Genomic DNA, 144,179 nt, shown 5'->3' with positions numbered 1-144,179 from the left:
CAGGGGACACCAGGAATGGGCTTCACACATTGTACTCATGTCGGGAATCGAACGGGTCTTTAGCGTATCTACACATCTGATTGTATATAAGGAAATGCATCAACTTGAACGTGAATAAAACAACTAGGCTGCGTAAATATCCTTTGTGCAGTAGCCGTAGGATCTGTAACCTTCCGCCCCGTAAAGATGCGGGCAACACATGTCGTAAGAGGCGACTAGCGGGATCGGGTGGTCAGGCTTGCTGACTTGGTTAGCTCATGTCATCGTATCCCAACAGCGCAGATCGATGCTCATGATGTTGATCTCTGGATTGTCTGGTTCAGACTCGATTATTTACAGACCGCCGCCATATAGGTGGAATATTGCTGAGTGCGGCATTAAACGACAAACAAAATCAGCAAACAAAGAAGAACAACCGGTATGTAGTCCACAGAAAAAGGGAGGTAATCATGGCAAATCTGAGATTCGGATCGATTTCGGGTCAGGGCGGGTTTCTGGACATCGAATTATTACACCACAGTCCATTGAGCTAATTTTGTCTTGAACCAGTAATCTTAAACGTTGCAACCCAGTCATTCAAACATTTTCCCGTTGTCAACATGTTTATTTCGTCAATACAAAGAGAAACTCCCGAAGGTATGCTGGCTGTGGTCACCCCACCAGGATCTGGTCAACGTGCGGGCTGGAATCTGCAACAGACGAAATAATGGATTGTAAACAGTGGATCCACAACATAAATAATATTCATTCCGTGTTTTTTTCGGAAAGACTGACTGACTGAGTTTGGTTTTACGCCGCTTTTAGCAATATTCCAGCAACATCACGGCGGGGGACACCAGAAATGGGCTTCACACATTGTACCCATGTGGGGATTCGAACCCGGGTCTTCGTCGTGACGAGCCAACGCTTTAACCATTAGGCTACCCCACCACCCCTTTTCGGAAAGAAGAGTCCCTCAAGTTTGTTTCAAGAGTCGACGTAAGAGTGCCCAGTGTCCAGATAAATAGGTTATGTGCCTTTATAGTGGCTCGATTGAAGTCCACCCTCGGCTCCCATCTCGGATGTACATAATGCAAGGTTATATACACGGTAAGATGCTTACTCGGCGAACATGACAAGGACGCTGACAGCTTTCTGTGCGGGAAATTGAATAGTTTGGAATATCAAGCGTAGCATCAGAGGAATATTAAATATACGAAGCGGTCGTAAAATCACGAATATATAATTTCCACAGAGCTTTCCTGTAGTTTTCATGTGGAAGAAATATGCCAATACCATCATTATACGGTGGGATAGCAGAGTGGTTAAAGCGACCGCTCCTCAAGCAAAAGGCTGGTTCAGTTCTTGACATGGGCACAATATGTGATGCCCATTTCTGGTGTTCCCCGCCATGATATTGCTGGAATATTACTAAAAGCGACTTCTTCAAACTATACCCACTCACTGACACAATAAAATCATCATATTCGCATATATTAAAAATTCCCAACAGTCTGCTTTAAATCTTCAATCGGGATCAAAGTCATGGACCCAGATCTAGTCGTTGGTTACAATTTGCTTTGAAATTATCAGTATTTTAATGAGAACGGGTGAAAAGGTTTCAGGATGTGTTTAGTCGATCAGCTTCTGATCTGGTGTCAACGTTCCAGGATCTTGCCCATGTTGCGGAAAGCTTGTTTATGGGAAGCATGTTAGTTAGGATGGAATGTACAGATCCAAACTGATCATCATCTGTTTTCTTTCTAGCTGAAAACCTAGCAGTGATTACAACAGAGAATCATTGGGTTTTGCCATGATTTGTCAGTACCTCTCGACTTTACATTAAGCAGAGCAGGCAGAACAGACTGAAGATGGCCGTGTACGCCAACAGAATATAAAGTAGAGAGGGCTTCTATGATTAACCGTGAGGTGAACTGCAAACGTTATATTCAGATGTTGCGAATCTGTTGGAATAACTGTAAACACTGTATGTTTACAGAATGATGTGAAGGGGTAAGAGTTGGCAGGTATGTATACAAATGTGAAACTGCTGGAAGAACTCGAGACTTACTGGATCCAGTGAGTGACACTTTGAGGTCCGTGCCCTGGTAGCCCAGATAGAATGTCTCCTCGTGAATCGTGTGGCCATGATGCTTCACGCGCAACACGTAGCTTCCTTTAAATCCCCGGATGCGGACTGTTTGACCTTTCATGATGGAGTGGGTTTCGTGGGTCTTCCATTCTGTCTGTACCAGATGACTCACACGCCTCCCGCTGTCATTTACCTGCCAGGAAACAGGAACACAGGGTCTCTTATCAGCATATCTCTGGATACATTCTAGGAACAAGCAGATACGATCATAATCCCCCAACTGTTGGGGGCTTCATCTTGGCTCCCCACGAAAGGGTGTATGTACATCAAGATTCTGTAGATCAAGGTGCTCACTCTTCTCACTCCTTCTGATCTTGTGCAGCCCTATGAACCTTTACGATCACTGCGACCAAGGGCTCAGAATGCTACGGAGATCGGGGCTTTCAGATATTTTGGCCCCATCTTTTCAATAATTTACCACCAGGACGCCGATCGAAAATTAACTAAGCTCTTTTATATCATTGCTGAAAACATATTTGTTCAGCAAAAAGTCCACAAGGAATAATAATTACCCATGATTCTAAACGCTTTTGAGCAGTAATTTATTGCTGTATATTATGATTGCTTCATTGGTTGATAGATATAGGTGGCATATAACACACCAGTATGCGCTGACTAACATTACAACTTTTGATGCTCATGATGTTGATCACTGGATTGTCTGGTCCAGACTCGATTGTTTACAGACCGCTGCCATATAACCGGAATATTGCTGAGTGTGGCGTTAATCAACAAACACAGTTTAGTTCTGTTGGTAGCGATTTCTGGATTACTCTTTGCGTTTCAATTTGGAAGTCACCTCGTAGCAATGGGGATACATTACCGTGCAGTCAGACCCAGTACACAGAGCTGACTCGGGTCGGGACATCCTCTGGCTCCAGAAGCCCCACAACAACACGCCCTGAACGGCGTGGTGGCTGAAGTAGAGGCGCAACAAGTCGTCAAACATCTGCGGCTTGTCCTTCTCTGGCACCCCCTCTATGGTCATCTCGGTGATCCAGATGGGCAGTCCAGCCCGGGCCACCTCGTCCAGCCGAGCCTGGGGAACCAGGTAGTCTTACATGAACAGAAAGTTTATGTGCTAATGTCTCTATGGTCTCAACACATATATTACATAAATGTTTATTGAACAAGAGAGCTATGTGGCAATCTATACGTATTGCCAGGTATTGGAAAGTGACAATCGGTTGCTTTTGAACCCAAATGTTTAGTGTGAGTGAGTGAGTTAAAATTTCTTGACGCATCGCCATTATTTTAGCCATATAGCGACAAAAGCAAGTTTGCACACATAGTGTGTATACATGTTGGATTTGCGTTGGGGTTAGGGGACAGGGGGACGGGTGGGTGTGGTGATGGTGTTGATAGTCGTATATGTGAGGGGTGGGGAGGGAGGGGTGAGTTTGTGTGGAGGAAACAGGTGGTGGAATTAAGTCTGCGGTGGGTGGGGGTGATAGTGTGGTGTACGTGAGTACGTGAAGTTTTCTCAGTTTTAAACCAAGACCATTCTCCGTTGCAATCAAACACCACCATATTTTGGGCTTTTCGATAGGGGATGGGGGTTGAGTGCGGGGTAAAATTGGGGTGGGGTGGAAGCGGGGTAGTTAGATTAAAACTTAGATCAAGGTGGATAGGAGGGACAGTAATAATGTGGAAAATTCCATGTGCTGTGAAATTGCTGTTTTAAAAATATCACTATTCTTAGATCACACATTGCGTTAGTAATTTAAATAAATTATTTATCATTATTTTCTGGGGTTTTGTTTGTTTTGTTTTTTTGCCACATGGTATAAGTACAAAAACTCGATTTAACGCTGACCTTACCCAGATCGCCGCCAGGTCTATAGGGTGCCGGACGTGACTCTGTATGCCTATTCCTGAAAGAGGCACTCCCGCTGCCTTGTAGTACACAGCCTGGTCTTCTAAAGCCTGGAAGAAAAAGCTAGATGTTTCTTACATGGGCTTTGTACTTCAACAAGTTTTATTAAATGAAATTTTAAAAAAGTTTTCTTATATCTGCGCAGCTGGTCCTTGAGAAATAAAATATTTAGAATGAAACAACAAGCCACTTTATGAAGATTATTGATAAGAAAACAGAAGTAAATTGTATACTTGGTGAATACGTGATAAGAGATTCGTCAATAAACATAAAAAATGACAATGAATTAATGTATGTCTAATCTACATGATTCTTTGTACGCAGACATCAATACTTTGACAGTTTGGTCTAAATATACAGAAAGAGGAAAGCCGCTCTTTGTCTGTTGTTTAACTCTGCTATCAGCGATATTCCAGCTATATATCGGCATTCTGTAAATAATAGAGTCATCCTCCTCCTCCTCCTCATCATCATCATCATCAACGATCTACGCAATTAGGATACGGATGTTTCAGCGAGCCTGACCACCCGATCCCGTTAGTCGCCTCTTACGACAAGCAAGGGTTTTTCACAGGTTGTTTTCTGGGAGAAGCACAGGGATACGGCTATGGTAGCTGGGAGTAACTAGACGGCCATACCACGGTATGTTTGTTGTAGTTCACAATTTCGTGGTCGTTCAAGAACAGCTTGACGTTAGGGTCGATCTTGTGGACCTCTCTGAACATCCACATGGTGAGGTTCCTGTCTCCGGAATGGCGTACAAGGGTGTCACCGCTTAGAGCCTCGTTGTCGACATCCCAGTGCTGCAATCTGGGAGAGTGGGTGAGTGAGTGAGTGAGTGAGTGGGAGGGTGGGTGGGCGAGTAGAGTGAGTGAGTGAGTGAGTGAGTGGATGAGCGAGTGAGTGAGTGAGTGAGTGAGTGAGTGAGTGAGTCGGTGAGTCAGCAATATCACGGCGGGGGTGGAAGTCAAATTATCTCATTTAATGGTCTTACCATGTACTGGGTTTTAAGAGCCTGATCGGGACCTTTATTTATTTTACGACTTCGGGAACCCTCACCAATATGCCATGCGCCGTAGCACCAAGTTAGTTTGCGGTTTGAACACCAACACAATCTTTCGATTATAAGGTGATGTGCACTTCTGTAAGCGTGCAATGTTGGTTATGTGAATGACTCTTAATCAGACCAAATTATTTCTGACTATTACGAGTAACATCATGGGAACAATGTCTGATCATGGCATAGCCTGGACAATTGTGAGATTTCTCAAAAATTCTCACTGTTTCCACAAAGCTATTTTATAATTAATTCGGGATAATGGTATTTTGACAAAATAAAGACTTGGTTAAACCATGAAATTGGCAATCGGATTCAGATTGTGAACACAATGCGTCCCAACCATGCCTGCCCCCGCCACCAGCTATCAAGTGGGATTCGACACATAACCTTCGAAATAATTTATTAAATGTTAGCTGTCGAACAACCAATACATTTGATCAAATCTGTAAATAATGCGTTCATCATGTACGACCCGTACCTACAGGGCAGGACGTACATAATCGCCGTGGTGTACAAATGTCGTGACTTACTTTATCTTGCAATTTCCAACCACATCGTTCAAGGGTTTCATCGTATATACACAACCAGAAATTATTGAGAATTTAAAGATTGTATTTTTGTTTTCACTCATTACTCACGTATTAAATGTGAATATTAGCAGAACATAACTCCAGATTCAAAGACAGGTGAATAGTTAGTATTTTGTCAAGTCACCATGGGCAGCAATGCAGGCTTCAATGCGGCGGGGCATACTACTGATCAAAGAAGTTAGAAAGTCGTGGTCCATGCTGTCCCAATATCGGACCACCTCTTCTTTCATTTCAGCAATATTTGTCAGATTTTTGTTATTGACACTTTCCTTCATAAGTCCCCAAACATTTTCTATTGGATTTAGGTCAGGGCTATAGCTTGGCCATTGTAATAATGTCATATTTTGGGTCCGAAACCAGGCCTGTCAATGCTTTGAACGATGTTTTGGGTCGTTGTCCTGCTAGAAAATCAAAAAAATGTCCATAGACAAGTGAGCAGATGGCAGTAAATGTCCCTCGAGAATATCTGTGTACCTCTCACTGTTCATATTCCCTTCAAATACACAGAGGGGCGTTGCCCCTAACACAGATATGCCACCCCACATGTTAAATTTCGGACTCTACTTTGGACGCTGATACAAAGGTTTTTTCAGGTTGTTTGGTCCAGAATTTCAGTGTATTAGGAAACAGCCACACAGAACTTTCATCTGAGAAAATCACATTGTCCCAGTTAAAATTTCTATGCTGTAAGCACCAGTTCAACCTTCGCTCCTTTTGTTCAGGTTTCATGATCGGTGATGGAATTCCTCGACTTTTGGGCCAACCCATTGCATTCAGCTCAGTTCTAATTGTCTCCTTACAGACAGCCACAGTTCATCTATCAATCATATCCAGCCTTAAGTTTTCTAAACTCCTTCGTTTGTTTTTAGAAACAAGAACACCAAGCCGCTTCTGTCACCGACAGTCAATTTTCTGGGCCTACCTGCACCTCCCTGGTGCTCAATGCCATATCCATTTGCAATATATTTGCCATATCCATTTGCAAAACACGATAAACAGTGGACAACGGGGTGCCTGTTCTACTTGAAATCACTTTAGCTGATCTGATGTCCTTGTTATAATACTCTAAAATCAACTTCCTCTTCTCTAAATCATTCATACTGAGGATCACTGAAAATGTCGTCTGCTAGCAAGTAAACAAAGGGGGATAACTCTTCACAAACTAATAAAAAAGGATTAACGAAGTTGTCTCTCTTGAATGAAACCAAGTTTATACTAGAAATCCAATTAAACATATTCCTAAAATTCTCAATAATTTCTGGCCATACTATATTGCATTATTCACCCCTTGAAGATATCACTGTTTAATAAATCTACAATGTTATTACACATTGCGTAATAACATCGCGTGCGGCCGGAACTATTTGCACTCGGTCACATGACCAAAGTAACGTGATCAAAACAAAATGTCGGCTGTCATTCACAACACATCTCGAAATCGCGATATTTAACTGTTCTTCGCTGGGTTGCGTGAAATAGCATTTATATAAAAAATAATATGTTGGCTGAAGCCAAATCGTCCCTTTTTTTTCATAGCCCCTTGTTTATTTAAAAAAATCAAATTATATAGACTAATGTTGACAATCATAAATGAAATGTATTCATACGCGTGATGCTGTTTTGACGGCGTAATGCACTCGTTCTGTAAGTTGAATTCTGAGATATTATTTTGCTAATGTTGGGTAAGTAATAAATAAAATACTAAACGACGGCCCGTTAGATCCCAAACCATTCACTCGTTTCAGAAATATGGTATTACACGGGACATCGTTTAGTATTCTCTATATATACAACATAATAGAATAACTTACTTTCCCTTGTAATGTCCAACAACGTCATTCATGCGTTTCTCCATTGCCTGACGTAAAGCTTGTCCAGATAGGTGGTTAACCCAGGCCGGCGAGTTCGACTCCCAGAAGATATTGTGACCTCGAACTTTGATCCTGAATATAACAGTGAACGTATCTTCAAGGACGTCTTTTTAAAACTTCTTTGAGTGGCACCTGCGACGTTGGGAAGTACAATATTGACAAACTTTACGGATGACAACTTCTTATATTTTGTGAGTTTCAATACCGATTCTTCCAGATTGACAACGGCACAAGAATCTGTATCAAAACGTCACGAGAAAGAAGTTATTAATAAAGTTTGCCAATGTTGTATCTTTTTAAAAGTTAACACTAACAGCAGAAATAAAGAAACAAATGGTACGGATAAATTAAAAAAATGTAAAAAATCAAATAAAATTAAAATTACCGTTATAGTTGGTATTTGTGCTCATGACTCAGGAAGTAATGCAATGCCAGAAAAGAACAGCTACATTAATTTCAACAGTACATTTCTAATGCTTAATGACTATTTGGCCATGGTCCGAAAAGTGTTCAACGGAATGCACCGTGTAACCCGACAGACAAGGCCAAAGAGATACATCCATTACTTTTATCGAAACTTGTGTTCGAAAATCAACTAATTCCATTTGCATATTTGTCTTCAGATGAAAGGGTTTTCTGCTAAGCCCACAATAACGTCTTCCATACTATAACATTATTAGAGTGAGTGAGTTTAGTTTTACGCCGCTTTTTGCAATTTTCCAGCAATATCACGGCTGGGAATCGAACCCGGGTCTTCGGTGTGACGAGCGAACGCTGTAACATCTAGGCTACCCCAGAGGGGCCGGTGAGGTAGCCAAGTAGGTAAAGCGGTAGCTCGTCACGCCGAAGACCCGGGTTTGATTCCCCACGTGTGTACAATGTGTGAAGCTCATTTCTGGTGTCTCCAGCCGTGATATTGCTGGAATATTGCTAAAAGCGGCGTAAAACCATCCTCACTCACGCACTTACAAGAGGACAACAGAGTGTATATTCATACATTATATATGAGATTACATCATGGTTGTACTAAGCATACCCGTGATGCAGCAATGCGTCTATGGCGTTCATTGCAGTGTTGTAGTCGATGTGACCCTAAAAACAACAACACATATGAGGACGACGACGGTGATAGTGACGATGATGGTGATGATGATAAAATTATATATTTAAAAATCATTCACCATTTTCCGACATCCCATTATTTAAAAATGTAAGATCAGTCCCTAAATGAAGTATTTTTCACTTCTATTTGATGAGGGGGCGGTGGGGTAGCCTAGTGGTTAAAGCGTTCGCTCGTCACGCCGAAAACCCGTGTTCGATTCCCCACATGGGTACAATGTGTGAAGCCCATTTCTGGTGTCCCCGCCGAGACATTGCTGGAATACTGCTAAAAGCGGCGTAAAACTAAACTCACTCTATTTGATGAGGGTGGCCTCTTTTACGCCGCTTTTATCAATATTCCAGTATTATCACGGCGGGGGGCACCAGAAATGGGCTTCACACTTTGAAGCCCGTGAGGGGAGTCGAAGGAATCTAGTTTTAAAAAATGTCCCACCCTCTGTGGCTCCATATTGGTCCATTTGAGGTCGTTTTCAATGACGGCCCAGTTGAAGTTCTTGTAGAAGTAGTCCTGGTACCCTTTGAAGCGGGGGTCCACGAATGCACCGGCGTTCACAGCTGATCCGAATGCGAACAAACCTGTCATCTCCTGCACCTGGAATGCACACAAAAATGCCATATTACTTAACTGCTGTACCCTTACTTTTTACCCTTAAGATAACTTTGTCGAATTCTGATTAGTCAACAGCAAAAACAAACGGAATCTTATTACCCTTAAGATATATTTGTCGAATTCTGACTGGTCAATAGTAGTGGTGGTCCGATTAATTGAAATAATCGAAGATTGGTCGCAATGACAAAACGACCAAGCAATCGATCATGTTTTCTCATAATCGAACACAAACAATTTTGGAACACTTGTTTGCAATAACAATATTTTTCAAAAGGTTGATTTTGTCTCTACATTGCATAAGCACTACAAGCTCGTTCCAAGTCATGATTAAGAACAACTCCAGGAAATGTATGTTCCTAACACACTAGTCATCCTTTAAAGATGTGAAAGATGTTTTTTCTGCATTAACAAACATAACCAGGAAAATTTGATAAATGACGCTAACCAATTATTTTCGATGATTGATCGGTTGTAATGAACCAGTCATCAAATATGAGATTTACACCAATTCCAAACACTAGTCAATAGCCAAAGCATACGAAACCATGTAGGCGAATTTGCCAAGGTGTACGAACCATACACCCCGCCAAATCTGTCACGTGACACACTACACTAATTCGTGACCAACTCGTGTTATTCCGGGACAGGCCAAATAACGGTTACGGAAAAGGGCTAGTGGTGACGACTGTACACTGGTTGTACAAATGACCTTGACCTTAGATAGAATATGGCTGCCAAACAGCTGATTGCTTTGAAATTTTAGAGTCGGCGTATACAATTATGATATAAACAGAGTAATAAGATTGTTGCCATAATTTCGTATTTGTTTGTGTCAATAAAAATATCAAACAAATAAAATGTTTCTGCATTTCACTTGTCAAATAACAAACACCTCATCATTTTATCATAAACCAAGCCATCAAGAGTTATTTCCCTTTACGAGTTTATTTAGGCGATAAACCTACTGTGTAGGAAAATCAGAGGTATATATAACGAAATTATAATAGCTCTAAATTTCATTTAAAAACCGAATGCGTAGCGTGAGGTTTTAAATGAACAATTTAGAGCTATTATAATTTCGCTAAAAGCTACCGAATTTCAGTTAAAACCGAACGCGTAACGTGAGGTTTTAAATGAACAATTAGAGCTATTATAATTTCGTTATACAGTGGAAACCGCCTAAGTAAAGACTGCTTAACTAAACATACCTGATAAGTAAACACTTTTCTTTGGTCCCAGCAAATTTCTTCATGTATACCTCTGATTTTCCAACACCGTAGGTTTATCTCCATTCTACCATGACAATTTTATGAACAATTTCAGGTGGAGCTCTTTCTTTGGTTACGAGTCAATACGTGAAGCGGCCTCGCATTCCAATCTCAAGTGGCATCGCCCGAAACGGGGTGATTGGTGACAAACCGTCAATGACTAACAAACTCCAGATTCAGTAATAACAAATGGAAAACATATATCAAATAAGTTTAAAAAGCTTGGTTCACATTTGAAAATTCCATCGTAGACCCTTTCCCCATCAGAATAATGGCAGCAACCACATGGCCTTGACCTTTTCTCGGAAGTCATTGTTTACATTTACGTGCAAATTTGGAAAGATGCGACAGGAGAGCCTCTGACAGTTTGCGCAAGGTTAACCTGATTGTATGACTGAGATAGTCTTTGATATCTAATTACTGGTACTGGTACAAAATTTAAGAGTAGAGGCGCTTTTGCTGTAACGAGAAGTCCGTGTTGTACCGAATTAAGATACTGTTGAATTTTGCGCCCTGTCAACTTGACGATTTCACGCACCTCTAAGTCTGCGTGCGACAGCTGTGGTGACTCTTACACACTCATGTGTGTACTTTGTGCTCAAATTCGATTCTACGCATATTATTTTCTACATTTGGAAAGTGTTTTGTGACCTAGTGGCTTCAAAGTGTAGTGAATTCAAATTGAATCGGATTCGCTGGCATGTTCGCGAGTCTGTTGACAAAGAGCCAGATTTGTGGTGATATTTCCGAAAGGATGGATTAGGACATGAGGGTGTACCTCTGGCATAAACACGGTAAGGTAATTAATTATACTTTAATAGACTACTTTAGATCAAGCAGTGTAATGGATAAGAGGAATCATGACTAAGCTAAATAACTTTTTCAACGATATTATATCGATACTTTTTGAAAAAAAATATGTTGGGCTAAACAGAACGGTTTGCAGATGCTGTAATTGTGTTTTACTTCCGCTAAATTTGAAACAGTACAAATTTCAAAATATCATTTTGTTTGAATTGATAACCCAACTGTTTATTTATGTGGACGGAAGGCATTAAAATTTCTTCGGCGTTCGATGTTAATGCATCCTCCGTTACCGGATCAAGATCAGTGGCGATATCGTTGACGAAAGCTGATAATAAATTTAACACGGAAATTATGTAGCAGTCTATTGCTGGATCTATTCTGACATAACATAGACTCAACGTAAACATATTTGTTTTTGCTGAATTTTTATTCGGAAAGCAGACGATGTTTTGATCTTGTTCGACTGAATATTTGTTTCCACGCTTTCGAAGTACTTTTGTATGTATAAACACCTATTGCTGTGATCTACGCAAGTAGTGAGTCGAGCCCGTCATCGCTAAATCCATCTTTAAGACATATGTGTAATTTCCGACAGCAAAATCGCCGTAATTTATCGATGTATCGGTAGGTTGTTTGGTGTCCGCCATGTTGGTGGGCAGACAAAAATAGTGCATTACCGTAAACCATGTATGATTGCGCACGGAAAATCAGAGACCTGTATAACGTGATTATATACCTCTGAATGATTTTAATTAACCAATCACAATCCAGTGTTTACTGAAGTCGTGGTAGAATGTCGCTTTATGTTATTTCTATTGAAAGTTGGTTATAAAAATAAGCTTAACATAAAAATCTTAAGGATAATAAATTCGTCATGGTGTTTTGAAAGGGTGTACGGGATTGTAAGACCCTAGCTTGTAGAGTCCCGTATACCCTTTCAAAACACCGTGTAACTAAAAATATATTGATGGATGAAAGCAATACACACTTAATATGCACAGAGATGCCATATTATAAGGGTAATGCTATTTTTGAGGTACCATTTTTGAGGGCATTATCATTTTGCAGAAGCCCTAGGTCTTCCATTAACTGCCCGACGAAGGAGGGCAGTTGAAAAAGACCGAGGGCTTCTGCAAATGATCATGCCCTCAAAAATAGCATTACCGTTATTATTGCTAAAATACATGGATTTTTTGTTGAAAAGAAAAAGGAAACAATGAAGGAATTTGACTGTAAGTTTACTCAAAACCAACTTCTCACGGGGTTGACTGACCGAATGCAATTACGTCATCGAACAATTCCAGTGACGTCACAACAGAACGTGTCGATATTCGACCTTGGCCTTTGACAAAACCATAGCCTGCAACATGTCAAACTATGTCAGACACAACGTCAGTTTTCAGTGTTCGGTTTTGGTCCAACAACAACGTTAGCACCAGCAAGAATGCCAATATTACCGCTATTTAAGCGGGAATTCGGGTTGCTTTGACTTGTTTGCCCCAGAATATCTGCCAGTCCAAAGCCAATGTCGACTGAACCGTAAGCCCAGGCACCCAGTATGCTAAGTCATCACTGCGCCGGAGTGTGGGCCCTGCGTTAAGGGCCGTTTCATGAAAATTCCATGTATTTTAGCTATTATAGTTTACAGCCGTTCTGTTATATACTCAACATTAAAAAGTTAAGGATCACCGAAATATTCAGTATTGAAGAATTATTATTATTATTATTACAGGATATTTATATGGCGCAAATATCCAGGCAACTAGTGCATGCTCAAGGCGCTGGTATTTTTTCCCTCGATCATTGGATGTCAATCTCAACGGCACATCGTATTATCAATCTCAACTCCCTGGGGAGTATACAACTCTTGCAGCCACTAGGCACACTGAGTTATTGTGGCTTTCTCATCCTAACGAGGTACCCATTCACAGCTGGGTGGACTGGGACACATAGTCATAGTACTTTGTCCAAGTTTACTGCACGCTGCTGTACCCGCAACTGGGTGTTTGCACGTATTCATGTGGCCACCATCTGGTCATATATACCAGCGGATTCGTGGGTTCTTTTAAGTGCACAGGGTTGTGTACTGTACACTAGGGGTTGTGACAACACTGAAAGAGTCTGCACACAATGTTGACTCCCAGGTTTTTACACCCGGTCACAGGTGGGCTCGATCCCGACACCTCAACTTCGCTGGATCACTAGCCTGGCGCCTTAGCCAGCTCGCCCACCGCGTCCCCCTAATAATATGAACTATTAAATATTTAGATATTGAAAATTGGGTGGTCTTTAACCGTTTTTGTTGAGCATATATACTGACGTGCAATAGTAAGTACACACTTCATAACTAACTCGAACTGACAAAGAGGTTACTTGGTAAAAACAATTGTGAAAACTTAAAGACTTAAAGACAAAACACAACAATATACTCGTATCGAATGCATGACCACTGAAAAAACAACGTCTCGTATATTTCTCCATCAAGCATAGTTTTTTTGTCCGGCAGTTTATATGCCACGTTACTGCAACATTTCGAAATAAAAATGTTGTAAAACACCTTTCACGCGACAGTTTCTGTGTGAAGTTTTATCTCGAAAATCATGTACACGAACAGAGTAACATTTACGCACCAGCTGTGATGTTCTTGGATATTGCAAAAACGGCGTAAAACCATACTTACCCAAGTGAGAAGAGATTAAACTCACCTCCACGGTGAGTCCACTGGGTTCTACTGAATGATCATCAAGCCTGAGAGAGGAATAACAGATTGAGTGCTGTGTTGTGTCTCAGCAATACTGAAGCTATGTCATGTCATTTGTGTAAATAATGAACCAGTCAAACAAGTGAATGGAAACACGGACAAAAGTCTGCGGCACCGGGACAATATGGTACACATTCTGTCATTAACCTAATCTATCTAGAATCCAAAGACAAGACCTATGGTCTGGGATAGTACTAAATATAGTGAAGATCCGGGCTAGAACTGATCTTCAGTAACCGGTGCTTGTCGTAAGAGGCGACGAACGGGATCGGGCGGTCAGGCTCGCTGACTTGGTTGATGTAATCGTATCCCTATTGCGTAGACAGATGCTCATAATGTAGATGGAAGTGATATCAGGCGTACAAGTGAATCCTGAGAATCATGCCCGCCAGCACAAACAGGTACATGTTACGATGTGTCTTGCCAGTTTAACCTAATATATGGAGTCCCAAAAGTGACAATTCGCCCTTACAGAAACAAGTAAAATGTCTCTGAATTAACCATTGCGCGACAATGTGACATTTTGACCACTTGTCCCATGGTCACATTCCTAGTTGTTCACTGGTCTCGAGGGGGACATGAGCTGATGTACCCTCGATGTTCGTTTATGTTCCCTGAGCCCGAAGAGCGCTCGGCCAATCAGCTCGGCCAATTGTCGTGCTTCGAATGATATCGTTAATATTTACCAAAAGGGTACGTTGTTCACTGGTCCCTCGGGGCCCATGGGTGATGTACTTTAATGTTTGTTTATGTTCCCTGAGCCCGAAGGCCCATGTACCCTCGATGTTTGTTTATGTTCCCTGAGCCTGAAGGACGATCGTTGATATTTACCAAAAGGGTGACAATTTGACCATTTGTCCAATTATCGCATGATTGAATTGTCGTGCTTCGAGTAATATCGTTGATACTTACCGAAAATTTTGATCACTTGTCGCACTGTCGCTTAATATTGATACAAATGCACAGGCTTGTTCCTATAGATATGGATGTACAATTATTTCAGATTTCAGATGTCTTTACCACTCCTACCTGATCGTAAGGTCTCCTTTCCGGACGCTATCGATCCTCTTGTTGGCGTCGCCAGGGAAACCAGACAGAGGGTAAACTTCCTGCAAACTGGCGTAGTCCACGATGAAGTCGACACTCTGGTCTGAAGGTCGGATGTAGACACGCGCCTCAGATATATCTGTAAACATTCAACAGTTTTGTCATGCAGAAGAATTCGTTTAAACTTTATACTGTGAGGGAATGTATATGCATTGGTCACAGGTGGCCCTGCCTATGTTTGTGGCGATCTCGAAAGGTGTTTATGTAGGTTGCGTTTGTTCAGAATATACAAGAGCGCATTGACATCGTTCACGGCATAAATGAAAATAATAAATACAGATGCCGAAAACTAACGCACGCATTTGAAGATCCGGATCAGAAGTGGTTTTCAGCAAATCAAGCTCATCGTAAGAGGCGACTAACGGAATCCAGAATCGCTGACTTGGTTGACACATGTCTTTGTTTCCCAGTTGCGTAGCTCACTCGGGACGTATTCGAACACACAATCCTTCCATACGTCCGTTACTGACAGTATAGTTCAACAGTCAAAATCCAAGGTGATATTTTATATGATTCTAATATTCGGCGTTGACAGTCCAAGCACACGATTCCTTCCTGTATATTGGCTTCGTGGATATATGGGATCCTGCTCTCCTACTGGTCTCACCCAGAGGTCTGCTACTTGTTTATCAGTGAGTGAGTGAGTTTAGTTTTACTCCACTTTTAGAAAAAATTCCAGCAATATCACGGCTGGGGACACCAGACATGGGCTTCACACATTGTGCCCCTGTGGGGAATCGAACCTGGGCCTTTGGCGTGACGAGCGAACGCTTGAGCCACTATGTTATCTGTTGTTTTTGTTTTGCATTAATCGGCTGCTTGTCACGATATACGATATCGTATACCTCTGATTACCTGGAGGGGCGGTGAGGTAATCTAGTGGTAGAGCGTTCAATCGTCACACCGACCGACCCGGGTTCGATTCCCTACATGGGTACAATGTGTGAAGCCCATTTATAGCGTCCCCCGTCGTGATATTGCTAGAATATTTCTGAAAGCGGCGTAAAACCATACTCAATCACTCTCATCACCTGGCTGTATCCGTCACTTTTAATTTTACAATGGTATAAAATCTACATTGAAACATTGTCTCTATGCGATAAACAAGAAGGTGTTATACATAAAGTTAGAAGGTTCGTTAGTCCAAGCACAGTTACATACCAACATTGGTTATTTCGGTGTCCCCTCCAATGATGTGCCACTGGTTTGTCTGTATATACGGTGTGCTGCCAAATCCAAGATAATGCGTCTTGCCTGAAAGTCGCAAACATAGATTTAGGGGATAACTGTACTGTGTTTGACGAATTGGGGACGTATACCGGTGGTTATATAGCCGCAAATTTAACGTTATATCGGCGACGCGTAACTGTACCGTGTTTGACGAATTGGGGACGTATACCGGTGGTTATATAGCCGCAAATTTAACGTTATATCGGCGACGCGTAACTGTACCGTGTTTGACGAATTGGGGACGTATACCGGTGGTTATATAGCCGCAAATTTAACGTTATATCGGCTCGCGTCCCCAATTCGTCAAACACAGTACAATTATCCCCATTCTAATTCAACTCGTTTTACGCTGTTGTTTCGTGAAAGAAATTCATTATTTAAACCAGGTCAAATATCCTCTAGGTCAAAGGTTAATCATATCACTCCTTGAACTTACACCATCGCCAGAAAAAGTAGTTCCCTTTTCAAACTACACACGTTTATTATTACACTCCGGCACAGAGATGACATAACATAACATCACTGCCACAGGCCAATCAGAACTCGTGTTACATACTAAGCTGAATTAGAATGGTAAATGTTGAGGTTGGGAAAACTCTAAATTGGTACTTCATGTGTTGTTTTGTGTGATATAGAGGCTGTGAATGTCTGAACGGATAATCTGAATTTCTGAAAGTTAGACAGAGGCCGATAGGCCAATGAAGCATGCCATTGTGGATGAGGTGCGGGATACTGCGGGCTGACCACACATCTGTCATAAATGTGACACGTGACAGTCTGATCAGGATTCGACCCTTAAGGATAAGTAGAGAATGCTTTGTGTGAGTCGGGACTTGACCCTCGGACAGCGGCTCAGCAGGTTGGCTGGCCATCGCCTCCCAAATGCCGCCTAGACATTACGACATTACCATGTAGTTGACAAATGGAATAATGAATAAAATGTTGTGGACCCACTGATGGCCTTCTGTATTTGAAGACACAGGTACCCCTTTTAAACAGCCCGGGATACGATATCCCTCCAAACAGCCCGGGATACAGGTCAATAATTCAATACAAGATGTCACCTTCTCCTAAGTAGATTATTACACAATATTCGTATCTTTACGTATCATCTTGATGAAAGTGTGTTCTACATGTATCATACACGAATGGATGGATGGATGGATGGATGAATGAATAGATGGATGGATGGATGGATGGATGGATGGATGAATGAATGAATGAATGGATTTTGGATGAATGGATGGATGGATGGGTGAATGAATGAATGAATGGTTAATGAATTAATGAATAAATAGATGAATGAATGAATGAATGAATGAATAAATGAAAGGCTTTTTGTGATCTTACCGCTGCTTCTCTCCTTCACTGCAATCCCTGCAGACACAGTCTCTTTATCCGTTCCACTTGCATAATTGAGTATCTTGACGTACGCCCAGAAGAAGTACCGGTGACCTTTCTTGACCGTGACGAACTGATTTAGTGACCCATAGTCATGATACCTGTAAAGGGTAAGGCCTGGCTAAAGGGTAAAGTCTGGGATAAGAATGTCATGAGTGAGTGAGTGAGAGTATGAGTAAGATTAGATCATGTTTGTACTAAGAACACCCGTGATGCAGCGATGCGGCTATGACCTTTATTGCATCGACGACGATGATGATAGTGATGATGATGATTTATAAATTACGCACCATTTTTCCACAGTCCATTCTATAAAAATATAAAGACCAGTGCCTAAGTGTTGTTCAAACTTGTAAGTTTGTTTATACCCCGCCGCGCGTTTAGGGGTATATAGTATTAGGCTCCGTCCGTCCGTACGTACGTACGAATTATAATATCTTAAGAACCGTTGACTAGATACTTTCATATTTGGTACCGACGTTCATCACAGTATGCGAAAGGTCCCAGTCATGTTTGGTGACCTTGACCTTCATTTCAACCCCACAAAGGGACTTTTACCGTTTTACCCTTGTCAGCGAGATACCTCAAGAACCGTTCACTGGATTTTATTCATATTCAACACCAAGCTTCATCTAGGAGAGGCACAGAGCCCAGATGAATTTGGTGACCTTCACGTAATTTTCAAGGTCACAGCGCCACTTTGAAGATTTCAGCCTGTTAAACTGCATGTAAAGCTTGGCAGGGAGATACCTCAAGAACCATTCATTGGATTTTATTCATATTTGACACCAAGCTTCAACTAGGAGAGGCACAGAGCCCTGTCGACAGTGGTGACCTGCATGTAATTTTCAAGGTCACATCGACACTTTGAAGATTTCAGCCTGCTAATCTGCATGTTAAGCTTGTCTGGGAGATACCTCAAGAACCATTCATTGGATGTTATTCATAGTTGACACCAAGCTTTATCTAGGGACGACGACGTAGGGCCCAGATGAATTTGGTGACCTTCACGTAATTCTCAAGGTCACGGCGACACTTTGAAGATTTCAACATGTTAACCTGCATGTTAAGCTTGTCAGGGAGATACCTCAAGAACCATTCACTGGATGTTATTCACAGTTGACACCAAGCTGTATCTAGGGACGACGACGTAGGGCACAGATGAATTTTGTGACCTTCACGTAATTCTCAAGGTCACGGCGACACTTTGAAGATTTCAACATGTTAACCTGCATGTTCAGATTGTCAGCAAAATATCTCATGAACGGTTCACTGGATTTCCTTCATAGACTTTCAAGACTTTTCAATGTTTTTTGATAAGCAATTTCTTTATTACTATTTTTGCATATTTCATAAACCATGACATTCATGTTATGGCCAAAGTGAGTCTTGAAAATATGTGTGTGTTTAAAACAACTACAGAGCAAGATATCAAGAGAAATGTATTGTTCATGTTTTTGTTGACATTTAACTTCATCTTAAACTACGAATTTCACTTTCATTACTTTTTAACTTAGTGACAATGCTTGTTGAAATTGAACCATTTGTCGAGGGTTGCCTGTTTTACGCCACCTTTAGCAATATTTCAGCAATATCACGTCGGGGACTCCAGAAATTGGCGTGCGGACGCTTTAACCACTTGGCTACAGCACCGCCCTTGACGTCACGAACAAGACAGACAAAATGTACGGGTGTTAAGCAGAACGCTGCTCAAAACGGCGTGTATGACATAGTGAGTGGTGAAATGGGAATGAACGTCGCGTGCAAGAGTAATGATGTCACATGCCCGTGTGAGTGCGTGTGTGTGTGCATGCGTGTCCGCTATTCAGGCAGATACTCTTTGACCATGGAGCGACACATATACGAATCAAACAAAATATACACGAACACCGCATCACAATATATGTCCACCAACGGTAATGACGAACTGAAAGAGACCACTTATTGTTCGTTATATCCGTAGTTCGTTATTTCGACAATAATAGACAGACTTAGAGATTATTACACGAGCAAGTGTGTCATACGAAACGAGTGAAAGCGAGGGTAGTACATAATTTTGCACGAGTTTCGTATAAGTCGTATGACACACTTGCTCGAGTGTAAATAATGTCTTTACTATATATTATATTCATGTACATTTGTGCAGTAAAACACGGTAAGCAAGTGTGACTGCCCTGTTAATTGACGTCACGTTCCATGGTTTAATGACGTCACAGACGATGTAATACAGAAACAATGGTTGCTAGGCAAAAGTGATATGTGCACATTTGATATACATGACACTGGTAATGTTTCACCATATGGATAATAAAATAAGATACAGAAGGGGTCCGGGGCAAAAATTAAACTAGTTCGTTATATCCGTCAGTTCGTTCGTTATAAGGGTGTTCCTTATATAAGCGTATTTTTCTGTATTTGCAAATGACATTATTTATTTGTTTTCTTTACATACGTTGCGATACGTGAGTGCGGACTACCCATATTGATAACCTCAACACCTCAACCCTATCGAAAACATGTGGAACGAATTACAAGCCGCCCTGCCCTTCCAGCAACTCGGCAATGCTCTTAATGAAGAGTGAAACCAATTTCCCTTGATAGCCATCCAGACACCTATTTAGAGCATGCAACGTGCACCGTGGAGATCACAAAAGGTCCACTGACAATCGTATGTCTTTTGACAATGTATTTATTTCGTGATTTGACGTTTTGGGTTTGGTCAGACAGTTTGGATATCTGACAAATTATTGCTCACCCTTTATTTGTTGGCATTGTGTGGCCCACAAGGAACAGTCATTCATCAAACAAGTTAGCTAACAAAGGCAAAGTTGGTGTGATCAACACATTTGTGTATATCAATGAGAAAACTTTTTTAACACGTTTTAATATTCTTTATAGTACACTTCATATATAAACCAGACAGGGCCCTCTCGGTAGGTTTTCTTTTGCATGCGTTTACGTGCTTTCAAGAAGTGACCCGTGAAGGTCCGGGTTAGAATACTGATCTTCAGTAACCCATGTTTGTCGTAAGAGGCGACTAACGGGATCGGGTGGTCAGGCTCGCTGACTTGGTTGACCACGTACCATCGGTTCCCAATTGCGCAGATCGATGCTCACGCTGTTGATCACTTGATTGTCAACGATTGTCAATGCAACGATCGAACCATCCATCTGCGCCAAAGATTCCAACCAGCCACACTGACAGCCCGAACAGTCCCTGGTGTCAACGGGATATCGCCAAGGACCATTCGCTGGCGTCTGGCAGCACACGGGATACGTGCTAGACGTCCTGTTGACATTACGTTATAAACCAACGCCTACGATCAGTGGTGCAGGCAACATCTGAGGTGGAGACATACATATTCTCTTCATTGACGAGTCCAGATTTCTCTTGCACCGCGCTGATGACCGAACCCAGATCTGGGACGAAATGGAGAGGTGATTGAGACGTTGGCCAAATCCCCCAGTCACGTTTGAGGAACTCCGCCAGGTGCTTCCACAGATATGGAATGCCATTCCACAAGACTTCTTGCGACGTTTGATTGGTATCTATGAGGCGCAGGTGTCAAACATGTATCAATGCTCATGGTGGACATACACATTGACTGTGAATTTCATTTTGACTGTTCTCTCACTGTTCTCTCATTAGCATGTGTCCACCAGAAAAGTTTAAACGTGCCATCGACAATCCTATTGTTGAATGATTTTCTTGCGAGGTCTCATCATAAAATATCAGTTGTTTATTCCCATGTCTTACTTCAAGCCAATCACAATAACGCTTGCCTTTGAGCGTATCATAAATGATACAGCTATTTCAAAACATGCACTCAGTTGGACATATTACCTTTTAAGCTGGTGACATCAAGCAAATGTTTAGTATATTATCAAAAATGTGTATAAAAATACCTTTTTGAGATTTTAGCCGCCGTATGGCCGTGGTAGGCGTCGGATGTCGCTGAGATGGTGCCGGCCATGGCGTACCAGTCGGTGCTGCTGAAGTGTGGGTTCTCGAAGTCAGCGTTCTTCAGAAGTTCTGTCCCTCCCCAAACAGCCGGGATCAGTAGGCAGATGATCCACATGGCTGCTTCTTGGACTGGCTTGTGTTTCTCTGAACAGTGGCAGTTAATGGAAAACTGCAGGTGGTGTTTCCAGTTGTCGTCTAATTTTTTAAGAAATGACTCAAAACATTTTGATAAAGAAAGAATGACCTATTACATGGAGCGTTATCTCTCTATTTCTGTCAAGGTTGTTTATTTACAGGTGAGAACTGATCTTCAGCACTGCATGCCTGTCTTACAGGTTCGCTGACGTGGTCGATGGATTCATCGTGTCCCAGTTGTGAAGATCGCTGCTGCTGATCACTTGCTTGTCTGGCGCAGACTCACTTATTTTCAGACCGCCATCGTATGGCTACAATATTGATGATGGTAGCATAGGACCAGTTCATTGAGAAGTGTTGTAGTCTGTCCTCATTGGCAACTGGAAACTGAACCCACAATTAGAATTCTAGTGCTGGTGGCACTGGGGCTAGGCATGACACAATTCAGTCGGTTGAGTACTGATTCTGAACTCAGCAAACGTTTAATGTCCGTTATGAAAGTTTACTACGTCAGGGCCTTTCCTGCGTGTACAACTGGGATAGTACTGAATATCGAAGATCCGAGTTAGAATTGGTCTTCAGCATGAAGGGACGACAAACTGGATCGATGGTCAGGCTCGCTGACCAGGTTGCCACATGTCATCGTGTCCCAATAGCAACGACAATGCTCATGATGTTGATCACTGGCTTATCCGGCGCAGACTTGATTGTTTACAGACCGCCGCCATGTAGCTTGAATATTACTGAGTGTGGCGTTAAACAAGAAAGAAAGAAACAAACGAATAAAGCAAAAACAACCACGAAAGAAATGAACAAATATATGTGATTTCTAAATACAACGAGACCGTGAGCACCGAGTTGATTGGTTGGCTCGCTCACATGCTACGCGCATGTGCAGTACATGTCTTTTATCAAACAATGACCGAAACAGCCTTTGTGACAATCTCACCAGTGATTAGTCGTATCAGTTTCGCCAAAGCTGCACGAATGTTTTCCGACGGTCTTACAGATTTTGACAGTTCATATGGTCAGAGGTCAGTACACAGCTCTAACAACACAAACGGAGAATGTTTATTTTTATATCAGTATTACTTAAGGCTGGCTAAAATGATGGATAATCGGAAAAATAAATAATTAATGATTATCAATATGAAAAAGAATGTGTTAGCAATAATATCGTATTATTAACCTTTGTGACAGAACAAGTTTTAATTTTCTCACACAACATACATATTTAGGACTTTTGCTCAAAGTTACGATTACATTTATCCATAGCAGATCTATATCGATTGCCAACCCCAGCATTACTTAATGATAATAACGATAATAATGGATGCCAATGAAAGGTTTTGGAAACAGTTGTGGTCTGTACGCAGCGACTGTAACCTTGAGGCACCATGGGTCCGTGAGTATGATCATGCAAAGCACGAGAAAAGGACTGGGTCGCTTATCTGTTACATATCAAAAGTGTCATCAAAATATGCAAATCAAATACAGCTCCAGGGCCTGATGGCATTGGAAACCGGTACTGGAAACTGTTCCCGTTACTTCACTGTTTCAATTCTCTTGGGAACCGGTACTGGAAACTGTTTTCCTGTGTCCAAACACCATTACAGTACTTTTTAAGTTCTCTTGTGGACACAGGTGATGTTCCTTCATGGTTCTGCAAAGGTCGCACAATACTTCTTCCTAAGAAAGTAGTCTTGACTGATCCCCAAAACTTCCGCCCTATAACGTGTTTAAATACACAATATAAAATCTTCACAGGGTGTTTGACAAATCTTGTGTCATCCTACTTCTCTTCCAATGATATAATTATAGAGAGCAGAAGGGAGCAAGGAAGGGATCGATGTTGGGAGTGCAAGGATAAACTTCTTGTACAGAAAATGATTTTGGAAGAGGCTAAAACATATCACCGTAACCTCATCATGTGCTGGATTGACTATAAAATATAATATTAATATAATGGTAATAGATTGGACAATTATATAGCTCATCTTATCCAGAGATATCCCTGCTTATGTGCGCTTAGCCATATGCTCCTGACGGTTTTCAGGGTGGAACGGAAGCTGCTGAGTTTCTTGATTTATCTGACAGCCAGGGGTAGCCCATTCCACAGATCAGCGCCTGCTCTACGGAAACTCCTGTCTCCAAATCGTTTTGTCCGAGAAGGCGGGACTGTTAGCAGGTTCAGATAAAAAGAATTTGATTCTGTCCCTCGCGAGTGAATTCTGAAGTCTCTTAATTGTATTGACCTCCCTGAGCGACTACTTGACTTACTCAAGTCTTTAATGAGCTGCTGCTGTAATCAACTGAGATGTACTCGCAATCTTAAATCTTTTGTGATTCTAAACGAAATGTGATCCTTAAAGAAAATATTAATATGAAAAGTCGTCTGTGTAATGAATTTACAGAGACTGTCATATCACAAACAGCATATCTTAAAAGACATGATGGCACGGGTCGATGCTTCTGCTATCTTTTTGGACATGCCTGTGGCTTTGACTACGAGGTCTATCCATGACTCGATCCTGAACATGTCCAGGGCTTCATGGAAAATGATACGTTTAAACTTCTTTGGAATATGAATACACAATGCCATTTAGAAAGTGGTCAAATGTAAATGATGTTATATTTGGGATTACACTTTCTTAGTAAAGTACAAATTCTAGTACTTTTGTTGGGTTGAGTCCCATCCGGGATTCGAACCCACACCCTCAGAGTGAGGCACCTAATCGCCAGCACACAAAGTCAGCCGCCTAACCCGTTCAGCCACCGCGGCTTCCACCAGAAATCCCAGAACTGAACCTTGCAGAACACTAACGTCAACTGTTGTCGGAAGTGAGGTAACATCGCCAATCTTGGCAACCTGAGTTCTGGCCGACAGATAGGACTTGATCCAAGAAAGAGCCTTTCCTGTAACACCCAGTCTTTCCTCCAATCGAGAAAACAGTATCGTGTGGTCTAGGGTGTCGAAGGCTGATGATAAATCAAGAAGGACCAGCAGGGTTACATTCTGCTGGTCCATTGCCCTCATGACATCGTTATGGATACGAACAAGTACAGTGTCTGTGCTATGTTTTGATTTGTAAGCACTCTGGAAGGGGTCAAGCAGGTTGTTATTGAGAAGGTGTTCTTCAAGCCTTCGTGAAACAATTTTCTCCAAACATTTTGAAATGAAAGACAGATTAGATACTGGCCGGTAGTTTTTTAACTCAATTTTAATTGGCCGCGGCATCCCTCAATTGGATAATGGACTGATGAGAGAAGCCTAGACTAAGGCTTAGTCTCTGAATATATATAATTTTGATAGTAACAAAGCCCATTTATATTGAAAAGGAGCCCTAGGGAGACCAGAGATTCAGAGACTAAGAACATCTGCATTGGGGCTACACGTGCTGGGGTCGTTACCAATTAGAAGTCACATCTTACAACCATCAGATAACGCTATAAGTGAAAGGCATATTTATTGGCCCTCCTGTTAAGCCCTGTCCTATCTCCATGCTGTCATCACCTCATGTGGGCCGGTCAAGTGCCCCTACTGCCTAACATTTTACTGTTGGGAAACTTGCAGCCCACAATGTCACTTGGACACTAGATGACCAAGGTGCAAGATCTGTGTGTAACACCAACAAAATTATTTATGAATTTGAATTTATCTCCAAATTCAAAAGTTTCCATTTGTATAATATGCGAAGAGGATATAGATAACCAACTTTTTTTAAACAAACTGTTCAATGGAAGTGAAAAGGCCAGCGTCTGTCTTACGCTTGAAGATGTTCTGGGTATTTCTAGATACAAGATCATCTTCACTAGATTTCACCTTGCATGCCTCAATCACATCACGAAGGTAAACAGATTTAATTCCGAGATGCTGTGCCTTTTGAATTTGGTTCTTCGTGAGAAGGCGACTAACGGGTCGGGTGGTCAGGCTTGCTGACTTGGTTGACACATGTCATCGTATCCCAATTGCGTAGATGCTCATGCTGTTGACCACTGGATTGTCTGGTCCAGACTCGACTTATTTACAGACCGCCGCCATATATGGAATATACTGAATGCGGTGTAAACCCAAACTCACTCACTCACTCACTCTTCATGAGTGCTAGGTCCCTGCCATATGTTTTACTGTTGAGCAATTAGATAAAAAGAGATACTCAAAACACACCAGAGTTTCACACGGTAAGAGTTCCCCCCGTTCCCCCATCCCAAATAATATGTATAAATATTCTAGAATTATAAACGAAACTTAACGCAACAATTACTAGAGAACACACAAAATGATTGAAAGTCCAAAATTTAAGTTAGGGCTAGGTTTAGGGTTAGGTTTAGAGTTTGGTTTAGAGTTGGGGGAACGGAAGGAACTCTTTCCTTTCACACAATAATCTTATATCAGGAATAAGAAAAATAACCCTTGTTTTAATTACAATGAAATCCTTAACCGCATTTACAATTGGGCTACTATGTGGGGACCCAAGTCAGACAATGAAACAATACTTTTTACAACATTACATTCAGGAGGAACCTTTCCCCAAGATTTTGCTTGATTTGTCTCTTCAAGACCAGAAACTGTACACAAGGCCTCCACTATAGCTTCATGTCACCCAATGTGCTTGTTAATTAAGAGTTGACAGATGAAAATGTGAGGCAAGATTCCAGACCACTGGTGAGGATGTTGGTCTGGCCAGCCATGGTAGTTAGATATGTTTACTTTGTAATCCGACCCCCAAAGTGAGTTAGTTTTCATGCAGATGTTAACAGACCCTGAACCTGAGGAAATCTAGACTTGCTTTATTTAAGGCTTTAGCACTGCAGAGAGGGCTTGGCAGTAGGGAAATTAATGTGGTTCAGGGACTGTGAGACAGACTAAGAGAAGCCAAGCTTGCTTTAAATGGCCATGTTGGTATGACTTCCAGGCTAGAAGTTGCTTTAGCTTTGGATATAATCTGTCTTATTTCTTCCGGATAGGTTAAGGAGAGTTCAGACAAATATGTACTCCTGAAACATTACTCGTCGAAAACCTGATCTGCAGAGTACGTCTAATGTCAAGTTCTCCTTCGGCATCAGGTCACGTGACCTCCCATGAGATTGCCCTTGAGGAATCGGCTCAGTGCGCTTCCGGCATCGGCGAGGTCAGGCCTAGCTTTCATCATCGCTCAGGACTTTAAATTGGATTTTACTGTGTTTTTCTTGGATTAGACTGTGTAAACTGTTTGGATTTCCAAACCTGTTGAATGTAAGTCCGAACTTGACTTTGGTGTACTCGATACCCTGTCTGAACTTTCTACCTGGGGAAACCGTTTGAACTTTGACTGTGTCCTGTCTAATTCCTAAAATGGCGACATCGGGCAACGACGGCGCCAGGACCAGCAATTTGCTTGAAAAGTTACATTCCGAATTGTTGCCTGGAAATCTACCACTGATGATGCTAGCAAATCCAAGGATTGCAGCAAAGCTCATATAAACTGTCTACTGACGAAACGGAATGTGAAGAAATTGAAACTCGGCCAAGCCCTGCACTGGACAGCCACATTGTGCACACTCGATGCACTCTCGGTGTCATCCTTGGAAGTACTTGCAGTACTTGAAGTGCTTCAAGGATGACAACGAGAGTGCATCGAGTGATGAACAAATGAACTTGCTAAAATCTATGCAAGCAACCTTTAGTGCTGTAGTTTTGAAGGTTGACTTTATGCAAAGTCAGTGGTTTGAGGAAGGTGATGATGGGATGGACACAGAAACAGGGGACAATTTAGCTATTAATAGATCGCCCAGGGACCACGTACCCAATTTGCATACCCCATCGGCTGCAAGCGGTGGCCAGTCGTGTCACGGGACACAGGCTGATGCAGAGAACGGAAGAGGAGTTACCTCCCCTGGTGCTGTCATGACCGCCGCCATGCCATCAACATCCGAGAGCGTCGAAACTCCTTCTGCCATTCAAAATCCAGCCGAGCAGTTCAGGACAACTGAAAAGATTAGCCCCCCTGTCGACAAAGCGGTTGCTGAACTTATTGACGGCCTCATGACAACAAGGCTTGAGGAAAAACAAAGACAGGATCTCGGCGAGAAATATAACCTACCATCAAACATGACAAAATTAAAGCCACATAGGGTAAACCCACTGGAATTTGGCAGAATATGCACACAGACAGCAAATCCAAGGGATGTAAAATCCCAGAAAAAGGGTGCCAGTCAAATCGCCCCAGCGACAAAACGCCCCAGCAAAATTGGTCAAATCGCCCCAGATCTTTGGTCAAATCGCCCCAGGGGTAGTCAAATGCCCCAATTTATTTATAATGGTTTAATATACGCCATAAATGCATAGTTTTTGTCGACTTCCATATTATATTCTTCACATAATATAATGTGTTATATTGTTAGTAATATTCATGTATAGACAACACTTTAATACCAATGATTTGGTAATGAATTATAAGAATAAAATAAAAGGTTTGTATAATATGTTTATTGTAAATGCTGAAAATGCATAGTTTTTGTCAACAAATGGCATTGTGTAATCATAACAAGTTTGGTATAATACTTATAAGAAACAATCTAGAGATTTGTCCACTGGGATATTATAATCCTCATACAGAAGTTCCTCCTACAGGAAATCATATGTCTTTCTTTTCTTTTTAACTTTCGTCTGTATGACGGGCTGGTCCATGAATGCGGCTAACTTTTGACAAGAGCTGCTGGACTGTGATTTGGTCCTCCTTGAACTCTGCCCACAGAGGAAAGATCTCCTTCTGGGCTGTGGTTGATCGGTCCCTGGTTCTTCCCCTCAATTTGCTCTCCTTCAGCAGGAGGATCTTGATTGGGAGCAGGGACGCCTCCCGATGTAGGGCTTTGATAAGTCGGTATAGTCCCAGCTGTTGCTCCCTGACTTTTGCATTTAGGCGCCGGTGTCAACCTGAAAACATGAAGGGAAATTTTAAAAGAAATGTTGTCATGCTCAACATAATTAACTCACATTAAATTCGTAAATATTTATAAATTAAACATAACTTAAATAGCTGAAAGAAATAATGTTTAAAAGATATTTACCTTCGATGTGATTGTTTGTTCTTGTTGTCTGTCGGAAGCAAGATAGGCTTGAAGGGGGACATGTTCTCTTGTAGATCCATTGGGTCTTCATGTAACCCACAAGCTGACAAAGCTTGTTGCGAGGGGTGACGGTCTCAGTCAGCTCTTCAAACGTCTGACGGATCTCTAAAGCAGGGATGAAGGGCAAGGCCATCAGTTTCTGAATAAATCGAAAAACTTGATTCTTTTCTCTGTATGCCACCTGTAACAAGAAACCTTCATATGTTAAGATTTCACATATATTAATAAAGATTACAAATTATCATACAAATATGCAACATTTTACTGGTGTGATAAGTAAATAACAATACACATATCGTCAGTCCTATTTCTTGGACCCTCCTCCACACTGCCTGGGTGTAGTGGAACAGACACCCACGGAGTCTCACATCTGGCATCACCGTTTTCAGGGCTCCCCATGCAGCAGCCTCAAAATCAATGACAATAGACTCCACAGATGGTGCTACTGGCAGCAGGTCAAGCAGTTTATTGAAAACTTTGACGTAGTCAGATTTTGTTCGTGAGGACATTATTACAAAAACTAACGGCATCATTTTCACATCCTGCTTTGACCGCACGAAGGAATGCACTGAGAGGAGTTGGTAAAACGGCCGTTTAACCACCTTGAAGGTTCCATCCAAGAACCATTGTTTGGACTTACTCAGTTGTAACAGCTGACGGTCTGTGGCCAGGATAAGGTGCCTTAGGCTCTTGTTTGTCAGGTCTGCTTTCAAGGAGCCCACAGGGATAAATGTGGTGGAAATCTAAAAATATAATTTTACAAATATTCATATTCATTTATGTTCAGCATATAGGATATCATTTGAGTTGTATTCAGTTAGGACAATATAAAACTAACTTTATGGAAGTTTTCAGTAAGGACGGTTAGATTACCTCAAAGTCCAAATCCTGTGGATCCTTGGGTCTATTCCTTTCCCGCGCTCTATTAGCAATCCTTGTCAGCTGATCCATGTTCTCTCTAGCTCCACTTGGAGCATCTGGCTCCACTATTGTTGTAACCGCATCCTCCACAATAGTCGCAGCTGACTTGAGTAACTCATTTGTGGCGTCCTCTTTTATCTGATAAATTGAAATTTATCATTATGAAAAATTTGTTTATATATATTGATCAAATAAAATAGCCTTTATAACAAGGTTAATAAAGGCAAATTGGATTGTGTTCAGACAGCCTCCTGGTCATTGGGATTAACGAGCAGTAGCTCTTGATGGTAATTAATTAATTAAATGAACAATTAAGCTGTTTAGGCTTAAGGGGCTTACCTGGACCCTTACTTGTGATGCTTGTAGCTTGCCAGGATGCTTGTATGGTTGTGAGGCTTGTCACTGGGTGTGAAGCTTGTTCCCTTCTGAGTGGCAGTAGCAGGACAGCTGTTCTTCTTATTGCGGACACTACATCTCCAGTTAGTCTGCTTGGTGTTCTCTCTCTGGAAAAACAATAAAGTCACTGTAATAATGCAGGAATGCCACTGGCTAATATACAACATACAATTAACAAAACTATATTTACATAAAAGAGATGACCAAGCTGACAAACATACAAACCTTTCCAACATAGATATACCCATAGCTATCAATCAGTCTTCTCTTGCTCTTCTGCGTGCCTGTTTCTAGGACAGTACATGTGTTTTCTTGCATCTTCGGGGATGTCATCTACGTCAGAAGTGATGCTGTTTTCTGCCACTGACCTTTACATACAAAGAAATATTTAGTGGTTTGTTACTAGACTGTTGCAACTATTTCATAGTTAGTGATGTACCACAGGTAAATGAAGTAATAGATATTGAATGTTTTTACCTTTCTTGAATGTCTCCTTCAATTATGTCCGAGAGGTTTTGCGTGTCTCCACTGTGAAGGGTATCTTCATCGGGGACACTGTCGATTGCAGATAGATTGACATCAAAAGTAACCGTCTCCACTATATCTGTCATCATGCTTTCCACACGTCCATGAAATGAGTGGTCAATGGGACTGCTTTCCCTCAGTGTCTCTTTACAGATGGTGCATGTAAAGGGTATAGGGGAACCTGTCCTCTCCGCTTCCTCATACTTATTCTTGGACATTCTAGTTCCACAGAGTCTGTGTGTCCAGCCTTCACGTTTGTCACACGAGATTGCCCCTTGGCCCTCACTTACTACCAAAAACATTTCCTGCAGTTGGTGGTCATCTTGTCAGTTGGAAGAAGTGAATGGCTTACCCTTAGTCCAAAATCAATTTATACAATGCAGAGCCTCAACATTTCCTTTAACTAAACACAGCATTGAATGTCAATTAGTGAACATGTTTTGATAGCCTGTTTTTATCCACACTTTTTGACAAGACTAATAAACAAAGCTCTAAATTGTTTTGATAAGTATTATACCATACTTGTTGACCAAACCTATGTATTTACGGCCTCACTTTTTGACAAGCGTAATTAACAAAAGCTTTAAGTTGTTTTCATAAGTATTATACCATACTTGTTGACAAAACCTATGCATTAACGGCCCCACGTTTTGACAACAGTAATTGAAAAAAGCTATCAAATGTTTAGCTCAGTATTATACCATACATGCTGACAAAAACTGTGCATTTACGGCCAATAAACATTTTATACAAACCTTTGATAACCTTGATAACATGCAAAAAATTGGTTTTACATTGTTGTCTATACATGAATATTACTTTTGCTTTTATCAATTTATTAATAGAAATTTTATCAGAAATATTACTACATAATAGTATGTGAAGAATATATATGGAAGTCGACAAAAAGTATGCATTTATGGCGTATATTAAACCATTTTAAATCAAATGGGGCATTTTGACTACCTCCTGGGGCGATTTGACCAAACCTAGGGCGATTTGACTAACAATCTGGGGCATTTGACCAAATTTGCTGGGGCGTTTTGTCGCTGGGGCGATTTGACTGGCACCCCCAGAAAATACAGGAATCTCTCTGCCGTGGACTAGTTCCCATCACCATGAAGCGACGTTTTCAGGAGTAGGACAGGTTAGTGACACTGTTTTTCCTATTGCTCGTAGGCTAAAAGAATTCATTGATGAATGGGAACGATTGACATTTGATGAAAACATTCTCCAGATTGTGAGAGGATGTAAGATTGATTTTGTAGATCTACCATGCCTGAATTCTGTCCGAGAATCCAAGCTAAATGCTACACGAGGTGCATATTTGGATAAAGAGGTCAAGACCATGCTAGACAAAGGTATCATAGAAGCAGTTCCTTCTACTCAGGAGGGTTATGTCAGCACCGTGTTCCTAGTGCCAAAATCAGATGGCACTTATAGACTCATCCTGAATTTGAAAAAACTGAACTACTGTTTTGAAAAACTCCATTTTAAGATGGAACACCTTATATCTGCTCTTTGTCTCATTTCTCCGGGCTGTTTTATGGGCTCTATTGACTTAAAAGAAGCCTATTATGCTGTCAGTATTGCATAGGAGGATAGAAAATATTTGCGTTTGATTTGGAGAGGTACAACATATCAATATTAATGTCTTCCCTTTGGCTTGACGTCAGCTCCTCGGCCTGAAGTTTTTTGTAGACAATTTATCAGGGTGTCATGTACGCCTTCACATTGACAATGCTACTGCTGTCTCCTACATTAATCATATGGGAGGCTCCAGATCTGAACTGTGTAACAGTATGGCCCGTGATATTTGACTGTTAGCGCAACATTATGGTATGTGGTTGTCAGCAGTCCACCTTCCAGGTACCCAGAATTGTGTAGCTGATAAAGAGAGTTAGAGTGTTCGAGGACTCCACTGAATGAATGGAAGTTAAAGCGTGAAATTGTGCAATCAATTACCAGTAACTTTTTTTGTGCCTACGTTTGATTTGTTCGCTTCTCGTTTGAACAGTCAGGTGCTTTGATGTATAGTTTGACAGAATATAAATTCTATGCATTCCCACCGTTCAGCCTACTGGACAGAGTCATGGAGAAAATCAGATCAGACCGGGCGGAGGACTTGGTGATCCTACCAAGGTGGCCAACGGAGAACTGGTACCCAGCGATGCTGTCTCCACCCCGTCCACTGCCGAGGGGGAGGGGTACACTAGTGCTTCCATTCACGGAGTTGTCAGTTCACCCTCTACACAGGAAACTTCAGCTAATAGAATGCCATTTGTCAGGCAGTGTCTACAGACTCAGGGACTGTCAGATGACACCATATCCATTGTCATGAATTCATGGAGGGGGAGCACCCAGAAACAGTACAGAACATACCTAGTCAAGTATCGTGATTTCTGTGGAAGGGAGGGTAGAGACCCCTTTGTACCTAGTGTTAATACAGTGTTAGATTTTCTTAGAAAGCTGTATGACTCTGGTTCTGGATATAGTGCCATTAACACGGCTCGCAGTTCTTTGTCTGCCATATTACAATTTGCATCAGGCTTACCTATAGGACAGCATCCCTTAGTAAAGAGATTTTTGAAGGGCATTTTTAATCTTAGGCCAGCTTTACCAAGATATCAACATACTTGAGATGTTGGTGTAGTGTTAGATTATTTAGTTAGCTTAGGTAGCAATGATCAGTTGTCCCTAAAGGCCCTCACGTTTAAACTTACTATGCTATTAGCCCTAGTTAGCGGTCAGAGGGTACAGTCTCTACAGTTACTCAGCCTGGATAACGTGAAGAGATCCAGAGACAAAATTGTGTTTGTTATCCCTAGTTTAGTCAAACAGTCTAGACCAGGTGTTCATATGAAACCTGTAGAGATCTGCCAGTTTGAGAAGGAACCTCTGTGTGGGGTTCGCTGTTTGGATGAATATATTTCAAGAACAGAGACCCTAAGGCAGGATGCTCAGTTGCTTGTTAGTTTCATTGCCCCTTACAGAGCAGTGTCCAGAGACACTATCTCCAGATGGCTGAAGCTTTTACGGAGTGCAGCTGGAATACACACTGATATGTTTACAGGACACAGCACACGGGCTGCTTCTACCAGTGCAGCTCACAGTGCGGGTTTGTCTATGCAGACTAATGAGTGCAGCTGGCTGGTCTTCTGCGGGTGTGTTCGCCAAGTTTTACACCAAGCCTGTGGACACTCAGATGTCTTTTGGTGAAGCAGTACTTGCCTCAACTGAGTGACATTTGTTCCCAATGTTGAACACAATTCCTGATATTAATTCCCTAAAAGTTACATATTTCATGACATGATTGCATTGATGTGTCTGTTTTCTCTATTTTGATTCTTATTGATGGAAACAATACTGATTACATCCCTTGTATTACTGAGTCAATTTGTTTAATTAAAGCCATTAATCCTTGTGTATGTATTTCCTTGCTCTGAAGAACTGCTTTGAATTCTCATGGGACGTCACGTGACCTGATGCCGAAGGAGAATTGAGAAATTAAACGAGACTTACCTGTAAGTTGAAGTTTGATCGAGATTCTCCCAGGCATCAGGGAACAAGTGAGCTCACATGCCACTTCCACCCTCCCGGTATATACTCTGTGGTTTATAGTTTGTTCAGTTCTACAGAGCAAAGTACTTTAAAGACTGAAGCCGATTCCTCACCCGCAATCTCATGTGAGCTCACTTGTTCCCTAATGCCTCGGAGAATCTCTATCAAACTTCAACTTACAGGTACGTCTGGTTTAATTTCTCAATTCTTGGCGTATATCCCATATCTTGGCGAGGAAAACCCCCGGCAAATCATTTGGCTAGAGTACAATTTGTATCCCGCTTCAAGGGATTGTTTAAAAAGGAATATATGACAACAGAACAAGGACGAATGACAACAGAACTAGACTTCAGAGGAGCATACTTATCCTATATTCGTGATAGGAAAGTAGTTAACACATCAATGTTATCATCAACTCCACAAGAATCAGAGAGTGATTGTAGCAACTGAGAAGATTTTTTTGTTGTAATTGTAATTTTTTTTTTATTACTGAATTCCTGTTACAGGTAGGGACAAAGGAACCAGGGAATTCCCTGCCCTCTCGGAGAATAAAAGAACAACATGATGAAGGATTCAGAGTTTTAACAAGATCAAACTGTCACACACAAGAACACACAGTATAAAAAAACAATACAACAGATCCACATGAATAGTGATAAGCTGCTGGTGTGAATACACAGGTGCATATCAAGCAAAGCTAAGATAGAATTTTTTCACAACTTTCATTCACACTTGACCAAGAAATATGGTACCATCAAAATATAACATTATAAAGGATGGACATAGCTGCATAGTTAGAAAGAAAAGACGATTCAGTATTCTGAAATCAGTTAACTGGAGTCTTGAAACAATGAGTGGTAGGACATCTACTGCGAATAAAATTTATTTTGTTCACATTATCAGTAAAGATTTGTTTTTCTATTGTATATGCATCTTTTAATTCATAATGGAAATTCTTGACAGATAGGTTTACCTTTTAATTTACATTTATAAATAAAAAACTTTCTAAAAAAAAAAAAAAAAAAAAATCAAGTCAAAAACCCTATCAGTTATTACATTTTCTTTTATACCAAATAAAAAGAGTTCTTCACTTAAACTGACAGACTGACTGAGTTTGGTTTTACGCCGCTTTGAGCAATATTCCAGCAACATCACGGCGCGGGTCACTTAAACTCATGTTATAAATATGGTCACAGCTATTAGTTATCCAAAGAAGTAACTTATTCCAAAAAGCCTTCACTTCATGACACTCCCCAAAAAGATGCAAACTACGTTCTTGTTCAGAATTACAGAAATTGCACAGAGGACTCACGGCCTTACCAATTTTAAATATTCTGTGCTGCAGTCTATATTGAAATCATCGTAATTTTATGTCTTGTGGAGCCTTGAAAGGTTTAAGATAAATGTTTGGCCAGTCAAATGTTTTGCCATTTAAGCTGTGATTTAATGAAACTTTTGGAAGAAAGGAATATAAAGTAAAACTTTTTGAACCCTTTTTAACAGATGCAAGTTCCTTTAAAACCGAATTTTCACTAGGGGCAACAGGATCACTTGGTAAATCAAGTTCCATTTTTTTAGAAACTCTTCACAGAACTCAACAGCCTTGTGTTCAATAGCCTAAAACGTTTTGCGACATTCTGTAAGAACATTCTGTTCACCTGATGAACGCAGAGTTTTGTGCAAACGTTTTGCAAAATGGCGTTATCTTTAGAAGAACGTGTAGTTCTCAGTGAATTAGCAGAGGGAACCTGCCTGCTACCTGCTGTAAACATTGCAAGGATATCATCCTTAACATCAACTATAACGCTGGGTATGTGTTTGACAACTCAAGAGCAAACAGCAAGTGTGAAGGGCTACGTTGAAACAGTAATTCAGAATACAGGGACTTCGATTTCAGATCACATTTCAGGATGAAAAGATCGACGTTTCAGGTACTAGTGACACTAATTTTATTCGGACAAAAGAATTCATCATCATCATCATAAAAAAACACATTTAGTTTAATATATGCATCCTCCAGACTGGAGTATATTTAGAACATGCCAAATACTATTTGGACAAGAGGAAACCAACTTCATTAAATTGGGTTAACAAATCTTACTAGTTGAAGCTTAACTATTTCCATACTGGTAGGGTAATATTACTGGCAGATCCCATAGAATAATAATTTAGCCAGCATGGAAAGGGTTAAAGAGTCTACTGAGCCAGTAGTATGAGTACTGTTTCTTGTTGTAGGACCTTTGTGAACGGATTGCACCACTGTTACCCGAGAGAATACTGACTGCAGAACGAAAGCTACTGTCAACTTTGTGACTACTTGCCAATCAGGAATCCTATCGTTGTATTGCCGATAGGTTTGGTTTGAGCAAAGGATCCCTGCATGTTATTGCTCTCAGTGTCTGTGGAGCAATTTCTTCAACAGTCAAGGAATATATAAAGTTGCCAACTCTCAATGAACTAGGGGCTGTGGCTGAAGGATTTTCCAAACGGTGTGGATTCCCTAAAGTTATTGGTGCCATTGACGGTACTCATATTCCAATCTCTGGTACATCCTGTAATAGAGATGCATTCATCAACAGGAAGGGTTACTCGAGCATGCAGTTACAGGTCGTTTGCGACGCCAAACTGCAGTTCACCGACATTTATGTAGGCTGGCCGGGGTCGGTTCATGACTGCAGAGTTTTCAAGAACAGCCCATTAAGACGCAAACTTGAGCAAGGATATTTGCCACCCGACTTCCATCTTATTGGTGATTCAGCCTACCCACTTGCTCCGTACATCATGGTTCCATTCAAGGACAATGGACATTTATCCCTTGCAGAAAAGAAGTTTAACAAATGCCATGCATCAACAAGGGTGGATGTTGAAAGAGCTATAGGACTCCTGAAATGTAGATTTCGGAGACTGAAGTATCTTGACATGCAGCTAACAGAGGAAATGTGCGACTTCATTGTAGCAGCATGTGTGTTGCATAATTTTATTCTCATGAGGGAAATGTTTCATGATGACATTATTGGTTATGACAATCACCAGGCAGATGAGTTGATCGATGAAGAGGCACTACTCGAGGGGTTGCCAGCTGATGCTGTTGCAAAGAGCAATGACATTGCCCTTCTCCTGTAGATTTAATCTGTTTTTTCAAGACCTTTAACTCATGGTGACACTGTCATGCCTCAATGTAATAATAAAGACAAACTGATAACAATCTGCTTTTTAAATTATTTATTAAAATAAATAAAACAATAAAATAAAAGTTTGGCACTTTTTGTTCATTCTTTACATCAACTTGGCCCAACTTGACAACAGCGATTACATGATCTGTTAAACAAAATAAATGAACAAAATAAATAAACACTTTGGTTTTCAACATGTCCTCAGACTGGAAAATCCACTGGTTAACTAATGTCCACAGCATGGCTTGCTAAATTGTAACAAAGGTCACTGTTATGGTTTGCTGAAAATATATTACTCAAACATCAAAAAACGATAAGTCTCAGGTAAAGCATGAACATTGGTATTCACAAGGATCAAAATAAAACCAAAAACTGGAAGCTGCAAATGTTTAAAGTTCTTGCAAAGATAACTACTGCTTGGATGACCCTTAGCCTTTGAGTAGGTATGGCTAAAAAATGTCCATCAGGAACCAGAAAATAGACATGATAGAGACATACTCCTCTACTTTTTGTTTAAGATAGCCTTCAGAATTTCATTTCTTTCTTTCGCTACTTCATTTGCTGTTGCTTGTTGCATGACCAACTAGGACAACTGTTTTTTGTTTTCCTCTGTAAACTGCTTAAACCATTCTGGTGCTTGTCGCTTCCGACCAACCTTAGATGGTGTCTCAGCCGATGTAGATGCTAAGGATGTGGAGGGAGATTCTGAAGCTGAAGGAGCACTACAAGTTGTTTCTTGGGTCTTTTCACCTGCAAAATTATACACAAACAAGACGTTTTCTACACTATACACCTGATGTGAACAACAATAGTAAATATAATGAAGATATGTTTATTCTTTCAATCCATTAAATTTTGTTCCATCATATTTATTAGCATTATATTTGTGGCATGCAAATTATAATGAACCTGTGACGAATTCCGTTACCCCATAGTGGCTGTAGACATTCTTCTTAATTTGTCTTTCAGAGAAACATTTGCACATACCTTCAAGTGAAGAGACTGTTATGGTTAGCCGGACTGATGGGTTGCCAGCCTGCAGATCTTCGATAAGATCGAAAAATTCCTAAGTCCGTTTTCCCCTTCCAGTTTTGTTGTTTCCGTCAACTATTACCTTGTGTCTGAATAAAGACGTACACTTACTGAATACATTTAATAACAGACACTGGCCTTATCAGTCTGATCAAAATATAAAGTTATCATTTTAACTCTAAAGTGAATACACTAAACATTTTTTCCAGTTAGATTTAAAGAAAACAAACAAACAATTTCTGTGACTCTTCAATTGAAGTGTCATTTACCTACCGATAATACATTTATATGAATTATCATCTTGTAAAATGAACACTAACATAATGCATCACTTTTAGCAAAGATGACAACAATGTTCACAATCTATTCAGTTAGACAAATGACATCTCAAAAATTACCTGTACTTCAAGCTTCTCATTTTTTTGTCACACTGATCTGCGGTATAACTATAATTCTGTTTTTGTAACTCTTTGGCCACTCGTTTCCAAGCATCAATCTTTTTGTAGGCAGAAGATTTGAAAATATATTGAAGATCTCTGTAGGTTTCAATTAGGAGGATGGTTGCAGAGTACCCCATGTGCAGTGGGTAGAAGCTGTAAAGAAAAAGTGTACTACATTAATACTGTGCGACATGTATAGGGAACTATATTTTACTTGATATCGTTCTGTCGAGCAGTATTGACAAATAACCTGTTTGTTGTTCTTTTTAACCGTCTTAAAATAATATACACGTAATCTATTTGCAAACAATATTTACTCTGACTACAATGTATGTAGTCTATTATGTCTATTGCATTTTCCTTCTGAATCACTTACTGTGAACTTCATTCTCCACGTTGTCAGTGTCATCTGTCCCGAGTTCGTCAATACAGGGAGACTATATAAGGGGGAGTGGTCACTCCTCGGAAAGCTCCTAAGCTATGCCTCGGCTCGTCACGTGACCAGTGTAGCCAATATGGCGGCAGCGTAGTTTTTAAGATTGAGCCCGGTTTATTTTCAACAGCTGATTACATACGCTGACTGTTGTGACAACTGAAAACCTACATGTAGAAGATAAGTTACCTATTCTGTCACTTCATTTTAAGTCAAATAATTGTTATTAGTGTCAGTATAAGTACAGTAGATTTGTAGTAAAGTTTCAAGCCGGCATGTTGTAGCTCACTGGCTTCAATTCTCAGTACACAGCGAAGAAAGACTAAATTATATCGCTAAAAACTTCTTTCACATATTCGTTTAATTTTTAGAAGGGAAACATACCTTTAGTTGAAAGGTGTTTGCAAGTAATAGTGATAGTTTTATAACTAACAAAAATTTGTTAGGGTGTATTTGAGGTGTGTGAAAAATATGACATATCGCCGATCTGCCATTGAAATACTACAGGGCGTTGTTTGAGTGTTTCTAGTTATTGTTCAAAAACATCTTTCACATACACCTTCAATTTTTATGAGGGGAATATACCATCAGGTGAAAGGTGTTCGCAAGTAATAGTGATAGTTTTATAATTTAAAAAAAATTGTTAGTGTGTATTTTAGGTGTGTGAAAAATATGACAAATCGCCGATCTGCCATTGAAATACTACAGGGCGTTGTTTGAGTGTTTCTAGTTATTGTTCAAAAACATCTTTCACATACACCTTCAATTTTTATGAGGGGAATATACCATCAGGTGAAAGGTGTTTGCAAGTAATAGTGATAGTTTTATAATTTAAAAAAAATTGTTAGTGTGTATTTGAGGTGTGTGAATATGACATATCGCCGATCTGTTCTGATACGCCATTGATGCTTGTGATGCTTGAGTGTTATAGTTCTAAAACTTCTTTCTTTCTTGTTGATCTTAGTATGTGACAAAACTGGAAAGGTGTTTACAACGCTTTGTGATAGTTCTAAACTTTGTTTTTGAGGGGTCTGTGACAGTGTCAGTTAACATTCTGCCAATGCCCATGCCATTCTACACATGCAATAAGATATCTGAATTAGTTACTAATGTAAAAATTGTCTCAAAGTAGATTTTTTTTTAAAAAAAGGACAGCTGATGTTAACACATGTGTTCTACCGACAGTTTTGCGTTCTTTAACATGTTTGGGGAGGGATGGCCGTGGTGTATCATTTATTCTTTCATTCATTCACATATGTATTTCTTTCTTTTGTTCTTTTTCTTTATTTCTTTTATTCATTAGTTCTTTCATTCATTCACATATAAAAAATTCTTGCTCTTAATTAATTAATTCATTCATTGCAAAATTCCGACTGATACAATACACTGGCTGAAGTACTGTTAAACGCAGCCGAAGTTGCGCTGGGAACGAACCAAGTCACTGTGTGCGTTGGAGCATGACGAGGCACACGTTAAGGCAAGATTACAGAATACCGGATACCTATCCGCCATTTTTATTTTGATTGCGCATTTATTTTTGCGCACTTCCATTTTGTTTCCTTAGCAACGGCACGCGATGAATGAAGGCTGTGTTGAAGCAGCGTTCAATATTAAATATTAAATATTAAACAATATTAAAGCTAAAAAAAGGTAAGATAATGGGGGTAAAGGGGGGTACCCCCCTTTATTTAAAAGCCTTACCTACCTTACCTTACCAATCAAAAATCACTTACCATCAGAGTGTTCCCACACTGTAGAGTTCCTTTTCCCAGCATGCATTTGAATAAAATTTCAACACACGATTACTTTTTACTCTGTTTACGTCAGTGAACGCTGTTAAAATCCCCAGTTTAGGTTTCCTAAACAGGAAGTAAGGTGAGGAATTCGATTTTAACCTTATTTTGTACCTTAAATTCGTATTTTTATTGGATCGCTCGCAGGCTCGCGCTCTGTTTCTTCTATATATAGGAGCCTCACGCGCACAATAGAATGTATATAATTAGGTATCCGGTATTCTGTAAGTGTACCCCAATACCCACGTTAATTAGTACAAATGGTAAAGAAAGCAAGCGAGTGACCTATCCCTGTTGTAGAGTATCCCTGGTCAATAGCACTGATTTCAGTAGGTGTTGTTGCAGTTTTCCCAGTACCACTGGTGGTCTGTCTTGTAGTTGAAGCTGAAACATATTGCAACATGAACATATTTTTGGAACACTGAGCGTGTAAAATGCGACCATCCTCCTAATTGATAAGTGAAATGATGCTGCAAAGTAGAGTACTGAATCCTAAAAAACAAGACATTTTTTTACTTGGCCATAATGGCGACATGTGTCAACCGCGATTTCGTTGGGTTCATAGGTAATATCAAGTTACCGCCATTGTATAAGTACTTCCAAAGTTTTCAGGACTCACCACAATCATGCTCAACAAAAGCTTCCATCGTAGCAAAGAAGATGCCACACACGGAGCACTTGTAAAATGTACCGACTGATGACACTGATGCATCGTCCGCCATCTTGGTCACTTCGCGTGCAACCTCGTCAGACTGTTCGCGGTTTATCGTAGCGTTACGAGGAAACGGGTCGTCCAACAGACAAAACGTCCCGAATGTTCCGTAACGTTTTGCCTATTGAACGCAGGGCAGGAATCAGAGGTGACATAGTTCCATTTATTAATAAATTTGAATGAATATCATTATAAAAAAGCTGCAACCCCATTTCCTCATTTTTTTCACCAAAGCCAAAGTTTTGTTAATGAATGACCAGGAAATGGAGTCAAAAGCTTTTGTCAAAATCAACCAACGAAAGCATTCCTGGCATTATATGAGTTTCTGTATGAAGGTGTCTGTCATAAATTAGGTGTATATTATCACCAATGTACCTATTGGCCATAAAACCTGTTTGGTCCTCTCGAATCAAAGAAGGCAACACTTTCTTTACCCTTTCTGCTATAACTGAAGACAGAAGTTTTTTAGGATGCGATCAGTAATGATATAGGTCTCCAGTTTTGAATAAACCTGTTTTGTTTTTCAGGCTTTGGAATAGATGTTATAATGCCTTCCATCTATGTTACAGAAAGTTTGCCCAAATTGAAGCCATCATTCATAGATCTCAACAGATAATCACCCAGATCAATCCAGAAAAACATATAGAATTCGTACGGAAATCCGTCCAATTTTGTTTTCCTTAAGTCTTGCAATTCCTGTCTGTTTTCATCCAATGCTTCAACATTTTCTTGTTATGTTGCTTTCTGGTCTATTAATCTCACTCAATAAATCATTCTCCTTTTTCTTGCGTTCTTTATTTTAAAAGATGAATAAGAGATAGTTTCCCTCTTATCTCCATTAAAAAAGTTTCAAAGAAAAGTTGATCACTTGCAGTAAAAACAGCTGAGGCGGGAGATAAAGCATCAGAGTAATTGATACTGGTAGGTTTTAAATACTGTTTAGTGACTTCAGAAATAACTTGTTTTGTTTCATTAATGTAAATAGAGTCTCTAAGCAGCGAGTTATTAAATTTCCAGTATGTCCCTTTTTTATCCTGACCTGTAAGATATATATGAAGAGTAACCATGGAATGATCTGATCTGTAGCCTGGTATACTATTAGAACTGGTAAAATCTTCAGAAACAACAAAATAATCTAGTTGTGCTTGCTTCAAAGGAGTTTTTCTCCTCCAAGTATACTTGCATAGGTCAGGATTGTGGTCACGCCAAATATCTATCAAATTTAATTCGCCCAGCATTTCCTCAATAATGATTCATTGTCAGAAACAAAATGAGTATCTTGCAGCAACTATAGAGAATACTTCTTCGGTTTGAGAAAATTGAAAACACCTTTTATTTTTCTGAAATCTCCAAGACCCCAACAGTTAAACCAACTACAAACAAAATCTGTATTCATTGTAGTATTAAAAAAATATCAGTATTTCACTACACCGAAGTCCAAAGAACATAGCCAAGTTAACGGGAACAGACATCTTGGTGGTGAAAGAATGGAGATGAAGATAGGTTGGACATGAATTACCTGTTTCAAACAGTCTCACTCTATCAAACACACACAAACACAAACGCAAACATTCACACATGAAAATAATCATCAAAAAAGTAACGAATCGAAATAAACACCGGTTAGGCATCTCACCTCAATAGCAGTATAACCCATTCCCAAGTAAGTTGAAAAGGTGATCTAAGTCTAGAACTAACACCGTAACATAATAGATCTAGTTTGAAAAAATAAATAAATAAAAGTCCTGAGGGAATAGGATAGAAAGAAGGAACCTCTTTTTCAACTGTAAATCTTTGAGTAAGAAGATAAACACCCTTGTACTTACTTCTATATTTAGGACCTACAGAGTTGCCATATTTGTTTACATCATTATCGTGGCGTACATGTGATCTGACCATGTGATCTAGTGTGTCCAATCATATGATTTTATATAAAGTGACTAAAAATTGACCCACGTGTCCACGAGACGTGTATCTTTTTATATATGACAGACTGTTCTTGTACAGATCACAGGATATTTGAGTCAAACACATCATGATATATAATCCATATAGACATAAGTAGCAGTTCTATATAGCGGTTCCAATACAACTTAATCGAATGCACATCCTATTCGCCACACACCCAGGACAAGGTTTCTCTATGTCCCCTATAACACAAATGTTTAGGTTTGTCCATCACACAAATCAAAAGCTTACGTCTCGTCCGACGAGTAAAGCGGGAATTTTAGAGTTGAAGTTCTTCGTCAAGCCCAATGCTTTCCATGGTTTTGTCGAGTCGAGACGATACTGCAAACTTACAGAGGTTCCTTTTTCATTGACTCGGGTTTGAAGGCCTTTATGGGTCGTTCACAAACTCTATGCTTTGGCTAGACATCGACTTCTTACAAGCTTGAGGGCGGGCGGCAGGTCCGTTCCAATGCGTAGTTTTTTCTTAGTAAGAGAAGTATATTTCTTCGGGTCGCTTGTAGCACACGATCTCGATCTAGCATAGACATGAATTTGATGACCACTGGAACAGATGCGTCTCTTTCACCTCCACTTGCAGAGTTAGGCATCCTCGGTAGACGATGGTAGCTGATAAAGCACATGTTTTCGACGAACGAATTATCCAACTGTAGCGTGGATTTGAATATGGCTCTTGTGTCACCCAATAGGTCCTTCTTTTCGTAAGGTATCCCATAGAGGAGTACATTGGGTTTTCTAGTGTACATTTGGTTGTGGAGAATTTGCTGTTTTAGTTCCTCCATTTCTTGTTTCATCCTGTCCTCAGTATTCTTAATTTCCCCACCATGTTGTTTATCTTGCTTGAGTTAAACTCTACTGACCTTTTTCGATCTTCAAACGTTTTCTTCAGTTGTGGTCCCCCGCCGTGATATTGCTGGAATATTGCTTAAAGCGGCGTAAAACTAAACTCAGTCAGTCAGTCAGTTCTTCAGTTGTGAAACTTCTGATGTAACAAAATCTATTTTCTTGCAAATTTCGTCGGTATGAGATTTGAACGAATCCTTCAGGAACTGTTTCAACATCCCGTCTGTAAGTGTAACATCAACCAGTGATGACGCCATGTTTTCGGAGTGGGATTCAGGGCCGTCATTTGAAACGTCGCTAGGAGTAGTTTCCTTCGTCAGGAATCCAAAATAGTCTTCGCCTCTTGTGAGTTGGATACCCCTTTTTGACGTTGTCGGTTTGTTTTTTTGTTACTGGAAATAATGATTTGAGATCGGTGGGGATGATGGGCGAGAACATACTCAGATGCGTCCTACTGGCCTCGTAGCCATACCGGAAGTCCAGCTCAGAAGATTCAATGTCATTAGAAAACTGTCTAATGTCTCTATTTCAAGTCTTCTTGCAGCTAATTTCTTTTCTTTCTTGCTTAGGTTTAGTAAGTTTGACAGAGCACTGAATAAGTGAATGATCAGATATCTGTTGGTCACGAACATCAAAGACATCCCGAATATCACTACTATCATTATAATTCCTTGAAATAGCTGCAGTTGTGTTAAAATTGAGGTGCATACAAATGCTCGGTTGGCTGCTGATAAAGCTTTATTGACCTATCCCTGAAAGTTTTGAAGAGTTGAAGATGAATTTTTAATTTTGAACGCCATTGTTTTTTAGCTGCACGGCATATCTGTTTCTGCTTGCGGATGACATCGCTATACCAGTCACAGTGAGGATGAATGACAACAGAATCAAAATTCAGAGGAGCATGCTTATCCAATTACTAAATGAAGTAATCTGTACATATTGCTCATGGAGTTACCAGATCCACACCTCACATCTCAGACACAGATCCACGAAGCCAGACAAAACAAATAAAGCACACTCATATAAACAAGAAAACAATACCACCCGAAGAACAACAACCAAAAAAAACCAACACCAACACACACACCCCAAAATAATAATAATTATAAAAAAAATAATAAACAAATTAAATTTTTTTTTAGTAAAAACAAAACAAAACAACCAAAAAAATAAAACAAAAACCCACAACAAAACACAAAACATATAACAAACAAAACAATTTTTTTTAGGAAGATGGGTATGTGGGCTGTGGTTGAGTTTTTGTTCTGGGTAGGGCCTAAGGATGCCCATATTTAAACTAAAACCCCACAATCAAGTGATTCATACTGTTGACAAAGAACCAAGCCATAGTACTATGGCAGTGACATAATCATGTGTAAGACCGGGCTTTTACTTCTCCCTTGCTTGAACCAAGTCACCTTGTCTGAGAACCCCATCTGTTTTGCCCCAACGACTTGTGTCAGTTGACAGGGAACAAGCCCAACCACAAGAGCTCGGTAAACTTAGCTAAACCTGTAGAGGTTTCCAATTCTTTGAAGAGAATCGTCCTTGGGGTACATATATGCATTTTCTGCGGCTGAAAATGTCATGTGACAGTTGTATTAATGTTTTAATACAAATATTGTACAATAAATAAAATCTTTTTATCTATTATACGCCCCCCACCATGCGCAGCCAACCAGGTAAGCACCTAGGCCTGTATCATCATTCCTTCTGCTGAATAAATCAGTGAACAGACTTGCGGAGAGGTGGGTGGCCCTACCCCAAGGACGATTCTCTTCAAAGAATTGGAAACCTCTACAGGTTTAGTTAATTCTTTTTCACAGAGGTCGTCCTTGGGGTACATATATGCATTAACTCAGACTCCCAAAGACCGGAGGCTAGGGAGGAGGGGATTCTGTCAAAGTACACATAAATAGCGATCGTTAGGAAGAATGTAACAGACGCCACAACACTCACCTGTCACGTGTCCCGAAGCTTCCGTGAGAGGCATGATGGGAGTGTAACCGACAGGGAGGAAAGTACTAAGATCTGACCTCATAGGTTAAGCAAAGCAAAAAAAACCGCCCACATCGTGAATCTATTATAAGATCACCGTAAGGGGGGAAACCTAACTCACAACTGACCATAATCTCCCCAGAGAATCGAAAGGAGTTAAATATGATAACAGCGGATATATCAATGATACACAATTGAAAGCAACATCAACTGTCCAGATAACCAAGACTCACTCGGTCAGGGTGGCAGAACAAAACGGCCAAAACGTGCACGATCACGTGAGTGTGTATCGAGCTGATAGTGCCTAATAAAAGTGCTAGGCCTGCTCCAATGAGCGTCAGAGCATATCTCTTCAATGGGCAGTGCCGATGCAAAACCCTTTGACGAGGCCACTTCCCTGACCGAATGAGCCTTCAACCCCTCAGGGGGAGGCTTGCCCTTAGCCTGATAAGCAACACAAATGACCGATACAAGCCAGCGTGATAGGGTGTGTTTGCTAGCCGGCATGCCAGCCATCCCGCCATCGTAACAGCAGAACAGATGGGTACCCGTACGGATCTCTTGTGTTCGTTTGACATAGACCTTGAGAGTCTTACGGACATCCAACGGGTGAGTGCTCGTTGGAGAGGTCCCCGATGTGGAAGGCTGGGTAAGAGTAGGAAGTTCGATAGGAGCTGTCACATGGAAAGCGTGATCGATCTTCGGACGGTAAGTATCCGGGAGGTGAATACTGACACGATCTGGATGGAACACAGTCAGCGCCGGGTCTGTTGACATAGCATGTAAGTCGCCTACCCAGATGTTACCGCCACCAGAAATACGGCCTTCCCTGTTAACAGCTGAATGGAAATAGTCGATAGACGTGAGAACGTAGGACTGGACAGCCAATCTAGCACGATTGACAAATCCCAAGGTGGGCTGGTTTGCCTGACAGCAGGTCGAACCCGATCCACGCCAGCTAAAAAGCGCTGCATAAGAGGGTGCTGCCCCAGAAGAGCACCATCGACAGGGATGTGGTAAGTGGAAATAGCGGAGGAGTAGCCCCGAATGGTCGATGCCGCCAAGACTTCTTCCAAACGAGCTTGCAATACTCGGACTAAATTCGCATAGCGGGACCACCTATCCTCATATTGAACGTTTGTCGAATCCCGCCTCGAAGCCAGAATTGTGTCTGCAACTGCTGCAGGAATTCTGCGTGCTTCGAGGCTAGACCTGACAGAGGCCAAGCCACCCACTGAATCCTTGGATTGGGGTATGGCGTGCTGTTCTGAGTGAGAATGTCCGGTCACAAAGGTAATAGAACAGGAGGCTGAGCCAGAAACCTGAGAATTACCGGAAACCAGCTCTGTGACGGCCATAGCGGTGCCAGTATCACAAATAGCCGAGCTGGCTGGGTGGATAGCTGGGAGAGGACCCGGGGAATGAGTGGTAGAGGCAGGAACGCCAACAGCACCTTGCCCGTCCAATCCAGCAGGAAGGCGTCGGAAGCCAACACCCTCTGGTCCGGTATTCAGGAGCAGAACACGGGTATCCGATTCGTCCCGCCGGACGCAAACAGATCCACCTGGAACGATCCATACAACTGGGAGATAACTCCGAATGTCTGCTGGTCGAGCATCCACTCATGCAGGGCCAGGATCTGGTGAGAGAGAGCGTCTGCTCGCACATTCTCCAGCCCCGGAAGATAAACATGTCTCCCGAAGGAGCGCTAGGGACACCGTGCCGCCTTGCTTCAGGATGTATGTCATGGCCGCACGGTTGTCCAACTGAAGACGAACCACCTGGCTCCGAACATGCTCCCAGAAGCGCTCGAAAACCAACCGCACAGCTCTCAGTTCTAAGACGTTGATGTGAAGGCGGGCTTCGTCTTCGGACCAGAGCCCGGACACTGACAGACAGCCCAGAACACACACACCCCAGCCCGTGAGGGACGCATCGATTTGAACTGTAAGAGCTGGCGTCGGAATTTCCACAGGGATCCCCTTGGAGAAATTCCCGACAGTGGTCCACCACTGAAGGTGAGGAGACAACCACCCGAGGACTGTGAGACACTGCTCTAGATCCTCCGAGTGAGCCCACACACTTGCCAAAGCTTGCTGTATAGGGTGCATCCTCAACCGCGCCCGCCACACGACAGATATAGTTGCCGCCATATGACCCAGTAGACGGAGCCAAGTCCGCGCTGGTGCCTGGGTCTGGGAGAGCAACGAAGCATCAACTCCCGTACTCTGGTGACCAGGTGGGGCGACAAAGAGACAAGACCCTTGTGAGTTGTGAACCTCGCCCCGAGAAAAACCAAGTCCTGGGTGGGTACCAGGTCGGATTTCTTGAGGTTGATGATCTAGGCTCGCTGGCTGAGTTAGAGCGCTGAGCAACCAGTCGTCTAGGTAAGGGTAACAACGCTTTCCTTGCGACCTTGCGAGGGTAGCCGGCACTAACATGAGCTTGGTGAACACCCTGGGGGCAGTGGATATGCCGAAGGGGAGCACCGTGAATTGGTAATACATCCCGTCGTAAAGAGAACCGGAGGTACTGCTTGAACGATGGATGAATTGGCACATGTGGATGCGCATCCTTTAGGTCGATCGACGGAAGCCAATCGCCGGGCTGAACAGAGGAGATGGTTGAGGTTGAGAATGGGACGGAACCCGCCGAATAAAACCCCGCCTGTTCCTCGCCCGGAGGTATGCGCTCTATTGCGGACTTGTCCAGCAAAGCCTGAACTTCACCTCGCAGTATACCCGCCTTGACCTGACATGATGGCACCGGAGTGTGACGTATGCCGGTGAACTCTGGCGGGCCTCGCTTCCACAGTGGTAGATGGCCGACACTGACGGTGGATAGCACCCAAGTGATGCTGGTAGCCTTCTCCCACTCTGGCAGGAATAGAGAGAGGCGGCCCCACTGGGATGTGTGGTAAAAGGGCGCGAGTTGTCCCCTGCAGTGGAACTGACTGGGACAGACCCACAGCGACAGCCTGCTGGTGTAACGGGAACGAATAAAGACCATACATACAGTTGTTGAAGTCTTAGACATTCTTCACAAGAGAAGTAAATCAGCTTAGTAACTCGGAACACGTGTGAATGCTTGAGTGACAGCAGAAGGAATGATGATACGGGCCTAGGTGCTTACCTGGTTGGCTGTGCATGCGTAGCAGGGAGGTAACTCCACATGGTGGGGGCCATATAATAGATAAAAAAGAACTTATTTATTGTACAATATTTTTATTAAAACATTGATACAACTGTCACATGACATTTTCAGCCGCAGAAAATGCATACATGTACCCCAAGGACGATCTCTATGAAAAAGAATAATGAGGTTTTGTCCACAGACTGTAGGAGAAAATCAGTCAAGTCGGTTTCTCTTAGCACTTTTTCAAATCTGTTTTTACCCTCCTAGGCTGCGGTTATGACATTCCATACATATTTAGTCCATGTATTGACTGTTAGACAGTCTACGTGAATAAAAACACTAAAAATGAACATAATTAGATAATTTTATTCCAGTATTACAAAATCACATTTCCTGAAAAATGTGTCAAATCACTGCTTCTACTGTGTTAAATATCTAAAGTGACCAGTAACCGGCTGATGGTTCCATGTTACTGTATTTCATGTAGATACAATACTATTTACAAAAGTCTATTATGACCAAACAATCATATTGCACTCAAAGGGTAATCAAGACAGGAAACGTTAATTCTTGCTACAACTGTGACACAGAATGAGATCCCACCTTAAGTTCATGGTGGGCAAGATATTCTCAACAACTCGCTGATCCCATGCTTCACTCTATATAGAGTGTAAGGGAGAAAGTTTTAAGCTGCTTAGAACAGTAATCAAGGAGATTGAGATCGTAATGGAGATTGAGATCCTACCATGATGTGTATGGTAGGCAAGGTATTCTCAACTTATTCATCAACTCCTTGCCGGGAGAGGGAACGTTTGAGTGAGTGAGTGAGTCTAGTTTTACGCCGCTTTTAGCAATATTCCAGCAATATCCCGGCGGAGGACACCAGAAATGGGCTTCACACATTTTGCCCATGTAGTGAATCGAACCCGGGTCTTCGTCGTGACAAACGAACGCTTTAACCACTAGGCTACCCCACTGCCCCGAGAACGTTTTAAGCTGTTTTAATCAGTATTTGAGGTATATAAGGCATGTCAGCTTCATGTGGAAGGAAAGCCCAAAGTGATGCATGTGTTAGACGTTTACGTCTTTGGTCTAGCACATGAGCATGGACTACTGGACAAACCAAGAAACATATATAAGCAAATCGGACCTAGCAAATAGAGTACATTCAACAAAGTATCAGGGTTCCGATCCACAAAATGTTCCCAGTGCTATGCCATTCGTAAGCCTACGATAAACGAAAGAGTTACGACAGGTTGTAACGTTAGGAATGCTTTGTGGATCGGGACCGAGGTAAATGCTGCAATTCCAACCCATGACAATAGGTTACTGGCAAATTCCTGACCACTCATGTAAGGCATCACATATCTTATAATGCCTTCAATTTTTATTTAGCATACTTGGGACATTGTATCTTGTGTGCACATTGTATGCATTAATTTCAAATCTACTTTAATATCAATGTGCATTCGGAGATTGAAATTAAGTCCAGTGTCTAGTTAACATGAGCATCAGAGTGAGTGAGTGAGTGAGGATGGTTTGACGCCGCTTTTTACAATATTCCAGCAATATCACAGCGGGGGGCACCAGAAATGAGCACCTACACATTGAAGGGAATCGAACACAGGTCTTCGGTGTGATGAGCGGACACTTTAACCACTAGGCTACCACCAGATGAGCATCAGAGATCCTGTTAATCCAGACACGAGTTTGTGTCCAGAACTATCTCGGTTAAACCATGATATTTGTCTTGATGGCGTCGGGTACACAGCGACTGACAGGGACTGTACAGTTCACAACTACTGTACACTTCATTATGCAGTATGACATCCTAATGAACAGGCCATTTTGTTGAGTGTCGCTCAAAGAGAGTCTTTCTGAATCCGAACTGGTGACGAAACAAACAGGACAAAATATACTACACACACATGGAGTTGAAAACTAAGCTGGGTCCTGCGGTCCTTGAGGTCTTCGATACTATTCTAACTAGGAACTGACTCAAACAAAAAATGAGCAAGTGAGGTCTTCGGGGTGACAAGTGAATACTTCAATCACTAGGTTACCCCACTGCCCCTCAAATAAAATAGAATCTTAACACTGAAAATATGTCAAGGACCTGTGTCTGTCCTGCTTATTTAGAATTAGTGTTATTGTTATTTAGTGTCCATACTGCTACGTACTCTCTCTGGGAACTCAGTTCAACAAATTTTCAACAATGGATGGCAAACAAGTCTGTCCTTAAAACTAAAATGACCGTTGACTTCCTCATCAGGTTAGTTTTGATGTATTGGACAAAAGGATCCACATGGTGTTGAAATTAACAAAGTGAGTAATTAAAACCTGAAAACATATAACCAATTGGCATCGCCTGTTACAATGCTACCATACAGTAGTGCTTGTAGACATAGACTGTGTCTTGGACATACGTACATAAAAACAGAAAAATGTGAAACAAAAAATAATATAATATCACAGCTAAAACAAAAGAATGATTGTAGTTACCCTCTGACCAATGCTATTAACGAATACAGCTCACTCTTCACTAATCCATCTCTGAGCATCTCAACACCTGGTGTCGACATGAAGCTCGACCTATTTTGACCAATCAGTGGACTGCTGTGACAAGGGAGTGGTCAATCAAAATTATTGTTAAATATCATTATTTATCAGCATTAAATAACAGCATTTATACATCAATGTCTAAATGACATTGTATTTGTTTCAATATTTTACTAAAGGTACATTAACAGAATTCATGTCAGGTACAATCAAAGCTAACACACAATTAGAAGAAAATACTAAAAATTTGTCCATATATCAACTAAATTATGAGTTAGACTTTTACATAGATTTTTGTTGCTGTAATATTTGTAAAACTGCAATGTCGTTTCTAGTGACTGGAAACAAGGGTACACACTAACTATGGAAACAGTTCAACAATAACATGATTCATAGTGTAACATATAAAACACATTGATAAAACATACTGAAAAACCACTGTATCACAGCCGCATCTTGAAGAAATATGTACAAGTTTACAGAGGGGGATTTCATTGCAGACTAGACAGTGAGGTGAGATGGATATAAAAGTTGTGTCTAAGACTACTGAACTTATACAGCGATATGCATACGTGTCACTTTGCTCCTGTCCAGACTAATGCCGGTTTATTGGTGCAAGGCGACTGACACAGTATCCTGACTTGGAGTTCATGAGTCTGTTGTCCTCCCTTAATGCCAAGCACCAGGCTACAAGCAAGTGCTATTTGTAACATACTTTGGCATGAGGCTGAGCTACAAATTTCTTTGAGAGGCATTTTTGAAGTTGTAAAGATGAAGGAAAACGATGATAGTCAACTTCTTTATTGCAATGAGTGTGACGTTTCCGTGTTGGTACTAATATAACTAGCAAGTGCACTACACCTAAATGTCACACTCATTGCAATATGAAAGTAGACTATCCATAGATCTTGGTTTTCCTGAGTGACAAGTGATATTTTTTCAACAATCTTTGGTATGACCAAATAGAGATTGAAACTCCATCACTGCTCTCCAGGCAGACAAAACACTGAGGAAGTTGTAACAACAAGGGGAATGCTCTGCTGGGGTATGCTGTGACAGGTATGTTCATTTGGGAGACACCTAGTCTTTGAATGGTATTTAGAAGTGATACATATAAAGGCAACAATTTATTGATGTCAGCTTCTTTATTTGAGGAACATGACGTTCAGGTGAATCATTCTTTAAATAAAGAAGTTGACATCCATAGATTCATTCACCTGATGAAGGAGTGACATTATCCCGAAACGTTGTGTTCCTCAAATAAAGAAGTTGACATCCATAAATTCTAGCCTTTATGAGATAAACCTACCTGAGTTTTCTTACTGTGGAAATGATGCTGTTTTTTTCAATATGGGACTAAATGATTTGGTGTCATTTGCAAAATGAATAACAAGTACTGATGACATAACACTTGTTTCTACATGATTCCAAAAGTATTTCATATACAAATATACACAGGAACGATCACAGAGATGTCACATGTTATCTAGTACTGTGTGACACACTGCACATTCCGATAACAGGCAACGGAATCCATATTTCCATTGACTTCACACACCACAATAAATATCTATACATTGTATCTACAGATGCTCCAGATGGAGTCTTGAACGAAACTACTTCATCCCATTCTCCGGCGCCGAGTGAATTAATAAGGAATCTGGTTCTGATAGTACTGAAGCATGTCGTATGTGCGACCCCGCCAGTTGAGGGTGCAGTCTCGGATGATCTTCAGCATGAAGTTGGCCGCTTCTCTCTCATTGGCCTGTGGGGCGAAGCGGCTCCGGAGAAGCTTGATGGTTTGTCCCCGGAAACATGGCAGTCTTGTGTCCAGCATCAGCGACACAAGGGAGATGATCGCCTCTTGGTATGGCCTGGAGGAATCAAATCTTATGTTAAAGTTTCTGATAGAGTGAGTGAGTATGGTTTTACACCATTTTTAAACAATATTTCTGCAATATCACAGCTGGGAACACAAGAAATGGGCATCACACATTGTACCCATGTGGGGAATTGAACCCGGGTCTTCAGCGTGACGAGCAGATGCTACCCATCACCCAGGGTTCTGACAGAACAAACCTTCCTGATTTAGAACTCTCAGTTACACCCTAGCATGCTACAAGGACTAATAAAGTTTGGAACACTAAAAAAAGTGGTTGATAGTATGAGCATAAAACGTTATGCAAAGGTTGGTTGATTTTATCTCGAGATGTATTATACTCTCAAACATATATCTTGTTCTGTTGCATGTTTGGTTTAATATCACGTTGAGAAGTATTATATTAGCATCATGGCAAACCATCTTGATGCAGGAGAAAATTCGGACTGACTGACTGACTGAGTTTGGTTTTACGCTACTTTCAGCAATATTCCAGCAACATCACGGCGGGGGACACCAGAAATGGGCTTCACACATTGTACCCATGTGGGGATTCGAACCCGGGTCTTCGGGGTGACGAGCCAACGCTTTAACCATTAGGCTACCCCACCGCCCCAGAAAATTCTGAAGTAATACAGACCTTTGACATTTACCATTTTGGGCAAATTCAGGGAAAAAAAGAGTGATCTCATAACCTATCACGTAGGAGCATAATCAGGGCTAACTGGATCATGATAACAGTTTCCTGCATCCCCAAGGGACCTAACTCTGTACAGCTATTCAGACTCCATTGTTCAAGGACAACAGGCAATGTTTGTTTGGTGTTTAACACCACACAGCAATATTCCAGCTATATGAAAGCAGTCTGTAAATAATCAATTTTAGCTAAGACAAATCAGTGATCAATAGCATGAGCATCAATCTACGCAATTGGGATACAATAACATGTGTCAACCAAGTCAGCATGGATCCTGTTAGTTGCGTCTTATGACAAGGCCACAGGAACGATCACAGAGATCTCACATAAGTTGCTGAAGACCATTTCTAACCAATTCAGTTCCAATGATACAGTGGGTGTACATCAGCCTACCTGACTGCTAGGTATCCCTGCACACACAACTCCATGAACCACTGGAAGGACGGAGCTTCCATCGTGCCACCCATGATCATCAACATCTCCTCTGTCAGTTTGATGTCTGGCTCCCAGCCAAGATTTCCTCCTGGGGAACTTTCAAACATGAAGCCAAAATCTGCAACAAAATGTCATCCAAAGGTCAGGCAAACAGCCACAAATGAAAATAAAATTATTCTACAAAACAAATGTAACAAAAACATTCTTGTCATACAATCTGTTCGTTTGAGTCATCTCTAACAATCAGCTAAAGTTGCTGAGACCTAACCAGAATCACCATGGAAATGTGTGACTGGTGACTGACCGATGTGGATGATGTGTCCCTTGCTGTTGAGCATGATGTTTCCATTGTGTCGGTCCTTGATCTGCAGCAGGTAGCTGACGATGCTGTAGGCAGCCATGCTGACCACGAAGTTATGTCGAGCCTGTCGGAGACACAGTGTCATGGTTACACAGCTACTGCCACATGTGTTCAAGAAACATTCTGAGTAACTTAAAAGTGAGAGAACTCTTTGATTGGCATTTTAGAAGTTGGTGAGCAAAAATGAAGGCAAGATATTTAATGAATGACAGTTCCATCGTCAAGTAAGAATGAAGTACTACATGATGATGATGATGACGATGACGATGACGATGATGATGATGATGATGATGATTTGAAGATTTTACATGCACCTTCTGACATGATGTATATTTTACACGTGTCCGCCAGGCCATTTAGTGTTTGATTGATTTAGTGTGTGATAATTTTATATGAGTTTTGAAATTTGTCAGAAGGTAGTGGTGTGTGTGTGTGTGTACGTGTGTGCATGGGGTGGGGTGGGGGTGATGGTGATGATGCTGGAATGAGGCATCCTTGCTTTCTGTTGATTGAGGGCTAGTGTCAACAGAACCGCTTTTGTCATGCATAAAGTAGCTTGCCTTTAAACTTAGATAACCAATATTTTTCACATGCCAAGATAACTCTTTTCTGTGATATTAGCTATCAGTTAATCATAGCTATCATAAATGTCAATGGAAAAAAGACAAGGACATTGTAAAAACAAAATTGTCACTGTGGCTACACACACATATTTGTTATGTCAATAATAGTTTTGCATCGGATGTGCGGACATGCAAATGATTTATGTTTCTGATCATAATTTTATATAAGGAAGAAGATGTACAACTCACAGCTTGGAACTCTGGTGAAGATTCATCTCCATATTTGGCTATGAAATATTCATACATGCCGATGTCCGTCTGTCTCCCGATCTGGTCACGTGACTTGCTGTCTGGCACACACTCGATTACACCGCACTGGAATACAACACAGAGAATGTCATACAGGTCAATGGTCACAATTATAACCCCGCACTGGAATACAACACAGAGAATGTCATACAGGTCAATAGTCACAATTATAACCCCCACTGGAATACAACACAGAGAATGTCATACAGGTCAATAGTCACAATTATAACCCCCACTGGAATACAATAACACAGAGAATGTCATACAGGTCAATAGTCACAATTATAACCCCCACTGGAATACAATAACACAGAGAATGTCATACAGGTCAATAGTCACAATTATAACCCCCACTGGAATACAATAACACAGAGAATGTCATACAGGTCAATAGTCACCACTATAACCCCCACTGGAATACAACACAGAGAATGTCATACAGGTCAATGGTCACAATTATAACCCCCACTGGAATACAACACAGAGAATGTCATACAGGTCAATAGTCACCACTATAACCCCCACTGGAATACAATAACACAGAGAATGTCATACAGGTCAATAGTCACAATTATCACCCCCACTGGAATACAACACAGACAATGTCATACAGTTCAATGGTCACCACTATAACCCCCACTGGAATACAACACAGAGAATGTCATACAGGTCAATGGTCACAATTATCACCCCACTCTGGAATACAACACAGAGAATGTCATACAGGTCAATGGTCACCACTATAACCCCCACTGGAATACAATAACACAGAGAATGTCATACAGGTCAATAGTCACCACTATAACCCCCACTGGAATACAACACAGAGAATGTCATACAGGTCAATGGTCACAATTATAACCCCCACTGGAATACAACACAGAGAATGTCATACAGGTCAATAGTCACCACTATAACCCCCACTGGAATACAACACAGATAATGTCATACAGGTCAATAGTCACAATTATCACCCCCACTGGAATACAACACAGACAATGTCATACAGGTCAATGGTCACCACTATAACCCCCACTGGAATACAACACAGAGAATGTCATACAGGTCAATGGTCACAATTATAACCCCCACTGGAATACAACACAGAGAATGTCATACAGGTCAATGGTCACAATTATCACCCCACTCTGGAATACAATAACACAGAGAATGTCATACAGGTCAATAGTCACAATTATCACCCCCACTGGAATACAACACAGACAATGTCATACAGTTCAATGGTCACCACTATAACCCCCACTGGAATACAACACAGAGAATGTCATACAGGTCAATGGTCACAATTATCACCCCACTCTGGAATACAACACAGATAATGTCATACAGGTCAATAGTCACAATTATAACCCCGCACTGGAATACAACACAGAGAACGTCATACAGGTAAATTGTGGTTTACCTCCACCTCCACCTGGATATTAGCTGTATTCTTGTTAGATGAAATTGCACATCATTCTGTACTGACTTATACACATTCAGAAAAGATCTTACCCCTGGAGCTGTGGCAACGACTCTGTATGGAGCCAGGTAGAGCTCCAATCCCGCCAGCTCAAAGATATTCTTGAACATTCCTATAACTTGTAGTGCCAGCATGTCCTGAAACAGTCAGGCATCTTCATCCTTCTTGATTCAGATGTGGGCACAGTGATAAAGATGATATCTTATATTGCACAGAGAAACATGAACACTAATTCTACTGATGGTTTTCGCTCACAATATTTGGAGCTCGGTGATCTATCAAAAATCAGTTGTAATCGTAAACGTGACAACAAAACTCATGTGGGCAAAAACAGGACACTATCATAACATTGGGCAGACGAAACAGGAACAAATTAATACTACGATCAAGATGATCGAAAATACTTCCTGAGACAAGCACGTGAATGTTGTTTACACTGCAGTTTTACAAGTCAGGAAACTATCAGTTGTTTACGTCTTGATATAACAAACATAACAATAAGAAACATACTTTCTAAAAAAAATTCATTTTTTATGTAAATCAAATATTATCTCGAGCTCATTGATAATCGCTTATGCAAGTGAGATCGATTGATTGAGCAGTTATTAGATGAATTCCAAAGTTGAAACCAAGTTAGATGAAACCAAAGTTGAAAAACTTGAAGAGTTTGGAATTGGAACTAATGTAAAGGAAATCCATAAATAGCTGAGACAGCAAGGAAAATGGCAAATGAAAATTATGTGATGAAAGTATTGCTTAAAAATACTTGAGAAAGAAAAATTCTGAAAATTAAAGCCTGGATCTGAAATAGTTGAAAGCAGGAGCAAGTATCCACTATACTGGGGACTCATGCAGAAGCCCCACACTACCTACCTGTCGGACATCATCTCCGACCTTGAATATGCAGGCCTGCCAGTATTCCGGGACAATGGAGTCCTTCGCCAGAGCCTGATTGTCCCCTAGAGCCAGTCTCTCGAGGCCGTGGATACCACAACGCTTCACCTTGAACCTGGCTAGGTAGGGGGCCTTTGCAGCACTGCAAGGAAAAGACATGATGATTAGGTTAAAGAAGAGTGAGAGAAAGAGTGTTCCAATAGTGATGCAGTAGCAGGCTGATGTGGAATCTGGGATCTGAATAGCATTCTAAGATGCTTCGGTGAAAGATCAAAGGCGCCGACAGTACTTTATCAGATGATAATGTGCACTTTTTGCATTATGTCACAATGTAATGCCATTCTAGTCTGCCCCCTCGAAATCGAACAATTTTGCTTTACGTCACAATGTAAGCGACGTCACGATGCATGTCAGTTGCCATCGCCTCGTACAGCCTCCTACAGTAAACTACTCCGTTGCATCCCATTTCTTGGTTTGCAGTTGCTTCATGCAGCTATCGTCACTGGTGGAAACATTACGTTTATGTTTTCAGACGTTTTAAATGTCTCAATTCGACTCAAAAGTTTTCAGCGACACGGTAACATTCGCATTGTTTACATTCCCACAATGCAATCGTGGAATGTCGCTTGACTACTCAGCTTCATCTGAATGTACTGATCTAAACTACTTTGGTAGTAGAAATGCGACGTTCATATTGCCCCATATGGTTTACGCTAATCACAGATGTAATTAAAATAATTTAGAGAAGATATTTAATCCGAACGTAAACTGTCATCAAAGTGTTTATCATTTGTATTTTCTGGTAACATTCGTGTTAACGTAGGGGGGCAGACACATCAATAGAACAGCGCCAGTTAGTCCCGTGCAAGGATTCTTAATTTAGGTCACCGACACCGTCGTTTGTTTTTTGCCTTAGATTAATCGTAATTACCCTTAAAAAGTATTAAACTTGGCATCTTAGAAAAGAAATACAGTTCGCTCTACCACCATGTATAGTGTAATAAAGCACATTTTCGCCCTGAACCATTATAACGTTAAAGCATTCGGACGCAAGCGTCCTCGTGCTTTAACTAGATTAGTTCTGGGCGAAAGTGTTCTTTTGTACACTATACATGGTGGTAGAGCGAACTGTATTTCTTAAATATACTCCACAATCCCCAATGGCAATGCTTGCCTTTTTTGGCTTGGGGGACTCTTTGTCTGTTCTTAAGGTGGGGTAGACTAAATGACAATATCATGTAAATGTTACTTAATAACAGAAAACATGATTTGACCCTTCACAAACACAATGGTCAAACTTCTCTGATAATTTTCAAGACAAATTGTGTCAAACATGCAGGTGTCCTGCATCAAGTGAATTCTGTAGTAGTTATAGTGACAAGATTGTTTTTCTAGAATGACATTCCAAAGAACTTTGGTAAAGCCCATTGTGTAGATAAAACTAGAAACATTAACAAGGTTCTTCTGGGATTCAAACTCACTGTTATTCCAACAGGGTTCTAGTAAGCCTAAGGGACACAACTCTGTGCTGCAAACTTAGGTGTCTTTGATCCCTGCGACAAAAATACATCTCTAGGCTTCAGGGTGGAACTGATAAGGTGACAAGGCTCTTATCAGGTGGTAATACCTTTGGGCTGGATGAAGCCTATGTAGAATACTCTTTTCAGGGAGTTGGGTGTAATGCATCTTAGAACAGTCCTTGGTGCAGTTGTACAGAGCGATCTTAGCACTAAGGGGATCGTAACTAATATATAAACTACCATACCTTAACATAGACTTACTACAGTTTTATCTATAAGGTCATACTGTACAACGGCACCCTAGATCCATAATCAATGTGAAAGGTGATTCTGGACAGTGATCCTGTTCACACAGCAGAAAATGGGTACCCGGTGGGATAAGTAATGTGACTGTAACCTTCTAGCGCCAGTTTGGGTTATCCTGGGTAATAATATACTGTCTGCGCTATGAGCATGCTGTTGGTGTGGATTTAGCACAATATAAATGGACAAATTATTATTATTATTATTTTCCATGATCACTCATGCGTATTTGACTTACCTCTGCATGGGAGTGCCAGATTTCTTGTCAATCTCAGTAACGATGGCCTCGGGATTGGATGGTAGGTAGCACCCTGGAATAAATACCCTTCTTTACCAATCAGAATACAAACCTACGCTATGAAACTGGACACATTGTTTGAATATAATCAATACCATCTCATAATGGTTACCGCCGTGATATTGCTGGAATATTGCTAAAAGCGGCATAAAACCAAACTCACTCACTCACTCATAATGGTTACATCACAGATGTGATTCACTGACACACAACATTACATAGTGAGTGAGTGAGCAGCGTCAGGAGAATAAACCCCGAGAGGACCCCATTTACGGGTGAGATGTAAACAGGTGTGTCACACCATGTGAGGAAAATACATCAAGCGAGTGTGAGAGTGATGGAGTGTTTGAATCGAAGTTTGGTTTCGTATTCCTGATTTGGGAGGTGGGGACTGGGAATGTTTCAGAAGAATGCCATCTTGCTGAGTGAGTGAGTGAATTTAATTTTACGCCGCCGCTGTTAGCAACATTTCAGCACTATCATGGCAGGGGACACCATAAACAGACTTCACACATTGTACCCATGTGGGGAATCGAACCCGGGTCTTTGTCGTGACGAGCAAATGCTTTAACCACTAGGCTACTCCACCAGCCCAACATTACATAACAAATGTGAATATGTAATGTGATATTTCATTTGGATTATTGTTTTTCAAATGATTTTGAAAAAAATAGAAAATGTTTTTGCGCTTTGAGCTGCATTTCTTCTTTCATCTTACAACCCAAATCACAACCAGTGCTTCAGTGAGTGAGAGAGTGAGTGAGTGAGTCAGTATGGTTCTACGCCGCTTTAAGCAATATTCCAGCAATATCACGGCAGGGAACACCAGAAATGGGCAGTGCTTCAGTAAATGCATGATAAATATATGATAAATCTTCTTGGAATCCAAGTTCATGGAAATGTGACTCAACCACCATTTTTACGATGTAAACGTCAATGCCTCCATAAAGTTAGAAGGTTTATATTTTGTCACATCAGGAATAATCACTTCCTGCATTACCCTGTGAATAGTTAACATGAATTATATGTACCAAGTATTCTTTGAAACATGTTCTTTAATATTTAAGCTATATAAACGAGAGTTGCACAAAAGGTAAAAAACTTGCCTATGTCAACACTTATTTAACAGTCTTTGGTACAGATAACTGCTTTTCAGGCATGAAACATTTTGGAAAACTTGTTTTCTGGACGTATGACGCAAGAGTGAGTGAGTGAGTATGGTTATATGCCGCTTTTAGCAATATTCCAGCAATATCACGGTGGTGAAATCCAGAAATGGGGTTCACAAATTGTACCCATGTGGGGAATCGGGTCTTTGGCGTGACGAGCGAACGCTTTAACCACTAGGCTACCCCACTGCCCCTATGAAACAAGAAAAGATAACTCATACAATTAAAGATCACCTCCGTAGTATCCAGCAGCTGGAGCCACAACCTACCTTGCTGCAGCTGAATTTTACTCAGACACTTCAAACATGCTTCATTTCTCTCTGGACCTTTGGGGTAGGGCCTGAAATGTATCAACACAATGATAAAATATATGTCCATCATAATAGCAAGGCCACTTACATAGAGCATACTACATAATTTTATTACCCCAAATAACCCAAGCTGCCTGTGAAGCGCTAGAAGGTCATATGACTCATCCCACCGGGTACCCATTATCTGCTTTTGAACAAACTCATTTGCCTAAGGCGAGACCACATGTGTCACGTGTGCTTTGCTCTGCAGCAGGGCAGAAGTCCTATAAACTGTCCGGAGTCAAGATGGCAAACATGGTCACCCATCCAAGGACTGCCCGTGACCAACGTAGCTTAACTTCAACTGATTTGTGACCTGGGCTCTGTGCACAGTACCACACACTACCACTCATATATGGCAAAGCATGCATTTAAATATGGAAAGTAAAGTTTTACGCTGTCTTAAAACCATGAGATATATCTGTATTGAGTGCTGTTTACAAAACCACTTCGTCCAACCTACCTAATGTCTCCAGAAATTGCTGTGATTTTCCCAAAGAAGTCAAACTCCCTCTCATAGAACTGCAGAGCAGGACCTGCTAATGATTTTGTGATCTCACTCATCAGGGCCTCCAGCTTGTCTCCGATCTCCTCTGTGGAGGAAAAGACACAATATCAGACTGTACATTCAGAACAACCTTACAGGTACATATGTATTGTTAGAAGGCAACATCAAAATTCCAAATGATAACTGAGAGGCATATAGAGTGAGTGAGTGAGTTGAGCATCGAGCATCGATTTGCGCAAGGGGGAACCGATGACATGTGTCAATGAGGTCAGCGAGCCTGACCACCTGAGCCCATTAGTTACTGCCTCTTACGACAAGCATGGGTTACTGAAGATCAATTCTAACCCGGATCTTCACGGGTGTGAGGCATTTAGAAGTTGGAGCAGTAAGGAAGGATAACAATATATGGATGAACAACTTCTTTATTACAGTGAGAGCGATATTTCAGTGTAGGTTCTAACACCGTCATAACTTGCTTGACAAGCTATATGGCGGTGGTCCGTAATACATCGAGTCTGGACCAGACAATCCAGTGATCAACAGCATGAGCATCTATCTACACAATTGGGATATGATGACATGTGTAAACCAGTGAGTCTGATCATCCGATTCCGTTAAACACTTCTTACGACAAGCATGAGTTGCTGAAGATCAGTTCTAACCTGGATCTTCAAGGGTATCATCAGGTGATAAACAAAACCATATACTTGCTTATAAGAATATACACTTTCAGGATTTCAAAATGAATTCTGACATGTTTCTAATGTATTAAGCTTGCTCTGTGTGGTCAGGTGAACAGATCATTCTAACGTGATGTGTAATGTAATGATCTCAGATCTTTACTAAGCAGTAGCTAGAACAACGATCAAATTCTAATGAGATTGCCCCAAACACTAATACTGTAGTAGCAGACAAGGACAAGTGCTAAAGCTGTAAACTTGGGGTAAATGATTGTCTCTCTCACTACAATGGCAGAAACATTTGATTGGACGAGACTTCAATAGCCTGTACGAAGTACTGCCATACAATTTTGGCCATCTACTAAACATTCCAGAATGTTCCTTAGTTCAGTTTTCAAATTTTTAATTGAGAACTTTGTTGATGAAATTTTTCAAAGTGTTGTCAAATTTGAAACAGGAACTGTATAACAGCTTCCTGAATGGATTATTTCAACTTCCTCTTATCCATTTCCTTGGTCGTTTAAAGTTCATGAAACATCATTGGGCATGACTTGTGGTGGGATTTCTTCAGGTTGTTGTGTAGGGGAAGTGAGAAGTAAGATCGGATTCTGGGAATGGGAATGGTAACTGGGGCACACTATCTTAAAGAAAAGTGTCTGTCGAAGACCTTATGGCATATTTTCCAGCACTGTCTGGTGGTGACAAGCGCCACTACATTTCCATGACAACTGAGGTTTATCTGTACCGTCTTTGATGGTGGAGTCCTCATCCATGAACATGTTAGTCTTCATGTTCCACAGCAGCTGGTGGGCCAGCAGCTGGGACGTCTTGGCCGCCCACATGATGAACTCGTACATGTAGCCCATCTGGAACACAAGAGGGACACATTTATGTTTGTTTCTTTAGCTATATGTGATGGCGGTCTGAAAGACCGACAATCCAGTGATTGACATCACAAGAACTGATCTAGGCCAGTAGGAAATGATACACAAACCTGCTGCCCATCTGAAACAAAACAGGTTCACACACTCAGCTGTATGATGGCGATCGGCAAATAAGACACATGAATTGATGTACACCATTAGGATATGATACACAGACATGCAGCTCAACTTACACACACAATTAACCCATACGTGTTTTGTTTGTTTGGTGTTTAACCCTGCACTCAGCAATATTTCAGCTATATGGTCTGTAAATAATCAATCTGAACCAGAAAATCAAGTGATCAACAGCATGAGCATCAATCTACGCAAATGTGATATATTGACATGTGTCAAACAAGTCAGTACGTCTGACCAACTGATCACGTTCGTCCCTTCTTACGACAAGCTGAGGTTGCTGAACACCAATTCTTACCCAGATCTTAGCCATTGCTATGTATGAAATGCAAAAATACAAAAACCATGAATGGGTTTCTTGTTTCCTAACATGCCTGCAAGAGGCTATTTGTTCAAAACCCTGGCTATAGCTGTGATGTTATTGACATGAAGTCTTACCGGGTCATATCGGAGTGCCTGGACTATCTGTGGTATATAGAACAGCAAGGCTTCCTGAAAACAAACACACACAATATTCACTTCTGAAACAACAAATTTCAAATTAAAAACATCATATAACACCTGAAGATAAACACTTGCATTATATTTAAATAATAAACTTTAATACAAATTGATTTATATATTTCACATAATAGTGTGAAAAGATCAAGTGAAAAAAGTGGATTTGTCAGTCAAACAGACTGAAGTCACTAATTTTGTTTCGTTTGAGATTTAGAAACTTGCTTTGAATAAGTGATCAGGTTTACTTTCACTTAGAATAGTGTTTCAGCTACATCATGTCAAGTTAATGTAGGAGAAAGCCCATAGTGAAGCCCTCTTTAGATGTTTTCCACTTTGGAGAAAACTGCAAACACAGGTATGTTGCTGACAAATACCTAAACATAATCATGGCAAATCTAGAATCAGAACATAGGTTCCTGGCATGCCTAAGGGAGACAACTCTAAAAATGGAGTATAAATGATAAAACACAGCACCTTAGTCGATTATGGTAACAAAGCTACCATTGGAGATTCATGCCTTGAAGACGTACAACAATACAACACTCCACTGTACAACATGGAGAGTGTTGGAACAAGTCTTTATGTAATTACAAGTTGCACTTAGCAATATTCCAGCTGTATGACAACGATCCGTAAATAATCATGTCGGGACCTGACAATCCAGTGATTGATATCATAAGCATCAACAATTTGGACAGACCGCCTTCGTGGTGTAGTGGTTAGAGCGTCCGCCCGGAGAGCGGAAGGTCACGGGTTCGATCCCCGACCGCCTCATACCAAAAGACGTTAAAATATCGTACTTGTTGGTCCCTGCCCGGTGCTCGGCATTAATGGGTACAACAAGGACTGGTCGGCTCGGAGTTAGTATAATGTGTCTGAGTGGGGTATTCATGCTTCACTGCGGCATGGTATCTCAGTGGGCTAGCACTATAAAACCAGCTTCAGTCCGGGCTAGTACAAGCAGCCGCACATACACATACACATGCATGCACGTCGTCATATGAGCGAAATATTCTCAAGTACGACGTTAAACCCAATTTCACCTCACCTCACCCCAACAATTTGGACACCATGACATGCTTTAACCAAGTCAACAAGCCTGATCACCCGATTAAATTTTCCACCTTACCCCATTCAACACCGCAGGCCGCTAAAGCGGCCACAACGTTATGAGTCCCCAGACACCGGAAGCCGATTAATCGGCCAGGCAGTAGTCACGTCAAAATGAGACATAATTTTAGGAACCTACCTGACCTATGATTCATATATTAAATCTATCACATTTCACAATGTCTGAAAACACTTATTAAATTTCAATTTATCATATATTATCAGCAGAATTAAAATTATAAACTATTTTTCGCAATGTTATTGAAAACAACGATTCTCGGACACATGCTTCGGCAGCGGGTCCACAATAACATTGTCAAAGAGCAAAGTAACGATGTTTCGAGGAATTCATTAAATAAATTGAATAAACTAATGAATAAAATCAACAACAACATTCATAAAGTTGTCAAACGTACATATAAAATTACTATTTCCATCTTTTTGTGCAATCATGTAATGTAAGTCCAGTCACTGACAAGTGACATCTCGGCTCTCGCCGCCTCAATCTTCACGCTCGGACACGATGTTTAATGCGAAAATATATACATGAAGCATTTTTGTCACAGGTCATAACCTAGCACGATACGTCCAATAAGTTCCATAATTTACGTATAGGTAGCGATTTCTTGCTTAATATGTTCTATATAGCATTATTTTACCCAAAACTTTCGTCTAAATCTAAAAGTTTTCGTTTATGAGGACGGTATCCATTGCCGTAATATGATTGGCTGCCTTAGGTCACGTGTCTGATTTTGACCAAACACGATCCTTATAGCAGACTGTAGCGAAAACGCGTCATTAGAAACCAATTTTTTTCCAATAAAAATCGCTTCTTACAACTGTGAAAATACTTTCGGCAAGGGTTCAGTGATGTTGTTGATGTTCAGAGCTTTCGAACGATACCCGACATCAAACGACTGCCTCCCGTGTTATTCATACAAAGCTAGAAAATGGAGGTATTTTCCGTTGTTATGTCATGTTAACGAGCGGAAAGCCACAGATATCGGGAAATAGGTGACCATACATATTATTTAAGAAATCTTTTTATAATAATTTTCTGATGACGTAAAAATGAAAATATAAAAGAAAAAGGCACAGGCATGTTATGACATGTCACAAATGGAAAAAAATCACCATAGTTTTTGCTTCTTTCGTGGTTTATCTGGACGTTATAAATGTAAGCTTGCATTTTCATTCAAAAATAATTTTATTTAAGTTGTAGTTGTATTATTTGAATAATATTATAAAAATAAACTTCATATTTATCAACAGTAGGATTAGATCTTTTAAATGGTGTATGGGATGTAGTAGCAATAACGTTTTACAAGCTTATAATTTCCTTCATAAACATAGGCTTCATCTATGACCTCAGAGTCTCTGGGAACTCGGTGTCATGGCAGTAAATGCCTCTGGTTGACTGGTGTTGAAAGAGTTAAACAACAAATCATGGGTTGCTGAAGTGCTGAAGGCTACTTTTAACCTGGATCTTCACAATAAGTGCAATAGGTATGGGAGCAAATATGCTTCATCCAATGAGACCACTCACAGATGGATGAGATCGCAGAACTCTAACAGCGAACTGGGCCGTGAGTGGATGTGGAGGGTACAACCGAGAGAAGTAGGAGAGTGCCAGGCCAGGGGAGACAATTCCCCAGGTCATCATGTGAGTCAGCTGAAACAAATGGACATACATTAATACACATCACCAGAAACAACACAACACAATAACCCTGTAAAGAAACAGTTATCCTTTCACAAACATGAGATTATTCTGTGAACTGAGCCACAAATTCAGCAGAGTAAAGGGTGACACAGAGTCAGGGCTCGATTTAGTGCTTCGTTACTTGCACTGGTGCAACCCAATTTTGCAAAGTGCAACCTAGTTATTAGTCTAACTTGCACCAGGTGCAAGTCATTTTTTGAGAAATAAATCAACAATAAATCTAACAATATAAGCATAAATATGTCATCTCCATTTTGTTCTAAACTTTGAATAGCTATGGCAATGAAACATTGCTATTCATAGACACGTCGCGGCTATGATAGCTCAAGATTGTAAACAGGGATCAGCTGTGTCTCTGTGTTGCTATGGTTTCAATGGTACTACATGCCATAATATGTTTATGTGCACCGAAACCTCTGATGTTTTAACACACTACGTTGCAACTGGAATTAAATGGCTGGTGCAACTAGGTTTTTATCTTTGGTTGCACCTGGTGCAAGTAAGTTAACATCTTTTAAATCAAGCCCTGAGAGTGGAGATGTGGATATCTACCTCTGGAGCATCAGCTTCAACACTCTGGGCAGTGACGAGGAAGCTGAGAGCATCTGGGATGTGACACACGGCCTCCGGGTTGGTCCGTACCAGGCGAGTCACCTCCTTCACCAGCGCCTCAGACTGACGGAACCTGCACATATGCGTCGTACATTAGAACATTGGGTCATCCAAGATTCCAAAGTAAGTGGCCTTGGCAGGCAATAATTTGGAACTTCTTTAAGTGACAAATGAAGCTGGTATGAAAAAGAGGAATTGTTTTATGGATAGACAACTTCTATATTGCAATAGATATGACATTTCAGTGTATCAAGCAAATGGTAAGAATAAAAATGTTGTCAATCCATTAAGATTGTTCCTCTTCAACAGTTTGGAAAAAAAACAAGATTGTACTCAAATTGGTCAGTGAAATACCTGTCACCTCTATAAAGTCCTAACATTAGTTATTCTTGGAAAATTTAAAACTTCAGGTTTTGGGAATTTTCAGTGAAAATGCAGGCTTTGCACAAGACAGGTCACCCTCAGAACAGATCTAGAAAGATAACTTTAGTATTTGGATTATCCAAACATTTTCAAATTAATTCAAGAGCAATTATTCACATCAAAACAACTGCTAGGTGAAAGGGTTTTTTATTCTACTTACTCTACAGTCAGTAAAAAACTACTTATCAGAAATGAATTAAACTGCTGGAACTTTCAATTGCATTAATCAAATGCTGTGATGGGATTTAAACCACAGTCTTACCTAGAAGGCAGAAAGACGGCCAGGGCAGGTGAAATGTCCCAGGCTATCCTGGCTGTCTCCCGCCACTGTTTCTCTGTGAATGGTGAGACCCTCCAGGCAGTGATCTTCTCCTCGTCAGGGATCTTCATCTCGGGCAGCTCCAGGGGGTTGTGATGGGTGATCAGGGCATCCACAGTGCTGGACTGTCAGAGAGAGGGTCATGCCATTACTTCTTAATGAAATGGGTCAGATGAAATATAATTTAATGTCAATCAAGCAGTTGTCACTAAGGTGACATAAAAAGCCACCACAAATTATCAAATCAAACTTAAAAAGTAATGAAAGTGAAGGTCGTAGTTTAAAATGAAGTTAAATGTCAACAAAAACATGGCCAGTCAACCTCTCTTGATATCCTGCTCTGTAGCTGTTTAAACACACAAATATTTTCAAGACTCACTTTCACCTTGACATGAATGTTGTGGTGTATGAAATATGCAAAAATAGTAATAAAGAAATTGTTTATAAAAAAACATTCAGGGGAAGTCTTGAAAGTCTATGAAGAAACTCCAGTGAACCGATCCTTGAGATTTCTTGCTGAAAATCTTAATCTGCATGTTAACATACTGAAATCTTGGCACAGTGTCGCTGTGACATTCAATAATTATGTGATGGTCACCAAAATATTCTGGGCCCTTCGCCTTCACTAGATGAAGCTTGGTGTCAAATATGAAGAAGAACCAGTCAATGATTCTTCAGGTATCTCCCTGACAAGCTTAACATGCAGGTTTACATGAAGAAATCTTCAAAGTGTCGCTGTGACCTTGAAAATTATGTGAAGGTCGCCAAAATATACTGGGCCCTGCACCTTGCCTATATGAAGCTTAGTGTCAAAACATGAAGAAAATCCAGTGAACAGTTCTTGAGATGTCTCGCTGACAAGGGTAAAACATTAAAGTCCTCTTGTGACCTTGAAAAGAAGGTCAAGGTCACCAAACCAAACCAAATATGAACAGAATCTAGTCAATGGTTTTTAAGATATTCCAATTCGTTCGGACAGACGGAGCCTAATACTATATCCCCCGCTTTACGCTAAATGCACGGCAGGGGATACTAAAAGATTTATTGCTTTGTTACTAGGTTTACATCAACTGTAAGTATTCTTTGGATGCAGCTTCAGAACATACCAAAGATTTACATGATGGTCTATTTTTTCTGAGTCATTTTGTTGACACATTTCTCTTACAGAAAACAGCAGAACAGAAGAACAGAAGACCAGTAACTAATAGCAATAAGGCTCCAGTTTCATCAACTTTGGATCAAAGTTTTCACTGTCACATGATTTCTGAAAATGTGTGGTTTAAGAAACAAGAATAAATGTTTCCTTATATTTTGCTTTTTACACCACTCCAGCTAAATGACACTGGCTTGATTCAGTACCACACAAATCAGTGATTGATACTACAATGATCCACAATGCCACAGTATGCTGAAACATGATCAATCAAAGGAACCAGTCTATTAGGTGTAGCCCAAGTCACCCAATCTATTACATTTAGCCCAAGTCATCCAAACTATTAAGTGTAGCCTATGCAACCCAATCCATTAAGTGTAACATGTGCCACCCAATCCATTAAGTGTAACATGTGCCACCCAATCCATTAAGTGTAACATGTGCCACCCAATCCATTAAGTGTAACATGTGCCACCCAATCCATTAAGTGTAACATGTGCCACCCAATCCATTAAGTGTAACATGTGCCATCCAATCCATTAAGTGTAACATGTGCCACCCAATCCATTAAGTGTAACATGTGCCACCCAATCCATTAAGTATAACATGTGCCACCCAATCCATTAAGTGTACATGTGCCACCCAATCCATTTAGTGTAACATGCGCCACCCAATCCATTAAGTGTAACATGTGCCACCCAATCCATTAAGTGTAACATGTGCCACCCAATCCATTAAGTGCAACGTGTGCCACCCAATCCATTAAGTGTAACATGTGCAACCCAATCCATTAAGTGTAACATGTGCCACCCAATCCATTAAGTGTAACATGTGCCACGAAATCCATTAAGTGTAATGTGTGCCATTCAATCCATTAAGTGTAACGTGTGCCACCCAATCCATTAAGTGTAACGTGCCACCCAATCCATTAGGTGTCCTCGTACAGATATCTTGGGATCAAGTTAGTCCTGTCATCTGGTGTAAGCAACATACCACAAGGGACAGAATAAGGTTTCTCTTCTTCATGTAGTCCTTGACGAGGCTCGTGCCGGCGGCATGGTTCTTCCTGGCACCTACAAACACAGACCCAGATGTTACCCCTCACACTCCCTGAGCTCACAATCCAATCATCATAAGTTGTTTGTTGATAAATGCCACACTCAGCGATATTCCAGCTAAATGAAGGCAGTCTGTGGATAATCCCATCTGGACCAGACAATCCAGTGACTGATATCATGAGCATCAATCAACACTATGATGAGATGCATGAAACAAGTCAGCATGTGACCATCCATTCCTGTAAATCGCCTTTTTTTGACAAGCATGGACTTGTGAAGGCCAATTTTAACCACAATCTTCTCGGGGAACCAATAGTTGTAGAACACAGTTAATTCTTCATTATTCACTTGACATAAACTTGAATCCCCCTTGATGGAAAACATGAAAATCAACACGATACTAAACAAAATTTTACTGCAGTGAGCTTAAACATTCTAAACAATTTCAAAGCCAGAACTGATCCAGTTTTTCACATTCATAGCATATGCCTGAAATAAATGTACAACATTTCAATTAAACATCACCAAGTTCAAGCTACATTCACATGAAATACCATAAAAATGTTAACACATGATCTGAAGGTGAAATATTAAAAATTGTTATATAATTCAAGACCTATAAACATTTTTGGAACAACAGGCACATGGACAGTGAGTCAAATGTTCCAGCAGTGAAAAAGGAAATGTGACAGTGGCGAGTGACATGAGATGGACGTAATCATGTAACCAAACCTGCAGAGGTTTTCAATTCTTTGAAGAGAGTAGTCCTTGGGGTACATATTATGCATTTTCGGCTGAAAAATGTCCTGTGACAGTTGTATCAATGTTTTTGAATAAAAGATTGAACAATAAATAAACTCTTTTATTTATTATCGGGCCCCTACCTCACGGAGTTACCTCCCTTAAGCATGCTTTCCAACTGGGTAGGCTCCTAGACCCGTTATCATCATTCCTTCTGCTGAATATATCAGTGAACAGAATTGCGGGGGGCGGGAGGCCCTACCCAGGGCGACTCTCTTCAAAGAATTGAAAACCTCTGCAGGTTTGGTTAATTCTTTTCAGAGAGATCGTCCTTGGGGTACATATTATGCATAAACACAGACTCCCAAAGACCCGGAGGCCAGGGAGGAGGAATTCTGTCAAGCACACACAAATATAGCGATCATTATCATGGAAAAAAAATTGAACAGGCAGCCATAACACTCACCTGTCACTTGTCCCAGTTTAAGCTTCCTTGAGAGGCATTATGGGAGGGACTGACAGGGAGGAATTGTGCTCAAAGAGCGACCTCACTAGCATAATGAGACATTGCATGAGTCACGAATGTCAATGAATCCCCACCCACTAAGTGGCTTTTACATAAGAGCACCGTGGGGAATGCAAAATACCACTCACTAGCGATATAGTAACTCCGTAGAAGAATCGAAGGGGGTACAGGTTCTCTGAGTGAGCACACAGTAGCAGACATGTCAATAATGGAATTATTGTACAGTAGCGTCAAAACAAACCAATAAACCAAGACTCACTTTCGGTCAGGGTGGCAGGACACTGTCCACTGGAGAGAACAATGCGACCAAAGCTTCGCCGCGATTACGGGAATGCGTGTCGAGCTGATAATGGCGTATAAGCGTGCTTGGCGGCTCCAAATGGCGGCGGAGCAGATCTCTTCAATGGGGAGTGCGATGCAAAAGCTTTTGAGGCGGCTACTGCCCTGACCGAGTGAGCCTTCAACCCCTCAGGGGAGGCTTGCCCTTAGCCTGATAAAGCGGCACAAATACGAGACTAGCCAGCGAGACAAAGTCTGCTTGCTGCGCTGGCAGACCAGCCTTCCGCCACCGTAACAACAGAACAGCTGGGTACCCGTCACGGATCCCCTGCGTTAGTTTGATATAGACTTTGGCGTCTTCACGGACATCCAGCGGGTGAGTGCTGCGTAGGAGTGGTCCCGATGTGGAAGGCTGGGTAAGAGTAGGAAGTTCGATAGGAGCTGTCACATGGAAGCGTGATGGACCTTGATTCGGTAAGTATCTGGGGCCGAATACTGACCGCGATCCGTGTGAAACACAGTCAGCGCCCGGGTCGGACGACATAGCATGTAAATCGCCGACCCTACGACCAGATGTTACCGCCACCAGAAAAACAGCTTTCCAGGTCAACAACTGAATGGAAATAGCCGATAGGTGTGAGAAAGTGGGACGGACAGCCAATCGAGCACGATCGACAAATCCCAAGGTGGACTGGTTAAGCCTGAGAGCAGGTCGAATCCGTTCAGCGCCAGCGGCGCTATGCGAGAGGTGCTGCCCCAGAAGAGCACCATCGACAGGGGTGTGAAAAGTGGAAATAGCGGTGGAGTAGCCGCGAATGGTCGAAGCCGCCAGGCCTTCTTCCAAGCGAGCTTGCAAAAACTCCAATACTGGGACTAAATCCGCCCAGAAAAGGGATCTGCAATCCCCTATCTGAACACCAGCGGCGCATAAGCGGGACCACCTATCCTCGTACTGAGCGTTTGTGAATCCGCCTCGAAGCCAGAATTGTGTCTGCAACTGCTGCAGGAATTCCAGCGTGCCTCGAGGTTAGACCTGACAGAGGCCAAGCCACCCACTGAATCCGTGGATTTGGGTGGGGCGCTCCGTTCTGAGTGAGAATGTCGATTCGCCAAAGGTAATAGAACAGGAGGCTGAGCCAGAAACCTGAAATTACGGAAACCAGCTCTGTGACGGACCAAAGCGGTGCCAGTAGCACAAGTAGCCGAGCTGGCTGGGTGGACAGCTGTGAAAGGACCGCGGGGAATGAGTGGTAGCGGCGGGAGCATGAGAGCACTTTGCCCGTCAATCCAGCAGGAAGGCGTCGGCAGCCAGCGCCCTGGGTCCGGTATCCGAGAGCAGAACACGGGTGTCTGATCGTCCGCCCGGGCGCAAACAGATCCACCTCGAGCGACCCGTACAACTGGGAGATTACTGTGAATATCTGCCTGTCGAGCATCCACTTTCGTCGCGGGGCCAGGATCCGGCGAGAAGGCGCATCTGCTCGCCGTTCTCCAGCCCGGGAGATAAACAGGGAGTACCTGACAATGCGTACTGAGTGGCACCAGAGGAGAAAGTCCCACGCTTCCGGAGGAGGCTGGGGACACCGTGCCTCCCTGCTTCAGGATGTGCGACATGGCCGTCTGGTTGTCTAACTGAAGGCGGACTACCTGGCCACCGGACATGCTCTCTGGGCGCTTCGAATACCAACCGCACAGCTCTCAGTTCCAACACGTTGATGTGAAGGTGGGCTTGACTTCGGACCAGAGTCGGGAAGCCGACAGACTGCCAGAACACCCCAGCCCGTGAGGGGCGCGCTCGGTCTGAACTGTGAGAGCTGGCGTCGGGATTTCCAAGGGAACCCCTGGTGAGATTCCGACATTTGTCCACCACTGAAGGTGAGGTGTCAACCACTTTCGGGGACTGTGAGACTGCGCTCCAGATCCTCCGTGTGAGTCCACAGCCGAGCCAAAGCTTGCTGTATGGGGCGCATCCTCAACAGCGCCCGCCACACTACAGAGATGCGTTAAGCCATATGGCCCAGTAGGCGGAGCCAAGTCCGTGCTGGTGCCTGGGGCTGGGAGAGGAATGAAGATACCATCTCGAACTCTGGTGACCCGGTCGGGCGACAAGGAAAGCGAGATCCTTGTTACGTTTGGAATCGCGCTCAAGAAAAACCAAGTCCTGGGTGGGTACCAGGTCGGTTTCTTGAGGTTGATGATCCACCCCAGAGAGTTAGAATGTCTATCACTGTGTGAGTAGCATCTTGACTTCGCTGGCTGTGTTAGTGCTCCGAGCAACCAGTCGTCTAGGTAAGGGTAACAACGCCTTCCTTGCGGCGAGCTAGGGTAGCTGGGACTAACATGAGCTTGGTGAACACCCTTGGGGCAGTCGATATGCGAAGGGGCACCCTGAATTGGTAATACATCCCGTCGTAAAGAGAACCGAAGGTACTGCTTGAGCGATGGATGTATGGGTACATCTGAATCACATCCTTTAGGTCGATTGGCGTGAGCCAATCGCCGGGCTGAACAGATGAGATCACCGGCGCCCAGTGTCTCCATCTTGAAGGATGGTACTTGAGCATCGCGATTCAACCCCTTGAGGTTGAGAATCGGACCGGAACCCGCCGTCTTTCTTGGGGGCGAGGAAGTGCGTGGAATAAAATCCCGCCTGTTCCTCTCCCGGTGGAATGCGCTTCGATTGCGGACTTGTCCAGCAGAGCCTGAACCGTCGCGCAATATGTCGCCCTGGCTTGACATGGCGGCACGGAGTCGCGGCGTATGCCGGTGAAGTCGAGGCGGACCTCCGCTTCCACAGTGGGAGATGGCCTATGCTGACCGTGGCCAGCACCCAAAGCGTTGTTGGTAGCCTTCTCCCATTCCGGCAGGAATAGAGAGCTGACCTCCCACTGGGATATGGGGTAGGAAGCGTGTGTAGACCCGAGTAAGCGGAGCTGACTGGGCGTGACACCGCGGCGCGGCAGCCTGATGGGTTAGCGGGAGGTCGGGGCAGACCTCCCAGCGCCCATGAAAAGGCTGGGAGCTAGTCGAGGACTGCTCCTTGCCCCTACCCTTGGCGGACCTGTTCCTCCGCCTACCCCTACCAGCGGCGAAGCCAGCCCGGCGGACTTCGGTGTAGGCTGCACCCGGCGGAGGAAGGTGCACGGGGCCCTTGAGGCGAGACACCAGCGGGTGCTCAACAAGGCCTTAGAGTCCTTGAAGGAGGTAGCTGCAGCGGCAGCCTCCCGTATGACCTGCTGGGCCCCTGGAAGAGAGTGCGGCTCCCAGGCGGAAGGGAGGGCCAGCAAGGTCTGCTGTGTTGCTGCCGAGTACCTGGGCGTCGACAGCCACAGCCTGCGCATCCCCATGACTGCGCACATCACCGTCGGCGCAGCAGACCGCCAAAGAGTGGCGCGAGTGAGCCTGCACTTCCAGCTGGCCGGGCAGCAGCGACATCGCGGCGACCGCGTCGCCAGCATGCCCCTCGCCTCCAGGGCCGACCTCTGAACCGAGGAGAGGTAGGCCTCATGGACCACCACCGCACCTGCTGCATGGCGCGTTCCGGTAGACCTCCTCGTAGGTCGATGCAGCGTGCTGCAGAGAAGCGCCAGCGAGGGCAAAAGGTGGAGTAAAGCCCTTGCCGAGCAGCGGAGCTGCTCGGAGGAAGCGAGCCTCCCCAGAGGCGGCGGAGTGAACACACATTAGTCTACAATTGGCACAACGAACAGGGAATCCTCCCCAAGCTGGTAGCGCCGCCGCGAGATCCGGTAAGTCAAACCGTGCTTTCGGGCACCAGACAGAGGGGATCGACCCGTCCGAGACCAGCGAAGGCAGAATCGCGGAGCTGCGTCTGCGAGGGTTGCCTAGGGGCAAGCGCCTGCGCCTGGCAAAGCGGAACTCAGTCGAGTCCGCGCAGCCAGCAGGCACCGCTGGCCTGGGGTAGGCCCTCGGCAATTCTCTGCGGACCTCCCGCCAAGGCGAAGCAAAGCGGAAGCCTCCGTCATGCTCCTCAACCTCCCCAAGCTCCATTGCCTCGGCGCCCGAGCCCGAGTCAGAGGCTGGGTCTCCTCCGTAAGAGGACCCTAACCCGACCCGGTGGACTGCCTAAGCTAGGAACCACAGGAAGGGAAGAACAGACAGGCGGCTCCCGTCAGCGCCAGCCCGGCGTCGCGTGGACCCGGTCCCGAGGCGCTGGAGGCAGGCCAGGCAGAACTGGTGCCTCCGGCTCTCAAGGGGCGGGGGTGTGCGCAGAGGACCCGGAATACCAGGAATACTCAGCGGTCCCTGCGCTAACTCCGAGAGGGGACTGGGAGCACCTCCCTCTCCCGGAGCAGCCGAGGCGTCGGATCGAAGCCAGAGGCAGCGGATCTACAGGCGCCTCAAGGCTGAGGGATCGAGCGAGCCAGCGATCCCACCCGGACTCTCCGCCCCGTCGGAGTGGGTGAGGAACTCCTGCGGAGACCTCCAACCGACTCCCGAGCGAAGGACTTCCGCGGAGTCCATATGCTGCTGAAACATAGATTCCATTACCGACATGTCAAAACCACTTTCGAAGTGGTAGGAGAGGGGAAGGGCCTCGGGATTTTTTCCCTTTTTGGCGTTACGTTTTGTTTTAGGCGGGGGACCTGCGTCAGGTCCCCTCCGCCTCCGCATCTCCGCGATAAAACAACGTATCGGCCGCCCGCCTCTTCTGGGCCGGGGAAAAAGGCCAGACAAATAGGGCAGGACTCAGCGTGGTGGCCCGTCTTCTCAAGACAGGCAGCGCGCAGCTCATGCCTGTCGGCCCGTGGAATTTCTCTCTGTCCACAGACCGAACAGGATGAAAAGGCCTGAAAGCAAACCGCGCAAGCATGTAGCTAACAGCGGCCAGCAGCATATAAACCGTAGAAAACATTGAAAAATCGTGAAGGTTACCCGCGGAAAGTAATAGTTGGTTTTAATGCGCCAATATTGCGACCACATGGCGCGCTAAACTTCCCGCCATGGCAGAGCAACGTCGCGTAAACCACGGGAAAGTTAGCGTATTTTGTATTAATACAAAGTCACAATTATGAAACAACCAACTGTAAAGCTTTACTGTTCCTTGTTTTAGGCAAATAAAGACCATACATACAGGTGGTGTCTCAGACATAGCTTTCTTATTAGCTTTCAGCTGTCCGGCTCATGAAGTGCGTTCTATTATAAACCGTCTGTTCCGCGGCGGTGACAGCAGAAGGAATGATGATCACGGGTCTAGGAGCCTACCCAGTTGAATGCGCATGCGCTAAGGGAGGTAACTCCGTGAGGTAGGGGCCATTATAATAAATAAAAGAGTTTATTTATTGTTCAATCTTTTTATTCAAAAACATTGATACAACTGTCACAGGACATTTTCAGCGGAAAATGCATAATATATACCCCAAGGGCGATCTCTCTGAAAAGAATGAACTGCATCAGTAAATTAATTCAGGGCTAAACTAAATTATAATTTTTAACAGACAAATTATCCAAAATTGGGAAATTTTGATAAGTTTTTTTTATCATAACAGTGTACAAATTGATGACATACAGCGACAATCTGAATTGGGAAATCCATTCCAGAAATGTTAATAAAATTATGCTCATTAAGCATATTAACACGTTTCAATGTGTTTGCCCAGTTTGCTTGTTTGGTGAATATTTATGACTATTTTTATATGAAAAACATTACCCAGTTGGGCGTCATCTTCTTGTGACCATGTGAGACACAATTGTAATTGATGATAGCTGGGTGGAAACATGAATGTCTAGGAAGCAACTGCATCTAATGATGGGTCTAGGAAATGAAGGTTTTAATGCCTTGGCACTCAGATAGAAGCAATTTTCTTGTCCAATTGATATCGTGTGATGATGGAAGCAGTTCTGACCAGTATCACATCTATCATGGTACTGGAACCTCTTCTATTAACCAATCATAGCTCTATGACTGTCATAAGCCTATGTTAAAGAACTGGAGGTACGACAGTTTTAGCGCCAAAATCTCTTGGTGGAAACGGTCCTGACTGTTTAAAACACACACACGCACACAAACACACACAAAACATGGCATGAACCCAGTCTCGTTACCCGACGTCATAATGATCATTTTAAAAATAAGCATCATATTCAATGCCTGTTTACATACTTTGAAAAAGGCAAATAAATTATAACATTGATGCTTGGGATATTCTATAAAGGTTGTTACAAAAACTCTCTACTCATGTTAATATAATAGTGGCTCAAGCAAAGGACAAAGCTTATTTAACATTTCAATCTTCAATGCTTAACCATCTCAGGCCTTATATTTTTTACAAATGGTTGAGGAGACTGACCTACCACACAAAATGAATTGCAAAAAAATAAAATGACGTGTAGTCTAAACAAATCATTCAACTGTTTTACCATTAAGTGAAATTAAAAAAAACCTTAAAATTTTAATAACTCTTTTCATAAGAAACAGTGAATAATTCATTTAAAACTATTAATTTAAAAATATGCAAATCAATTATCAATTGCAATTAAATATTGAAGAAATAATTTGTTTTCGATTCATTAGAAGCAGTACTAATCTGGAAGTTGACATATATTCTGTACATTCCGGACCCCTTACACTGAATATTAAGCTTTAAGCTTTGTCAACCAACTAATGACAAAATAAAAGGCCTGTGCATGTTATCAACTGAAATAAGCCACTCCTAACTGACATTTATTAAACCTGCGTCACCACACGATGGCATAGTCGTTATTGACAACAGTATTGATGATGCTGATTACAGTATGGCAAAAGCTTCAGCAGGCCAAGCAGAGTCGACTCCCCGTGGAGAAGTCGGTCAGTTAGTTCTACACTGGTGACAACATGCAAACACCACACAGTCCAGAGAACATGCTCTAATTTAAGTTATCATCATCATCATCATCATCATCATCATCATCATCATCATCAGAATGTTAATGTTCTATTTAACTGTGTCTAAAATAACATCCTCTAGTGACTAAAGTAAAGGTAATGATATTGCTATGTAATATCTTAAACGAACACTGATGGCTATTATTAACAGGACATCCTAGAGTATCATCCTGTCATCCTAGAGTATCAAGTGTACTATGGCTCCACTCTATAAAGATTAAAACCCTGGACTCATGTAAGACCATAGCATTGTTATTAGCCCAATTCAAATAGCTCACTGAGTCCAGTCCTTGTTCCATCCCCTTAATGCCAATTGCCAGGCAGAGCAACAACAAGTACCATGTATTTTGTTAAGGCTTGAACTACCACATTCTGTTCTCTGGGCAGACACTCAGAGACGATCATGTGAAATAGAGCAATAATACACTCTTCTTTTCAAGAATGACTTGTCCTGATGATTTGTCCTGTGCAAAATACACTCTCTTGTCTTCAGTACAACATTCTACTTTTTTGTGAGTGAGTTTAGTTTTACGCTGCTCTCAGCAATATTCCAGCTATATGGCGACGGTCTGTAAATAATCGAGTCTGGACCAGACAATCCAGTGATCAACAGCATAAGCATCTACCTCCGCAACTGGGAACCGATGATATGTGTAAAGCAAGCCGGGGAGCCTGACCACCCGATCCTGTTACTCGCTTCTTACAACAAGCATGGGTTATTGAAGATTCATTCTCACCCGGATCTTCACGGGGTCCTACTTTGTGTGATAAATTGGTACTAGCTGTACAGCCACTGTAACAATGCTTCAAATCAGGGATCACTAATGGAGCTTCCCAACATCATCAAGACAGGAGCTCCATGAACGGGTTCAACACATCTAGTAGAGAGGTTAAGTTTAACGCCACACTCAGCAATATTCCAGCCATATAGCAGCAGTCTGTAAATAATCGAGTCTGGACCAGACAAACCAGTGATCAGTATCATGAGACTGGACCTACACAACTGTGATATGATGACATGTGTCAACCAAGTCAGTAAGCCTGATTCCATTAGTCGACTCTCACAACAAGTATGGGTAGTTGAAGACCACTTCTAACCTGGATCTTCACACCCCATGTAGAGAAATGAACCCATGTCTAGTTCATAATGAGCTACTGCCTTAACCAGTAGGCTTCCACATCAACACTGACTGACTGACTGACTGACTGACTGACTGACTGACTGACTGAGTTTGGTTTAACGCCGCTTTTAGCAATATTCCAGCATGTTGATTACTGGATTGTCAGGTCCAGACTTCGACTATTTACAGATCGCCACAAATTCACTCAAATATTACTGATTGCAGCGACAAACAACCAACAAACACATATCAAATCAAGGCAATATTAAAATATAGCTCCCAACAGTAATTGTCCAGAATGTATGGTTTCTGGATTAACAAGGGCTAACTATTTCTCAATGTACAATTCAATGTAACAATTTTGATAATCATTTAACTGACACTATGTAAACTTGATATAAAAATAATCAACATACATTTATCTGATTTCATTATCAATGATTTCAACTAACACTGCTCTTCTCCGTGTACAGATATATATAACATAGCTTCTTACACTCAAAGATTAACATGCAAACAGTTTATGAATGGCTGATTTGAGAAACAGGTTCTAGCCAGGGATGCAAGTTAATCCAACACATTAGTCTTCCATTTGTTGCAAAACACCAAATTCAGCAATGTTCCAGCTTTTTGACAACAGTCTGTAAATAATGAAGTTTGGACCAGACAATCCAGTGATTGACACCATGATCTACTCAGCTGGCATTGAGTGACACACATCAATCATGTCAGCAACACCGATCCCACTTATCTCCTCTAATGTCAAGCATTGGTTTCTGTAGATCAATTCCAAGTATAATTCAGAGTGCGATAATGAGTGAGGTGGGTTTTACGCCACTTTTAGCAATATTCCAGCAATATCATGTCAGGGACACCAGAAATGGGCTGCGCACATTGTATCCATGTGGTGAATTACACCTGTGTCTTTGACAAGTGAACCCTTTAACCACGGGTTACCCCATCGCCTTAGATGTGCAATAACATATAAGGACACTAAACAGCAAGCCTAAATTCTGCTAGTCCAAAGTATTTCTTTAACAAACTTATGCGGACTAGCAGACGAGTTGCATCCCTGCTAGCAGAGAGACACAATACTGCTGACTCAGCGATTCTCATGCAAGAGAGAGAGAGACAGTGAAGACATGGCAAGGAGACATTTGGACCTGGTTACACCAGAACACCAGAGAGTACAATAGTAAACTCAGGAACATTCATCAATAAGAAATGAATGTATAAATAAATATGCACTGAATAAACTTAAGTACTTAATGATTTGTTGGAAAGAAGAAACAAGTTTTACCATTCAAAATATTACAGAAATTCAAATGATTTGACTGTTATTGTGTTCCTTCCATGCATAGGTGAATCTCACCATGGCTAACTTCAGGACCCCTCTGTTTCTAAGGACTAACGATCCCATCTGTAACTTTATTGTTTCCTCTACGCATGGCTCACCTCTTTTCCTTAGGCTCCCTGGCCTTTATTTTTCACTGCCTTGCCTATTTGCCATTTGAATTCTTTGTTTTTCGGTCAATGTCACTGTTTGTGTTTTTCTGTTAAGTCAATCATTGAGTTTGACTACATGTCACTGAGTTTGACCAACTGATTTATCTGATCACCTCTGTTAAGATATGGTGACACGAGATCACTCAAGTCACTGAGTTTGACCAACTGATTTATCTGATCACCTCTGAAGATAAATTTTGGTTCCTGGGCAATAATTCTGACCTAGAAATCCAACAGGTGATCATTAGCCAGTATATAAAATTAAGCACCAACTTAAGGAGGTTCTTTCATGACTCTAATCTTAAAGTAAACAGGAGGTCCCAAGTTTCAAATACCACATTTTTCAGATCTGCTTGATCCCATTAATTTGAACAATGTGTCAACTTAAAAGCTCTATGACCTTATAATTTCACCACTATCTATGTATTATCACAAACACGATCACAGCACTTTGACTGACTGACTGAGTGTAGTTTTACGCCGCTTTTAGCAATATTCCAGCTACATCACGGCGGGGGAACACCAGAAATGGGCTTCACACATTGTACTCATGTGGGGATTCGAACCCGGGTCTTCGGCGTGATGAGCCAACGCTTTAACCACTAGGCTACCCCACCGCCCCCACTTTGATTGAAATAAATCTGTGCCCGAATATGGTAGACAGAATCGTCTCAACGGTTAGATTGCATTTTAGAACTGGACCATGGTCTTACATTGTAATGACCAGGGTGCCGTTGTACAAAACGATCTTAGCGCTAAGGTGACCGTAACTCCCATACCTTAACATAGACTTAAGGTAGCCTTAGCGCTAAGGTTGTTTTGTACAACGGCACCCAGATCCATAGTCATTCATTTATTAGGACAAGCATGGGGCACTTGGGATATTTTCTTTCATGTGAGTCATGCTTACTGGTCAAAGATCATAATTCAAACCAGTCTGGGATTCAAACCATACATAAATCAAGCTTGGATTGCATACTCCCATGGAGTTGAGAATGAATGCCATACTGATCTACAGACTCGGGTAATAGTGTAGTAGATTAGGGTGTGCTTTAGTACAGGAATTAAATCACAAGATCCTTTCATGGCAAAGAAAATTACTCACATCATAATTTGGTTTAGTTATTGCCCAGGTGAAATATTACATGTTTTCTAAAAATCCATCTTTTTTTCATCCCTTGTTCCCATATTTGATCTTTGATTTCAACATATTATGAAAAAACAAACAGTTAAAGAACTGATGCACTGGAAATATATTCTGATGACTGAAATGAAAGTAATATTAGAAAACAACGGTGAATATTAGCAGTAACGTGATTTAGCATATTATTATGACTGACATAATGGACACTGACATTCCCATCATGCACTACAATAGATCTACACAAACACAACTAGTTGTCAGGCACTCAATATAATACTTGCCGACATATAAAAACTCAAGATCGGTGGCGCGTGTTTCTATATGACCGTGAAGACCAAACACAATAGAATGACGCTGGCCGCCTACGACTAATCAGAAAAATGAGAGATATGGAGACATAATTCTAATTGATGAAAGCTGTGTGGAAACATGTACGTCTAGGAAGCAACAACGACACATAATGGATCTAGAAAATGAAGGTATACACATATATCAAGGAATTGGAATGACAATATAGGCTTAAGTTAAGATGGACTTATGCTATATTTTTCTGACCTTTCTGAAAAACTAGTTGCCAAAATGTCCAATATTTTGTTGATGATTTTTCCCAAATATTTTTGCAATAATTCCAAATTGCATAACAAACAGTGACTCATTCATAATTGTTTGATCGCCAGTCTAGAAGTTGGCAAGTCAATAATAAATACAAGACTTTAAGGATAAGAAGATCTTGTTTATTGCCTAGAGCGACATTTCGGTGTAGATTCTTACACTTCTTAAGCTTAAAGTGATAATGGTGTAAGAATCTACACAGAAACAGCTCCGGCAATAAATAAGAAGTTGTTATCCATACGGTCGTATCCTTCATTACTGACTCATTCAGCTGTGGCCTGTAGAAGAACAGAGATCGAAATGTATACAGGTGAGATTCAGAGTTAGTAACACCATAGATGGAATTTTCATTGGATAAATCACCTTTAACTTTCCTAGTTCTAAAATAAATATTTGATTCGCAAAAGTCAGGACAGTACCTATTTCAGTTATGCAATACAGAATTCATGAAATCTTTTGTATCCAGGTTCATGGTGACAATATGCTGTTCTGACAGATGAACTGAAACTTTGAAACAATTTTGGCAAAGATATAAGTCCATCTTTCTTGTCTGAAAATTCCTCCAGTAAAATGAATGTTTGACATGAAAATATTTCTGCAATCAATTTCTAAAATGCATATATAACATGAACATTTCATACAAAAATAACTCAAGACCCTAAGCCCGTATCCTGACCTACAGCAAGAAAGGGCTGATTGATAGGCTTTGGATAAACATTAACATTGTTCCAAGCTTATTAGCTTGTTTATGTGATGAAGACAATAGCATGACATGCCAATAAATGTCGCTGGCTGTTCATGATGTCACCATCTTCCAGAGGCAAGGGAGGCAACTGATTATATATATCAGTTGAATATTACAAGTTATGACCCTTTTATGTCTCTCCTATTCCACCAATATTACTTGCATTTGCTTAAAACAAAATGGTGATGTCCCGTCAAAGCATTCTGATTGATAATCAAGATCAATACTTTAATAAAACAGGTCTTACCCTGCAAAGTGCATCACCTTACTTTGAGCACCTTGATTAAAAATGTGAAAAGTTTTTCTGTAGATGGTAAATATGCTTTGCAAATCTTCCAATCAAATGAAATTATCATCACAGTTTAAAAACTTGATGTTAATTTTATTGCATGATTTTGATTGGACTAACAAGAGACTCATTCTTAAAGACAAAACACAGCTCCAACATTTCAGCCTAGTTCTGCAAGTGCATAACTGGCTTTTTACTTCAGAAAACTCCCTTCCCTGGGGAGATGTGACAGTTACTTTTGTAATGTTGTTCAAACACCAGGGAAAAGGTATACTATCAGGGGTGGAAAAAAACCATTGCCCGACGTCCGAGTCCAGTGTTTTTTTCTTTCGGGCAAGAAAATTTGTATATCACACTGTAGCGGTGTCCAGTTGACTTTCCAACGTTAATTGTGTTGTTTATTTTAAAAAATCAACAAGAAAATGGCCGGTATAGCGGAAAAATTGATCAGGGCAAGTGATTTTACATGTGCCACTGTACCGGAGTACACTAGCAATTTTAAAGTTACTTCCACCCCTGACTATACACTAGAAGGTATGGTCACTATACACAGGGATTTAGGGAAACAGAGGTCTGGATAGGTTCTGTGTGCTGGGCACTGTTCTATAGGGGTTTCCAGGGCAACAGATAATTTTTGAACATATTTGTACTTCATTCAGTCTTGTTTATCAGGTATTCTTAAACTAATATGTAAACTTTCTTATATGTTAATATAAGATATGTAAGGTAGGCAAGTTGCAAACGATACAATGACTAATTTCACAGAACAATTTTATACAACAATTGTTTTTTTAAATTTTCATGCATATTAGTTCGGAAAATTCTAAAAAATAATTGGGTACTGATCATATTTTTTGCAAATTTTTATTCAAGTACCTGGAACCCTGGGATACTATGTACACCAGCTGTCTCAAAACACTGCTACAGGAAAAGGGTTTTGGGAATTAAAATAGGGACCTCAACATGGCTGTTGGTACATATGGATAACTTTAAAAACATTCTTTTCAAATTCATAAAGGTTATGCAACAAATGTTACTAGGAATCAGTTTATGTAAAAAGGGCTGAATGTATACATGTGTGAGACACGATAGTACACTCATGCAAGGAACAGTCTACTTTTCTGCAGAGCACTGGATAAATAGAGCATATGATTGGGGTTATCTTATGTTTTAATATTTTTGTTGCTTAATTTTTCCCCTGTTCATCAGCTGTTTCTGAACTATCTACAGTGACAGTGTAATGATACGTACTTGCAGATCTCTTGGAGTACGTGGAGGATCCACTCTTGATTGTGTTCATCCAGCTTCCGGTCTGGGATCTCATGTCCGTGGCCATGCCGCTGATTGTCAGAGTGTTGGCAGTGCTGGCCGATTCCTCATCTGGTCAAACAACATACACTCTATGATGTCTTCATGGATACTACTGGAGTAGTGAGTTGCATTTACTGCCAAGTTGACAAGCACGTCAGTTATAACATGTTGCCAGCTTATTGTGGAATGAAATTGATGAAAACCAATAATTGAAATCCTCAAGCTTGGGAATGATGAGGACAAAGCAATAACCTCAAAAGTTAGCCAAATCTTGGATTTAAAACACAATTATCAGATCCTGGCATGACTAAGGGACAGAACTCTGTACGGAGTAAATGTTGCCAAAGATAACTGGCCACCTTGGCCTTAAAATAATCAGTAAGTTGGGAATTCCTGAAAATGTTTTGCAAAACTGTATTCCATTCATTTCGATTACTGCATGTAATGTTTACTTAACCAAGCAGAACTTACATCCAAAGGTCATGACATTGGAGGTGAGATACTTCTTGTCAGCGTGAATCAGCTGGAAGAACTTGATGAGGGTGATGATGTCCTCTCTCAGGTCAGACCCTTTCTGTGACGGGCAGATGATGGGGCCACTGTCCAAAAAAAGAAATGGTGGAAAAGTTTCAAAACTAAAACAAAACATTGTTTGCTAAAAGCAGTGATGCATCTGTTTCTCCACAAAAGTGGGATGCATGTCATCGAATCCTAATTGCATTGATTGATGCTCATGGAGTCAATCATTGGATTGTCAAAGTTGATTATTTACAGACCGCAGTCTTATAGCTGGAATATAGAAGAGTGTTGCGTAAATCAACAAACAAATAAAGAAAGTCACAAAATTGGGCCAACACCTATTTGAACAATGGCCAACATGTTTCACGATTTTAACAAGTTTATGATCTCTTTTTTATAACATTCCAGGAAAATGCTGTCATGCGATCATGCTCACTCAAGCATTCCAAGGAAGCAATCGGAATGTATGACTTTGACTGTAGGTAACTCAGGATTTTATGATTAGCTCTGATTATTGTTATTGTTCAGGATACAAGTCATAGCATATGATCGAGATCGTAATTACTGAAGTGTTGTTCAAGATGACATCTCGTACGAGGGCAGTAAAATGAGCCAACTTAACTTTATCGGCATGCAAATTTGCGCACTGACTTTTCAATTTGCAGAAATAATGACACATCTGTGTGTATCCCCCAATCTCATATCCTCGATGTCACCCATTTTCTCACATTAGTTCTTACAAGCCATTGCCACTTTAAGCTAAAACTATTTGTCCAAAGGAGAACTTGGACGGGCAGATTTGTGGCCATGCCTCATCATGTTTAAAGTGATATCACACATGTTGATCTATTTACCAGAAACACCATTAAAACCTGTGTTACAGGGCTACAGGGCTACAGGGCTACAGGGCTACAGGGCTACAGGGCTACAGCCCTAATTACCTGAAAGAATTGGTGCCATAGTTAACAATAAGGGATATATCAGTGGCGGATACAGCTTTTTGAGAAAGGGGGGTGCACACTTCATATTCACCCGAGTTTCAACGGTTTTAACAAACTTTCAAATGTACAAATATGTTATATTTGGGATTACACTTTCTTAGCAACCCCACTCCCATGGGATCCGGGTGCGGGTTCAAATCCTGGATGGGACTCAACCACCTATGTATATGCACATTGAACATGACAGTGATGATTTCATGTTCATGCCTTACTGTATTTGTTTTACGCCATGCTCAGCAATATTCCAGCTATATCTCGGCGGTCTGTAGACAATCGAGTCTGGAATGCAGCATGAATGGACTACACAACTGGGATGCAATGACATGTGTCAACCAAGTCAGCGAGCCTAACCATCCAATCCCGTTAGTCGCCTCTTACGATAAGCATGGGTTACTGAAGATCAATTCTAACCAGGATCTTCACAGGTGCAAGACATATGCACACAGACACAGGCACAGACACACATCTGAGAACTACATTATGTCAGCGTACGACACTTTTCAACCCAGCTTACATCGTGTTTAAATACAGTCCAAATGAGCAATGAAATGCTGTAATGTTAAGACAGTATTTTAAAGATATGACTCACCAAAAGAAGTCAAGAGTTGAGGCGTAGATGCGTTCTCTGAGAACACTCTTGGCTGATGTGTTTGGGAGTAGATCACCTTGGAGAAGTGAGAGACCCATCGACAGAAGTCTGAAGGGCAAAAGTGATTATTGTCATATATTGTAAATATTCAGCAATAATGGACCAGAAATTGACTTATATTTATGTCGAACCCGGGTTTACTTAACCACTAGGCTACCCCACCACCCCATATATTGTAAAACACACAATGGATCATATTTATGTTGGTTTACTTACTGTAATAACTGTGACGTCCAGACCATTTTGTATTGTATGCGGGTAAATGTACTCACATAGTGACCAAAATGTAATGAGACTCACCTGATTGTAAAGAGACTCACCTAACTAACAAGACTCACCTACTGTAAAGTTATTTCTCTAACCAATAATGAGACTCACCTGATTGTAAAGAGACTCACCTAACAAGACTCACCTACTGTAAAGTTATTTCTCTAACCAATAATGAGACTCACCTGATTGTAAAGAGAAGAACAAGACTCACCTACTGTAAAGTTATTTCTCTAACCAATAATGAGACTCACCTGATTGTAAAGAGACTCACCTAACTAACAAGACTCACCTACTGTAAAGTTATTTCTCTAACCAATAATGAGACTCACCTGATTGTAAAGAGACTCACCTAACTAACAAGACTCACCTACTGTAAAGTTATTTCTCTAACCAATAATGAGACTCACCTGATTGTAAAGAGACTCACCTAACTAACAAGACTCACCTACTGTAAAGTTATTTCTCTAACCAATAATGAGACTCACCTGATTGTAAAGAGACTCACCTAACTAACAAGACTCACCTACTGTAAAGTTATTCTCTAACCAATAATGAGACTCACCTGATTGTAAAGTGACACACCTAACTGTTAACCTGAATGTAAAAAGACCCACCTGAGTCTCACCTGAATGCAAAGAGACTCACCTGTCTGCAAAGTGACTTATGTACCTGTAATGAGACTCACCTGACTCTGGGTCCTATTGCTGCGGTGTGCCTGGAGATGATGCCCGGCTTCTTCCCTACACTGACTGGGAGGGACTTGTTCAGCAGAGTCAGGAAGATGTCCACTTGGGAGGCGTTGCTGTACTTGGCAATCTCCAGTCTCTCCGCAAGAAACTGATAACCAGGGAATCAATCAGTAGGCCAAAAAAACAATCAAACTAGGCAGAGTCAATATGGGCAGAAAGGCCCTTGGAGATGTTTTCATCATTGATGTAATCCTCGATCAGATGCTGTTGCAAAACTTTAAAGATGCAGTGAAGTATGTTAAAAGCCACTCAATAATTTCATGGTACTAATGTTTTCAGATTTATAGCAAGTCAAGTTTATAGTAAACAAAAATTTAGTTCCAAACTGAATTTAGCATGGCTAAATCCACAGGTAACTGACATTTAAATTAACCACACAGCATGTTTATCTCCTTAGCTGACCATGTATTTGCTGATAAATGAAACAGTGATGCACCTTTGTCCAGATCTGGTGAGGCATGACATAGGGTGGGTTGGGAGACAGAATCTCATCTTCTCGTCGTGCCAGGGGGTCAGGGATGGGCTTGTCCTCCTCAAATATCCCCAGTTTCAGGTCAATACTCATCTGCCATGCTGCCGCCATCTCGCACAGGAACTGAAATATGTCAAAATATTGTCAAAAAATATGAGGGACTGCTGCACTCATACACATTCAACTTGAGCCACTACTGTGTGTTTTTGAAACATTAATGCAACAAAGATCGCTGATTGTGCTTTACACCAAAGATTTAATTATTGCAGGGATTAATCTGTATAATCAAATCTAAACATATCTGTTATACAATGACACACAAGAAGTCAAGGAATACGTGGAATATCATAAGATAGCAATATTCAAGTTGGATCATATCAGCCAGTCAATAATCAAGTCAAAACTTACCAACCAAGTGATCAAAAGCATGAGGAAAGACGAAACACCATCAGTGTATGGCGACATGCTATCACGTAGTTTTGACCATATTATCAATGTAGTCATGAGCGATCTTGTCAATGTTGGTATACTAATGTTACCGTATCTATTTTAGCACTGGTTGCCCCAAATGCCTATTAGGCCTAGGAGCTTCCCGGCATGCCGGTACCCTTGTCTTATTACTGAAACCAACCCACATGATATTGACAATTGTATGTCAGCGGTTACTCTGTAAGTAAAAGCTTTTCAACAGCATAGGTAACCATGGCCATTAAACCAGTCCACCCCCTGCTTGCTATGCTGGATGTAGAGAAAGCCTTACCTCTATGGCAAGGTTTGACCTGGCAGCTAACAACCACTCCCAGCATGCAACACTGATCTCCATTATCTTCTCTTTGAAGTGACGCACTGGTGTCCAGCACAGGGCGTGGAGGAGATGTCGACTCAAGTCTGGAGGCAGAAACAAACATGACGGTACGGTACAGATACGGATGACAGACTTATCCTGGTTGTTACTTACACTGACTGACTGACTGACTGACTGACTGAGTATGGTTTTACGCCGCTATTAGCAATATTCCAGCAATATCACGGCAGGGGACACCAGAAATGGGCTTAACACATTGTACCCATGTGGGGAATCGAACCCGGGTCTTCGGCGAGACGAGCCAACGCTTTAACCACTAGACTACCCCACCGCCCCGGTTGTTACTTACAACCACACATAGCTTTGTTTGTCTGCTTTTTTGTTGTGTATTGCCCCGTTTTCCCACTGAGTCACCAGAGCAGGTGATGAAAGGGTGTTCAATCTTACATATCACGATTTTAATTGCGTGCATGGGTCACATGTTCTTTCCATTCCCTGATGTTATCAACTTTCTTTTATACCTCAAGTACTGCATTATTGCAAACCCTATGTTTTATATTCTTTCTAAACTTTCTTGCATTTAAACAGTACACAAGTTAGCTAACACTTTGCCTTTGGTTGGAAACATAAAACTGTGAGCTAGGAGTTTTCCGTTGCTTGCAGATTTACAATTTCAATCAAACCCTTGTAGTTGAGTTCCAACTATCATTATTACTTATCATGATTTCCATGCACTTACTCCATGAATGACATCTAATAACCATACTGAGTATCTTATGATGTTCTGCTGTGATGCAATTCCTAGAATGTCATTTCTTATCTCATTACCAGTAAACTCACTTTTTGTGGTAATCTGGAGTGAACAGATTCGAAGCATTGCCTGCTTGCAGGCCTCATCTGAAACATAAGAAAACAGAATGATGATCAGGTAAATTTCGTCAGAAATACAGTCACACCTGCAGTGTTCACGAATAGCATCTGACCCTCTGACAAATCCGGCAGATTCGCCAAAGGTCTGATAGAAGTCTACAACCCACCGACCCCAGTGTCTGACTGTATATTTCACAATGACTTTGACTGAAGTTGTTATATGTGACATGTGACATTTGTTTGCTATTAATAAATCTTATGTTTGTTAATAATTTCAATGCCAATTATAAGAAATGTTAAATCTGAAATGTGTGTTTAATTTTATTCTTTGGATCCTGTGAATTTTCAATGGGTCAGACAGACATCTGAACTTACAGGACCCAATGTCCTGTTTCTTTGAAACACCATTCCTGAACACTGACACCTGGATATACAACCCCTGGATATACCGCCAAACTGGTTATACTGCCTTGAGTTGCCAGAACGGATTTCCTCTCTATTATAAATTCCCTGGATGTAATGCCAAACTGGATATACCACCACCGCTAAGTTTTTGGAGAACAAATGTTCCAATTCCCTGGATATAACACCAAGTTTGATACTACTGTTACATTACATCTTGATAATATCTGTCAGTTGTGTGAGGTCCTCAATTTGCCAGTGTCATTGAAAGTGTCTTTAACAGCGTCTTGTATCTGTCAACTCACCTGACTTAGAATCCACCAGTGCTGCCTCCAGTTTCTTGCACAGTGTCTTAGCCAGTTCCTCCTCACTATCACTGATGCTCAACATCCCTGACACCTGTTGAAGATATACACTCTCTCCGGTCACTAAATACATAGTTTGTTCTAAAGACTCAGAAATATTCCAGATGGATCAATGGATTGACATTATGTGTGTTGTCTGTTGTATAACATCTTACTCAGCAATATTCCAGCTATATGATGGCAGTCCATAAATTGAGGAGTCTGTACTAGACAATCCAGTGATTGACATTATACGCATCAGTCTATGTAATGGGGATGCAATGAAGTCAACCAAGTCATTCAGCCTGACCAGTCTATCCAGTGAGTTGCTTCTTACGAAAACCATTTGTTGCTGAAGACCAATTCTTACCCGGATCTTCATGGATGATGACCTTATGAGCAGCAAAGCCACTAAGCTACAAAGACATACAACCAAATCACCAAGTTCACCTGATATATTCAGTCACCTGGACTAACAAGCACAGGTAGGTTTCTAACGCCGCAATCACAAAGATTGTTGCTTAATGCTGCACCTAACAATTTTAAGCCATATGGTGGCTCTCTGTAGATAATTGAGTCTAGAACAGACAATCCAGTGATTGTTGCAACGAGAGATCATCATTTCCATGATGTCCTTGACATTATCCATTTGACAAGGGAGGTAACTCACCTCCCCGAGGTATCTGCTTCTGAGACTGAGGTTAGCCATGAAGTTGGAGCTGTCGGTGTTTACACAAGTCGGGCGCCGGTCCAGTGTGGCTGTCTGTAGAAAGTGAGAGGAATGAGGGTTTAACATTGCATCAAATTTTAGACTATTGCACTTATACTGCAACATGCACGTGAGTGTGCATGTGAGATGGTATTTGTCTGGACTAATAGCCTGGTTCTGCAGGCTAGCCCACTGAGATACCACGTCACAGTTAAACATGGATACCCTACTCAGACACAATACACTGACTCCAAGCTGGCCAGACTTTGTTCTGTCATTTTAATTCCAAGTTCCAGGCAGGGTAAAAAGAAGTACCATTCATGTCTTTTGGCATGAATTGAACCACTGGGTTGAACCACAGACCTACTGATCTACAAGCAAACACTCTATTTACTCAACCAAACTGGCAGAACAGGGCTTCACTTATCATTCAAAGCAAAGGAAGGCAGTCAGTGACATAAACAGTCCTTAATAATTTCCAAAGGGAAATGACAAACATCGACCTTTGTGAAGTTTACATCATTTTTGTCTTTTTCCAGTAACTTGTTTAACATTTATAATAAAAGATGAACCAGCAAATAATTCACTTTTAATTTCTGTTCCGAATGACACCTTATCATTTCATGAACAAGCAAATGGTTCACTTTTAATTTCTGTTCCGAATGACACCTTATCATTTCATGAACAAGCAAATGGTTCATTTTTAATTTCTGTTCCGAATGACACCTTTTCATTTCATGAACAAACAAAATGGTTCATTTTTAGTTTCTGTTCCAAATGACACCTTATCATCTTAAGAATAGCAAACGGTTCACTTTTAATTGCTGTTCAGAATGAACCTTACCCTTTCAATCCCCAAACCAAGGTTTGACCAAACCCCACCGTTACAATGTCTTGCGTCTAGTACCTACCCCGAGTGGTGCAGCATTCTGGTTGTAGCCGGCATAGTTGAGGACGCTCTCTGTGGCAAGGGCGAGACCACTGTGCTGGAACAGCCCCTCGGAGGAGTTGTCCTGCTGTAGCAGGTATTCTATCAGGTGGGACCGCGTGGCGTTGGGCGCCCACTTCATCGACTCCTGCAGGATTCCTGCACTGCGGGCGGCGAAATCCTTCACCGTTGTCTGAAATATTGAACCCAACATGAGACAGAGAGAGGTGTAGGGGACTCCAGGATTAAATCTTGTCATTCATGCCTTGTGGGGGAATAGTCTTAAGATCGAAGTTCTATTGAAATTCACTGGCGTGTTATTGCCACTGTTTTCCACTATAATCTGACATAGCAGGTGTAGTAGATAGTTCTACCAAGATTATTTGTTTGTTGTTGTTTAATGCTGCACTCAGCAATATTCCAGCTTTAAGGCAGCTTTAATACTCAAGTCCAGACAATCCAGTGATCAACATCATGAGCATCGATCTACACAATTAGGCAGCAAGAACGTGCAATGTTTCCCAAATTTGGAGCATCTGAGTGGATGATGTTTTTACCTCTGCAGCTAAAGTGTGTGTGGCATTTGTATTTTTGCTTGTCGTGTGACTATTCAAACTCTTTCCAGTTTTAATGTTCATGCAGATTTGTCGTCCAGGAAGCTATCTCAAACGTTAGGTTGAGTGATTCTGCACAAGTCACTCTCCACGTATGACCTTTGATCCATTTAGCTTTAAACACCTTGAGCGTTTGCATGTGACATGTCTTGAAGTCAGTTGAATCAGGTAACCAGGAGAATTGGTTGTCTTGGTTACGTGAGAGAGTTTGAACAGTAATCTAGTTCTATTTCTTCTGTCCCCTGATGACATACCTCTCTGTCTACCATGGTGTCCATCACCCTCAGCTTGTACCTGGTGTTTGGGATGGGCATCTCAGGAGCATCTTGGTGAGGATCCTGAATCAGAGCCAAGATGGACTTAGCACACAGTAACAATGTCTCTGAAGTTATATCATCATCAGTATTTGTTGCAAATTGATTGACATTATGAGTAACAGTTGACTCTGTTGTGGCACAAGAACACACACTCAACAAAGTCAGTGAACCAGAAGACATATCCATTTGAAAACGATACTAACCATCTCAAGAGACTTGGAAAGAACCTGGAGGATGTCCAGCATCGTCCTCAACACCGTCCCGCTCCACAGCAGATGTGGAAACCTGTAAGAAACCTCACACTGTACCTCAAATCTTGACAGCTTCTGCCTTACAACATGAGTACAGACACCAAATCACTATCCTGTAAATACTTCTTACTTTACCTAAGGGTCAGAATGTCTAAACTGAATTATATCTCAGCTGATGTATCTTTTATACATGTACTCCACACTGACCAGAATCGTAGAACATTGAGACGGAAGAAATGAAATGGATATATTCTATCTAAGGGACCGTTCATAATTTATGGCTAGGGGGAGGTGAGGATGATTTTAAGGGGGGTCACCCATTTTGTTCTAGGGAGGTGTGGGGGGTGTAATCAGTTTTGTACACATGTTCTAGGGGGGTGGTCAGCAATTTTGTACATACAAATATTTAAAAACTATGCTTAAAAATATGGGGTTGGGGGGTCATTGATTTTGTACATGACATACAGGGGGGGTCACTTACTTTGTACATAAATTTTAGGGGAGGCATTCACATTGTACATGCCTCTCCATAAAACCATCATCACCCCCTAGCCATAATTATGAACGGTCCCTAAAAGCCATGCAGTACCCTGTTCCACTATGCAATCCAGAGCTATGACTGCTGCAAGTCTATGGTGAAGTAGTTAGTGAGTGGGTTGGGTTTCACGTTACATTTAGTAATATTCCAGCAATATCATGGCGGGGGACACCAGAAGTGGGCTTCACACATTGTGGGGAATCGAACCCAGGTCTTCAGAGTAATTAATTAACACCCTAACCACTAGGCGCCGCTTATTGTAAGGTTAAACTGAGTTATGATCACTTAATATCATAAATATTATGAACAACATTCGCAGGTCATTTCTGTCAATCCCAGTGAGCCACGAGTCCATTTTCTACAAGTGACTCAGGCCTATCAATGTAAAACAACAGATAGCATTTAAACTTTGGAATATGCACACAGGCTAAATAGACAAACAGCCACACAAATTACACATGAGACACTATCCCTATAAATTGTTCATAACAATCACTAAAACCCACCATTTTCAGTGAGTGAGTTTAGTTTTACGCCACACTCAGCAATATTTCAGCTATATGATGGCAGTATGTAAATAACAGTGTCTGGACCACACAATCCAGTGATCAACAGCATGAGCATCAATCTATGCAATTGGGATTACATGACATATGTCAACCAAGTCAGCAAGCAGGACCACCCGATCCCCTTAGTCGCCTCTTACAACAAGCATGGGCTACTGAAGATCAATTCTAACCTGGATCTTCACGGGTACCATTTTAGTCTATTTTCAGCGAACTAAACACAGAAAATCATGCAGCTGCAGCAAACCAAGTGTGAAGAAATAAGGTTGGTTGCAGCCTCCTTATCTATTCAAGTTTGTGAGCACTGCAGAGTTTGGTTGCACAGTGCTGGTTTTGTCAGCACACTGAGTTTCACCCACCTGTCTACAAGATATGAAAGGAACTTGTCGGCTACTCTTCGGATGGCCTTCTGTATGTGGTTGAACTTGACCAGCAAGAACTGTGCATGGATGTCCAGCTCTTTCTCACGCTCCTCGGTCCGAGGCTGCAGGTTAGTGTTAGTTGGGGTGAAATTGTATGACCATTTGAGCAAATACAATAGTACTGTGATCTGTTCATATTTAGCATACAAGATGCATGTAGAAATCTGTAAACATTTATTTTGATGCAAAAAAGGAAGGTTCACTCGCATACACCATAATCTTCATCTACATACGCAGGTATGTATTTCCTTGCAGTTGGAGATCTTTAAGACACAATTAACAAACAATGAACCTGACCACAGGATCTATAAAGTCACATTTACAGCAAATATAGGTTACTAGGGATCTGTTCTGACACACAAAGGCCACTGGTAGGTTGTGGAGTTCCAGAAGTTTGATCTCACCTTAGCTGCAATGACGTCCAGAAATCTCTCGAACACTTTCTCTGCTACGATCAGGATACACTGCCACATGCCTGGAACAAGATGTTGATAAACAGAACAACGTCGAACATTGTCTGAAGACAGAGCACCATCAAACATTGTCTGTAGACAGCGCACCATCAAACATTGTCTGTAGACACAGCACCATCAAACATTGTCTGTAGACAGAGCACCATCAAACATTGTCTGTAGACAGGGCACCATCAAACATTGTCTGTAGACTGCGCACCATCAAACATTGTCTGTAGACACAGCACCATCAAACATTGTCTGTAGACACAGCACCATCAAACATTGTCTGTAGACAGGCACCATCAAACATTGTCTGTAGACAGGGCACCATCAAACATTGTCTGTAGACAGGGCACCATCAAACATTGTCTGTAGACAGGGCACCATCAAACATTGTCTGTAGACAGGGCACCATCAAACATTGTCTGTAGACAGCACACCATCAAACATTGTCTGTAGACAGAGCACCATCAAACATTGTCTGTAGACAGGGCACCATCAAACATTGTCTGTAGACAGGGCACCATCAAACATTGTCTGTAGACAGGGCACCATCAAACATTGTCTGTAGACAGGGCACCATCAAACATTGTCTGTAGACAGGGCACCATCAAACATTGTCTGTCAAGCATTGTCTGTAGACACAGCACCATCAAACATTGTCTGTAGACACAGCACCATCAAACATTGTCTGTAGACAGAGCACCATCAAACACTCTCTGTAGACAGGGCACCATCAAACATTGTCTGTAGACACAGCACCATCAAACATTGTCTGTAGACAGCACACCATCAAACATTGTCTGTAGACACAGCACCATCAAACATTGTCTGTAGACAGCACACCATCAAACATTGTCTGTAGACAGAGCACCATCAAACATTGTCAGTAGACAGGGCACCATCAAACATTGTCAGTAGACAGGGCACCATCAAACATTGTCTGTAGACAGGGCACCATCAAACATTGTCTGTAGACAGAGCAACATCAAACATTGTCTGTAGACAGAGCACCATCAAAAATTCTACCATGGCTACGTGAAATGCTCGAATTTGATTGGTCAAGCCACAAAATCAGACGGTATCAATTTGGATTGAAAATGCGTCTGATTTCACGGCGCTTCACTGCGCATGTATACAACCCTGCCGCACTACTTCAGCTTGGCCACCAACATGACTAACATCAACACAACAGACGTGATGGAAATACTGATGAAACATTTATTAAAACTCGAAAAATACAATTATATGATTTCTCCACCACAATTATTATGGGATCTCACTATCGTAATTATTACCTTCTATTATATAAATATTCAAACTCAAAAACAATACACAGCCCCACACATAAACAAACAATATCTAACATATAAATCAGAAAACCTTGTAACAATACATCCCTATCTATCCCTATTTGTGCGGTAAAACGTTTGTAAACATTTACCTACCTGGTAAATGGTATATTTGTTTCCTTTAGAATGGGAAATTCAAGAAGATAACGGTCAGGCTAAACACAAAATTTGCCACTCATACTCCATCATGTCCCGCTGCATCGCTCAAAATGTCAAAAACGTAACCATGAGAATTTAGTTCTCTTCCACCTTCCCCGAAGCTGTCACTGCAGCTATGTTCAGACACTTTGAAAAGCTTGGCCACAATCCAGTCCCAAATGACGAACAATGTTCCAAGGAATCCCAAGTTAGTCGAAGGTACACAAAGCAGCAGTACTGTCACTCTTCCTCGCATGCCGGGTGGCGCACGCGACGCGAAATCATGATCGACACTCACCGCCCGGTCATTAAAATTAACAGTCTTTGATGACTTACAGGTCATAGGTCCATCAGAAAAGGATCTATTCTTCGATTCTGCAGGGTTCAGGTTCGACAGTCAGTCAAGTATTTTCCACTGTCACTTCAATTTCAACCTTTCGCAAATGTAAACACTGGCTCGTCCGCCATTTCAAACTGTTATGCAACTGTCTACTTCCAAGAAAATAAGTAGGTCAGACAATTCCATTATACTGTGGACAGGGGGTACAGTAACACGGCACACAAAACAATAGGCTGGTTTCGGTCTTGTGGGGTTATGATTATAAAACCAAGCTCTTATGTGTTACATTATTGCATTGAATAAACAGTAGTATGTTTTCTTTGGACAGAATATTTTTATGTTGCAATGTTAACAAAAATACGAAAAGGAACCTACCACTCCTTTATCAGACGAAGTTCAATTCGCCTCTCATCCCATGCCGATTATTACGCAGTGTCTTCCGCAGGACGAGGAAGTTCGATTTTAAATCAGTTATGGTAGAATGGAGATAACGACAGTGTTTGAAATTAAATGAATGTTTGATCGATTGATAGTCTCTAATTAATCATTTGAAACCTCACGCTACGCGTTCGGCTTCAAATGAAATTTAGAGACTATCAATTCGGTCTAACATTCATCTAATTTCCAAACACAGTACGTTTATCTCCTAATTGTCTGTAGACAGGACACCATCAAACATTGTCTGTAGACAGCGCACCATCAAACATTGTCTGTAGACTGCGCACCATCAAGCATTGTCTGTAGACACAGCACCATCAAACATTGTCTGTAGACAGGGCAACATCAAACATTGTCTGTAGACACAGCACCATCAAACATTGTCTGTAGACACGGCACCATCAAACATTGTCTGTAGACACAGCACCATCAAACATTGTCTGCAGACACAGCACCATCAAACATTGTCTGTAGACAGCGCACCATCAAACATTGTCTGCAGACAGAGCACCTTCAAACATTGTCTGTAGACAGAGCACCATCAAACGTTGTCTGTAGACAGGGCACCATCAAACATTGTCTGTAGACAGGGCAACATCAAACATTGTCTGTAGACAGGGAACCATCAAACATTGTCTGTAGACACAGCACCATCAAACATTGTCTGTAGACTGCGCACCATCAAACATTGTCTGTAGACACAGCACCATCAAACATTGTCAGTAGACACAGCACCATCAAACATTGTCTGTAGACAGGGCACCATCAAACATTGTCTATAGTCTGAGCACCATCAAACATTGTCTGTAGAGAGAATACTATCAAACATTGTCTTTAGACAGAGCAACATCAAACATTGTCTGTAGATAGAGCAACATCAAACATTGTCTGTAGATAGAGCAACATCAAACATTGTCTGTAGATAGAGCAACATCAAACATTGTCTGTAGATAGAGCAACATCAAATATTGTCTGTAGATAGAGCAACATCAAACATTGTCTGTAGACAGAGCACCATCAAATATGTTATTAATAGACAGAGCACTGGCAATTGTCTGTAGACAGTTCACAGTCCAATATTGTCTACAGAGCATTGTCAAACACTGTCTGTAGAGTACTGTCAAAGAATTTCTACAGTCTGAATACCACCAAACATTGTCTGAAGGTTACTTTGTTTCATAGCACAGCACTCTGGAGTATATGATTGCAGCCTGTAAATATCTGAGTCTGGATCTGACAATCCACTAATGAATCCTGTGAGTAGCAAACTATACACATTACCAACCAAGTCACCAAGCCTTACAACCCCATCCATGGTGCATACCGAACAACAATTTTGGCAAGCTAGTGCTCATTTCTCCTCTCTCTTGCAGTGACTGAGTGAATTTTTTTAATGCTGCTATTGACAATATTCCAGCCATATCATGGTGTCCTCTACTAAGTCTCGACCTNAGCAACTGTATCTCTATCAAAGGAGCATGATATCAACCAATCAGCAGGGAATCAGCAGAAAATATATCCTGTAATTGGATTCTAGTTGGAGACAGACTGAGACATATCACATGGACCAGGTCTATCAGTGAATAAGTAACCATATCTATATCAAACAAGTATGATACCACTTCTTTGATGGGCATTTTAGAAGTTGAGTTGATGAAGAATAATGACAATTATTATGGATATACAACTTCTTTTATTCTGTGATGAGGCGACATTTTGACATAGGTTCTAATGACAACGACATTAGAACCTATGTCGAAACGTCGCCTTCCACAGAATAAAAGAAGTTGTATATCCATAATAATTGTCATTATTCTTCAAGTATGATACCACCCAATCAGATTGAGGTGGACGGAACCCTGGGAATTTATTCTGCCAATGGATTCCAATAGGAGACAGACATATCACCTGCATATTTAATACTCAGTTAACAGACACTCACTGTCTTTGTCTTTGTAGAGAGTCTTGTCCTGGAGGTATTCAAACAAGCCGTGGAATGCATACAGGTCATTGGAATGCATGATTCTGGAACAGAGTGAGGAAGAGGTTCACAAAGGTTGCTCGTGCAGATGAGGGTCTTATCATAATTCCCTGCCTCTGCTAAACGATAACATTAGTTTAACTATTTGTCATAAATTAGTCTCTCTCTCGCAGACTTACCTGAGGGTCTCCAGCTTGTACACAGACATAAGATACGTCAGCTGGGCAAAGCTCAGTCTGTTGATGATGGGCACAACTTCTGGTGGGTTGTCCAGGACGGTGCAGATCTTCATCCTGAACCCATTCACATCAGCCTGGAGCAGAGAACAGAGCATCATATCAGTGGATCACTACTGAGTTACGTCCCTTCCATATATGCAGACATTTCTCGTACTTTCTGCAGCAGATCTAGCATTACGACATGATACCCAAATCTCAAACAAAACACATGCTGGTATATTAGGTGACTGTATAGAGGTGGAATGTGCCCACCTACCCCTCCCCTCCTCCGTCTGGAGCCACCAGAGACTTTCTTAACTGTCATCACTTCTGTGGTCGTATGCATATGTCGGGCGTTGTTAACGTCAGGCGTAACACACTACGTTGGGCTTAGCAGCGCCCTGCTCTAACACGTCATTCACAACGTTGGTCAAGCCTAGGCGTTACTCTGCCCGACTTAACAGATTTACGTCGAGGCGTAGTGTGCTATTTTCAGATTATCAAACGTTTTTAAACCATCGGGAAAGGGCGTGAAAAAACTTCGTGACACATCCGTTTCAGTCATAATCATGGAAAGCCAAAGAAAACTGAGAAAACCAAACTTAAAATATGTGGAGGAATTGCGATAGGAGCCATAATCAATATCACCTCTGATTGTATCCACTATCGGGAAAATGTCAATTCTCCTGAATCTAAATCTTCTGTACAGATCAAGGTCGTCATTTTTTTACTAAAGGGTTTAACCTTTCTCTAAATATACGGTTTCTGTAGAACTGTTGACTGCAATATCGGTAAACAACTGTCGCCATTACAGGGCTACGCCTGGCTTACGCCTGCTGGGTAGGTGGTGTAAATGTACAGCGCTGCGCCTGGCGTAACTTTAGCTACGTCTAAGATATGCATACCGGTTTAACGTTACGCCCAGGCGCACATTTTACTTACGCCCATACTAGAATTTACGCCTGACATATGCATACGGCCACTGGGCAGCAACCCACAGGATGATGCAAGATGGTTATTGTTGGAGCACTAAACATGAATGTTTAGTCATCAGGAGATAACTTATCCCCCGGCTGAGACTGTATAGAAACGGAGTTCGCCTTATTATAGCTCACTGCTATAACGCCTCCTTTTTCAAACCAAGAAGAAAAGGAAAAAAACTGTACAAAGGTGAGGAGAAACAGGGTTTAAGAACATCTTCCAGATTATACAGTTATAAGATGTCTTGAGAGCATCCATGACTCATTGTGTGTATGCATAGATGCATGTGTGTGTGTTTGTGCACCTGTGGAAAAACCAGTCTGTATAGTCTGCTTGCAGTGAAAATGTACCGATGAATTTCACTTTAAACAAAAATGTAAATAAAAAAATCTGAAATTAAGATTGCGAATCCTCATAATTTTACCTTGCCAGCTGAACATTTAAATCTGAGAATTTTATTCATCAAGTTGTTTAACAAACGATCATAGTTTCAAATCGCTATTATTGATTTGTATAACAAGGGGGTATGCTCATTAAATGAAACACCGAGAACAAGTAGGGTTGGTCTAAGTTAATGCTCATCATGTGCCACACGTGCATTTGTTTCACTGTTCCAACTACTGTGCTTACCCCCTTGTAATACAAACCAATAATAGCGATTTGAAACTATGATCGTTTGTTAAACAACTTTTATCCCAAGATGAATAAAATTCTGAGTTTAAAATGTTCAATTGGCAAGGTAAACTTATGAGGATTTGCAATCTTAATTTCACTTTATTTGATTTTCATTTTTGTTTAATGTGAAATTCATCGGTACGTTTTCACTGCAAACAGACTATAGTTTGCTCTACATCATCGTGTGGAACTCACCTGACCAACTGTATCATTGCGGAGAGCAGCACTGTACTTGAGCTCCTTACGAAGATGGTCTCTTGTGATGAGCAGTGGTGACTTGGTGGATATCTCGCACACAGCCTCGTACCAGTCCTGGGGCCAGAACCCTGCCACAGCATGCAGAACATCACAGAACATGTCGCGATCACACTGATGGAGATATTAAGGCATGTGTGGCCAGAGTATCTACCTTCGTACATCATCCCCCAACCAGTTCGTAAACTTCATGACTCAGTATATTTCAAACAGGGCTGAGAAGTTTTCTGTTTTAGTTTTAAAAATAAGGGATGAGGTATTGAAAAAGGATATGCATCTTCAAAATTCATACGCTCCTCTGATAAAAGGGCATACAAGGAGCCAATGAATTTTATGCGTGACATAAACCTGATGAGTGAGTATGTCTTTCAGAACTTAAACATCCTTCAAGGTATACCATTGCAGATGACATAAAAAATGGCTTCACACATTGTACAAATGTGGATAAGCATAACCAGCATTATTCCTAATGAGAAGCGAACACTTAAACGTCAAGGCAACCAAATGGTTCAACAACATGAGAATACAGATTACTCGTCAACTGCTACGCAGAACTGCCAGATATCTGCGGACAGCTTATGGATGCGGCGCCTTATAATTACTTAGCCCAACTTCTCCCTACAACATGGGAGCCTACCTGACTCCTCTTCGGTGAAGCCCATCACTACACAGTACTGCCAGAAGTCCTGGAACAGCTTGTGGAGGCGGCGGTTCGGGTCACGGATAGGAGGCAGTCTTCTTGTCAACTGATAGAAAATGATTCAATTTGAACAGATATGGCTTTGTGATTTACCGGTAATACTGCATTTGTCTGAGGTAAGTAAAGTCGACATACATAAAATCACTGCCTTAAATTGAGACCATCACTTGTGGCATCATCTTACATGAAAATATCAACTTCATCACTCAACTTATTTACTAAAACACTCAACACAATTAGGAGGTAATAATACTGTGTTGGAAAATCAGAGGTATATAACATAATTATAATACCTCTAAATTTGATTTAAAACCGAACACAGTGTGTTTATCTCCAATGTACCATAACCGCATTATTAAGATTTTGAAAAAATACATACTGTGTTGGAAAATCAGAGGAATATATAACATGATTATACACCTCTGAATGACTTGAATTAACCAATCACAATCCATCCAGTATTTACTGAAGTCATGGTAGAATTCCAGATATATGACAGCAGTACATGGAAATAATTGAGTCAGGACCTGAACAATCACCGATTCATAACGATGCTTCCTGTCAGCCTGTACCACAAGCTATCTCCCAATTCGCCAACCTGACCACCTGTAACCTCTTACGACCAACACAGGTAGCTTTGGAATTCAGAACATCCACCATGGCATTTCTTTGGCATCTACTGTATGATTAGTTGGTTGGTTTGTTGTTTAATGCTTTACATAGCAATATTCCAGCTATATGGTGTCGGTTTGTAAATAATCCAGTCTGGACCAGACAACCCACTGATCAACATCATGAGCATCGATCTACACAATTGGAATACAATGATGTGTGTCAGCCAAGTCAGCGAGCCTGACCACCCGATCCCTCAAGTCGCTTCTTACGACAAGCATGGGTTACTGAAGATCAATTCTAACCCGGATCTTCATGGGTTCTACTGTATGAACGACAGCACATGTATACTCACCACCGCAATGACTGGGATCAACACCCCAAGGTTCCCAACGCTGCTTGATGCCTGAAAACAGAAAACACAGAAACAACTCAATCCAGACCAGACATCTTGACTAAAATCATCTGAACTGCAATCAAAATCTTTTCAAAATAAGTAATTGAAAAAGGAGGAGAAAAAAGCGGAGGGCATGTTTGCCCTCTAGCCCCATCTGTACAAACAGCTCCCAGACCTGAGTCCTTACCTTCTTAGTCTGGGAGATCTTCTTGCTGGCCCGCTTCCCCTCCAGCCCAATCTGTACCAACAGCTCCCAGGCCTGGAGTCCTTACCTTCATAGTCTCGGAGATCTTCTTGCTGGCCCACTTGCCCTCTAGCCCCATCTGTACAAACAGCTCCCAGACCTGAGTCCTTACCTTCATAGTCTCGGAGATCTTCTTGCTGGCCCACATGCCCTCCAGCCCCATCTGTACACAGCTCCCAGACCTGGAGTCCTTACCTTCATAGTCTCAGAGATCCTCTCGTTGGCCCGCTTGCTCTCCAGACCCATCTGTACAAACAGCTCCAGCAGTCGGCCCAGCAGATCCAGCTGCTCACTCTCACCCTGGATGTTGGCTGCGATGTTGGCGAAGGCGTTGATCACGGACTGAGACACCTGTCTGAAGTCACAGACGATGCAACACTGCAGCACTTGGTCGACATGAGCGAAGTATATTTAACACTGACTCATTCGTATCCCTTTTATCTTAGAGCATATCCACCATACTTACACCACTTCAAGATGCACTGGCATAAGGTACATTATTACCCCAGATAAACCAAGGTGCCCACTGGGAACCCATTTTCTGCTGAGTAAATAGAGGCAGTGTTGATCACTTGCCTGAGGTGAGACCACATGTGTCATGTGTGTTTCATTGTGGGGCAGGACAGAAGTTCTAGAGACTCTCGGCTGCCAAACACGGTCACAAATCCAAGGACTCTCCGTGACCGATGTTGCTTTACTGCAACTGATTTCTGACCTGGGTTCCATGCACAAGACCACACACCACCACAATAAGTTGACAACCAACAGAAATACTAGTGGAAACCATATATCACTAAGCTACGTTTGTAGTTAGTCCTGCTTGAATGAGACAGAAATGTTTACTGTATCTACATTTTCAGTTATATTCTGTACCCATATGATGAAAACCTGAAGTACAGTAAATAGGTTCGGAATTAAAGCCCTTAAAGTTATTTGTCAGTTAAGATTAAATATGATAACATTTTCCCCTATGATGAAGTTGCCACTCACCGGTAGCCCCTTAACTTCTCATCCTTGTCCCTGCTGTAGGGGGAGCTGCTCTCCACGCTGATCTGGCTGAACAGACTCAGCACCTCCTGGTAGATCCCGGACTGAAACATTCATTGGAGGCAGACGTCACTCATTGTTACGCTTATTGAATTAATCCACAGGATCCACAAGAAACAAGCAGTAACACAAAAGTATTCCATGACTGAAACATTCATTGGGGGGCAGATGTCACTCATCGTTATGCTTATTAGGGCTCCTTGCCTCTAGGCAGGAGACCTATTGTAATCGTTCGGATTATTATTATTATTATCATTATTATTTATTATTCCGCCGATTTTTATACCAAACATAACTCCTAAACCAATGCTCCGAATCGCTTACAAAAAATCACACAGATGCGCACCGAGGTGTAGATATTCCCCTTAAAAATCTCTAGGCTCTTGGCCCAATAGCAAAGGGGAGATAATTCAAAATTAATTCCAAAATTTCAACGTTTGATAGCAAATATCTCAAGAACTGATTGTTCCAACACTTCCAAATTTCTTGTACAGATGCACAATCGAATTCCCAACTTCTAACCCAGTATCATCCCATCAGGGGTAGGCCTTGTCTAGAACCATCATGTCGACACAAATAACTGTAGGTACATACACATCCAGTCATGATCATACATCCTAGCTGGTCCACGATGAGCACATCCAGGGGCGAGGGAGGGGAACAGAAGCGCTGCAGGAAGATCTGGAGGATGGACTCCACTGTCTTTGGAATGTCCTTCAACCCCACAGCCAGGTGCCCCAGTGTCAAGATCGTGTTGGTGGAGATCAGTGTCGATTCCCTGTACCACACATACAAAAATCACTTAGTGTTCAAGTGATCAGTCCATACAACAGCCTAATTAGTCAAGCACTGTACAATCAAACTTTCAATATCTGTTATGGGAAAACCCGTATTAATAAACCATGCCCAAGCAGGAACATTTTATAAATCAAATTAAAATTGATTGAATTAATTCTAAAAAATGTTAAAGAAATTAAATTAAAATGTTTATTCTCAATAAAAATTCAAAACCATGTGAACCTGTTAGTTTTGTACATGCACATGCTAGAAACCCAAAACAATTCTCATTATTTTAATTACACATATTTGGTTAAACCATTCCTAAAATGAATCAGATATTCACGATGCTTTAATGTTTATGCCAACCTATAAACCTCTTAAAGTCAATGTATACACGACAACAAAGAGTAGAAATAGTTAAAAAACATTAAAACAGATACTACGATACATAGATCTGTTAGACGATATCGTAAAATTATTGAGCCACAATAAGCATTACACCATTTAATGTGAATATAATATTCTTTGCTGTTTAGAAAGAAGTGTTACTATGGTTCCCAAGAAAATGAATGCAGTGAATTAGAAAGTTGATTTCTACTGAATCTAAAACTAGACGAAAGCATCAGAAGAGTATATAATTTGTTAACGAGAAGAAACAACACTACAGACATTTTATATTGGATGTGTGAGCTTTTGTTCAAAATATATTATCATCACTGTAAAGCGCCACACTCACACAGCACTAGGAGAGTGTTGAGGGATAGAGGGGGGTGAAAGCAACAGCCACCATGGCATTATGGGACATTTCATCGTCCAACCAAAAACTTACTATGGCTGGGTCTAGATTTTTGAAGCTCTCTTAACGCTAAGATAGTCGTAAGGTAATGTTAAAGTATGGCACTTACGACTATCTTAGAGCTAAGAGAGTCGAAAATCTAGGCCCTGGTTCTTACAACAAAAACATGGGTTAATGTGGGTCATTTCTAAACTTAAATTATTGTTTAGTAATTGTTTGTTGATTAAAGTAATATTCAGAAGAAAATCATCTTGATGATGGCAACATTTAAATAATAGTCTGAACCATACAAGTGATTGATATTATGAGGAATGTTCTGAACTGTCTGGTTGAGGGGACAAATATTCACCTTGCCTGACCACCCAATCCACTTTGATGCCTGTTACAACGGTTACAACAGCCCATGTTATATTTGGGATTACACTTTCTGAGTAAAGTACATATTCTAGTACTTTTGGGGGTTGAATCCCATCTAGATTTGAATCCACACTCTGAGCGTGAGGCACCTAATTGTCAACACACCAAGTCAGCGATTTAACCCACTTAGCCACAGCTTCCACGAAAATGGAAGTGTATCAACTGGTTGTCTAGAAAATATACTTCGTGTACCCCTTTGACAAGTGTAAATTGGCATGGCTGAAGCTATATATGGCTGAAGTTATGAAAACACAATGCTGTTTAGAAAAAGGTCAAACAAAACATGTTCATATATGTATTTGGGGTTACACTTTCTCAGTTGAGTCTCGTCTGGAATTCAAACCCACACTGAGTGAGCATGGTTTTATGTCGCTTTTAGCAACATTCCATTAATATAATGGCAGGGGACACCAGAAATGGGCTTCACACATTGTACCAATGTGGGGAATCTAACCCGGGCCTTCGACGTAATGAGCGAACGCTTTAACCATTAGGCTACCCAACCGCACCCCCCACACTGTGAGAATGGGGCCCTTATCGCCTGAATTCACAAAAGGTTTCACCAACTAATACAATCAGCAAAGGTAACTGGGGAACCCTCTAACCTTGAACCCTAAATCAAGCTGTTGTTATATTGGTAAAAAAATACAAAATAAATACAGAAAAGATTATGATTATATGCCATCCCAGCACATTTCCCCAGACACATAACACTCGAAACAAACTCACAAACACAGGTTACAAAGAATATGTTATGAAACATGCAAATCAAACATGATACAAATCACAATAGATAATTTAAGAAAACTTTCAATGAATATAATTTGTATTTGAAGACGATTACGTCAATTTTAAAGTTGTGCATAAGACTCAAACAGTCAAGTGAAATGTACACATCTATACCTTAAATTAATGTTAAGGACTATGAATATTTTAGGGATATTTTCATAAAAAAATTGTGATCAGTTTTCACAAAGTAAATATATCTCCCAAAATAATCATGTTCCCTAACTTTCCTTGTTCAGTATACATACAGAATCTGTCTGACTATACTATATGCATATATAAGCACTTGTACACAGGGTAGGCCTAAAAAGAAAGTGTTGTGGTTCTGATTACCTGACCGACCCTTGAATTCTGGTGCCGAACCTAGTTTTTTCACGAGGTATGAATAAAATAAGCTTTCAGATACCATTGTTTTTCCCCGGCACCAACGGACATCGGTCATTCTGATAGAGAAATTCGACATGATGGTCGCAAGCTTGATTGAATAAACAATTACACATTGATAAATGTGTTATTAGTTTGTACTTTACTTCTAAAAAAAATGTCAAAACAAAAATTCCTTCCTACCTACCTACCCTAAATTTCAAAGAGGTGTAATCGGAACCACAACATTGTTTATATTTGGCCGTAGTAGAATGTATCTACAGAAAGCTTCTCTACGGATCATTAGTACTACAGACTCCATTAGGAGTAGAATTGATACTTAGTCTGACAATGCCAGTTAGTCTGCAGACAACCATATTACCAACACACAATAGACAAGCAGGACAAACTCTCATTTAAGTCAGACCTTAGTGCTTGTTAGCTATGTCAAAGATATGAGGCCGTCCCATCAACAGTCATCTTAGAATGACCTTTCACAACCTTTGAGTGACCAACGTATGACCAAATCAACATTAGCCACAAAGCCCCTTTCTATGACTTTACAACATCAGTTTCAAACAGGTGACTTTCTTTTCAGATTACCTTCTAAAAAATAATTATTCATAATTTTAAAATTGAGCAAAAGAAAATTCAGTAATGCCTAATAGATGGCAAGATGGTATTACAGTAATTAAGTTAAAAATATCTCACTAAAGTGAGAGATAGACTATAGATGAATTTGACAGAATTAGTTGAACAGTTTTTTGAAATACCTCAAATTAAACTTTTTGAGTTTCACGGTTAAAAAACACATTACAACTGTCACTTACAGATCTTATAAGCAACCTCCTGATTGTCAAAGGAAATGTCATTCTGATCTGCAGGGGGATGTCCTCATATTTTTGTTTAGCTGTAGCGAGAACTAAGATCGGATCTTATTGAGATCGGCAAACACAAGAAAGGACAAGACAAGGTTATAGGTCAACACGTGCCAAGATGCTGCAATATCACACAAAATGTTAATTGGAGTGTCAGAAAAATCAAGATCATGCCAAATTTGTACATGCTTCACATGAACATTTGAACTCATCAACAACTTTTCGTCTATATAGTTACATGCAAATGCGATCACTTCGTGTCACTCTGTGGGACAAGATTAAACTAAAATTATCACGATTGTTATTATAAATGTTGCCAGTTTATTCAGTAAGGAACCAATGGATGTCGCCATCAAAACTCCAATATACAAAACAAATAAGAGCCCTGTGGCTCTGCAGCTCACCTTCCTCAATTTTTGTACAAATGTGTGAGTGAGTATTTTTTACACAGCTTTTAGCTATATTACAGCAATATCACGGCAGAGGACATCAGAAATGGCCTTCACACTTTGTACCAATGTGGGGAATTGAACCCAGGTCTTTGGAGTGATGAGCTAATGCTTTAACCACTAGGCTAATCCACCGCACATTGTATAAATGAAGAAAACATTCTGATTCTACCTTTAGCTTCTAGTATTCTAGATTCTGATTGGTTTGTTAGCAGGATCAAATCTGCATCAGATTATGATGTTGATGATGTTATAACTAGCATAGATAAATAACCAACATTCTTCCTCAAACTCCAGAATTTGAAAATTCAAAATTCTTTCTTTTTAATGTGGTGAAAAACAACATTGTTATTCTTTTACAACCTGTTGTTGAAATGAGAAAAAAAGCTTACTAAAATTACGGGCAGAGCACGGACGACATGACATGACACGATATGAACTCACATGAACATTTTCTTCAGGTGAGCTTAGGTGTACCACAACTAACAGAAAATAATTACGTAAATACTTCAGTGAATTAACAGCTTTAATGATGTATTAAATTTAAACATTTAATTTAATTTCTGTATTTATTTATTTATCAAACTTACATTAATATACATAAATATTGAATCTTTGTCATATTTATCTGCAATAAAGTAGCACTGAAATACATCACTGTTTTATCATACAAATTCAAAATTTAAAGAACTAAAACAAATTTGAATAACAATATGAAAAATGGTCACAGTAATCAAAGTAAGTTGGTCAGTGTATAGGCATGAGATAAAATAGTTCTGTCATAGTTTTGTTTGAATCTTATTTGGTGGGGATTGAGACAGACGAAACATATCTTGTCTGAAGCTTGAAAACACGATTGTGCATTTTCAGTGTCGACCTGTATACTCTGTTTATGAATTGCAATCATTTTTAAATATAAAAAAGTCTTGAAATGCAGTGTAAATGTGAACATGAAAACAAATTTGCCATGATCTCTGTAATAAGTAGGTCAGGTAACAGGAGATTGCCTGTCTACATCCTTGGGGCTGATTTCAGATGAACTGGGGCGCACAAATTTCAGCACCATTTTGAGTTGCTGCCAGCGGGCCTCTGCAGACTTGCTCACAGCTCTGATAGGGCACAAACATAGCAATGAAGAATAAACAACAGAAACAGGCAGGCTACACCTCATGCCATGCATGCACCTCGAAACAAAAAATAGTCAAGTTTTAAAAAGGACAAAATATGTAAGCATGGTCAGGGACAAGCTACACTTGGACTTAATTTAATTGCCTTGTGTCTAAATTTTGGGTAAATATGACAGTTGGAAATGACAGTGATTTTGTTCTGAAAAAGGGAATAAATGATTCATAAACTGACAGAATGATCATAATTAGATGAGTCTGGGATTCCATTAGCACAGGATCCTGCAGCAGCTAAGGGACTGAGTGAGTGATTGAGTATGGTTTTACACTGCTTTTAGCAATATCATGGCAGGGGACACCAGAAAGGGGTACACACATTTTACCCATGTGGGGATTCGAACCCAGGCATGACGAGCCAATGCTTTAACCACTGGGCTACCCTACTGCCCAAGCACCTAAGGGACTGACTGACTGAGTTTGGTTTTACGCCGCTTTTAGCAATATTCCAGCAACATCACGACGGGGGACACCAGAAATGGGCTTCACACATTGTGCCCATGTGGGGATTCGAACCCAGGTCTTCGGCGTGACGAGCCAACACTTTAACCACTAGGCTACCCCACCGCCCCAGCACCTAAGGGAAGCAACCGGGCAAGTTACTGCAGCTTAAGGGTGAAAATGAGTGGGTGACTTGGATAAGTCAGCCTCATGCTGGTTGTACAACGCAAGCCCCTGAGATCGTCTGGTAGGTATCAGTGTTCACGAATAGCGTCTGACCCTCTGACAAATCCGGCAGATTCGACAATGGTCCGATAGAAGTCACAATGATATAGACTGAAGTTGTTATATGTGACATGTGACACTTGTTTGCTGTTAATAAATCTTATGTTTGTTAATAATTTCAATGCCAATTATAAGAAATGTTAAATCTGAAATGTGTGTTTAATTTTATTCTGTGGGTCCTGTGAATTTTCAATGGGTCAGACAGACATCTGAAACTTACAGGACACAATGTCCTGTTACTTTGAAACACCATTCGTGAACACTGAGTTATACATGGACATCCGACTCAAAGATTACTGACTCTAACCTAGCTGGGTGTTGTTCCACCATTTTAATGCCAAGCACCAGGCAGGGTAACAAAAAGTACAATATTTAGCAAGTTGTTTGGAACTGACTGACTGACTGAGTTTGGTTTTACGCCGCTTTTAGCAATATTCCAGCAACATCACGGTGGGGGACACCAGAAATGGGCTTCACACATTTTACCCATGTGGGGATTCGAACCCGGGTCTTCGGCGTGACGAGCCAACGCTTTAACCACTAGACTACCCCACCGCCCTGTTTGGAACTGAAGTAATGATCTTTTGCTCTATCCAATACATGATGGAGGTAGTCATGCGTTGATGCCAGGGTCACTCAGTGCTGCACCCAGGATCTCCGTGGAAGGGGCTAGTTCGCATCATAAATTATAAATTTGTGCCATTGTTAGAGCATATATTTATAAATATAGCACAAAGGTAAGTACAATTAGCAGGAATCCCGTAATGTTGCAAATTGCAAATGAGCTGCATCAGTAAATTTTGACACCATTTGTGGTCACCATGTGAAGCCTCTCATCAGCAATAGCTGATCCATGTCAGCAACATCCAAGTGACACCAGAAATATTCTAATCATATCAGCAATATCTCAACGCTACCTCAGCAATATTTCATCTATATTATCAATACCTCAGCTACATAAGCAATATTTCAGCAATATCAGCAATGTCCAAGCAATTCCAGAAAGTCCCAATTATATGAGCCAAATATCAGCCATATCAGCTGTGTCCCAAACCATATCAGCAATATCTCAGCCATATCAGCACCATCTATCAACAATATCAATACCTAGGCAATATCAGCAATATCCCAGCTATATCAGCAATATCCCAGCTATATCAGCAATATCTCAGCCATATCAGCACCATCTATCAACAATATCAATATCCCAGCTATATCAGCAATATCCCAGCTATATCAGCGCCATCCCATCAATAATAGCAATACCCAGGCAATATCAGCAATCCCGGCATATATTCCAGAATCCCCATAGAGGAATGAACACATACCCTCAGCCTGACAAAACACGATCATGTCCAATCCTATCATTTCACACAGAATTATTTCCTTTTCGTGTGGCGATTTATTTTATCAATTTCAAAATCAACCTTGCATCATTTTCAGGTATCATTTGAAAATTCTATTTCAGTAAAATATGCAAAACAATAAATAACTGGCAAGAGGGAGGGTCTAGCAGGACACATACAGCGATCTATCATACAGGATCTAGGGCAGCGAGGGACAATATCCATACAATAGACACTCCATGCACTCATGATGCATACAATGCATACAATGCAACTAATAAACTATCAACATCTTCATGCAAGACATACTTAGCAACCTGGGTGACATTGTACAAAGTGATCTTAGCGCTAAGGTCATCATAATTTCCAGTGAGTTATGACAATCGTAACGCTAAGATTGTATTGCACAATCAATGTCACCCTGTTGCTACTCAGGACATAAGTGGACATAGCCAAACAGATGCATTTGAGTGATCAAATTACTGTATTTCTTTATCAAATCATTGATTAAACATACATCAACCAAACTTGTAAAAAACAAGGTCAAATAATCTAGGATGAAATATGCCTCCAAACAAATACCATTCTCAGGGATTTATCTAGGATTCCAAACTTGGTACCCATTGCAGACAAAATTATACAATAAAGTCACTGCAAAAATGTAAAACTCGACATTTAAGCCTGTTTGTTTTCACTATTATCAAATGAATCACAAAACCATAACATTTGATATTTATCTGCATAAAAGATGGTCTTTACCAATTTTAATTCGAATTTGGGAATTTAAATAAAATATTCTTCATTGACTATGAGTCTCTGAGAAGGTCTTGATAAATCCCTGATTCCTGAAAGAGAATTTAAGTGAAAATATCCATTTTCCACTAGCTGATACTGCCATCTAATGAACACCTACCTGTCACTCATCTCGGCACGGTACAGCCTGTTGGAAAGGGAGGCCAGAAAGGCCTGAACACAGTCAGGGTCCTCTTGGAGGCCGGCCTTCAGGGCCCTGTGGACAGGAGGACATGGGTGAGTGAGTTGGAATTGAAAATAATAAAGTTCCATAAATAATAGGTGTCTGTTTAATAGGGCTGTAACGAATACACTATGTTGCGAATATCATACGTATCACGAATATTGGGTACCGAATACGAATAATTATTCACGAATACAATATTGTAGTTAAGTGACTGATGCACAATATGGAATGCCCATGTTGACAGTGTTCATTTGTCACAGCAATAACCAGTCATCTCATGACACTCAAATTTGGTATGTAATAGTTATAGATGACAGTACCATGTGCGGCCTTGGCAAACTCACATGACTTGCGCTACTACAAGGCTAGTACATATTGCATATCTCATTTTGAAAAACGACATAAGGGTTCAAGTAAAACACACTCCCTTAAAAATTGTAAATATTCATGAATATTTGGTTCTGATGACCACGAATAACGAATTGAATTCATGAAGGGCTACGGTTCGATTCACCGAATATGCGAGTGAATCGTTACAGCCTTACTGTTTAATGTTGGAGGAAATCATCATAAGTCAGTTACATTAACAGGCTTTGACAATTTTTGAGTGCCATTTTAGAAGTTGGGTAATATAATAATGACAAACTTATGGATAACACCCTCTTTATATTCTGTGAGTGTGATGTTTCGATACAGTCCCTTCTACCATTGTTAAAAGAAGTTATCAGTATTAAGCTTGGACATTCATTTTTATTTTCACAAGTTCACACTAATTATCTGCTACAGAGCTGTGATCCACAGGCCCTCGTGTCTTTGCGAGGATTAATCATTAATAAAAGATTGTTTTTGAGATGAGACCCGACTCGAAACGCTTCACAGTGTAATACATTATGACAAGGCCGGACACTTCGGTGCACCCCACCCGACTGCTTTGCCGATTGCTACGCTACCATCATGCAATAGATTAAAACTTTTTGTAAACATAATCATGGATGATTGGCCTATTGAGCACCACTCATGACACCTACCAGTTCTTAATTGTTATTTCTGCAAGTCGATTGAAACCCTATTTTGACCCTCAACTATACGATCTTGATATCAAATACAAATGGCTGACAATATATTCGCACAAAACTTGGGGGGGGGGGGGCAAAAGCAAGCCCTCTGGTTGGTTGATGTTTGTTAAAGTGACATCTACAAATGATGCTTTCTTTTGAAAAGCCACTGCTGGAATAAAATCTGACTTTTCTTCCAAGTCCAGCAGTCGATGAAAGTAAAAATTCCCAGAGAATTTATAAAGAATGTGCAGATTTAGCAGAGTTGACCAACCAGAGGGCTTGCTTTGACCACACCCCCGTTTTGTGCAGATATATCGTCAGCCATTTGTGTCAAGATCATTTAGTTGAGGGTCAAAGTTGGGTTTCAATCGACTTGCAGAAATAACAATAAAGAATTGGTAGGTGTCATGAGTGGTGCTCGATGGGCCAATCATCCATGATTACGTTTACATGAAGTTTTAATCGATTGCATGCGATGGTAGCGTAGTGATCGGCAAAGCAGTCGGGTGGGGTGCACCGAAGTGTCCGGCCTTGTCATAATGTATTATATTGTAAAGCATTTCGAGTTGGGCGGTCATATCAAATTTATGTATATATAAAATCTTTAATCCTCGCAAAGACACGGGGGCCTGTGCTGTGATCTGCATGATGGTGAAAGTGGTGGTTTACAAGGAAATGTCACTTGTCCTTTCTCAATGTTACTTATCACAGAGAAGTAGGTTTATCATGTTAAGGTTAACTTGAAACCCTGATTAACAAATTACATTGAGCATATCAACACAGCATCAATGCTGGGCCATATTTCACAAGTGATGCTTGCGTTACACCTGTTATAAGTCTATGTTAAAGTATAGGTGTGACAGTTGAAAGACTTAAATTAGTTTTGCCTGAGATGGAATATGAGCAAATGATGCATTGCTTACAGACACTGCTGCAAATTGGAATCTGTTTGCTGTTTGTTGTTGCAAGCCACATTCAGCAGTATTCCAGCCACAAATTACTAAATTTCATTGGTTGGTTTGCTGTTTAATGCCGTCGTCAGCATTATTCCAGCTACATGGCGGCAGTAAATAATTGAGTCTGGACCAAACAATCTAGTGACTGATATTATAAACAACACTCAAGTCTGCTGAGAACACTGTCACAAAGTCACAAATCTGACCATCAAATCCAGTAAGTCATCTTTCGAATTACACTTGAAGAATATTACATGTATGATATCCATATCTCACCTGCAGATGTTGTGAATAGCGTTGTCACGCAGGTTCTCCAGTGTGGCTAGCAGTTTGTTTTTTCTCAGGTTTCTTCTTGGGTGTGGTCACAGTGGGCTTACTCTCATCCGTCACTGTGATCTTGATGTTGCCAGACCCACTCTCTGATGAGGCGTACTTGTTCAGCTTACTGAGGATGGGCGAGGGGCTGACGAGGAAGTCTCGCAGCGTGGACACCATTGTGCTGGCAAGGTTGGGGAACTTCACAGCTAGTTTGCCTATAGCCTGTGCAGTGAATCAGTGTGTTTAGTTTTAAGCTGCGTTTAACAATGTTCAAGCAATATCGGGGTGGGTGACACCAGAAATGGGCTTCACACATTGTACCTGTGTGAGGAATCAAACCCGGGTCTTCTGTGTGACAAGCGGACGCTTTAACCACTAGGCTACCCCACCGCTCCATAGCCTACACAGAAAGAAAGGCGGGCGAAATGGGGGCTCTACTTCTGTGTCACAAAATTATCGGCACACAAGATGTTATCGTCCAAGCATACCGATTGTACAGCAGTGCACATACAACTATTATTAATGGGTTTTGTAATAATATTATCAAAACAAATATAACTATTCAACACAAGACTTGACTAAGAACATTTATGGTACAAATTGACACATAATCCTGTATGGATTACTGAAATTGGAACTGAACTGATATGTTTAGTCAGTGGACACTGAGCTGTGTTTTTAGAAAATCCATTTTTATGCAAAAGAAAGTGTAAAATTTGATTTTATCAAAATATTTTTGTGCAAATAAGGAAAAGAAAGAACATCATTCGAATATGTTGAATATATTACTTAAAACAAGATTCCATATGAGTTCCTTAGAAGGGGTGTGCATTATGCTTGAGTGAGCTCTATACTCAAGAAAAGGCTTATAAGCCTTTAAACAGCATTTAGAAGTGATACACATTAAGGCAAGAAATTATTAATGTCAAATTATCTTGAGGAATACAATGTTTCTGAGAATATTCTTACTCCTTCATCAGGAATGCCATTACCATCAGCGCCACTAACCACTGGCTTCCTTGTTAAGTGTTGCCATTGTTAACTCATCATTATGCCTGGATTAATCCCTGGCTTCAAATTTGTCCATTGACATTACCAATCAGCAACTACTGGCATCCCTTGTTGAGATCTTACCACTGTTATTTCACATGTACTTATAGCTATCTGTTTCCAAGAATTTTCATTCACTCGATGAAGGAATAAGAACATACTCTGAAACATCATGTTCCTTAAAATAAAAAAGTTGACATCCATAAATTCTCGACAGTAACTAAAGTGTCACAAGACAGAGCAAGGACTGACCTCGAGTGCTAACAGGATGAGGGTTGTGTGAGACAGGAGCTATATATAGCGTGGTGTGTCACAAGATGGAGCAAGGACTGACCTCGAGTGCTACCAGGATGAGGGTTGTGTGAGACAGGAGCTATATATAGTGTGGTGTGTCACAAGATGGAGCAAGGACTGACCTCGAGTGCTACCAGGATGAGGGTGTGTGAGACAGGAGCTATATATAGTGTGGTGTGTCACAAGATGGAGCAAGGACTGACCTCGAGTGCTACCAGGATAAGGGTCGTGTGAGACAGGAGCTATATATAGTGTGGTGTGTCACAAGATAGAGCAAGGACTGACCTCAAGTGCTACAGGATGAGGGTTGTGTGAGACAGGAGCTATATATATAAGCGTGGTGTGTCACAAGATGGAGCAAGGACTGACCTCGAGTGCTACCAGGATAAGGGGCGTGTGAGACAGGAGCTATATATAGTGTGGTGTGTCACAAGATGGAGCAAGGACTGACCTCGAGTGCTACCAGGATGAGGGGTGTGTGAGACAGGAGCTATATATAGTGTGGTGTGTCACAAGATGGAGCAAGGACTGACCTTGAGTGCTACCAGGATAAGGGGTGTGTGAGACAGGAGCTATATATAGTGTGGTGTGTCACAAGATGGAGCAAGGACTGACCTTGAGTGCTACCAGGATAAGGGGTGTGTGAGACAGGAGCTATATATAGTGTGGTGTGTCACAAGATGGAGCAAGGATGGCCTCGAGTGCTACCAGGATAAGGGGTGTGTGAGACAGGAGCTATATATAGTGTGGTGTGTCACAAGATGGAGCAAGGACTGACCTCGAGTGCTAACAGGATGAGGGGTGTGAGACAGGAGCTATATATAGTGTGGTGTGTCACAAGATGGAGCAAGGACTGACCTCGAGTGCTACCAGGATAAGGGGTGTGTGAGACAGGAGCTATATATAGTGTGGTGTGTCACAAGATAGAGCAAGGACTGACCTCGAGTGCTACCAGGATGAGGGGTGTGTGAGACAGGAGCTATATATAGTGTGGTGTGTCACAAGATGGAGCAAGGACTGACCTCGAGTGCTACCAGGATGAGGGGTGTGTGAGACAGGAGCTATATATAGTGTGGTGTGTCACAAGATAGAGCAAGGACTGACCTCGAAAGTGCTACCAGGATGAGGGGTGTGAGACAGGAGCTATATATAGTGTGGTGTGTCACAAGATGGAGCAAGGACTGACCTCGAGTGCTACCAGGATGAGGGGTGTGTGAGACAGGAGCTATATATAGTGTGGTGTGTCACAAGATAGAGCAAGGACTGACCTCGAGTGCTACCAGGATGAGGGGTGTGTGAGACAGGAGCTATATATAGTGTGGTGTGTCACAAGACAGAGCAAGGACTGACCTTGAGTGCTACCAGGATAAGGGGGGTGTGAGACAGGAGCTATATATAGTGTGGTGTGTTACAAGATGGAGCAAGGAATGACCTCGAAAAGCTACCAGGATGAGAGGCGTGTGGAGACAGGAGCTATATATAGTGTGGTGTGTCACAAGATGGAGCAAGGACTGACCTCGAGTGCTAACAGGTTTAGGGGTGTGTGAGACAGGAGCTATATATAGTGTGGTGTGTCACAAGATGGAGCAAGGACTGACCTCGAGTGCTACCAGGATGAGGGGTGTGAGACAGGAGCTATATATAGTGTGGTGTGTCACAAGATGGAGCAAGGACTGACCTCGAGTGCTACCAGGATAAGGGGCATGTGAGACAGGAGCTATATATAGTGTGGTGTGTCACAAGATAGAGCAAGGACTGACCTCGAGTGCTAACAGGATGAGGGGTGTGAGACAGGAGCTATATATAGTGTGGTGTGTCACAAGATAGAGCAAGGACTGACCTCGAGTGCTACCAGGAAAAGGGGCGTGTGAGACAGGAGCTATATATAGTGTGGTGTGTCACAAGATGGAGCAAGGACTGACCTCGAGTGCTACCAGGATAAGGAGTGTGTGAGACAGGAGCTATATATAGTGTGGTGTGTCACAAGATGGAGCAAGGACTGACCTCGAGTGCTACCAGAATAAGGGGTGTGTGTGAGACAGGAGCTATATATAGTGTGGTGTGTCACAAGATGGAGCAAGGACTGACCTTGAGTGCTACCAGGATAAGGGGTGTGTGAGACAGGAGGAGCTATATATAGTGTGGTGTGTCACAAGATGGAGCAAGGATGGCCTCGAGTGCTACCAGGATAAGGGGTGTGTGAGACAGGAGCTATATATAGTGTGGTGTGTCACAAGATGGAGCAAGGACTGACCTCGAGTGCTACCAGGATAAGGGGTGTGTGAGACAGGAGCTATATATAGTGTGGTGTGTCACAAGATAGAGCAAGGACTGACCTCGAGTGCTACCAGGATGAGGGGCGTTAGAGACAGGAGCTATATATAGTGTGGTGTGTCACAAGACAGAGCAAGGACTGACCTTGAGTGCTACCAGGATAAGGGGGGTGTGAGACAGGAGCTATATATAGTGTGGTGTGTTACAAGATGGAGCAAGGAATGACCTCGAGTGCTACCAGGATAAGGGGTGTGTGAGACAGGAGCTATATATAGTGTGGTGTGTCACAAGATGGAGCAAGGACTGACCTCGAGTGCTACCAGAATAAGGGGTGTGTGAGACAGGAGCTATATATAGTGTGGTGTGTCACAAGATGGAGCAAGGAATGACCTCGAGTGCTACCAGGATAAGGGGCGTGTGAGACAGGAGCTATATATAGTGTGGTGTGTCACAAGATGGAGCAAGGACTGACCTCGAGTGCTAACAGGATGAGGGGTGTGTGAGACAGGAGCTATATATAGTGTGGTGTGTCACAAGATGGAGCAAGGACTGACCTCGAGTGCTACCAGGATAAGGGGTGTGTGAGATAGGAGCTATATATAGTGTGGTGTGTCACAAGATGGAGCAAGGACTGACCTCGAAAGTGCTACCAGGATAAGGGGGCATGTGAGACAGGATCTATATATAGTGTGGTGTGTCACAAGATGGAGCAAGGACTGACCTCGAGGAGTGCTACCAGGATGAGGGGTGTGTGAGACAGAGCTATATATAGTGTGGTGTGTCACAAGATGGAGCAAGGACTGACCTCGAGTGCTACCAGGATAAGGGGTGTGTGAGACAGGAGCTATATATAGTGTGGTGTGTCACAAGATAGAGCAAGGACTGACCTCGAGTGCTAGCAGGGTAAGGGGCGTGTGAGACAGGAGCTATATATAGTGTGGTGTGTCACAAGACAGAGCAAGGACTGACCTTGAGTGCTACCAGGATGAGGGGTGTGTGAGACAGGAGCTATATATAGTGTGGTGTGTCACAAGACAGAGCAAGGACTGACCTCGAGTGCTACCAGGATGAGGGGTGTGTGAGACAGTAGCAGCTTCCTCTCTGTGTTCATACTGATCTTCTCGCTCAGCTTCATACACAGGTTCTCGGCCTCTGCAAATACATTCACATCCTATCATCTATCGCCAAGTTTTGTTCACTGTCTAAAGACTCTTCTTTGAGTGGCAAGAAGAACTTGAGAAGAACAAGAAGGACAAAGTCATGGATAACAACTTCTTATATTTTGTATCACAGTCTAGGTAATGTGGTAAATACAGTACCTTGTTTACTGAAGTTTTGAGGCTAGGATAAAGTGATGTTATGACAGTTAAGATGTAAGCAGACTGCCAAAAAGACTGATCTTTATGAAAAATCTGTCCTAGAAGGGTAACCATGGTTACATGCTCATCTCTACATCAGAAGGAATATACAACTGCTTGGAAATGTCTTTGCTTGTTTGAAACTGAAATTGGACAACCACTTTGGTTGTACTGTGGATCTACCTGACTGCCCTCTAATGGTCCAGGAGAAGCTCACACTCGCTGTTTATAACTTGTATCTGTTTATAACTCTATATGATTCCACACCACCCCTATCCCTGTCACACATAACCAAGAAGAAAATCACACTCTCTGTGTATTACTTTACCTGACTCCCCTCTGATGGCCCAGAAGAGCAGGTCTACACATGCAGCATTGCTGTAGACAGTCAGCTGGTAGGGGTTGAAATCCCACACCTTGTCCAGTTCCTTGTGAGCATGGACGTGCTTCTTCTCCAGGTCATGCTGACCTGACTGATACAACATCTTCACAAAGTCTTCGATCTCCTTCATGAAGGACAGCGCAGATCTACATGTACATCAACATCCTGTATAAGAGTCGTGGTTTTGTTGGTTTGAATATAAACACTGCACTCAGCAATATTCCAGCTATTTGACAGCAGCCTGTATATAATCAATCTGGACCAGAAAATCCAGTGATTGACATCATGATTGTCGATCTACGCAATTGGGATACTGAAGACATGTGCAACCAAGTCAGCGAGCCTGACCACTCAAAACCCGTTAGTCGCCTCTTACAACAAGCATGGGTTGGTGAAGACATTTTCTAGCCCACAGGTATTCATTGTCTGAGAATCAGTTGGACTGAGTGAATACTACCTACAATTGGTGTGTGTGCTCCCACAATGACGCAAGGATGTTGATTCTAAACTTTAATTCTTATTCTAATTAAACAAATTTCAACATTATCACGCAACGTGTATAGGTCCGTCTCCTATTCTCGCGTGTTTCCTATTCTTGCGGTAAACACGTTTTCTGCTAAAATCGCTGATGCTGTGACACTTAGTGGTTGTTTACATCACCGACTGGTAACTAGGAAGTGGACCAAGTCTGTGAGTGATCAAAATCTTGCAGTGTCACGAATATTGGGGAGTTTATACCAGCTTGGACATATCATTACTTTTTCCCGCCCTTTCCGGCAGGATTGCTCTTACATACACTCAATAACGTTAATTCCTGGTAATACTGCGAGAATGGGAGAAGCCTCGTTTCGTCAATGGCGGATGGCATTGTTTATCACCAGGCTAACGAGTAGTAATTCACCTGATGGATCTAGCAGCTGAGAGATGTAGATGTAGAGGATGTAGAGGAGAAGGCCCTTCATTTAAAAACAAGCATTCATAAGATAAGAATTGTTTGTGTTATTTTTTCAGCCGATATCTGTAAGTACCGCGAGAATAGGAAACGCCTTCCTACAATGTCATCAGATGTGGTTGCCATGGTAACAGGTCATCAGTCCTACACAAACCAAGTTGTTAAGGTTCTTGGTTATCATCCTCTAACAATAACAATGATCCTGCAAAACAAGCCGAGTCTGCAGTCTACCTTTTTCCTGTTCCAGCACATCTCGAAGTAGAGTGACGATGACAACCGTGATCGTCTCACTGTAAGACTTGTATGGGAACCGTGACAGGTTGATACACTGTAACAAGTGAGTATAGTTTCTGGTGTTGGGAATTTGTTAAAATCTCACAATTGATGACTGGTTCACTAAAACCGTTTAATCACTGAAAACAATTGGTTAGCGCCATATAACAAATTTTCATGTCACCGGTATGTTTGTTAATGCACATAAAAATAAAGAAAAACCATGTAGTTCTTAGTTTTTATTTGCAAACAGCACAAAATGCATTTGCAAATTTCACATCCAACTTAAAATGATGCAACTTGCATCTTTAAACGACGACTGATACATTAGGAATATAAACTTCCTGTAGTGCTTATGAAATGTTGATTTAATGACACAGACAAAAACAACCTTGTGAAAAATATTGTTAATACAAACGATTGCTTGGTTGTTTAGTCACTGTGACAACCTTCGATTATTTCAATCAATTGGAACACCACTCATAGTTTCACAGCTCAACGGTTTAAAATTCCATTTGTTCAAGAGCAAATGGCATGGTTTATATTGTAATGGCAAGGGAGTTGTAACTGGTGAGTGAGTGAGTTTAGTTCTATGCCGCACTCAGCAATGGTAGGTATATGGTACTGTTGGGAGCTAAAGTTTAATATTGCCTTGATTTGATATGTGATTGTTTGTTGGTTGTTTATCGCTGCAATCAGTAATATTTGAGTTAATTTGTGGCGATCTGTAAATAATCAAGTCTGGACTAGACAATCCAGTGATCAACAGCATGAGCATTGGCATAAGCAATTGGCATATGATGACAATCAGACATGTGTCAACTGTCAGCGAGCCAAGTCAGCAAGCCTGACCATCCAATCCCGTTAGTCGCGTTACTGAAGATCAATTCTAACCCGGATCTTCAAGGGTTGAGAATGTAAGTGAGTGAACATTAATTATCTGACAGGGCTAAAAGTATAGCCCTTTGTGCATGCTTTATGTTGTGTATTTGCTGCATTATACATTATTATCAAGAAACACACACCTTATGTGACGAATCTGTGAGGACGTCATGCACCATCGTGTCCAGGTTCTTCAGCACATCCTTGCCTAGCAACCGTTTGGCCTGTCAACAAAACACCTTCGCCTCAACATGGCTTCCATCCATCTCTATCCTATATCATTAGGTCAACCTGTTCACTAGCTCCACAGATCTGGGGCACCTTTAACGAAGCAACCTTTACTAAGGTTAACTCCCATTCTTTAACATTGCACTAAGGTTACCTTACTGACTTACAATCACCTTAGTGCTTTGTGAAAGGAGACCCAGGTATCTAGGATTCCAACTAAGTGTCCTTCAGAAAAATGGTTATTTTATTCAAAATTTGAACTTTTAGAAGAGTTGACATTTTACTAAATTTTTAGGAATTTTAACACTGAATTTAAACATAGCATTCCATATGATAATGTTAAACTAAGTATTCATGGCCATGATAAAATCCCATGATTAATGGATCTTGGTTGGACTCTGCACTTCCAATCTCTACACCTCAAGAAAACATGGCCTGCTGTGATGAAGCATCCCCTTACCACCAGGGTTAGCATAAACCTACACTAACCCATGGATCCATTCCTGTGGCTTTTTAGATCACAAATTATCTGCCCTTGATTTTTTATTTACATTAATATTTTACAGACCCACCGATGTCAACACAAGGGAAAGGGACATGGTAAGGGAGGTCACTCATGTTACCTTGAAACCAAACCTACCATAACATTTGAAGGAAATGGAGACATCACAGTAGATTTTTAGGACTTTCTTCCGCGTGTGAGTCAGTTTCCAGTTTTGAATATCTTGTAAAGTTGATTATTATTGATGGGGCTGGCTGCCATAGGGTTGATACTGCCATCACAACATTGAAGTGGTTTGTAACTTGCAATATGATTGGTATGTTAGACCTAGTAGTGTAGCCAATCAGATTGGCAAATGGAAATCAAGGGCAGATAATTTGAGACTGCAAGAACCTGGAATAGATCGAGAGATTAGTGTAGACGTGGAGATACAGAGGATGTTGATGTAGTTACAAGATACTCACCACACTGACAAGAGTCTGCAGATGGGCGCTGGAAAATGGTAAATGATCTTGTTCCGGAATAATTTCAAATCCCCACGGTTTCGTCCGAGTGAAGCTTGATCCAACTTTGTTGAAGTATGTTGAAGCGGGATCAACCTTATCCTCCACATTCAACCCATCCTTCATCGAGACTGACAACGGCGACGGAGACCTCTCCCGATGGCCATCCACATAGTCTAAGTTTGTAGGGGAGGGACTCGTCGGGCTGGGGCTGGGGCTCTCGGAACTTATAACAAGTGATGAAAGTGTTCTGGGTAGGATTGGTCTAAATGTGCTGAAAGCTCGCTTGGACGTCCGATTGTTCTCCTCTTGTACTGGGTAGGGCTTTCCAGTGTTGATGGAGAGGACGTAGGAGATTAGAGGACGCTCTTCATCACTTGACCGTCCAACAGCTCGTGCCATACCAATGAGTATTGGAACAATTGACGAAGCTAGTGTTTCTGAGGATGAAATGCCTTGGCATTATTTGTGATTTATATTTCCAATATCTAAAACATTTAATGCTGTGTTGAACATATTTTCACTGTGCAGTGAAAATATTCACTTTTTCATCCACTTCCTCATTCCAGCCCATAAATACAGTACAACCAGAAATTATTGAGAATTTAAAGATTCTATTATTTTTTTTCACTCATTACTCACGTATTAAATGTGAATATTAGCAGAACATAACTCCTGATTCAAAGACAGGTGAACAGTTAGTATTTTGTCAAGTCACCATGGGCAGTAATGCAGGCTTCAATATGGCGGGGCATACTACTGATCAAAGAAGTTAGAAAGTCGCGGTCCATGCTGTCCCAATATCGGACCACCTCTTCTTTCATTTCAGCAATATTTGTCAGATTTTTCTTATTGACACTTTCCTTCATAAGTCCCCAAACATTTTCTATTGGATTTAGGTCAGGGCTATAGCTTGGCCAATCTAATAATGTCATATTTTGGGTCCGAAACCAGGCCTGTGAATGCTTTGAGCAATGTATTGGGTTGTTGTCCTGCTGGAAAATCCAAAAATTTCCATAGAACACATGAGCAGATGGAAGTAAATGTCCCTCGAGAATATCTGTGTACCGCTCACTGTTCATATTCCCTTCAAATACACAGAGGGGCGTTGCCCCTAACACAGATATGCCACCCCACAAGTTAAATTTCGGACTGTACTTTGAGCGCTGATACAAAGGTTTTTCAGTTTGTTTGGACCAGAATTTCAGTGTATTAGGAAACAGCCACACAGAACTTTCATCTGAGAAAATCACATTGTTCCAGTTAAAATTTCTATGCTGTAAGCACCAGTTCAACCTTCGCTCCTTTTGTTCAGGTTTCATGATCGGTGATGGAATCCTCGACTTTTCTGCCAACCCTTTGCATGCAGCTCAGTTCTAATTGTCTCCTTACAGACAGTTCCTCTATCAATCATATCCAGCCTTAAGTTTTGTAAACTCCTTCGTTTGTTTTTAGAAACAAGAATACCAAGCAGCCTCCTGTCACCGACAGTCAATTTTCTGGGCCTACCTGCGCCTCCCTGGTGCTCAATGCCATATCCATTTGCAATATTTTTCAAAACATGCTAAACAGTGGAAAAAGGGATGCCTGTTCTACTTGAAATCACTTTAGCTGATCTGATGTTCTTGTTATAAGGCTCTAAAATCAATCTATGCTTCTCTAAATCATCCATACTGAGGATCACTGAAAATGTCGTCTGCTAGCAAGTAAACAAAGGGGGATAACTCTTCACAAACTAATGAAAAAAGGATTACTTAACGGAGTTGTCTCTCTTGACTGACTGAGTGAGTTTGGTTTTACGCCGCTTTTAACAATATTCCAGCAACATCACGGCGGGGGACACCAGAAATGGGCTTAACACATTGTACCCATGTGGGGATTCGAACCCGGGTCTTCGGCGTTTAACCATTAGGCTACCCCACCGCCCCTTGTCCTTCTTCAATGAAACTAAGCACTTGATAGCTGGTCAAGGTTGTTTATACTAGAAATCCATTTAAACATATTCCTAAAATTCTCAGTAATTTCTGGTCATACTATATCATACCCATTAACATCCTGGTTACAACTAGTCTTCAACAACAGAGGCGACCAACAGGATCAGGTGGTTAGATTCGCTGACTAGGTTCACTTATGTCATATATATGCCAATTGTGCAGATCGATGCTCATGTTGTTGATCACTGGATTGTCTCAATTATTTATAGGCCGCTACCATGTAGCTGGAATATTGCTGAGTGTGGCATTAAACAACAAACACAAAAAAAAATATGAATATCATGGAGACAAATGTCAAAAACTGTTCTTAATATCACAGGAATGGTTGAATTGCAGCCATTTATTAAAAATAAGTTTCCATGGATATTATACAGTTTTACTCAACAGCAGATTTATGACATCCATGTTTGTTTAATGCCACACTCAGCAAGGGTACAGTTACATGACAGTAGTCTGTAAATAATGATGTCTGAACGAGATAATCCAATGAGTGACATCATGAGCATCAATGTACTGAAATGGTATATCAAGCCTGACCGAAGACCGCTCGTCTAACCACCCAATAATAATAGTAGCAGGGAGAGAAATAATTTTTTTCTAAGTGTGCCTTAGGGCACCAGGTAAATATTTTAGGTGTGCCTTTCAGAAATCAAGTGTGCCCACATGTTTTTAGAATAAATGACTGTAGCAGTGATGATGATCTTTTGAAATTTATTGTCAGAAAACAACAAATGTAACCAGTTTTCTGTTATCACTGATATGTCTTCTGTTTAAGATGGCTTTCTCATGTTTCTTTTGTTCTGCTTTCCCAGCACCTTTAATAGCTAAGAATTGTGTGAGAGGTTCACTTTTTTCAATCTATCTAACATACACAATTTCCTCTTCAATAACTGAACTATCAGTACTCCCAACACTCTAAATGAAAAAACAACCAGATTTCTTTACATGAACCATCATAATTCCAGTGATTTCCTGGGCGATAAAGTCAATAAATGTTTTTACTTGGTTGTCATTTGCATAAGTGTTTTGTTTGGTTATTAAGTGACTAAAGGTGTGTTATGTCTTAGGCGTGCCATAAGGGCACCGAGAACATTTTATATCCGTGCCATTTCGATATTTACCGTGCCATGGCACGCTAATATGTAGGGTATTTCGAACCCTGAGTAGCCTCTTGTAACAAGCATTACAGATCTTCACAATGGCATAATATGTTTTATTAGATTATATGTTTGGGATGACAAATACTTTTAAGGATAACCCCTCAGGGGAGGCTGTCACCCGTGTATTGATTTTATCACCTCTGTGGAACACTGATAATGCTGAAGCCTTCAAAGTCAAGCATTTGTCAGAGGTAAATGTGTAAAATATCAACAGTTTGTTCTCTGAATTAAACATACCCCAACTTTATCCACCTTCAAACACACCACAATCACAATCTTGCAAATAACAAAAAATATATTGTAAATTGTATGCTGATTCTTTAGTTTATTTGTTTGTTGTTTACCACTGCACTCAGCAATACTCCAGCTATTTGACAGCAGTCTGAAAATGATCTAGTCTGGATCAGACTATCTAGTGATCAACATCATGAGCACTGATCTACATAAATTGGATGCGATGATGTGTCAACCAAGTCAGCGAAGCATGATCACCCGATCCTGTTAGTCGCCTTTTAAGGACATATTTTTTTAAGATGAATCTAATAAAAAAACAAACAAACTGGAACTTGTTTGAGTGGCATTTAGACTGACTGAGTTTGGTTTTACGCCGCTTTTAGCAATATTCCAGCAACATCACGGCAGGGGACACCAGAAATGGGCTTCACACATAGTACCCATGTGGGGATTCGAACCCGGGTTTTCGGCATGACGAGCCAACGCTTTAACCATTAGGCTACCCCACCGCCCCTAGTGGCATTTAGAAGTTGGTGTGATGAACAATACTAAAGTATGTAAAATACTACCCTGCCTTTAGTATTGTACATCATTTGCTTGATAATGGTGTTAGTAGCTACACCAAAACATCGCTCATATTATATTAAAGAAGTTGTATATCTATAGAACTCTCCCTGTTGGTTAAAAAACCTTGAAGACAAGCTGATTGAGAACATCTTATTATCTTACCTTTAGGAATTTCATATGCTCCTTCACATAGTTTAGTGAGAACTTCCATCACGTCCAACTGGGTAGAGATGATCTGATAGAAAGTAATATTTGCTTGACATTAGCAACAGTGCTTATGAGATCGAAGGCAACAAAAAACACATTGTCAGACTCATCTACAGTAGGAAATTACTGTTCTTTATAACAATGACAGTCTTGTGTATGAATTGTGAATGAGTCTACTGGGATTTAAGGTCCTGGGGGTAGTGTTGAGGTTAAAGTTTTTGATTGTCACGTCAAAGACCTGGGTTCGATTCCCCACATGGGCACAACTTACAAGGTGTGAAGCCCATTTCTGGTGTCTCCCGTTGTGATATTGATGAAATGTTGCTAAAGCAGTGTAAAACTGAACTCACTCTACAGGGGTTTAATCTGCTTCCATCAGTATGTTGGATATGAAGAGTGGTTATCAAGGCAGGGAAGGTCACTGTATGTTTCAGTGATAATTTGGTATTGCCTTGACTAAACATGTGATTATTATGTAAAGTTCAAAAAGGGTGGTGTGTATATTTATACCTAGGTCATTTGACAGTAACAGAAAACAATTGAAACAGAGCTTTTAAGTGAATGAGCAAGTTTTTAGCAATATTCTGGCAAAATCACGGCCGAGACACCAGAAAAAGGCTTCACAAATTGTACCCATGTTAGGAATCAAACCTGGGTCTTCGGTGATGAGCGAATGCTTTAACCACTTGGCTGCTCCATTGCCCCAGGAGCTTTAAAGCATCATCATTTATGTAACATATGAAAATGAGTGAGTGACCTGTGTTAAATGCTGCAATTATTTATTTTTATTGCATCCTCCACGACATTCAAATGTTTCAGGCCCTGGGTATCATTAAACATTGGATCATCTGAAGAAATAGCCAGGCTGGCACTCGTCTCACCTGATCTTTCAGTTCCGAATCACGAAAGGCCACATCACTGAGGATGGTGTTAAGGCAGAAACTGAAACACTCCGGCATCGGCAGCTCTAAAGAAAAGAAGGAAGGGCTCTCATTGGATCAAACTTTACAATATAAGACTCCAACTCACTTTTATAACTGAAAGATTCTCATTGTATGGATCAAACAGTATGACAGAATAACTCTCACCCTGTGAATCAAACATTATGACAGAAAGACTTTCATCCTCTCGATCAAACAATATAACAGAATGACGTTCATCCCCTGGATCAAACATCATGACTGAATGACTTTCATCCTCTGGATCAAACATTATGACAGAATGACTTTCATCCTCTGGATCAAACAGTATGACAGAATGACTCTTATCCCCAGGATCAAACAGTATGACAGAATGACTCTCATCCTCTGGATCAAACAGTATGACAGAATGACTTTCATCCTCTGGATCAAACAGTATGACAGAATGACTCTTATCCCCAGGATCAAACAGTATGACAGAATGACTCTCATCCTCTGGATCAAACAGTATGACAGAATGACTCTCATCCTCTGGATCAAACAGTATGACAGAATGACTCTCATCCTCTGGATCAAACACTATGACAGAATGACTGTCATCCTCTGGATCAAACATTATGGACACTTACTGTACTTGTTAAGACCTCCAGGCCCAGAATCACTGAGGCCCTTCACAGACCCCATGAGCCTTGGAGAGTCCTAGTCTGAACACTTACTGTACTTGTTAAGACCTCCAGGCCCCTCTACCCACAGGGCCTTGGACAGACTCCTTGTCTGAACACTTACTGTACTTGTTAAGACCTCGAGGCCCTCAACCCAAAGGCCCTTGGAGAGACTTCTAGTCTGAACACTTACTGTACTTGTTAAGACCTCCAGGTCCCTCTACCGACAGGCCCTTGGACAGACTCCTTGTCTGAACACTTACTGTACTTGTTAAGACCTCGAGGCCCTTCAACCCAAAGGCCCTTGGAGAGAGTCCTAGTCTGAACACTTACTGTACTTGTTAAGACCTCGAGGCCCCTCAACCCACTGGGCCTTGGAGAGACTCCTAGTCTGAACACTTACTGTACTTGTTAAGACCTCGAGGCCCCTCAACCCACTGGCCCTTGGAGAGACTCCTAGTCTGAACACTTACTATACTTGTTAAGACCTCGAGGCCCTTCAACCCACTGGGCCTTGGAGAGACTACTAGTCTGAACACTTACTATACTTGTTAAGACCTCGAGGCCCTTCAACCCACTGGGCCTTGGAGAGACTCCTAGTCTGAACACTTACTGTACTTGTTAAGACCTCGAGGCCCCTCAACCCACTGGGCCTTGGAGAGACTCCTAGTCTGAACACTTACTGTACTTGTTAAGACCTCGAGGCCCTTCAACCCACTGGGCCTTGGAGAGACTCCTAGTCTGAACACTTACTGTACTTGTTAAGACCTCGAGGCCCTTCAACCCACTGGCCCTTGGAGAGACTCCTAGTCTGAACACTTACTGTACTATACTTGTTAAGACCTCCAGGCCCTAATCTGAACACTCAACCAACAGGCCCAACCCACTGGACCATGGAGAGACTCCTAGTCTGAACACTTACTGTACTTGTTAAGACCTCGAGGCCCTTCAACCCACTGGCCCTTGGAGAGACTCCTAGTCTGAACACTTACTGTACTTGTTAAGACCTCGAGGCCCCTCAACCCAAAGGCCCTTGGAGAGACTCCTAGTCTGAACACTTACTGTACTTGTTAAGACCTCGAGGCCCTTCAACCCACTGGGCCTTGGATAGCCCCTGCAGCACCTTCAGAAGATAGGGAAGTATCTTGTCCTTGTACTGAAGCAGAAAATGTAGAAATGTAGAAAATGAGTACACAAATATATAGAAAATATGTTCTGGCATGACTTTGTATGCTTCACACTGATTTCACGAGAGTAAAACAAAGGTGTAGACAGACCTGCAGGCCGGATTCCAGGAAGTAAACACCGAGCGCAATGACTGCATCCTGTCCTCGCTGGTCCAACTTCAGGGTTCCACGGGATAATGTAGGGCACAGATTCAGCAGCCGACTCACCTGAACATAGAAACAAGATGGTACATATCCCGTACCGCAAATGCTGAAATGATAGTATGGGTCCAGAGTTGTTAACTTCTACCGAGGCAAATGTTTCTCTGGAAGCCTCTACTTTCACTGGAAAAAGTCTGTTAACGGTAATGTTCACTTCGCTTCAAAATATCTGATACACTCTGTTTGCTTATCTTGTATTTCTCAGCATGATCTTACTATATTGACCTCTCTGACTCGTCAATAAGTTTCACTTTGTCAGCAAGTGACAAATCAGTCCGCCTATGTTTCACTGGTTTGTCTGCCATAACTATGATGAGAATGTGAAACGAGCAAGTAATCTGTCATTAATAAGACTGCAAACTGACACTTATTTAACTGACATTAATTAATATGTGTTTATAGAATTAATTAACCATTGTGAACAGAAGTAACAGAGATGTTTATTCAACAGACTGTTATTTTAGTCAACTACAAAGCATTGTTCTCACAGCGAGTTGATTGTCGGAACTGTTATATTAGTCCGTATTCCGTAATTGAGAGAATCAGGATTATAAAGCAAGCTTTAATGATGAATTAACAACAATTTTGCCGGGACTCAGAGAGTTGTCCCGTTTATCATGTTTATAGAGAAAACCGGATTACACAGTCCGTATTCCACTGCAGTTACATTTCGTACCCACTGCAGTCAAAACACTGTTAACTCTTAACCAAAGAACATTTGCCTGCCACAGAACCCTGGATAAATCTCTGATTCTATCTTTTCCAAACCAGAAGCAATGCAGGTATGGCCACTGCTAGTCCAGCCCAGTGAGGATCTGTGTTAAAGGTCACATAAACCCTAGGGGGTACAAATACATAAATCACTAACTGGCATTGTTATAAATGAAACCCCGTCATTAAAACTACTCATTTCGACCTTTAATTGACTTAAATCGACCTTTTTGACAACAGTGCACAATTCTCACCCGCGAACGAAATTTCAACCAATCAGAGCGGCGCGCCCCTGTGACGTCATGTGAGGAATAGCTTTGAGAGCCGATGCAGAATTCATCTACATTTTAGGGGTAAATTATCGTGTTTACAGGCTTGTATAAACCTGAAATCGTGACAATTGTTGTGGAAAATGAAAGCTATATGTTCTCACAATCTACTGTCATTTAATTTTGTCTCCTGCTTTGCCTAGTTTCCGAAGTTACAACTTGTTTTCATAGACGATTCTGTCAAAATCGATTGGTGTCGTTAGGGCCCTATTTGTATAATGACTGATCCAAATTGATCCCATTTCTGTGTTGTTTTACCTCGATATTTAATCATGTCATGTAAATATCTGTTTGTATTCTCAAAACAGTGTCGGCCCATAAGTTTTCACATGCAATACAGCAATTAATACTCCCTCGCTGTAACCCGTGTTAGGTGGTATAAACCTACACATGTTATTTGTCATCATTCACTTGATGGTCAGTTAATGAATTTATAACAGGTATAATTAGTGGTAACACACTTAGATTACCCGACAAAGGTTCCCATTTGGCATTTCTTGTGTCTGGAGTAAATATTCAACATTATAAACATCGATCAAAGGATTAACCGATAACACGCTGATTGATTAATTACTTTTATCTTACACAGCGAAATTGTCAAAAGGTAGTGTTTATGTATGTAGATTTACTAATCTATACTGAATACACTCTGTCGTGGTCGGTGTTCGCGTAAAAACAACGCCCTTCTTTCAAAGGATTAACCGGCAATACATTGATTGATTGCCCATTATTGGCTAACTAAATTACTGTTTTAAAGAAAGGCGGACATTATGCAATTAGTTGCCAGGTGTGCTATCTTGGGTGACCAATGAGACTATACACCAATACCTGAAAAGATTTATCACTTTTTTTCGTATATATTAAACTGTTAAAAGACACATCATTTGGAACAGTTTTGTGGATATTGATGGATACATTCCTCGAACAAGGTAATGGCCTGATATTGTTCCTATAACTTTAATCTGTTTTAATTTTAATATTTGCATTTTGTTTTTATTCATTTGTCGTGAGTAAACAGAATCATTGTTTTCACCAAGTGAAGTGTAATGAGACAGACAACATGCACTAGGTGTGTGTGTGCTAATTATGATTCACATTGGCAAACTATAAAATGTCTAGATATTACAGTTCTGTTATAAATTCACTATAAGTATCAGCAGATCGCCTGCTTTTTATTTAGTTTCAAAATGCATACAAGTGTGATAATAAACTAATTAGGATTATAAGACCAAATATAAAGACGCATTACTGACTAGTATCTACATACTGGTGAGTGGACATTAACCATGGAATGTAGCAAGAAATTTATCGCGCAGTATTGTGACTTCGACCCCACCTCGCCCGCGGAAGAAATCGTTATGTTATAAGTTGTGTCATGCAAAATTCGCTTTGGTTATGATTCCAATACATATTTAACAACGAGTAGAAAGTAGTCTTGATTTTCTAACTTGATGAAAACAAACTATAATCTCATTAATTCTAACAGATTTTTTATTTTTAAAATGGCGGCGCTCTGTCAGGAACATCCGCCAGTCTGAGGATAAATGGTATTTAGGTTTGTTTTCACTGAAAGTTACAAAATCAAAACTACTTTTCTACTGGTAGTAAAATATGTATTTGATTGATGGCCAATAGGATTTTGCATGACATAGCATATATCATAACAATTTCTCTCGTGGCAGCGGTAGGTGGGTGTCAATATAATACTACTTTACAATATTATTGTTACTCGACCACAACCTCACTTCCGAGGAAGAAATCGCTATGTTACAAGTTGTGTCATAGAAAATCTTTATGGTCATCAATCATATGCATATTTTACTACAACTAGTAAGTAGTTTTGATTCTTTAACTTCCGTGAAGCCGCATCTGAACACAAGTAAGATATCGCTTCAGGCTTCCACAACGCCGCTTCGCGACTCACAAACATAACCCATTTAGCACCTTAACTGCGCGGGTCCTGTGGAAATCTGTGCATGGGGACACCATCGCCCGACCCCTAGGAGCAATTGATGACAAAGCAACGATTCGCATGTCGCCGTTGATGTCGAAAAATCATCAAAATGATGAGCGTGCTACACATTTTCTATACAACTAACTGAAAATCGCTCCTCATATGACGCCACTGCAGTGCTCTGGCGACAGAGTTACGTAAACCTGTCTGTGGTTTCGCTTGGCGGCGAGAGGGAAGCAGGCTAATTTTTGGCCACTTTTAATCGCCGGCATTAATTAACCACAAGTTTTTAAAGAATAAATTTGGTGTTCCGCGATAAGACTAACCACAAATCTTTCATATGTAATGGTTAAAAGAGTAACAAAAACAAAGTTTAGTGGTTCTTTAATGCTGTTTTCATTTCTTAGTTTCCCTATCCTGACGGTCCCGACGCTTAGAACCACCTTTTTTACGTCGCTCACACGGCCGTAGCGTTACACAAGTATAAAACATGCTTATATCAATGTCGCTCCCTAACAATGATACAATGGATACTCATGGATTAAATATCTAAACTGACCTTTGTTCTGTAGTAAAAACAGCTGTAAGTGTCTCAGTGTGTTTACTTATCACAGATTATAGTGTGATTTTGATTGATTGCATCTCACCCAGAACTAGTTTTTCTATACATTTCTAGTTAGAAAATGAAAAGGGGACTTTTTCCCGGATCACTTTTTTTACCAAGGCGAATTTAGGACTTTTTTACGGGTACATCTACTTTCTTACCGAGGACTGCAAATAACCCGGTAAGACTTCCGCCCGTATCCCCCCTAAATGTTAAGGATGAGGAATAATTTCTTTGAATGGCATTTTTAGAAGTTGGATATATGTCTTTCAGATACAATTAAAGAAACATTTTAAACCTCTTCCTTATCAGATGAGGAGTACATTTATATATATATTCAGGTGATATGATTTGACTAGAATGAAATTGAAGGGGGGGGCGGTACGGGCGGAAGTCTTTCCGTAATGGTATGTTGTACAAACCTGCGGAATTATTAAAATTGTTCATTGGCATTTTAGCTTATATAAATAAATATTTAGGTAAATACGTTGCATCAGCTGAAAATAGACTTAGCGTCATGTGTTTATAATGCACTCTTTCATAGGCGACTATCACAACCATGAAGGCAAAGAAAGGTATTTAGTTGGTGTCACTTGTCAGATGGATCACTCAAGTGCCCTGAAGTGGGCAGGGACATGAACTGTTTTGACAGCGGCATCGCAGAGATTACCGGATTTTGATATGTTTTCCTAACACCGCTACGGAGTCCAGGTAAGCTGTGATTTGGAACGAAAGCCTAAATGACCATTCTTACCTTGAGCCAAGGCGTAGGTTTAATCATGCCAAGAGACCTTGCAAGTTGAAGAAGCATCCTGGCGTGAGAACACTTCTCGTCCGCCATTTTGGAACTGGGTTGTCTCCCTTTCACTTATCAACCCGAGCGGTCGCAACTTCACCACACCAAGAAGTTATTTAATAAATATAAAAATAAAGCTTTATACTAAAACCAGAGAATGTACTTTATCGGTATCAATGTTTACAAACATTATTAACTAAGTATTTTACTTGTATATTATTACTTTGATAAGTAAAACATAGCGTTTATGAAGTGCAGTGAGTAAGACTGGGCGACCCGCACTTTTTAAGACAAACGCACGTATCTGTTAATATTTATCAGTTCAGAAATCATTTGCACGAGTGCACAGTACACATGCATGTGCCATGTTGTTTAAGCTGCAACCTCAGCTTGTCAGGGCCTTGTGAAAGGCGAATGCCCTGCTTATTATTGCTGTGGCTGGTAAGATGGCCGATTAGCTCAGTTGGTTAGAGCGCCGTGCTAATAACGCGGATGTCATGGGTTCGAGCCCCATATTGGCCACGAAAGTTTTTGATGATGTTTTTTCAATGCATTATTTCTCACGAATGGCCGTTTGTGCCTCTTTCAGGTATTTTCTTCTCTAAATGAGTTGGTTTTGAGACGCATATGAATGCTTTTCCGGGATATACTATATCCTGATTTGCGTTTTATTTTTAAACCTTAGCACTATATAATTGACCAGCACAGAGGAGGAGTTTCGTCCTTTGCATAGCCGTGTATATCTCTATGTAAAGGTTTTCTCGTTCACCCTTTTTCTTTTCTATTCTGATTGTGAATAGTTCAATGTTCTTATGGAAGACTATGTAAAAGTGTCAATCCAAACTTTCCTTATATTTCTATGCAAGTCGTCAGAGGGCAAGGAGTTTGTGGAGTTTTGCTTGATATTTATCTTCAGAAAAAGAAGTAACCATATTTTGTGCACACATGTGTGATGTGTGTGTTTGGTGTAAGCAATCCATTTGCACAAAAAGACAAGTGCCCATGCAGTACACATGCATGTGTCATGTTGTTTAAGCTGCAACCTCAGCTTGTCAGGGCCTTGTGAAAGGCGAATGCCCTGCTTATTATTGCTGTGGCTGGTAAGATGGCCGATTAGCTCAGTTGGTTAGAGCGCCGTGCTAATAACGCGGATGTCATGGGTTCGAGCCCCATATTGGCCACGAAAGTTTTTGATGTTTTTTCAATGCATTATTTCTCGAATGGCCGTTTGTGCCTCTTTCAGGTATTTTCTTCTCTAAATGAGTTGGTTTTGAGACGCATATGAATGCTTTTCCGGGATATACTATATCCTGATTTGCGTTTTATTTTTAAACCTTAGCACTATATAATTGACCAGCACAGAGGAGGAGTTTCGTCCTTTGCATAGCCGTGTATATCTCTATGTAAAGGTTTTCTCGTTCACCCTTTTTCTTTCTATTCTGATTGTGAATAGTTCAATGTTCTTATGGAAGACTATGTAAAAGTGTCAATCCAAACTTTCCTTATATTTCTATGCAAGTCGTCAGAGGGCAAGGAGTTTGTGGAGTTTTGCCTGATATTTATCTTCAGAAAAAGAAGTAACCATATTTTGTGCACACATGTGTGATGTGTGTGTGTTTGGTGTAAGCAATCCATTTGCACAAAAAGACAAGTGCCCATGCAGTACACATGCATGTGTCATGTTGTTTAAGCTGCAAACCTCAGCTTGTCAGGGCCTTGTGAAAGGCGAATGCCCTGCTTATTATTGCTGTGGCTGGTAAGATGGCCGATTAGCTCAGTTGGTTAGAGCGCCGTGCTAATAACGCGGATGTCATGGGTTCGAGCCCCATATTGGCCACGAAAGTTTTGATGTTTTTCAATGCATTATTTCTCACGAATGGCCGTTTGTGCCTCTTTCAGGTATTTTCTTCTCTAAATGAGTTGGTTTTGAGACGCATATGAATGCTTTTCCGGGATATACTATATCCTGATTTGCGTTTTATTTTTAAACCTTAGCACTATATAATTGACCAGCACAGAGGAGGAGTTTCGTCCTTTGCATAGCCGTGTGTATCTCTATGTAAAGGTTTTCTCGTTCACCCTTTTTCTTTTCTATTCTGATTGTGAATAGTTCAATGTTCTTATGGAAGACTATGTAAAAGTGTCAATCCAAACTTTCCTTATATTTCTATGCAAGTCGTCAGAGGGCAAGGAGTTTGTGGAGTTTTGCCTGATATTTATCTTCAGAAAAGAAGTAACCATATTTTGTGCACACATGTGTGATGTGTGTGTGTTTGGTGTAAGCAATCCATTTGCACAAAAGACAAGTGCCCATGCAGTACACATGCATGTGTCATGTTGTTTAAGCTGCAACCTCAGCTTGTCAGGGCCTTGTGAAAGGCGAATGCCCTGCTTATTATTGCTGTGGCTGGTAAGATGGCCGATTAGCTCAGTTGGTTAGAGCGCCAGTGCTAATAACGCGGATGTCATGGGTTCGAGCCCCATATTGGCCACGAAAGTTTTTGATGTTTTTCAATGCATTATTTCTCACGAATGGCCGTTTGTGCCTCTTTCAGGTATTTTCTTCTCTAAATGAGTTGGTTTTGAGACGCATATGAATGCTTTTCCGGGATATACTATATCCTGATTTGCGTTTTATTTTTAAACCTTAGCACTATATAATTGACCAGCACAGAGGAGGAGTTTCGTCCTTTGCATAGCCGTGTATATCTCTATGTAAAGGTTTTCATCATTCACCTTTTTCTTTTCTATTCTGATTGTGAATAGTTCAATGTTCTTATGGAAGACTATGTAAAAGTGTCAATCCAAACTTTCCTTATATTTCTATGCAAGTCGTCAGAGGGCAAGGAGTTTGTGGAGTTTTGCCTGATATTTATCTTCAGAAAAAGAAGTAACCATATTTTGTGCACATGTGTGATGTGTGTGTGTTTGGTGTAAGCAATCCATTTGCACAAAAGACAAGTGCCCATGCAGTACACATGCATGTGTCATGTTGTTTAAGCTGCAACCTCAGCTTGTCAGGGCCTTGTGAAAGGCGAATGCCCTGCTTATTATTGCTGTGGCTGGTAAGATGGCCGATTAGCTCAGTTGGTTAGAGCGCCGTGCTAATAACGCGGATGTCATGGGTTCGAGAGCCCCATATTGGCCACGAAAGTTTTGATGTTTTTTCAATGCATTATTTCTCCCGAATGGCCGTTTGTGCCTCTTTCAGGTATTTTCTCTAAATGAGTTGGTTTTGAGACGCATATGAATGCTTTTCCGGGATATACTATTAGCACTATATAATTGATCAGTTACTAGAGGAGGAGTTTCGTCCTTTGCATAGCCGTGGGTATCATTTCAATGATTTGCATTTATTTTCTAAACCTCACTATATATCTTCAGAATGACCAGCACAGAGGGAGGAGTTTCATGCAGTCCGTTGTGCTGTATCTCAGCTTGGCCTGTAAAGGTTTTCTCCTTCACCCTTTTGCCGTTTGTGCTCTTTCAGGTATTTTCTTCTCTAAATGAGTTGGTTTTGAGACGCATATGAATGCTTTTCCGGGATATACTATATCCTGATTTGCGTTTTATTTTAAACCTTAGCACTATATAATTGACCAGCACAGAGGAGGAGTTTCGTCCTTTGCATAGCCGTGTGTATCTCTATGTAAAGGTTTTCTCCTTCACCCTTTTTCTTTCTATTCTGATTGTGAATAGTTCAATGTTCTTATGGAAGACTATGTAAAAGTGTCAATCCAAACTTTCCTTATATTTCTATGCAAGTCGTCAGAGGGCAAGGAGTTTGTGGAGTTTTGCCTGATATTTATCTTCAGAAAAAGAAGTAACCATATTTTGTGCACACATGTGTGATGTGTGTGTGTTTGGTGTAAGCAATCCATTTGCACAAAAAAGACAAGTGCCCATGCAGTACACATGCATGTGTCATGTTGTTTGCTGCAACCTCAGCTTGTCAGGGCCTTGTGAAAGGCGAATGCCCTGCTTATTATTGCTGTGGCTGGTAAGATGGCCGATTAGCTCAGTTGGTTAGAGCGCCGTGCTAATAACGCGGATGTCATGGGTTCGAGCCCCATATTGGCCACGAAAGTTTTGATGTTTTTCAATGCATTATTTCTCCGAATGGCCGTTTGTGCCTCTTTCAGGTATTTTTCTTCTAAATGAGTTGGTTTTGAGACGCATATGAATGCTTTTCCGGGATATACTATATCCTGATTTGCGTTTTATTTTTAAACCTTAGCACTATATAATTGACCAGCACAGAGGAGGAGTTTCGTCCTTTGCATAGCCGTGTGTATCTCTATGTAAAGGTTTTCTCTTCACCCTTTTTCTTTCTATTCTGATTGTGAATAGTTCAATGTTCTTATGGAAGACTATGTAAAAGTGTCAATCCAAACTTTCCTTATATTTCTATGCAAGTCGTCAGAGGGCAAGGAGTTTGTGGAGTTTTGCCTGATATTTATCTTCAGAAAAAAAGAAGTAACTATATTTTGTGCACACATGTGTGATGTGTGTGTGTTTGCGTAAGCAATCCATTTGCAACAAAAGACAAGTGCCCATGCAGTACACATGCATGTGTCATGTTGTTTAAGCTGCAACCTCAGCTTGTCAGGGCCTTGTGAAAGGCGAATGCCCTGCTTATTATTGCTGTGGCTGGTAAGATGGCCGATTAGCTCAGTTGGTTAGAGCGCCGTGCTAATAACGCGGATGTCATGGGTTCGAGCCCCATATTGGCCACGAAAGTTTTGATGTTTTTCAATGCATTATTTCTCCCGAATGGCCGTTTGTGCCTCTTTCAGGTATTTTCTTCTCTAAATGAGTTGGTTTTGAGACGCATATGAATGCTTTTCCGGGATATACTATATCCTGATTTGCGTTTTATTTTAAACCTTAGCACTATATAATTGACCAGCACAGAGGAGGAGTTTCGTCCTTTGCATAGCCGTGTGTATCTCTATGTAAAGGTTTTCTCCTTCACCCTTTTTCTTTTCTATTCTGATTGTGAATAGTTCAATGTTCTTATGGAAGACTATGTAAAAGTGTCAATCCAAACTTTCCTTATATTTCTATGCAAGTCGTCAGAGGGCAAGGAGTTTGTGGAGTTTTGCCTGATATTTATCTTCAGAAAAAAGAAGTAACCATATTTTGTGCACACATGTGTGATGTGTGTGTGTTTGGTGTAAGCAATCCATTTGCACAAAAGACAAGTGCCCATGCAGTACACATGCATGTGTCATGTTGTTTAAGCTGCAACCTCAGCTTGTCAGGGCCTTGTGAAAGGCGAATGCCCTGCTTATTATTGCTGTGGCTGGTAAGATGGCCGATTAGCTCAGTTGGTTAGAGCGCCGTGCTAATAACGCGGATGTCATGGGTTCGAGCCCCATATTGGCCACGAAAGTTTTGATGTTTTTCAATGCATTATTTCTCACGAATGGCCGTTTGTGCCTCTTTCAGGTATTTTCTTCTCTAAATGAGTTGGTTTTGAGACGCATATGAATGCTTTTCCGGGATATACTATATCCTGATTTGCGTTTTATTTTAAACCTTAGCACTATATAATTGACCAGC

At 41.3% G+C, this 144,179-nt stretch overlaps 5 protein-coding genes, 1 long non-coding RNA gene and 8 other non-coding genes across 16 annotated transcripts in view; 10 read left to right on the top strand and 4 right to left on the bottom strand.

Moving 5' to 3' along the window:
* Positions 1–21,993, bottom strand: part of LOC124267089 (endo-1,4-beta-xylanase 3-like) — a 49,434-nt gene extending 27,441 nt beyond the window's left edge. The window contains exons 1-13 of one of the 3 annotated variants that reach the window (XM_046701930.1): positions 21,741–21,987; positions 17,784–17,935; positions 16,365–16,457; positions 15,126–15,282; positions 14,041–14,083; positions 9,084–9,242; positions 8,565–8,620; positions 7,469–7,600; positions 4,646–4,817; positions 3,953–4,057; positions 2,955–3,170; positions 2,051–2,264; positions 584–689 (exon numbers count right to left, since the gene is read on the bottom strand). In XM_046701930.1, the coding sequence (XP_046557886.1) occupies positions 652–689; positions 2,051–2,264; positions 2,955–3,170; positions 3,953–4,057; positions 4,646–4,817; positions 7,469–7,600; positions 8,565–8,620; positions 9,084–9,242; positions 14,041–14,083; positions 15,126–15,282; positions 16,365–16,457; positions 17,784–17,935; positions 21,741–21,913 (1,710 nt within the window). In that variant the 5' untranslated portion in view covers positions 21,914–21,987 and the 3' untranslated portion in view covers positions 584–651. Of the gene's footprint in view, positions 1–583; positions 690–2,050; positions 2,265–2,954; positions 3,171–3,952; positions 4,058–4,645; positions 4,818–7,468; positions 7,601–8,564; positions 8,621–9,083; positions 9,243–14,040; positions 14,084–15,125; positions 15,283–16,364; positions 16,458–17,783; positions 17,936–21,740 lie in introns of those variants that run through there. The other 2 variants (XM_046701939.1, XM_046701947.1) reach the window with 2 other exon arrangements.
* On the top strand, positions 5,154–27,125 carry LOC124267112. Its single transcript, XR_006895953.1, has 3 exons — positions 5,154–5,164; positions 14,438–14,443; positions 26,984–27,125. It is a non-coding gene; the product is annotated as an uncharacterized LOC124267112 (long non-coding RNA).
* Positions 27,126–28,528: 1,403 nt separating this feature from the next.
* LOC124267137 lies at positions 28,529–29,202 on the bottom strand. Its single transcript, XM_046702018.1, has 2 exons — positions 28,984–29,202; positions 28,529–28,822 (listed from the first exon to the last, which is right to left on the bottom strand). Exons 1-2 carry the CDS (start codon positions 29,174–29,176, stop codon positions 28,572–28,574), a joined length of 444 nt encoding a protein of 147 aa, XP_046557974.1. The 5' UTR covers positions 29,177–29,202; the 3' UTR covers positions 28,529–28,571.
* Positions 29,176–30,678, bottom strand: LOC124267116. Its single transcript, XM_046701996.1, has 5 exons — positions 30,586–30,678; positions 30,336–30,467; positions 29,917–30,102; positions 29,371–29,786; positions 29,176–29,224 (listed from the first exon to the last, which is right to left on the bottom strand). The coding sequence occupies exons 1-5, from the start codon at positions 30,676–30,678 to the stop codon at positions 29,176–29,178; spliced, it is 876 nt and encodes a 291-aa protein (XP_046557952.1).
* A 5,463-nt stretch (positions 30,679–36,141) lies between these two features.
* LOC124267113 (putative nuclease HARBI1) lies at positions 36,142–37,569 on the top strand. Its single transcript, XM_046701983.1, has 2 exons — positions 36,142–36,256; positions 36,869–37,569. The coding sequence occupies exons 1-2, from the start codon at positions 36,142–36,144 to the stop codon at positions 37,567–37,569; spliced, it is 816 nt and encodes a 271-aa protein (XP_046557939.1).
* A 13,392-nt stretch (positions 37,570–50,961) lies between these two features.
* On the bottom strand, positions 50,962–138,694 carry LOC124267082 (phosphatidylinositol 4-kinase alpha-like). Its single transcript, XM_046701918.1, is given in 51 exon segments — positions 50,962–54,406; positions 55,502–55,661; positions 55,848–55,968; positions 56,717–56,842; positions 58,292–58,396; positions 59,133–59,295; positions 61,215–61,287; positions 62,713–62,783; positions 63,257–63,386; positions 64,727–64,847; positions 65,481–65,534; positions 68,200–68,325; positions 68,929–69,061; positions 69,674–69,855; positions 71,877–71,956; positions 87,039–87,167; positions 87,570–87,697; positions 89,208–89,315; positions 90,223–90,374; positions 90,723–90,881; positions 91,519–91,646; positions 92,404–92,460; positions 93,141–93,234; positions 93,850–93,942; positions 94,800–95,009; positions 95,685–95,768; positions 95,951–96,032; positions 97,462–97,586; positions 97,929–97,999; positions 102,190–102,272; positions 102,408–102,541; positions 104,298–104,428; positions 104,995–105,103; positions 106,025–106,075; positions 106,506–106,665; positions 107,301–107,401; positions 107,952–108,135; positions 112,834–112,935; positions 115,993–116,088; positions 118,349–118,410; positions 118,412–118,612; positions 123,060–123,160; positions 123,695–123,894; positions 124,916–125,028; positions 125,999–126,079; positions 127,050–127,528; positions 131,206–131,278; positions 132,132–132,217; positions 133,895–133,988; positions 134,110–134,226; positions 138,573–138,694. Coding segments are annotated over 51 exon segments (6,336 nt in total). The 5' UTR covers positions 138,660–138,694; the 3' UTR covers positions 50,962–54,180.
* Positions 138,695–139,062: 368 nt separating this feature from the next.
* Positions 139,063–139,136, top strand: Trnai-aau. Its single transcript has one exon. It is a non-coding gene; the product is annotated as a tRNA-Ile (tRNA).
* A 585-nt stretch (positions 139,137–139,721) lies between these two features.
* On the top strand, positions 139,722–139,795 carry Trnai-aau. Its single transcript has one exon. It is a non-coding gene; the product is annotated as a tRNA-Ile (tRNA).
* A 582-nt stretch (positions 139,796–140,377) lies between these two features.
* On the top strand, positions 140,378–140,451 carry Trnai-aau. The gene has a single exon. It is a non-coding gene; the product is annotated as a tRNA-Ile (tRNA).
* A 580-nt stretch (positions 140,452–141,031) lies between these two features.
* Positions 141,032–141,106, top strand: Trnai-aau. Its single transcript has one exon. It is a non-coding gene; the product is annotated as a tRNA-Ile (tRNA).
* Positions 141,107–141,686: 580 nt separating this feature from the next.
* On the top strand, positions 141,687–141,762 carry Trnai-aau. The gene has a single exon. It is a non-coding gene; the product is annotated as a tRNA-Ile (tRNA).
* Positions 141,763–142,621: 859 nt separating this feature from the next.
* On the top strand, positions 142,622–142,695 carry Trnai-aau. Its single transcript has one exon. It is a non-coding gene; the product is annotated as a tRNA-Ile (tRNA).
* A 579-nt stretch (positions 142,696–143,274) lies between these two features.
* Trnai-aau lies at positions 143,275–143,348 on the top strand. Its single transcript has one exon. It is a non-coding gene; the product is annotated as a tRNA-Ile (tRNA).
* Positions 143,349–143,929: 581 nt separating this feature from the next.
* Positions 143,930–144,003, top strand: Trnai-aau. Its single transcript has one exon. It is a non-coding gene; the product is annotated as a tRNA-Ile (tRNA).
* Positions 144,004–144,179: the final 176 nt, after the last annotated feature.

The sequence above is a fragment of the Haliotis rubra genome, unplaced genomic scaffold, assembly GCF_003918875.1.
Source record: "Haliotis rubra isolate DU_JTF1 unplaced genomic scaffold, ASM391887v1 Scf1001, whole genome shotgun sequence".
NCBI classification, from domain to species: Eukaryota; Metazoa; Mollusca; class Gastropoda; order Lepetellida; family Haliotidae; genus Haliotis; species Haliotis rubra.
This window is presented reverse-complemented; position numbering and strand designations above follow the sequence as displayed.

Coding starts and splice junctions, on each gene's coding strand:
- LOC124267113 (XM_046701983.1), top strand. CDS start 36,142: ATGGCGTTATCTTTAGAAGAACGTGTAGTTCTCAGTGAATTAGCAGAG. Junction 36,257..36,868: donor AACATCAACTATAACGCTGG/GTATGTGTTTGA, acceptor TTTCTTCAACAG/TCAAGGAATATATAAAGTTG.
- LOC124267137 (XM_046702018.1), bottom strand. CDS start 29,176: ATGGCCTTGCCCTTCATCCCTGCTTTAGAGATCCGTCAGACGTTTGAA. Junction 28,823..28,983: donor AACAAACAATCACATCGAAG/GTAAATATCTTT, acceptor TAAATGCAAAAG/TCAGGGAGCAACAGCTGGGA.
- LOC124267116 (XM_046701996.1), bottom strand. CDS start 30,678: ATGCAAGAAAACACATGTACTGTCCTAGAAACAGGCACGCAGAAGAGC. Junction 29,787..29,916: donor CACAGGATTTGGACTTTGAG/GTAATCTAACCG, acceptor TTATATTTTTAG/ATTTCCACCACATTTATCCC. Junction 29,225..29,370: donor TTCCACTACACCCAGGCAGT/GTGGAGGAGGGT, acceptor TTCTTGTTACAG/GTGGCATACAGAGAAAAGAA.